Below are 144179 nucleotides of genomic sequence, written 5' to 3'. Positions count from 1 at the left end.
GGTACACTGATTTGGTGGGTTCCTAGTACACTCACCTAGTGGGGGAAGCCTATACTAGAAGGGGCCAGCCCTCCAGAAGGTAATTCCATTTTTGGGGGGTTCCCCCTTGTACCCTATGTGTTCTAGGGAATCATAGACCTAAGTGTAAGAGCGAAACTGTAAAACTCTTAGAAGAAAACACAAATATTCATGAAACCACAAGCACAAGTGACAAAGGAAAAAATAGGCAAATTGGACTTTATTTAAATTTAAAGCCTTTGTGCTTCAGAGGATGCCATCAAGCAAGTGGAAAGAACCATGGAATGGGAGAGAATACTTACAAATCATCTATCTGATAAGGGACTTACACCTAGAAAATATAAAGAACTCTTACAACTCGACCATAAAAAGGCAACTCAGGTTAAAAATGGGCATATGAATTTGAATAGACATTTCTCCAAAGAAGATACACAAATGGTCGATAAACCCATGAAGAGATGTTCAACATCACCAGTCCCAGGAAAGATGCAAATCAAACCACGTGAGGTGTGACTTCACCCATCGGGACAGCTATGGTGCAAGCAGGGAACATGAACAAGTGCTGGGGAGCATGGAGAGAAACCAGAACCCTCACAGCCTGCTGGTGGGGCTGTAAAATAGGCGACTGCTTTGGATAACAATGTGGCGGCAATGCGTCAAGAAGTTAGTCACAGAGTTACCATATGGTCCAGAAATTCTACTCCTACGTGTGCACCCAAGAGAATTGCAAAACTATGTTCGTGCAAAAACTTAGACACAAATGTTCAGAGTAGCATTATTCCTAATATCCAAAAAAGGTGGAAACAACCCAAATGTCCATCAACTAATGGACAAAAAGGAGAAAGAAGGTTCATACGGTGGAATACTATTAAGTCATCCAAAGGAGTGAAGTGCTGATACATTCTACAGCATGGATGAACCTTGAAAACGTGCTAAGCGAAAGAAGCCGGCCTTAGAGGCCACATATAGTATGACTCCACTGATGTGAAATTTGTAGAAGAGACAAATTCGTAGAGACAGAGAGAAGATTGGCCATGGCTAGGGGATTGGAGGGATGAGGATGGGGGTGGGGGGAATGGGAACGACTCCTACTGGGTTCAAGTTGCTTTTGGGGGTGATAAAAATATCCCAAAGGTAGACAGAGGGGAGGGTTGCAGAACTGTGTGAATGTATTAAAAACCACTGAATTGTATAGTTTACAAGGATGAGTTTTATGGTATATGAATTACATTTGAATAAAGGTTTTTGGGTTTTTTTTTCCTTAAGATAAGTGACACAAAGAGCTGTCTCTTGGTCTAGAGAACTGGAGGCTGGACTAGCTGAAGCTTCAGGGGGATGGGAGATTCTCCCAGAGTCTCGGAGTCACGGGGCAGCCCGAGCCTTCTTCCTGCTCCTCGCGCAGGTACTTCCGCCCCTGCGCCTGCACGACACACCTGGCTCTGTGCCATCTATCAGGTTGCTAAATGGCTTTCCCAGCCTGAGTTAGCCAGCAGGCACGGGAGCTGCCAGCCACGCTGAGCGACTCTTCTAAAAAGGGCCTGAACTCCATTCACATAGCCCATCTAGAAGGCTTTTGGTCCCTTCCCTGGACCGTCTCCTTCCCCCTACCTCTGCCCCCAGCCCCTCCTTCTCCTGTCTCCTCCGCGCCACAGGACCTACCGTTTCCACAGACTTCTTTGCCTTCCACAGAATCCACAAAGGCTGGCCCCTTGATCAAAAACACCTCCAGGGGTGATTTTTGCTGAGGTTCTGTGTCCCTAGGTCTGGGGCCGTGGAGGGGCTGGGAGTCTCAGAGCTCCCCCAGGTAATCCAGCTGCTCAGCCAGATCTGGGGACCTTTGATCCAGTTCACCCCCCACCATAATACAGCATCCTGCCAAGCGGTTGACTCAGCCTTTCCAGGAGCAGTCTCCGACTTGCCTAGCTCAAGACTGGTACTCCACCCAAGCGCCTCCAAAACGCTGTGCTCGTCACCGCCCCCAGCTAAGTGCGAATCATGGATTGTCATTGTTCAAAAGCCTCACTCCCCCACTAGACTAAAAAGCTGTTTAAAGAAGGGGACTGTGTCTGGTTTAATGCTTTCCTCCCAATGTCTGCCTTATAGTAAGGGCTCGATACACTGGATGAATGAATGACTGTCACCAGAAATCTATTAATACAGTCGTTATCTAAAGTGTAATGATTGTGCTCGTGAAGCCTTTGGGGCAAAGAATTTGGTAGTGACACTATTAATTTGGATATTATCTAAAGGGAATTAGAATTTGTTGGATAGATCAGCTCTGGAGATCTGATGGGAAGGTTGGTGCCCTTTGGAGAAGTTGGTCCAGCTGTTCTTATAAGAGCATCACTTAGGAAGATGGACCATGGACTGGAAGGGTTTGGTGCATTTCCTGGGACCAAGAGCAAGCTTCGAACTGGACTTTGTTCTAGAGAAAAGTGAAGTAGGAGCTGATTACTTCTTGACCCCTTGAGGACTAGATTCATCCTTTCATCTGGCCAAGGGCAGATTTCACATCTCGAGGGGTCTGAAGCTTAAACAATTTTGGAGGGCCTCTTTAAGAAAGATCTTGTTTCTCTAACGTCCACGAACTTCTAGTGCCAGGAGTGCAGGACATACTCGTGCTTGTGACACCACATTAGACCCTGCGCCTTGGTGATGTGCAGGGTGGGTCTTCGCAGGGAGTATTCTTGGAAGTCTTTCCCATAGTGGGACAGCTAGTGATAACTATACAACTTAAATGACAGCATGCCCCATACACAAGCCCCTACGTCCCATACTAAATGTACTCCCTGTGCCATCTCCTCTTCACGGGGTGACAAATGCCCACGGCTACTTCAGTGTCGCATGAGGAGAAGGTGATGGAGGGGACACTGGGGAAGAGACAAAAGTCCTAACTAGTTAAAACGTCTTACTTTTGAATGTTTATAAAAGCATACACCCAGGAGAGCACATAGTAGGACCCCTCCAGAGCCTTGGAAGGGGCCAGTGCAAGTGAGGGGGCTTGTACTTAAAAGTTAGGGGTTGGAGCTTAAACTCCTTTAGCTTCATAGTAAGTGCACTTCTACATCCCACAGCTGTTCATTGAGCACCTACTAGCTGCCGGGCACTGTTTTAGGCACTAGGGATACAACAGTGAACAAAATCATCACTCTCTAACCTTCTGGGACTTACATTCTGGTCTAATCAAACAGATGTGTTCTCCTGGCACGGGAGGGCAGGGACAATGGGTGTTTCGGCTGTCGCTGCCTGACTCTCCATAAAACTTTGTGGAGTAAATAAATGAAGGCTGAAATGAAGAAAACAGTTTGGAACTAAACACTGTTATGCTACTGAGATTCGGCACATCAAAAATGAAATTCAGTGTAAATCACAATGTTGATCCAAAAGCCAGGGGGAAATTTTAAGGATGGTAATGACATGGGCGTTGCCCCACAGTTTTCCAAGCCCCAGCAGGACTATGGTTCCCACACACATTGGTGTTGGCCGGTAACCAGAGACCCCGTCTCCTTTCTGGAACTAAATTGGCACTGCAGCTAGTCTACCTCCAAGGTCTGTACACGTCCCTCAGGTCTGGAAGGTGAAAACAGGGAGAGGCAGGTGAGAATCGGTCCCCAGTCCTGCGTCCCACTTCTTCTCTGCTCCGTGGCGGCCAGCAGTGGCTGGAGATGTGGCCCTGTTTGGTGCTCACCTGTCATTCTGTCCTCCCCACGGGGAACCTCTTCTGCCCCTTTGGCCCTCCCTGCCACCCCCCACCCCACCTCCTGCTTCACAGAGACGCAGGAGACATCAGAGGACAATGCCCACACTTCCCCCCACCAAACTGCAAAGCTACCCCTCTCTCTCTCCGTCTCTCTCTCTCTCTCTCTCAAATCAATAAGCATATCCGCAGGTGAGGATTAAAAGAAGAAGAAAGAAGTTTCTAAGAGACCACATCTTATAAAAGTTTTCATCACACAGAAGAAAATTTTTTGGTATTGATATGCAGGGATGAATGGTAACTACACTTACTGCGGTAATCATTTCACGGCGTATATAAGTGACGTTGTTATGCTGTGCACCTGAGAGTTCTATAGTGCCGTATCTTAATTATATCTCAATAAAACTGAAAGAAAATTAAGAGGAAGAAACACAAAAGAGGGGGAAAGGACTTTCTGTTGTACTTTCTGCCTCTGTTGTTTTCACCCTCTCCCCTTTCTCCTTCCTCCCTGCCCCCACTTCAGGTCCACATGGAAAATGCTCTCTTTAATGTCACAAGCGGTCTTCTCCAGCCCCAGATCCATGGCTTACCCATGCTTTCTACTGAACACAGTGGCCCGGAATTTTCTTCCTCACCTCCCCCATCATCCAACAAGAGTTTCTTGAGGATCTATGCTGTGTACAGCCCTGTGCTAGGTGAGGAGGGGGTGACTAAAAAGTGTAAGATGTGGCCCCTGAACTCAGAGACGCACTTAAAGTAACACCCATGAAACGATATGGACCAGTGGATGGTGGAAAATAATGGGTGGGATTTGCAGAGGTGGGAGTGGGGCCAGGAAGCAAGGGCCAGGTAGAGGAAGACATAAGCAAAGGGCTCCCATCCAAGGTCCCTTCAGATTTTTAAATTTATACTAGAGTGTAAATGACTGACAAGAGCTTAAATTGTAACCTATAAGTGGTGCTTGCATTTTATATTAAAGCCTTCAACTAAAAAAATGCAGCCCTAATGACAGATAGAATTTCAGGTATCTGCTCTGAGTAGAAGAATATTAAAGGAAAAAAAATATATGTATGTATACATATTCACTGCTCCCCCCCTACCCAGTTGTTGGATTTGCAAATTTTCCTACACAGGAACCATGCAGGTATGTGCTAGCTCCGCTGTGCAAACATCTCCCTTGATCCGAGGTCAGAGCTGGTCCCAGCCGCCTCTGGCGCACACGAGCTCACATCTTCCCTACAGGCTGTTTGTTCTTAGGGTCCTTTGATATCAATCCCTGTTCAGAGTGCTTTCATAGCCCAAGTGTTATTTAATCCAAACCATGTTCCCCCCCCCCCCCAAAGATCCTCTCTTATTTTGTACAAAATGGCTCTCTCATGTATTGCAAGAAATAATAATAATATCAGACACTCATGGTATCTCAATGACGTGCTTTGCATATAAATGCTCCGCTTAACCTTTCACAGCAGCGCTGCAAAGTAGGCCCTGTTATTATCCCCATTTACACATGGGAAAACTGAGGCACAGTGAATTCATAACGCGTCCAAGTTAAGTAACTGGCTGTGAGGTGAGGGAGACAGGGCTCCACTCCAGGATGGTGTAGGGCTGTTTGGCCTCCCTCTGACGCGTGGTTCAAGCTCCCTGGTCAGCTTCTGACCACGGCTGGCAGTAGCTTCAGAACTCCTGCAGCTTCCGAAATGCTTGCATTTTCTTAGTGGAATAACAGTTCGTGATCATCTAACCAACAGAGTGCTTCTCAACCGATCTGTATCGAAGGACTAGTTTTCTTTTTCCAAATTTCCAAACCGTTGAGTGACACTTTTAAAATTGCTATAAAATTCTCTAAATGCAGACGTTCGATTTCTGTGCTTGTGGCAGACTGACAATGGACAATTTGCAAAGTGGCACCAGTTCGAAGACTATTTTGAGTAGCACAAATGCCTATTATCAGCAAAATCAGCTTCATGCTTTTAAAATTTCATTTTATTCATTTGATAAATATCTGTTAAGTGCTTACTACACAGCAGGCAATAAACCAGGTGCAGTAAACAAGAACATTAGGACCTTCATAAAGCGAACACTCTCGCAGGAGAGGCAGACCTGAGACAGTTCACTGCAAATTAGTTAACTTTTTAGATAAATGCGAAAAGGATGATTAGAATATTCAGAGTTTCTATTAGGGTATTAGGGTGCCCCAGGCTAGCCTGACAGATCCGGGGGTGCTCCTCTGGGGGATCTTTAATCTTAGAGCTGAGGAATAAGGAGAGGATGCCGGGCCTGGAGTGGGGAAAGAGATTTTTGGGCAGAGGGAAGGGCATGTGCAAGGGCCCTGAGGCAGAGAGACAGCTGGGAAGCTGCTGAAATAAACAGGGACTCTGGCCTGCAGGTCTCTCCTGGCCGTGCAAAGTTCCCGAAGAGTTTTAAACAGCAGCATGAAATGGTCAGACTTACCTTTTTAAAACAACACTCTTACTTTTCCATTAATTTAAGTTTCATAATAAGTGCAATGGGAAATCAACAATCCATTACAGAAACGTTCATACGCTCTGTATGAACAAAGAAGAACAAAGAAGTTGGGACTGCTTTCGTAGAACAAGCGTTATTCGTGATGCCCGTGTGTGTAGGAACATAGCCGGTAGAGAGTCACGTTCATCTCCAATGAGATCCGTGTGTTCTTATAAAGTGTTCTACTTCGGAGCCATGTTCTCAGCCCTACCCATCCCCCAAGCAGCACCTTAAGGGCTAACCTGTACCCATTCGTTCTTCTGCACTAACAGGACCACACTTAAAAAAAAAGTCCTCACCCAAGGATATGTGTATTGATTTGAGAGGGTGGGGGGAGAGAAAGAGAGAGAAAGAAAGTCATCCATGTGAAAGAGAAACACCAATCAGTTGCCTCCCATACACGCCCCAACGGGGACTGACCCTGCAACCGAGGTATGTGTCCTGACCAGGGATTGAACCCACAACCCTTTGGTGTGCAGTACGATGCTCCAACCAACTGAACAACCCAGCCAGAGCAGGACCGCACTTTTGTTCAAGCCAGCTGTCCTCCCAGCCAGAACTCATTTTCCAAGCTTATTTGGAATGAACATGTGACACAGCTCTGGCCAATGAGAAGACAGCAGAAACCTGCTGGGGGTTCAGGGAAACCTTTTGCTTTTCAGATAAAAGGAGACCCTTTGGCTGGCATGGCCCTTGTCCTATCTTAAAAATAAGTCCTGGTGATGCTGCAGCTACCTTGTCACCACGAGGCGACCAGCACAAGGAAGAAGTCCAACATGGTTCGGTTGGTGGGACAGAACAGAGAACCAGAGTCTTTTGCAACTCGGCCTGGAACGCCCATGGCTAATCTTCTTAAGCGGGAAAAGCAAATCTATGTTGAAGCCTCTCTAAGTCTCCTTTTCTGAATCTTGCAGTTGAAGGTAATTGAGCTTTCCAACTGGAAATGGACAGTCCAGCAAATCAGATCAAACTTCATAGCAGAGTAATCTCCCCCCCCACCCCCCGTGGCTGCCTGTCCCCATCTCTGGACATTTCCATATTTCAAAGGAAGAAGGGCGTTCTTTTCTTTCTGACATGCCGTCACCCTTCTCACCGGGAGCTGTAACAGGATAAGTCGTTATTCCTTGTGTCCTTTGTTCCCTAAAAGGGGAAGGCAGGCGAGGAACAGGCCTTCGGGTGGAAAACGCTGACATACTACACCGCATCAGAATGTGCTGGTCTCATTTATTTTTTAATACAAACCCTTCTTTGCATGTGGGCACTGGCAAAGAATCGACGTTACGAAATATTGGGCGACAGTGGTAATATAGGAGGTAAGTGACACACAGCTAAGGAATCTTGTCTTCAAATTACACAGAACGCAAAACCATTGTGGTGCATGACATCGGTCCCGCATTTTTTCCATATTTATCCAACAGGGCTCCAGGGAACTGGAGTGTACATTCCACCGTTAAGTGAGTATGTCAAAATACTGGACGGGGCTGTGGGAGGAAGGCAGGACGTGAGGCCACGGGCCGGCACACGCAGCAGGTCGCTGTTGCTGCCTGCTCTCCATCGCCCTCGGCACCGCTGAGCTCTCTCGAGATCCAAGAAAAATGGTTTCTACATCATGCAGGGATGAAGTTCAGGAAGTGGCTGTCAAAAATGATGCATGCTACAGTTGCTATATTCAGCACCAACGCAATTCATTTATCTTTCCGGACATACGTGAGCAGAAAGGGTGAATTGGGAGGTAGTCTTCCCGGTAGAGAAGACAATGTACTTCTAGACACACGCAGTCAACGAGCCCATGCGGCTACAATGTAAAGGGCTTTTCAAGATGATAAGATGTCTTTCAAGCAAAGCGGCCTCTACTAAAAATAATTCCATTTGATCAAAGTAAGAAGGATGCTACTGGTCGGTGTCTCAGGGGCAAAGATAGAATCAAAACAGGGTATAATCTCTCAGGCCTACAAAAGGGCCCCATGCAGGGCCATCAATCAAAGGGAACAGCACATGCAGTCTGGGGGCGGCCAACTGAATCCATAAAGTGTGAAGGTACAGGGTCCGCCACAAATAACGCCCCTTTTTTATTACAAAATCTTTTATTACACAATCATACACATGCACTTCTTCAACATAACAATATCACCCTCAAGCACACCATAGGACATTTTCGGTGAAATGTTTAAATTAAAACTAAATTATTACCCTACCAACCATCCTCCAGCAGGCGTTACTTCTGCTGGACCCGGTATTTGAATAATGAAGCCTCCGTGGTTGATAATGAGGGTAAAATCCTGCTGATGAGGTCTGGCTGAGGCTCCAAGTGAAGAGAATGGAGCTGAAATCCCCATGACCTTGAGGCAGCAGCCTAAGGCTTTAATGTATGTTTCTGTTCAATCACTAATTTTTTGGTAACATTTGGAGCATGATTAATGTTTCCAGAGGTTTAAGAACTTCTAATGATACTAATAGCCATTGGTTACCCCCCCAGAAGTGGCCAGGCTGCCAGAAAAACAAATGGCCAGGCACTTAAAGCCTCTAGGAGGGTGGAAAAAGGCATTTTGCAAAAATTTACTCCCCTCTTAGAAACTGCGTCGTCAGTTTTCTGAACTCTATTTGAATTTCGGAAGTCCATAGTTACTTCACTGGATAAAATAGGCTTTCTGGTATTTCAAGGAAATTTAAAAATCACCAGAAAGTCTGCAAAGTTTCAAGATTCCAATTTTGGAAAAAAGGGAATATTATAACTATATGCATAGAAAAATACATTAGGAAAAATTTTTTAAGTAAACAACAGTTACATGGGATTACAGAATTACTCTTTTTAATACCTCTCATATTTTCTGAATTTTCTAATATGAATGAATATGCATTATTTTTATAAGCAGAAAAATATTAAACTATTTTTTATTTTACTTTTAATTTTTTTATTTTATTTTTAAATTACTTTATTGTTGTTTAGTTACAGTTGTCTGAATTTTCTCCCCACCACGCCTCCCCCACCCCAGCCAGCTGTATAAAGTAGGTATTAGAGATGTATTTTATAAGATTAAAAAATATATTGGGTTGGCCGAAAAGTTGTTTTTTTCTGTAAGATGGCTCTAGTAGCATTTAGTTGTATTCAATTTCATTCAAAACAATTTTGTTAGATTATATTGTGACAGCTGTCATCTCAATGTGCATTTAAAAAAACATCAAAATTGGTGAATTTTTGTGTAGCCGTTTTAATATTGAAGATGGAAGAAAATACACAACATTTTTGGCATATTATGCTTTATTATTTCAAGAAAGGTAAAAACACAACTGAAACGTAAAAAAAGATTTGTGCAGTGTGTGGATAAGGTGCTGTGACTGGTCGAAGGTGTCAAAAGTGGTTTGTGAAGTTGCGTGCTGGACATTTCTCGCTGGACGATGGTCCACATTGGGGAGACCAGCTGAAGCCGATAGCGATCAAATCGAGACATGAATTGAGAACAATCAACGTTATACCACGCAGGAGATAGCTGACATAAAACGTCCAAGCCAGTAAAGTTATTTGTGAAAATGAAAAATGTGTCTTCTATTTTATGGAAAGAACCACATGGAATTTTTGGCTGTCCCAATAATAAAGCACCCACAGTACCGAGAGGCATATAGTAGATGCTTAATAAACAGTAGTTTGCATCATCATTCCTGCTCAAATGTTGTTCAATATTTAAAAAAAGTATTCTGATAGCCCTGGGTGTAAGATTCTATTTTGATGAGAAATTACCTGAATTTCAAAGTAAAAAAAAAAAGACAAAAGGACAGTTCTTTTGTAGCTCCAAAGAAGGGTACTTCTCTCTGGAATCCTCTGTGGATTCCAGGACAGGAAGAGGAATGCCAGGAGGGGGACGTGACTATGTTGACGCGATGCCATTGCTGAGGAACAGATGCTGGCTCCCTTCCACCTCCCATTGGCTTCCAGACGGGCAAAAAATGCGAGGCTCTCAGGACCATTTGTCAGGGATCCCCGTGCCTGCGGTCAGGTGTGGTGACATGGGTCACAGCAACTGCCGTTGCCACAGCTGTTGGCTGTCAGCCCTGCAAAGGCCTATTTCAGGTTTCACCAAGCATCCCTTGCCCCATGAGCAAAACTTCGAGAAATGCTTTGAACTATTCAAGGACCGAGGGCCCTGCGGCTGCCATTCCCAGGAGACCAGCCTTCTGCTAACTTGGGCACAGTGAGGGCAGGGGTTTCTCTCCTGGGCCAGAGCATTCAGGGCACACAACCATAAACATCCTTCCTCCACGTCAAAGCCCTTCGTGAGGGTTTTCTGCTTGATTTTTCTACTTGTTCCTTGCAGTGTGGGTAGCGAGGAAGCGCATCAAAAGTTGGGTGATAATAATAAGAGGGCATGTGGATTACCATTCACTTTGGGCCTGACATTGTGCTGAGCAACTTCTCCATGGTCGTGTTTATTTCTCACTACAGCCTGGGGTAACGACAGTTATTATTCCTATTTTATAGATCACTGATTCACGTTTAAAACATGGTGTGGGAGGAGAGCTCTATGGGGACCCTGGGGCCCCCAGAAAGGAACCAGAGTGTCCTAGAGCAAATTAAGCCTGAAACATCGCTGGAGGGAAAAACGACAAAACTGAAGCTGTCCTACTTTAGGCACCTCAGGAGAAGGCAGGGTTCTTTGGAACAGTCAGTGGTGCTGGGAAAAATGGAATGCAGAAGGAAAAGAAGAAGACCAAATTGACTCCACAGAAGAAGCCACAGGCGTGAGTCACCAGGAGCTGAGCAAGGCTGTTGAGGCCAGGACGGTGTGGATGTCACTCATCCATAGGGTCGCCAGGAGTCGGAGCCACCTCCACAGCACCTAACACACGTAGATCGTTGACCCCAAATTGCACCACCGTGCAACGCACACACGCCTAGGAGTATCCTCTGAGCACTATCGGTCGTCCGTACAATTTCTCAAATAATTACAGCTACAGAATGTGTACTTTGGGGTCTTTATGTATTCAAAGGGACAACCACCATTAGAGTCTTCCTTTTCCCCACCCTCCCTCCTTGCTGACTCTGACGCTTTTCTCGATGACCCTGAATCCAGCCTTCAATATGGTTTCTTTACATCATGCCCCTAAAGACGGAATCTTTAAGTTGTTGGTCTCAATTCTCTCTTAAGAGCTGTAATAGTCTTTCTTTTCTTTTCTTTTTTATGGCTCGGTGAACACATGTACTTTCACAATGATCAAAAGATAGGTTGGGAGAGAGAACTGGCCAGAACCATATGCACTGAATTTTTTAGTGTAAGAAGAGCCCCGTGGAGGCCATCATTCATTTATCACGCAGGCGTCCATCGGGCAACAGCTGACACATGCAAAACGATGCTCTCTCTGCACATTAGCAGACTGTCGGGCCACTCAATAAAGACCAGCCGTGACAGCCCTGCCCCTGTTCTCCCCTCGCCCCCCACACCCCCGCCCACCCCTGAATGCCAGTTCTAGGCAAACACATGGGACCCATTCGGGCTTACTCCTTCCTTTCCGACGACCAAGTCACGTTGACAACAGGGGATTTACAATTGCCCCAAAAGGCGTGCTTTGCTTTCTTTCGGAGTATTCCAAGTTTGGGGCCTGTTAAAAGTCTTGTAACTGCATAAATATTTATCCAGAGTTTTGGGTTACTATCTAAACATAACAAATATGTCACGGGACCTAAATGCTATAAGTCACATAAAAGTCTTCCAATTAAGAAAGAGGGAAACCAGTAAAGGACCGATTATTTTTATTGTGAGATACTTGCACTGCTACTTTTATGCGGGGCTTTGGAAGAAATCGGTTCACCCTTGATTCTATATTAATACTCAGACCTCGCTTACTGTCCATCAGTCAGTTTGATGGAGGAAAGGATGCCTCTGGACCACAGATACATGGGAGAGAACGTGGATGGCACAGCACAAGGCTTCGCCTTTATAAATAGACTCAGGTAGCAGGGGAAGCTGAGGGCAAAAAGTGCTACTCTGAGTATTACCCGGAGTACTTTACTAACTGACCCTGAATCCGGGTTTCAGATATGATTTCTTTATATCATGTCCCTAAAGACTGAATCTTGAAGTTGCTGTCTCTGTCACCTGTAAAGGCCAGAGATGTTACCTTATGTTCAAATGTCACCTGTTCCCATTTGTTAGTGAGTTCTGGCTGACACTTCCGAATGCTTGGTACAAAGAGCTGAAATGTAACTCCCAGATAGTAGGTATTAAAGGTAGACGCTGAAGTACTTAGACCTAGGAAGGCAGGTGTCATCTGTGAAAATGAGGGGGAAATATTATGGTGCGTCCTTTTCTTAACCCCTGTTTTTGCCATGAAGTTAACCCTTCACATCCAAGCCAGTGAAGTTGGTGTTTTATGTTCTGCAGAGCTGTGGCCTCAGGAGGAGGTTGCCAGTGGGGGTCCTCACTCCTCTGTGTTCTACAGTTGACCCCTCAAGAGAGCATCTGCTTGGATCAGACCCTGCTTCCCCTGCCCTGTCCTGGGTCCATCTCCTCTGTCTTTCTGCGACTGCCTGTCACCACTTCCTACGGACAGAGCAGGACAGGTCCCTCTTTATCGCTTTGTAGACATGATTAGATTGGACCCAGGGACCGAATTGTTTTTCAGTGCTCCATTAAAGGAAGCAAGCCCCGTCGCTTTAGCTCTCCTTGTGAAATGGGACAGGTGCGGGGTAAGTCAACTCTGGCACAATCTTATCTATTGTCCCAGGAAGGAGATAACAGGGCAAGCCCTGGAATTTTTATAAAACAGGCCTGTGAGGAAGCTCACAATCCCTCTGCCTGGCTTCTGTTTTTTTTTTTTTTTTTAAGGGACTTAGCTGATGGCAATTACTATTGTTGGATAGTTATTATCTCTTTCTGTGCAAGAGCAAATGTTGACCGAAAGTGGTTGAATGGTTCGCTCTGAATTGTGTAGCACACCAAGGTTAGAGTCAGAGGGAGGAAAGTGGGGATTTCAGGTTTTCAAAGCCATGGGTTAGCTCGGAGATAGCTCTAAATAACCATGCTTTAAGTGCCCACAGGGAATATCCCAGGGAAATAATGTTGCAGAATCTAGTATCTTCTAGAAGCTTCGGATGGAAGTTGTCAAAGCCCACATTTTAACTCCCTCACCTCTGCATGGACCGGCCTTCTAGGAGGGGATGAGTCACCTCTTGAGGAGCTGCAGGGCAGAGAGGTCACGCAACTTAGCCAAGGACACATTTTTAGAGTCAGAACCATGACCCCAGTTTCCGGGTCTCCTGAGTGCAGAACAGGGATGCTCCCACGATGCTGGAAACTGACTGGAGGGGTTCTGAGCGACTGTGACATACCTGTGATGCTCTTGCACTGCTTTGTGTCAGCTTGCTTCAGCTGGATTATGTTTCCCAGAATCCCCTTCTCTGTATGACTAGACTTAGAGGTGGTGGAGCAATTGGGGCGAGATTTGGAAAGTGGAAGCAGAGCAGCAGCCACTGTGGAGGTCGGTGTGGTTTGACATGGTCACAGACAGATACAGGTGATGTCTAGTTTGTCCTTGCTCTTTCACGTTCCACATCTAGCAATTTTCTTTCTTTCTTTTCTTTTCCTTCCTTCCTTCCCTCCTTCCTTCCTTCCCTCCCTCCCTCCCTCCCTCCCTCCCTCCCTCCATCCCTCCTTTCTTTCTTTCTTTCTTTCTTTCTTTCTTTCTTTCTTTCTTTCTTTCTTTCTTTCCTTCCTTCCTTCCTTCCTTCCTTCCTTCCTTCCTTCCTTCCTTCCTTCCTTCCTTCCTTCTTTCTTTCTTTCTTTCTTTCTCTTTCTTTCTTTCTTTCTTTCTCTCTTTCTTTCTTCAGCTTATTGAGATATGATCGACATGCAAAAAACTGTACATATGTAATATATGCAACTTGATGAGTTGGGAGATAATTATAAACCTGTGAAACCACCACCGTAATCTAATCTATTCATTACCTCCCAAAGTTTCCTCCTGCCCTCTTTATTTATTTTTATATTATGATTACTATTGGCGTGTGATAAAAACACTAAATGAAGATCTACCCTCTTAGCAAATTTCTTTGTGTAAATATAATATCGATCACTTCAGGCTCTGAGCTGTACAGGAGCCTGGACAGGATCTCTTAGACTCGTTCATCATGTACAAGGAAATGTCGTGCCTTTGACTTTGTCTCCCTGTTTCCCTCTCCCCTGGCAACCATGTCTACTCTCTCTGGCAACGCTTTCTGACTGCTAGTTCCATGGCCAACAGTGACCCCAGGCCCACCACCAGATGCAAAGGCAATAGTTCTACCCGTGGACTTCTCTACCAGCTCTGCCTCCGCAGCCCCATGCCAGCAACTGCACGTGCCTGGCTGCCCCTGTTTCTTGGTGAACTTGACTGGTCCATTCACACCGGTATTCTAGGTGAGCTGGTTAGTGACTGATTCTCCAACTCCCCGTCTGGCACCCCCAGTTCCTCAGCTGCTCCCACAATTGCCTAGCATGTCCTGTAATACTGACGGTGGTTCTGCTCCTCTGATTGAACTGTGACTGATGATAGAATAATTAACATGGTGCACCTTAGAAACTGCAGAAGGAACCTAAGAGAGTCCCTCCTCTCAAGGGATTTCCAGCTCACTGGAGAGACAGAGCATTTTAACACAGCCAGCTGGGGTCTCACGGCAGCCTATGGATCAAGTGACAAATGCACGGTGTGGCCATTGCTGTGTGTGGCGCTTCTAGCCTGAGGTGTCCAGTGTCTTCTAGTGCCCGGTACCAGGAGCCGATCGGGAATTAAACACAATCGGCTTTCTCCACTGGTGGCCACATTCAGCCCCAGACTTTCTCCTCCTGTGTTCTATCCAGGCACAGGGCTCCTTATCACCATAAGAACGGAAAGAAAGTTACTTACATATTGCGGGAAAATGTTGAGTACAGGTGAACGTGAATGCTGACATTGAAGGTTTCCCATCCAACCAAACAGAAATTCCCCTGGCCTGCCACACTTGGGTAACTTGAGTTCTGGAATTCTAGACTCGGTTAACCCCAATCCACAAATTTGCTGGAGTTATGAAGCTTAGCGAGGGTACTGTTTTTCTATTATTCATTCCCAATACGTTCTGTCCTGAGCCGACACCACTGAATTTATTTTACCCTCTGAGTTTACTTAACCCTCTGTATGTTGATCGCCTTTTGATATCTGCCCAAAGAAACGCCGATGAAACTATGTGGTCCTGGTTTTTTCACAAAATGAATTTTCTTTCAAACTTGCCTGGCAACTTGCCCAGTCACTCAGTCAATGGCCTCATTTCGTAGGGCCTCAGTTTCCTGCCGTTAAAACCGGAGTTACTAATACTCGCCTCCTCGGAGAGGTGTGCGTGTCAACGCTTGGCTGCAAGTCCAGCTAAGAAGCCTGGATGAAAGGTGATATGGAAGGACAGCGGCAATCTGGGTGAACAGCCCCTGGGCAATTCTGTCCACCGGCCACAGCAATACCGCAAGCTCCCGGAAGCTGCTTGTGAACTGTGGTTTTATTTTGCACGTGTGCATGTATGTGAATGTCTGTGTGTCTGGAGTGTGGACTCTGGAGACCTAAGAGTACAGTAAATGCCAACAGAGGTAGCTCAGGAGAGTGAGGATTTATTTTTGGCCGTGACCCTTGTCTCTGTTAAGTGATCTGAATTTAAAAAGAAAGAGGAAAGGGGAGGAGGGAAAGAAATATAGAAGGCAATGAAAGAATGTGAGATTCCTGCTTGATCTTACAAAGCACCAGAGTGAAACTCAAGTAAAGCTTTCTTATGTCGTTTCAACCAGAAAGGTGTTGACAGGAAGAATGTATGAACAGTGGAGCATATGCCCTCTTCTGAGATTTTTGTCCCCTCCCCGCAGCCTTTCATTCTGAGGAGCTGGCTGCGAGCATCTACAGTGCAGTCACGGATAGCCACCTTTGGCTGATCACTCACTTACTCCTGGACACTATAAGTTTGTACTTCCAAGAGATCTGTCCTGTTTGTCTTGGCATCTTATGGGCTGACTTCAAAGGGTCCCTGCCCACTCTCTGCTTCCGTGCTGTGCCGAGGCTGGGCAAAGAGAGGGAAGAAGCCGAGGAGTAGGGTCAAACAGAAAGCTGGGTCTGCTAAGCAAGGGGAGGGAAACCGTGGAGGGTGCCAGCGAAGGTGGATGCTCAGATGAGGGCAGTGGCTTTGGAAGGAAAGCAGGAACCTGAACAATGGCACAAGAACAGACAAGAATCCAAGATCAAGAGCCACAACTATTCATTTCTGTACCAGCACGGTCAACGACTACATTGTAAAAAGGGATGAAACGTTTTGTCAGGGTACATCAATGTAACTTCTGCTTCAGGGATATCTGGATTCCAGTCCCAGTTTTGCCACTAAATTATTGTGTGACCTTGGCCAAGTCACTTGGGCTGTTTCCTTCTATAAAGCAGAGGAGATTGAACCAGGGTAAGGGTCCCCAAAGAAGAGATCTCAGATTTGCTAGAGGATCTAAGCTGGTTGCTTCCAGCAAACCAAGCCTGGCCTGGGCCTCTACTTCTGCCCCGTCTACACCGCATGCCATCTGCTGCAAATCCCATGGGGAGGGATGTTCTGTCCATAGCAGTGTGCCTTCTCTGTCCCCGGGTAGATTCGGTTCTCACCCACATTGCAACTCCCTGTGATCTCAAGACTTCAGAAACGCAAAAGTATCTCCTCTACCCAAATCCTAGAACAAGTTTCAATGCCCTGTGACTCCAAATTTCTTGGATTTGCTGACTCTGTCATGGAATAGGATGCAGACCACTTGCATGGCATTTGCCTGTCCACACTCAGAGCAACCTGCACAGGAGCTGTCCCAGCTGGTGGAGCCGCTGAGCTTCACATGGTCCTTCTGCTACTCTGCCTCCCTGCAGCATTGTCCTGGCCTGCGTGCGGGGTGGCAGGTCACCTCCACGTGAGTGCTCAGAGTGGGGGAGTGCAAGGAAAGCCCTGGATAAGCAGTTTCTTTTTAAGCAGGTGATGTGGGAATTATGCACGTCACTGGTGCTCACAGTCCACCCGTGAGAACATCATCGTGCACCCGCATTGAACTGAGGGGGGCGGTGGCTGGGAAGTGAAGCCTCTGGCAGCGGTGGGGACTGAAACTCCATTTCTATAGAAGATGGGGAGTACAGATTTGGGGAGTCAACCACAGTCTGCCACAAAAAGGAACCAGAAGACGATACCAGCCAAGACAGTGGGAATCGTGCATTCTTGACCAGCCATCACAAATGTCGTGGGAATGCCCTGGCTGGTGTAGCTCAGAGGATTGAGCGTGGGCTGCAAACCAAAGGGTGGACGGTTGGATTCCCAGTCTAGGGCACATGCCTGGGTTGTGGGTACAAGAGAAGCAACCACACATTGATGTTTCTCTCCCTCTTTCTCCTTCCCTTCCCCTCTCTAGAAAGAAATAAATAAAATCTATTTTAAAAAAAGAAAAGAAAAAAAAAGGAAGAAATGTCCTGGGAAGGAGAAAGACACAAAGGTGTCATTGCTAGGAGCTGTGTGTCCATTTGAAGGAAAATAAGCCATCAGCAAACACCTGCCTGGCCTTCCTCTTTGAACTCCAGGGGTATCTGGATTCTAGAACTAGCTTTGCCACTAAAATCACTGTGACCTTGGACAAGTCACTTGGGCTCAGTTTTCTGAGTCACTTTTACAGCCCTTTCTTCAGAGGACCTTTACTTCCAGGGGAACTGCTGCAGCGGTTTTCAAACTTGAAGAAAAGGAGTTGGGCTTATAAAAATGAATCGTTACATGGGATTCTATTTATAAAAAGGAAAACAAAAGGTCACTCTGGCTGAAACAGAGAAGAGGGCCCAGAGCTCGGGCCACCCGTTCATCCTCCTCACTCTTGTTGTCTCGGCCTCCAAGGGGCTGGCACACAAGAGGTCTGATGTCAGCTCGGAAGTTCACAACAGCAGGGCTCCAAGAAACATACATTGAGAACCCCTGAGTTATGGGATGCAGGGCCCAAAGCTGCGGCTATGGGTAATGTCATCAAAGCCAAACTAGGACCACCATGCACCACACAACGATAAAGTCATGCTCCAGACCATATAAGTGGCAGATGTGAACTTGACTCATTTCCTGGGTCATAACTTTATTATGACAGAGGCTTGTGTATTATTTGATTTTTGTTTTTATGATATCAGGGCGGCTATATCGATGATTTATTTAGTTAACAGCACAAACCCCAATGATAATGTGCTTAACTGTGGAAAAATGTCATCCACTGGATGAAGGATTTTCGTCGACCGCTTTGCTATAAAGGCCATCTCGGGACAAGGCTCACTGTGGCCCAGATACGGCGCAGGACAGCACCATGTGGCCCGAGGGCTCCCTGGTCAGAGCACATTATCACCACCAGCAGCAAACAGTGATTCTCTAGCTCTTAGGGTGAAATACCAAGGAAGAAGGAGGTGTGTGAAAGAAAAGATCCAGAATTTCAACTCAAGATTAAGTCCTGGATGACATCAAAAGAAGCCTCCAGAATGTGCAGGAGCCCACAGTTCCAAAGCCAGGGGGGCAGGTGTTCCGTTGGTGGCACGGGAGGGGCAGGTGGGCTGCTGTTCCTCAAGCAGTGACAGTGAGGAATGACTGACACGCCCCAGATTGTCTTCAACAGCTCTCGCACGCTGAAGACAGGAAGAAAGCAGGCCCTGGACCTGGCTGAGAGAGGAGACTGCTCCTGACAGAGGTAAACAGACTTGGGGAGTGGAAACATGAAATGAGGCACCCGATTTCTTCTGACACCCCCTCTGATCAAGCTCCTTGACTCCCAGTCTATCCGCAGTGCAGTGAGCTCCCTGCCTGAGTCCTGGGTTAAAGGCGCAAAACACCGTCCAACGGGCCGGGCTGCAACTCGTTCAGCGAGGGCCTGGTTCGAGACGCCCAACGGAGAAATGGGCAATGGATACGAACAGACATGTCACAGAGAAGGTGAATAGATAATCGAAACGGGAGCCGAGGCCTCATTCCCCAGGAAAGTGCAAGTGCAGACCTCCGTGAGATACCATTTGACACCTACCAGATTGGCAAGGATTAAGACTTCTGGCAACTCCAAGTGTGGGAGGATGTAAAACTACAGGAACTCTTTCACATTCCCAGTGAGAGTGTAAAGTGGTCTAATCTCTTCGGGAAACAACTTGGCATTTAGTAGTACAGTTGCATCTGCCTGTAACTAGGACCTAGCAGTCTCACCCCTCGGGGTGTATTCTCCACCAGGTTTTCTCAGACATGGATCCGTGAGTGAGTCAGAAACCAATGCAGCACAGAACCAACGTCTTAAACCCACAGAATGCAACAGAGTAGAGAAGCCAAAGGACATCGTCTGTAGTGAGGATGTGTCGTTTTGTCAATTATTTTATGTATGTGTGTGTTCCCATGTATGGGTTGTGATGTCCAATTTTTATTGTGCTTGTAAAATACATTTATTGTATTATGTATTACATTATATAAATGATATATTGTATCAAATAGTATAGTTTTTAAAGTTTGAGAAACCAGTTCCCTAGAGTAACTTTTTGACCTATATACCAAGAGACAGGTAGACTATTCATTATTCACAAGAGCAAAAGCCTGCAGGTAACACAGATGTTCACTGCGTGAAGACAGATAAATAGAGTGCAGAGCATTACCCCGATGGACTATTACACAGCAAAGAAAAGGAACGAGCGACAGGTACCTGCGACAATGCGGGTAAATCTCAGAAACACAATCATATGGAGAGAGAAGAGCTGGGTGGAGAAGACTACATATACTGTGTTATTTTTATAAAGCCTCCAAATAGCAAAACAAAACAAAACAACACAACACATTCCATACATGAAAAACTTTCTTTTTTAAAATAAACAAATCCCAAATTTAGGATATCCCTGAAGGGAAGGGAAGGGGAATATTACTGATAATATTCTGGTTCTTAAGTTGGGTCTCACATGTATTTATTTGATTCTTATAGTCCATAACTTATAGATAGGTCCCTCATATGTGTACATGTATGTAATATGTGAATGTGTGCAATATTACACAAAACCAACATGGCCATGAGATCAATATACATGCAAATATATCTTTCCTACATAGCTTATATATTATTTTATATTGTTATAAAAATCACTATAACTCTCAATCAATATAAATGAAAGGAAAAAAATCAATAAAGCCGTAAAATGTCTCAGCCACTGATTCATAAAACATCCGTTCTCAGTAAGCAAATATATTCTCTCCCCTCAAAGATAGAGACATCCATCAAAACCAACCCAAACATGGACTAAACAGAAGAAGAAGAAGAAGAAGAAAACCCTCACCAATTGTCTTAAAGCGTTGACTGCGCAGTTGGTAAGGGAATCAGACAAGACCCTTGCTCAGAAGTATCATGTTTTCTCCTGGGATCAGCCTTTGAATGTTAAAACAGAAAAGGTTTCCAGGATAAATTCACCCGACTTAGTAACAGACCATGTTCTCTGGCAACTTTTCTGGACTAAAACAGATTATTTTCTTTAAGCTGTATTTTTGTACAAACCGTTTTTACCAGCGGGAGTACAGGAGCCAGACTGGACTAGGCTCTCTAGTGGACGCAATTCATATGCTTGCTCTCACCCTTGAATTGAAGTGAATGTTTCCCTTAAACTGAGTACGAGCAATGGCTTGCAGGCTTGCATTCGACTCAAGCATTCACGCACTGTTCAAGATCACTTACGACTGAGAATAAAGTAAAAGTAGCCACGGAGCAACCCAGGAAACGCATCTACCCTAAGGTAGTAAGTGTCATTACATTTGACTGTCTTAGAAACCACCCCTCGTTCCAAGGACTAACTGGAATAGAAGCATCAATTATGAGTGGCTGGGCTTGTGTGTTACGGGTTGAATTGTTTCCCCTCAAAATTCGTGTGTGAACCCCCAGATCCTCAGCATGTGACCTCATTTGGAAACAAGGGCACAGCAGATGTAATTTGTCGAGTCAAAGTCAGACTGGAATAGGGCGGGCCCATCATCCCACGACTGGTGTCCTCACAAAGAGGGGAATTTTGGACCTGGACCTGAGCACAGGGAGAACACTATGCAAAGACAAAGGCAGAGATGGCAGGGATGCCGCAGCGACCCAGGGATGCTGGAAAGTGCCAGGAAACCACCAGAAGCTAGGCAAGGGCGCGGCATGGAATGCGTTTACCACTCACAGCCCTCAGCAGGAATCAACCCTACTGACACCTGGATTTTGGACTTGGACTCCAGAACTGTAAGACAGTGATTTCTGTTGTCCTGAGCCACCCAATTTGTGGCGCTTTGTTACAGTGGTCCTACCAAGCCAACATACTTTGGTTCTTTAAGATTTAGGGGAATGTTTGACCTATTTAAATGCTGGGTTTTGTAATTATGACCTCTGTAGGTAAGCAGTCAACATTTGAAACCGGGAGATTCGGAATGAAGATTCTCTTTTGTCCTTTAATTGGCTGATTAAGCCCTAGCTAGTGTGGCTCAGTTGGTTGGAGTGTTGTCCAGGAACCAAAAGGTTGTGGGTTCAATTCCTGGTCAGAGACATACCCAGGGTGAGGGTTTGATCCCCGATCCAGGGGAGTACAGTCCCTGGTCTGGGCATGTACCGGAGGCAACCAATTGATGTTTCTCTCTCACGTTGATGTTTCTCTCTCTCGCCCCTCCTGCTCTCTCTAAAAGCAATGACAAAATGTCCTTGGGTGAGGATAAAAAAACATTTGGCTGCTGAACCTCATTTCTCCTCTTTGGGCTCTTGTTCTCGTCTGAAATGGTCATCATACCAATATTTACCTTCTTTACCTCTTATCGCGGTAAATAGGCCTAATGAAATAATACAATACATGGGGAAGTGTTTTTTAAATTGTAAAACACTACATTGCTATGTAAAATATTATATTTTCATCCATCGAAGTGACTAGTGATTATCAACTAAGCATCTAATGTAGTGTATATGTTACCATGCCAATTGCTGGATCCCTAAATAACACCCCCTGTTGATAGGACAAAGCTGAGGTTATTGCTGAGTGGGGGAAGGGAGAACACCACCTCAAAAGGGTCTCAGAGGGGAAAAGGCAAGGTTGGAATTTATTGAGAGTTTGAAGATTGGCTCAAGGCAAGTCGTTCAGTCTGGAGTACAGAGGGGAAAGATTGTCATACATTGGTGGGAAGAGCGAGGCAAGGATTTTGAGACAGGGTTCCAAAGAATCTTTGGGCATACACTGTTGATAGTTTCTGTTGAAAGTGCTGGAAATTCCTGTAATGAACCATCTGGTTATTTGTCGGTGAGAGTGTCTCCTGGAATAGCAAAGCAATTCTGATAGAGATGATGGAATAATCAAGTCATGCTAAAGTAGACATAGGGGGTTTGGTCCTTGTGTCCGAACTGTGTGGGAATGGGGACGGGTGGTTTCAGTCCTCGACTCATAAAACGTGGGTGAAGTGCTGGAGTTGGTGGCTGGTGTCTGCCTGTCCCTCTATTGTGGGGACGATACCAGGCTCACCTTGCTCTTGTCCTCCATCGGTGACCTTTCTCTCAGGATCAACTCTTCGTTCCAGTTGGCCCTCTGCCGGAACTGTCTCTCATTGTCATCCCGAAACTCCTACCAGCACAGCCATGGCTAGTTTGGGTTAACAACTCTATGTAATATTACAAAGTTCTCCTTGTTAGGAGAGTTCCCTCAACAGAGTTGTTTCAAGGAGAATTCGACCCAGATGAACAGTGCTCTGTGGACAATTCTGGTGGAAAAATTGTCTTCTGAAGAGGATTGTAGGTGTCCTTCTCCTGCACCCCCTCTCTCTTGCCTCCCCCGTGGCTTGAAGACAGAGGGAGCAGAAGGTCGCTGGGCTCATGCAGCTTTTGTGCCTTCTGCTGTGCTGATACAATAGACTCCCCATTAGGATAAGCTCTGTTCAGTGAGATGACCATGTATTAAAGACACGAATAGGGCCGCCAGTTTACAACTCAGAGAAAAAACCTCAGTTTGGAACTTTTAGGTCCTTGGGTGGCCCAGGTTGAATTAATCTAGATCCAATTTCCTTCTCCCCTACCTGTTTCCAGCCTCCCTCACCCCCAAAAGGCTAATTTCTTGCTTGAAAAAAGCTACTTTGACGAACTGGTAATTCTCTCCTTCTGGTGCAATCACAAGTGAATGAATGGTTCATTGTTAAGAAGTCATTCCTCCGAACAAGGCAACCTCCCCTTCAAACGAGGTTAGGAGCGTTGGACAAACATTATAATTAAGTCAAGTATTTGTCTCCATTTCTTGTTATGCAGCCCAACGTATACAGGCGCTTCAAATAACAAGATTTCGGGGTTATTTGCCTTTGAAGACAAATGAATTTGTAGATGGGTCTGTAGTAAAATGTACCACACTTTTGGAAAGAGTTCAAAGACACCTGAGAACTTTGAAAACTTAGACATTTTATAAGGAGTGAAAAAAAGTAGCTAGCTGTTTCCTGAATTGCTAAGCATATTCGCTGGAGTTCAGGTTACTAGTGCAATTGCACTCTCACTGCGTGTCCAAATCCTACTTCTCTGCTCATAATTCCTGTTGATTTGTGAGGGAGAAATCAAGATGTAATTTACTGGCTAAGCCAGTCCTATAATCAGTGGAACAAAACAGGGTATTCGAGAGGGCCGGTAAGCACTTGTCTTTGACTTCTAACACTCTGGTCAGAGCATTTGGTCATGAGTTAGATTTTGAAAAAAGAAATGTGTCACCAGGGGTCCCTAAACTTTCCACTAACAGATGTTACTTATTTTTTATGGTAGTAAAATATACATAACATAAAATTTACCATATTACCGATTTAAAAAATATATATTTTATTTATTTTTAGAGAGAAGGGAAAGGGAGGAGAAAGAGAGGGAGAGAAACATCAATGTGTGGTTGCGTCTTGCACGCCCCCCACAGGGGACTTGGCTTGCAGCCCAGGCATGTGCCCTGACTGGGAATTGAACCGCTGACCCTTTGGTTTGCAGGCTGGCACTCAATCCACTGAGCCACACCATCCAGGGCACCAACTTACCTATTTTTAAGCAGAAACCTGTTTGTATTTTTGTTTACAAGTTTACAACAAAACAGGTGCTCAATTTAAAACTGATGAAGGCAAAGCGGCCCTGAGTAAAAAGGGGTGAGGGGTCCAGAAGCATCTCCCAGGAGAGCTGTGTACAGGCTGACCGGAAGAATCAACTGCTCCTCGGTTTGACCAGAACTTCCAAATATTTATAAGCCTTATTGAAGCACGGCTTGACATTCTGCTCCCTCTCTTCCTCTCTCTCTCTCTCCCTCAGCCCCCACCCCAGCACTTCTTAAAGTACTATGTGATGAACGTGGTTAATGATCTGTGGCCCACGTGGTCGGAAAGGGAAAAGGACCAGATTCCCTGTCAATGTCAGGGCTGGGTGACAAGTGTGTAATCTCAACATGTCCATGCCTTCCCTCCTCGAGGAGGGGCCAGTGCGGCCCCAGGGAAGGAACCCAGCACTATGGCTGCACCCTTCTGCCCTTCAGAGAGGTCGGGGTGTTGTGGGAGGGGTAACAGGTCAGAGGCCGAGATCAGGAGCACAGAGTCACCTGCCTGGGGAGGAGGCCCCCGAAGCTTTGCCTGAGAGACTGTAACCCCAGCACCAGTGAGGCTGGCCTCCGGGTGGGGTTCCTCACGGGACTGCAAACATATGGACCTATAACACCGCCCTTCTCTAAACGGGGAGAGAATGAACTTCTCGGTGTTGGGGAATATCGGTGAATTTTCCAGGTGACCGAAACTTATTTCTTTAAGAATGCAAAACGCAAAGTTTAAAGATTTGTTGTGGTCTGTAAAACTTCCTCAGTGCGTTCTCTTTAGTTTACCAGGTCATGGCTCTGGGTCCTCATTATTGAAACTCCCTTCATCTTCACCATGGGGACCTCTATGATTTGTGGGGCTCATATCCTGCCCCCACCATCCCCTACCACCCCCACCTCTGTCTATGGGTCCCAAGCTCTCACACCCGTAACTGCCTCTCGAGGCCTCTTTCTCTTCCTACCTTACTGACTCAAATTTTATAGGGCGGGGAGCTAGAATGTCAGACTTCTCACAAATAAGAATTAACAAATAAGAGTAAAAATATTTTCAGTGATGGCCTGAGTCCTCCTATGAATGAAGTGCTTGAACTTTTGTACATTGATTTTCTAAAACAACACAAATGACTCGTTTACATTATTCTCTTTAACACACATAACAAAATTTGCCATTTAATTATTTTAGGTACATTTACGTGGTTGAGCAGCCATCGCCACCATCTGTCTCCAGGACCCTTTCCATCTTGCAACACTGAAACTGGACACCCACCACACAATAACAGCCCGCTTGCTCCTTTCCCCAGCGCCTGGCAACCACTGCCACTCTCCATGAGTCTGACTCTTCTAGGTACCGCACATGTGTAAGTGGAATCGTGCGGTATTGGGCCTTTCGTGACTGGCTTCTTTCACTTAACATTATGTCCTCGAAGTCCACGTTGAGGCTTGAGTCTGAAGTCCCTCCCTGTTAAAGGCTGAATAAAACTTCAGTGATTGTATGAACCACTCTTTGTGCCTCCATGCATCTGTGGGTAGACGTTTGGTTTGCTTCCACCCTTCGGCTGTTGTGAATAATACTGCTGTGAATATGGGTGTGCAAATGTCTCTTGGACACCTGTTTTCACTTCTTTTGGGCTCATCCCCAGAAGTGGAATGGCTGGATCCTGTAGTCACTCTATTTTTAATTTTTTAAAGAATAGCTATGCTGTTTCCTATAGCAGCTGCATCATTTTACATTCCCACCATCATGCATAAGTTTCCAATTTTTCCACATCCTTGCCGACACTTGTTATTTTCTGTCAAATGCTGTTTTGCTCACATATTCGTTCTTGGTGGTCTTTTTTTTTTTTTTTTTGAGAGTGTAGCTCATACATTCTTTTTTTAAAAAAATTACTTTATTGTCGTTCAATTACAGTTGTCTGAATTTTCTTGCCACCACTCCCTCCCTCCCTGGTTGTCTTTTAGATACTCAAAACTACCAGCTTTCAGACTTCCAGATTAGTGGGGTGTTTCCGACTAAGCAATAACAAATTAAGCAGGTGTGTCTGTTTGCTTAGTAGTTGTAATAATAAAATCTATACTTTAAATGTGTAGAGGAGCTAGCTATGTAAAAGAAGCCTATAATCAATTTGTGTAAAAGATCTTTTTAAAAATAACTTATTATAAAATAATATATTAATTGTAGAAAACTTTGAAATTATAGAAGAGCAAATAAAATAATGCCACCGTCTAGAGATAACTTCAGTTAATACTTGTGTGTGTGTCCTTCCATTATATTTATATATTATTTTTAAAAATTGGCCTCATTCTATTCTTACCCCCTGGTTTTCTCACTTCTAACTTAAGAGCATTTTCCCATATTGTTTTATCTTTAAATAATCATCAATTGCATTCTTTTTAGTAGCTATATAGTAAGAATCCTTAAAAATGTAATCACCTCTTAGCATCTATTTGGGAGGTTTTCATGTGCTAGATTTTCTTGGGGATACCAGAGAATTTTTTAAAAAAATAATCATATCTGTTTTTACAAGAATGTTACTGGGTAGAATCTTTCCTAGGACCATTATTCCCACTTTATAGATGATGAAAGACAGACACCCAGAGAGGGTTTTAGGTTTCTGGTCAGTTTATTTATTTTTTTAAAGATTTTATTTATTTATTTTTAGAGAGAGGGGAAAGGAGAGAGAAAGAGAGGGAGAGAAACATCAACGTGTGGTTGCCTCTCATGTGCCCCCTACTTGGAACCTGGCCCGCAACTCAGGCATGTGCCCTGACTGGGAATTGAACCAGCGACCTTTTGATTCTCAGCCCGTGCTCAGTCCACTGAGCTACACCAGCCAGCGCTATTTTTTTTAATGGCAGAAATATTGATCTGTTATATATGGGAAGAGCTGTGCAGAATGGACCAATTCAATGCAGCATTCAAACTATCAGGAAGATAAATCCCTAATTTGGACAAAAACTTCAGAAAAAAAAATGAAACTGTCCTGGAATTAATTGCAATGTAATTCCATGAGCAGCTTTTGCTGCAGGGCAAACTGACAGTTAACAGTGGTCCCAATAATATTTCGGCATTGTCAGCCCTCTGGGCTCGTGCCCTCATGCATACCTTTCTATAGAGTAATTAATGAATGTTGGCAGTGCTTTTGTGGTCCTTCTGAGATGCTTGGGAAGGATGTTGTCGTTACTGTAGCTTTGTGTATTTTGGGTCTTACAAATGACTTACCACTTACTAAATTTGAAATCTAAATTGTGGACTTGGCTCTGGCTATCGCCAGCTAATAAATGCTATAATACTGGGAAGAAATTAAGAAGCTATCATAGATTGCTTCAATTTCTAACTTTTTCCAGTGGAATCATGTAGAAGAGAAATTTCTGGATTTAAAGGTCAAAAAACATGATATAGATACTTTGCATTATTTAAAAGATATTTTCCATATCCCATTTGGAAAAATTTCTTCATTCTATATTTTTAACTTGATATACTTGAGTAGACACTTTTGTAAAGATGATAAATACTATAAGTTACCATTTAAGTAGTAATTACTAGATTTCTTTAATCGTGACTATACAGCTAAATAGAAGGCTGTACTTTCCTAAGTATGATCATTTGCAAAATTCCTTTTGTCTTTCCTCAAACTGGAAAAGAAGAAAAAATGTGGCATATAGAAACAAAAACCACAAACTTACAGGAAAATGCAAGAATGCGCTCTTACTGCTTGGTTGTGGATTTGGGTTGAAAGGGTACGATTGTTCATTAGCACGCGTGCTGGCCCAGTTAGTGGAGAAGCGTCCCACCATTTTCATCTCATCAGTTCCGAGTGCGTGAGACCAGAGCTTCAAGGTCAAGGATGAGCCAGCATCGTCTACTGCGCACCACTCGATCCATCGTCCAGTTTGGGAATAGGTTGAAATATACTATTTTATTAAATTTCAAAGTATAGATCTAGAATTCTAAAAAACAAAAAAGACAACTGAAGGATATTATAAATCAGCTATTCTGTTTCTCACTTTCCACATAAGAAAACAGAGAGGCCAAAAAAGTAAACTACTTGCCTACAGGCAGATTTTTTTCATTATCCCCTCGGACGTCCGTCCACACGTTCAGTCAACCACTGCTACCAAGAGGGGTTAATGTGAGGCCCTCAGAAGGCAGAAAGGAGTAGCCACCTTCGCTGTTCTGAGGAGTCAGATGCAGGAGAGCAGAGGCAGGCAGCCCCACCATCCGCCGCTTCAGCAGACTGGTAAGGGCCTTGTGGGCAGCATGGGCTAACCGCCACCCAAACGCAAAGGTAACTGGTAATTCCCCCTGGGGAGGTCAGGAAGGCTTCCCGGAAGAGGAGACTTTTGAGCTGGGCCTTAAATGAACATTTCACGTACTCACGTGGAGGAGGGCAAAGGACACCCAGGTAGAATACTCACATGAGCAGAGCCACAAAGCTGCGAGCATGTAGGGCAGGGTTAAGGAATGGTCAACAGTCTGAGCACAAGTGTGCGTGTGGGGAAGGGGGCCGGGGGAGAAAACGTAGGGAAGGAACATGGTAGGAACTAAACTGGTAAAAGCTTTGACTGTCACGCCAAAAAGTGTGAACTTTATTCTGAGAAAACAAGGCTCTGTGGAAAGCTTATAAGGAAGGTTAGGATGTGGCCAGACCTTGGTTTATACTGGAGATGAGTTAGAAATTTACATTCTTTTTAAAAAAATATGTATTTTATTAATTTTTTTAGAGAAAGGAGAAGGGAAGGGAGAAAGAGGAGTGAAACATTGATGTGCTAGAGAATCATCAATTGGCTGCTTCTCGCATGCCCCCGACTGGGGACCTGGCCTGCAACCCAGGCGTGTGCCCTGAGTGGGACTCAAACCGTCAATCTTTCAGTTCACAGACCAGACCTCCACCCACTGAGCCACACCCTCCAGGGAAGAAATTTACATTCTAAACAGGAGATGATGAGAGCCTAAACATGGGACAGTAGCAGTAATGAGGAACAGAGAAGATACACAGATGGCCAGAGAGCACATGACAAGATAGCCAACATCATTAGTCATCAGGGAAATAAATGCAAATTAAAATCATTGAAACGTGAGATAACATATGAGATGTGATAGAACATTGCATATACACTAGGTGTAGTGTGGATATGACACTGAGATAACACTACATATCCACTAGAATGGTTAAATTGAAAAGGCTGACCACACTAAGTGTTGACAAGGATGTGGAGCAAATGGAACTGCTAGTGAAATGTAAACTGAGAGAACAATTATAGAAAAGAGCTTAGCAGTTTTCTATAAAGTTAAGTATTCCTTAACCAAGCCCTGGTTGGTGTGGCTCAGTGGATGGAGCGCCGGCCTGCAAACCAAAGGGTCACAGTCAGGGCACATGTCTGGGTTGCAGGCCAGGTCCCCAGTAGGGGGTGCTCGAGAGGCAACCACACATTAATGTTGCTCTTCCTCTTTTTCTCCCTCCCATCCCCTGTCTCTAAAGATAAATAAATATACCCTAACCATATGATGCAGCCTTTCCAAGTCTATTTACTCAAGAGAAATGAAAACATGTCCACCCGAAGACTTGGACATGATATATAATACCAGTTATACGCAGAATGGCCTACAAACTGGAAATCCAAATATCTATCAACAGATAAATGAATAGATAAATTGAAACTAATGTGGTATATCCATACAATAGAATACTACTCAGGAATGAAAAGGTATGATCTACTGATATACCTAATAACACGGGGGAGTCATGAATACATCATGTTGAGCGAAAGAAGTGATACAAGAGCAGAGACTGTATAATTGCATTCAGATGAAACACTAGAAAAAACAAATCTAATCCATATGGCACAAAGCAGACCAGTGGTTGCCTGGGGCTGAGGGTGAGGGAAGGATTGACCAGGAAGGGTCAGAAGGAACCTCTTGGGATGATGGGGTAGTTCTATTCTTTGATTGTGACGATGGTCAGGTGTATATAAATTTGCCAAAACTCATTGGAATAAGGTGCACTTAAAGTGGATGCATTTTATTCTATATAAGTTATGACAATAAACTTCATTTAAAAAATAATACATTGAACTTAGATGGTAAATGAAATAGTTTAAAAAACATGGTAGTTGACCTGATTGTACAAGCTTCTCCTTTGATTACATTTAATTAGGAATTGATGTCTTAATACAATCCAAGCAGATACAGACAGAAACGGATACAGAAAGGCCCTCCCGCTCCATCCAGCCAACCAGAGGGAGACTTCCATGGTAGAGGTCAGGAAGCAGTGTAATACACAGCCCTAGTTCTGCAGGCGAGCAAAGAGCAACTCCCCTAGGGCTAATGACAAACTCCACTCAAATTGGAAATAATTGAAGGATTCGTGTACCACCTTTCACGCATTTGAAAAGTTATTTTTATATTTTTCTATGCTTTAAATGCATCTCTGCTCTATTTATGCATTTTAGGCTTAATAAAATAACGGGGTTACTGTATTTTGCCATGTACAGTATGCACCCATGTTTTTGGCCCAAACTTTTCGGGAAAAAAATCTTTTGTTTTAATTTTTAAATTCAATCATTTCTATTTAGAAACAAAATTGATTATCATATTCCAGGGTATTATTTTGCGTAAGGATGTTGTTACTGCTTTCTAGAGTTACACTTTTAATACAGAAACATAAATAAAAGAATTAAACATATTTCTATAGATAGGGAATTAGTACTACCCATGTATAATGCGCATCCTTATTTTTCCCTCAAAAATTAGGGTAAAAAGTGTGCATTATACATGGTAAAATATGGTATCTTTAATATTGCTGTTTTAACATTTTTCTTTATTCCTTTGTATTTTCATTTTTATTCTCATTTTCACAACTTTGATTATACATCCAGGGGAAAGAAATGTGGAAAAATAAACTATAGATGAAGATAAAGTGAAAAAAAAAAACAAACCAGAGAGACATTGCCTAGAACTTTGTCCATGGCCACTGTACCATTATTTAGACATTTCTCTCTTCTTTATCATCTTACTCCTTAAAGGCATGATCCACTGGGAAGCAGCAAAACTTGATAAGGAAGCCAGAAGAATGTGGAACTGTTTTATCTCCGTCATAGGGAATATTCACTCCCTTCTTATGAGGGACCTCTCTACCATCCCTCTCATGTATAGTTCCAGCAGGTTTCTCAGACCAGGTACAAGACCCACGCTAGATCAGTTAAAGCCTGTCATTCCCCGGCCAGTGTTGGGGTCAGGTCACATGGCCCAGATGCCATCATAGCTTCTCTCCATTTTTGCCGCCTGGAGTTTATTGGGATAGGTCACGTCCCTCTCTGGCCAAGTCACAAGGTGAGCCAGGAGCTACTGGCAGCTGTGGTTATGCTTTGTGAAGAAGCCAATCCGAGGAAAAGCTAATACTCTAAGAGGTAAAAATGCAGGACAGAGAAGAAGTCTTGGCCATTTGAGACACCGGTCATCCCTGCCTTTCCTGAGGTTTCATTACCCGAGAAATAATTTCCTTAGTTCAAGCTGGCTTTCTGTCCATTACGACCATTTAAGGAAGAGTAATTAACATTAGGTCCCTTGTCCTGTAGCAAGGACAGTACAATCAACCTTCCCAGGGCAGCAGAGGGTGGTTTGGGACCCTGCTGGAAAAAAGTCGAGGGGTCTTCCTGTGAGGGTGTTTATACGTTACTATGCAATCTAGTTGGTTTCAGGGCCCCTTCAACACCACTGCACCCTGGTATTTGTAAAGGGATCCCCCTCCTCCTCCCATTAGCTCTGATTCTTCCCTCTTCCTGACCCAGTGCCCACTTGCATTCAGACCTAAGCATCTTGAGCTCTAAGCTTCCTTCTTGCAGCCTTGTCACGTCTCTGATAAACCCTGTCTTTGCTGCAGTTATTCCACTGGACTGCTGCCTAGCAAGTCTGGTGGAGGCCAAGGTCTAAATTATTGCTCTGGGATCTCCAAGAATATCTGCTTCCTCCCTGCTTTCCTCCTTTGAGAGAAATGACCTTCTCGAACTCTTCTGAGGGGTGACCTCAGTGGGTTTTTCTTTCAAATTATAGAGAAACATGGATTTTATCCTTAAGCCCGGCTCCTCAGCCATGACGTACAGACAATGGTCCCTCACTGAGAACTTTGTTGATTGCAGCTGAGTAAGGGCTCATTTTGAGGAGGATTGTGGGCTAGGAGGAGTATCTTCCTCATATTTACCTCTGCCACCAACGTGCTGGCCTCAGAGAGGTACTGTTCCCTTAGAAACTTGAACTTGAAACATGGACAAAGATCTTTCTATTAATATCCAGAGATCGGGCTGGAGCATTCAAACAAGACTTTACTAAAGATTTATGGACAACAAAGGGAAAACAGGCAGAGAGGGAAACAAAACCCTAGATCATCCAGTGTATGGAACTTGCCCATGACCTTAAGAGCTCCCTTCTTATCTGCATGTAATTTGGTGTCCTAAGAGGTGCTTTCTTTTTTTGTCATTGTGCCCATCCTTCCCAATCTTGCATTCCCTGCCCTCTTGTGCAGGAAGAACTCCAAAGCTATCAACCAACCAATCAGTGAGGAGTTGTGGTGCCTTAAGGCACATGGACTTCATTAAGTCTTCAGAGAATCCTTTGAGATGAGAACCTGGGCAAAAGGGAACATCCTTCAGCTGGAGCAAGAGCTTCCACCACCGCTTTGCCCCTCAGTGCAAGAGCCATTGCTCTAGTCAGAGACGGGAAACTTCTTGAAGAACAGAACTGGGGTATCGGTTGATGTGGCTGAATAACGAACTGCCCCACATCTGTAGTGGCCTTAAAACATTAACCATTATTTTTCGTGGTTCTGTGGGTTGCCTGGGCAGTTATTTTGGTCTGGATCAGCTCAGCTGGTTGGATGGTCTAGAACCCTCATTTATAATCTGCAAAGCAATGATTATAAGGATACTCAACAGGATGAAAAAAGATATAGAAACCATAAAAAAGGACCAGTCAGAAATAAAGAACGCAATATCTGAAATATACACTGGAAGGAATAAACAATAGGTCAGATGCAGCAGAGGACTGCATCCGTGATTTGGAAGACAAGGTAGAAAAAAACACCCAGGCAGATCAGCAAAAAGAAGAAAGAATCAAAAAAAAAATGAGGAGTGCCTTGTGTTCTACAGATCGATGCCAAATGAGCAGGAGTTAACAGAGATCAAAATGCCTCTAGTCGATAACTCACCACCCAGACTGCTTTAATTCTTCCTTCCCTACTTGAATCCCTTCCCATCCAGTCTTAGAAAAGAGTTACTCTGGAAAGAACCTATTGAGTTGACCTTGACATAAACGATGAACTCTCAATATTAAACAGACTGTTCAGTGCTTGGGATACGCAAAGAACATGAAGAACCACAGATCAGCTTCCTTGGGAATTGTTTCTTCACTTAATTTGGGCATCATTCAGTAGGAAAAGAATGCCAAACCCGACTTGATACTCCACAGAGATCTGATGATAAAAATAACTCAAACCAAGCAAATCAGTATCACCATCTTATTAGCAATGAGAGAAAATAAAGTAAAAAATAAGAAGGAAAAGACCAGGCTGAAGTATTGAAGGGAAGTATCATTCGCAAGTGAGAGACACAATAACATCAAGTACAATGAGATGCTCAGTGAAGGCAACATTATAAAACACACACACACGTACACACAACAGGAAGTATTTAAGAAAAAATTAATTGAGATACTTGACGGATGTAAATGCCACCTGAGTTAGACAAGAAAGCTTCCATGGGAAGCTAAGATAAGATGGTTGTATTCAGGTCTTTCCCTGAACTATTGTAACTATAGGCATTGGTGAGGAAAATTTCAATGAGTACTTAAGTCCTAAAAAATCTTTGGCAAGAAGATAAATGAAGAAATAGATGACTTCTTTTCAAAGGTTTTGGTAAATTTCATCCCAGACTAAGGTTTTTATGCCCAATTGCTTTGCAAACAACCAAAGCTGAAAACAACAACAGTGCAGTCAGCTGGGGAATATGTATTCCCTATGTATTCTCTCTGCTGCTAACTGGACTACTAAGGAGGAGAATGTAGACACTTCTCTAAAACACCTTTAAAAACACACTTGGAATCCAGGGAGGGAGGTGGGTTTGGATGGGGTGGGGAGAAAATGCAGACAACTATAATTGAACAACAATAAGATAATTAAAAAAACACACACATTTGGGCGTGGCTTAAGTTTTGTTTATTGCCCTGTACTCACCATGAAATGTTAGCCAATACTCTCCAAGCGTTTCTGTATGAGTTTGGGTTCACTTTACCTCTGGTAGTTGTGTGCCTGGGATATCCAAGTCGAAGGAGTGGTGGATGAGTGAATTGTCATTGGTCACTTCTCAGTACCACTACTAGTCTGGAACCCCCCCCCCCCATGAATTTGATATTCTCTAACTTGGTGACTCATTGAAGTCATTTACAGAGTCCCTCCATTGCACGAGGTACCCTTGCTCTGGAGACGCTGCCTAAGGGAGGGGTTTATTTATACAGCTCTTGCTGTGGCCACCTGTGGCCCAATCAGGGGCGAAGTGACCAGAGAGCCTTTTTTGTTTTGTTTCCAACTCTGCTAGTTCCATGTCCCAAGTGGAACTTGAGTCTTGTTTTTCTTCTTATTGTTTTCTTTCTTCTTCTCTTTAATCAGAGGAAGTGAAGTGAAAGGAAGGAGGCCACCTGGTGCGGAGGTTAAGCGTGACTTGTGGAACCGGTCGTTCTGCCTTTCTTCATTTCCTAGCTGTGTGGCTTTGGGCAAGTCTCTCAACCTTTCCACGCCTCCCCTTCGTGAGGTGCTACATGTGTGGCAGGGATGACCATAATGGCACCCACTTCCTAGGCATGTTGGGAGGGTTAACTGAGTTAACGTGTGTAAGTGCCTAGCAGGTCGGAGAATGTCTTTATTGGCTAGTCAGTCAGCTACATTCATCTCTTACATTCCTGGACATCCACAGAGCACCACTTCTCTCGGATGCAAAGCCTGTCTACGTTGGCTTCCATCTAAAGAGGTGCGACGACTGTGCAGAGAGGAGATGGGAATGTGACCAAATCCTGACCTTAACTGCCTTCACGTTCGATTTTCATTTCAACTCATTTATGACTCAATAGAGCAGCCACTCAATATCACCATTTTTCTTTATTATAAGTTGGCATGAATGATAGTTAAGGGTATTAAAATGTTTGGAGGCCACATGAAATTATTATGATCAATGACATAAGAATATTTTTCTGATAATTGCTACTTCCCTTTCAACTTTACTAAGACTTGACTAGAGATTGAATTTTGACATTAAACCCAGAAAAGATTCAAATGTAAGTTCTCCAACTAGAATTTGGCCATTTCACCATGCTTAGCAAGAGTTTCAAAGACAAAGATAACCGGGATTTTTAATGAATTTTTTAATGAATCATACCTGAGAGGTGGAGTAAAAGCTACAAAAGGTACGGGGTTAAGCAGTATGAGTTAATTTTAGACAGCTTGTTCAGGGTACCTCCTGGTGGTAATAACTTCCTTCTCTACTGTGATTACCCACCAAATTAACTTCATTAACTTTTCTCCTGATCTCCTTTAAAGAAATACTCCAAGGTCAGCTGTCACCTGATCAGAATTTCCATAAGATAACTGGCTGGTATTCTCCACTTTGATTACAGTAGATGAGACAAGTAAATCAATTCAATGCAAGAAGGAGGGCAAAACGACCCATTTTTCTTTCCAAGATCCCAGCTAGATTTTATAAGAGATAGGAGTTCGGAATTAGATTGTGGCGATTCTTCTTTTCAATCTAATTTCTAAAGCACTAGGATTTGATTGTTATCTAGAAACGAAGCCCACGAGCCGTGTTCTTTCTATGGCAGCCAGGGCTGAATTTGGTGGAAACAGTGCATTACGTTTTATAGAATGTAGCCTCAACCAGTTCACGTTGCTCCAAGACTGTGCAGGTTTTAGGAATCCTCTGCAAAATTTAAACAGTGGAGCACTTAAGAAAAGAGCCTCTGGGGAAGACGAAAAGAAGTGAACGAGATAAATCCTAATTTGGAAGGGAGAAAAATGACAAATGAAAGAAAAATGCAGATGGCAGAGGGGCAAATAGTTTCAGCTAATGTCTGTGTCTCCCGATAGTATTTTAGAACGGAGATTGTAGATGGGAAGCTAAAGCGGGAAGATGAGTAACAAAAATATCTTGAATCCTACTGGAATATCATGTTCTACATTATCTTTTTTTCTATTCTGGGGAAGACACACAAAATTACACTAATTGCCGGCAAAGAAAACACGATACTGTGACACATAAGTAGAAAATGAACAATCACATTCACTCCAAACTCCCTTGTTTCTTCCTCACTCATCCCTAAGTAATTTTCCAAGGGAGAACCCTTTTTTGGGTGATGGGAGACTGTGCCTACAGTCCTTAGCAATGATTTTCTGACTGCTGAGCACCCTTAGTCATACATCCTTCTCATGCCCATAAATGGAGGGCAAGCCCACACTGATGCTATCGGACGAATTTAAACAGAGCATGCTCTGAGACAACCCTCAGAGCTGGACTGCAACACTCCTGCAGCAAAACCCTCTTCAACACAAGCATGTTGTATTTCCTCTTACGCCAGGGTGCCCACTGCTAGTACATGGGTAGACCCACTTGCAAAGGCTGCGTATTCCAAGGGCGTGGAGCGGCTCTCCTACTGGGATAAGCCGGGGTGTTGTTCTGTGACATGAAGTTGAGGTCCATATACTTAGTGTTAAGAGGAGAGTCTATTTCTTTTGATGAATAGTTTCCTCTTCATCTTAGATGAGAGCAGCCATTCATTCACTCGTTCATTTAGTCATGCCTTCCACTTACAGGCATTGGGCTTCAGGCTGGGCAACTCCTATGAGAGAAAGGTTCAAACGATTTTCCCCAGGCCGACACAACCTCAGCTAATTATTAAACAGGGTTTATGAGAAGAGAATCAGCTTCAATTGTTACTGCCTTAACCCACTCTTACTTATGCCATAGGGAGGTAGTATGAGGTGGTGGAAAGAGCAACAGACCAGTAACTGGAAATTCTGGGTTCAAGTTCCAGTTCCGCCACAATAGGGACTGTGTGACTGTGGGCAATTTACTTAACCTCCCTTTCCTTTCCTGTACAATGAGTGGGTTGGACTTAAGATTTCTTCCATCTCTAAAATTCTTTTATTCTATATGGTAACACATTCCACAAAGTTCCCTTTGTGACTGGAATTAGTCTACGATTTCCTCACTCATTTCCCTCTTGACCTCTTGATTGTTAAAACCAAATATGAACAAGAAGCAATAATATTTTGTCACAGCCAACAAATTGCCCTTCCACAGGAGGAACTTGGAAGGTCAGGCCACCCATTGCCATATCTAAATTCAACGGCAATGGTATGACCAACTTGTGAGCTGGCGGGCTGCCATCCAAAAGGATGGAAATGGTTGTAGGCAGCCAAAATTCTTGGCTGGTACATTTTTAATAAACATAGAAAATAAGAACAGCATTTCCCACGTGGATTGCTTAATTTGGTACCCATACCACTGGAACATTTGCTGTTAGGGTAAAGATGATGTGATATATCCCTTATTTAGCACAGGATGGATTAACTTTCACAAATGAGAAGTAGGTTATGGAGTCATCTGTAAGGAATTTTTATCCTTGCCTCGTCTCTGGCAGGAGATAGCTGGAGTCCATGTAGCAAAATCTCCACCCCTTTTGGCCCTTTGTGAGACTTTTCCCTGAAACCTAAGCTTTGCTGGATTTACTGTATTGCTATGAATGGACTGGGGCAAATTGGTGAGAATTCTTTGTGGCCGACTATGTCTTATTAATACTTTTCCAAGATGGTTCCATATGTCTTATTACTTTTCCAAGAAAAAAGCCTCCACAGCAAATGTTCTCTGGTTAATTTGCACTTAAGCTTAGCCAAAAGATGGAGAAGCGATGTTTTTTGGTTAATTTGGAGAATAATATTTGAAGTGCATGTGTTTTAATTACATAAATTATAGTGACTATTTCTGAGAAGACAACCTCATAGGATTTATGAGTTTTCATTGTGCCTATTGCCCTAACTCATCCAGTTCCTGAGCTCTGTATTTCCCTGTCTCTACCTGCAACATGGCAACAAGGGTATTTGTCCGGCAAGGGTGTTTTCTCGCCAGTGCTGGGAGATCCTTGAATACTTCCTGTGATGGTAAACTGCAATTAGGTATGTGGGTGGAAATTGGCGCTCCTGAAGTACATCATGTTTAAGCAGAGGCACTGTGTTTTTTAGGGCCAGAGGCCACTCTGGTCCTATACCATAGCTCCAGGTCACCGCTTCTGTAGCGCTGTTGGTTTGAGGCTGCAGGTTCTAAAGAGAAAATAACTCAGTATTGAGTCTGAAACCAGGAAGCTTTTTATAGTTAAAACTGGGCCACACAGTTCTATTATGGATAAGTCAGGCAGTGACCAAGTACGACTATAACTTGCTAATTTTCCTTTTGGAAGTATAAATGATCTCAACTGTCAAAACAATAATTTGAACTTAAAACAAAGCACCGAAACTTTGGAATAGATTTCCTAGAGTCAAGGTAGGCCATCCATTTTAGATCAGATCCTCTAGAAATACAAGCAGCGGCAGACGTTTTCCATCCCGGTCATCTTTTCATAGAAAATACAGCCCCTTCCTTTCGCAGGATTACAAGCGGCCTGCAATTTGTCCGGCTCAAAATTGTGATCATTGGATTTGCTTTTGGATACTGAAAAACTCCAACAACTGTACATTCTGGCTCCCTAGACACCCCACCCCCCTCCATTTGACTTTAAATGAGTTTGCTTTGCCAGCATTTTACATCTTCTTATACCTTTGAAAGGAGGTGCTTTCAAGACAGAATGTGAATGACGGAAAATTTAAAACTGTCGTTAGTTCACATCCCTCCCCGCCCCCCGGCTGGAATTCCCTTCTCGCTAATGACGAGAGAAAGGGGTTTCGCTGCTGCGTGTCTTCCACGCCTGCGGTGCCGCGCGTCTCCCGGCGACTGCGTTTCCCCGCGGGTTGGCCGCGTTCGTTTGGGGATGAAGTCATCCCTATACATAGTGTGCATATCAGCTCGTTAAATCGGCACAGCACGCAGGGATTCCTCGGGAAGACCAGAGGAGCGAACAATGATGACCATATTTTACATTTACACGCCCCCCTCCCCCGCCACTCCCAACCTCCCTCCAGCCCGGAGTACTGGCTGGGAACTGCGGCGCCGCGGGCGGGCCGGGATGCCCACGTACTCGCCGGTCCCGGTCCTGAGATAGCAACAGGGAGAGCTGCGGACCAGCTCTGCGCGGGGGGCCCCCCCGGCCGCGACAAAGGCGGAGTCCCCCCCGCCCGGCCCGGAGCCCAGTCACGCAGCTCGGTCACCGCCTCCCGGCTTTCCACGCGGGTGCCCGGAGGTCCCAGCGACTCGGTCTCTGCGCCCCGGCTGCAGGGGAGGCCCGGGAGCTCCCCCGGCCTCGGGGGAGCGCTAGGTGTGGGGGGGGAGGCCGACGGCCAGGGACAACCCCGGAGGGAGTGGGGGGGGCAGCCCCGATCCCAAGGGGCTGAAGGGGGCGGGGTGGGGAAGCAACAAAGAGCCTGACCACCCCGACGTCGCCGAGCCCGCTCCAGCCCCTCCCGCTCTCCGCAGTCCAGAGGGGGCCCGGGCCCGCCGCGGGTGGGGAGCGCCCGGCCCCCCGCCGCCCCTCCCCCCGCGCCGCCCCCTCGCCCCCGGGGAAGGAGGGGAGGAGGGCGGCGCCTGCGTGTTCCTCCGCCGCGCGCCCCGCCTCCTCCCGGGCTCCCGGCGGCGGCGATCCCGACTCTCCTGCGGCTGCCGCAGCTGCCGGTTGCACACGGCCTGGGCGGCGGGCGCGGGCCTGGGGAGCGGCGGCCGGGCGCGCGGCCCCGGCGGGCACCCGTGGGAGGGCGGCCGAGGAAGCTCCCGGAGGCGGCGGCGGCCGCGGGACCGTTCGGCCTCCTCGCCTCCTCGCCGCTTTTCTTTCTCCCTCTCCGCTCACTCGGACCGCCGCCTCGGCTTTGTGCGCGGAGATGGTGTAGCCCCCCGGCCGCCCCAGGAAGCCGCCGGCTGCTGGTCTCCGTTCTCCCGGCTGCGTGCCCGTCCCCTGGAGGACGGATCCCCCGGACTCGGCGCCTCCCGCGTCTCCCGGCTGCTGGGGAAGCCTCGGCGCCGCCGGCACCATGAGGTGAGGGGCGCGCGGGGCGCGCGGGGCGGGGGCCGGGCGGGCCATTGTGCCGCGGGAGCCGCGACCCCGCTGTCCTCGGACCCCGCCTTCCCTTCCCGGCGCGGGTCTCGGGTCTCCGGGCTCCCCCCTTTGTCCCTCCTCATTTCTCTTTCTTCCTCGTGACCCTCCCCAACCCCTTCATATTGGGGGGGGAGGGTCTCTTTTCCACGGTCTCCCATTTTTCCTCAAACGCTCGTCTTTCGTCCAGGATTTCCCTTCCCGAATTCAGTTTGCGCCTGGCTCTCCCCCCCACCCCCAGCCTTTGCCAGCCAAACCGGGGAGATGGGGAGGGGTTCGAGAAGCGCAGCGTGCGTGTTGCTCGGGAACAGGTATTTTCCCGTGGGTCTGTAAAAATCCCGTGTACTTCAGGGCACGACTCTCGTGTTTAAGGAAAAAGGGAGGAAAAGTTTGAGAGATCTGAAATCTCTGCGGGTATAAAGTGCTCTGCTAGTGGGGGGGAAGGAGCTCCGAAGGGGGAATTTTCCCAGTGGGGAGGGAAGGGAAAGGATTTACTGGGGTTATAAGGGGAGGGCAGTGAAAGCCTGGGATAAGTTAGTTGTTTGGGGTGTGTAAACGGGGGGCGGGGAGGGATTTGTTTGCAAACCCCCTTTCTCTCCCTCCTCCTGGAGCAGCCCGTGTTGCATTGCAGCAGCTGCTTCCCCCCTTTCCTCTGGAATCAATAAAACAAGCTAAATTTTTTCAGCCCCAAAGACAACGATTGAACGTACCGTCGTAATCTAGTTGTTTTTAATTGCCACGATGAAACAGCCGGCGTGACATTTTTCTTTTTTTGTTTCTCCAGTTGTGTAAGGGAATTAAACCACGGTGTGTCATTCATCGGAGGTTTTTTCCAGCCTTTCCTTAGCCTGTTGTGAGTCCATAACCTCCTCTTTTCGGATTGGTGCAAGACTTCGTGAGAAATGGGACTTGGTAGACTGAAGGCTAATCGGTTCTGCGTTATCATCCTTATAGGCCTCCCTTTTAGGTTAAACAATTGTGGATAAAGTGAATTACTCCATTTCTGTGTCCTGGAAGAGATAGTCTTACAGTTCATTTGGATTTGAATCTCCTTTGTGTTAAAGATTAATGGCTAACCGTTGCCAAGACCTTTATAATGTAATACAATGAGATTTGAATGATATAATCTACAAATTCCTTCCCTTTGGCAAGAAAATGTCATGTCATTGGAATTCTTCAATTTAAATAGTTTTCCCTTTAAACTTTAGTTTTCTGGTTTCTTTTTCTATCATGGTTGAACACTTTCTCATTAAAAAAATTTTTTGTGTGTGTGGATAGTTGTACATTTAAGGTAACTGGGAATTTGAATTAATGTTTTCCCCTGGTCCCAAGTTAGAGGTTTTTATTGTAGTGGCCTTAAACATTGTGTTAAGTGCTGGGTCTCTTAAGTGAGCCCTTTTTGTGATTTTCACACGAGTTATTTTCCAATGTAATGGAACAGTTTAAACTGTGAACAAACCAAAAAACATAATCTTTGTAGAATATGGCTTGAAAAACTGGAGCCATGGGTTTAAGCATGTTTTTTTTTAAAAAAAAAACCCAAATTACTAATGTCATTGAAAATTCAGAAATTCTAATAAAACACATATAATGTAATATCTTGTAATACCCAATATTGCAGATTTCTTCTTTAAAGATTTAACACTATAGGGGTCTTGCAGAGCAGAGACCATCAGTATTTTTCCAAACTTTGCGTTAACTTCTCTCAACACGGAGCAAGGGGAAAACAGTGAAACTGGAATATTTTCAAATAAAATAATTGTCAAGGGTTCTGATTCAGAGGTTGTGAACTAAAAGTAAGTTCAAGTTTTGGGAATGCAGGGAAGTACCGTCTCCAGTATCGTTGTCAATCTGTCACAGATGAATTATGTTTTCTAATAAAAAGTCACTCGTACTTTTTAAGTTCTTTTTCTGCCTTATTCCTTATTAAATGTAGAGAGGGGGGAAACCACACTGATGCTTTCCAGTAGCATAAATACAGACCATGGTACACAGGTCGGGAGAGTCTGTGCAAGCGGCCTACAGTAACTCTTTGTAGGCTGATTTTGAATAATTGAAGAGCAGAAAAGAGGATCAGCGTTTCGCGTTGGAAGGCATTGGATTATTGGGTCTGTGGCTGGTGCAACTTGTGTGTATGCATTTCCTTAGATGCCCGTGAAAGTAGGATGGTCTGATTTGGGGTAAAAGGTTCTTGTGCTCCTTGCAGAAAGCTTGGGGATGTTTTGGTGCTTCACGACAGGGCTTTTCAGGTCATATTCATATTTGACTTAGTCTCAATGGTGTTTTCATGTACTGTAGGCCACCAGTGTTATGCTATTAAAGCGAGTCTATTTTAAAGAGCTATATTAAGGAGTAGTTCTGATGTTTTAAAGGCTGTCCGGAAATAGGCAGGCCTGGGTAGGAATTTCCACTTGAGTTGGTCAGAATTCTGAAGAGAGGATATGATGACCGTGTTGCCGTTTCAGTATTTGGGATGAGATCTCCGAGATGACTTTAATTTTAGGGATAGCATGCCTGCTGTGATGTCATGTAGTAATCCCTGTACAGAAGAGAACAGAACAGAGTAATACTTTACATTCCTGAAACAATCTTAAAGGCATCCTACATAGGTTAAAAGCAGTGGATAACATTACTTCTTAATACTTTGCTTAAAGGTGAGAATTTAAAAAATGAAAAAGTATATTTCATATACAAAATAGTGAGAGGGTTGAGACCCTCCAAACTGGTACTTTTTGTGTAACATTTAATTTTGGGGGGTTCTTATCTTTCATTTATTTAATGTTTCAAAAGGTTTGTGGTTGAGGTAGGTATGCATATATTATTATAGTGTATGCCTTTTAAATGATTGCATTTTCTTTTTTTTTTTTGCATTTTTTATAAGTAAGTGGTTAGTTACTCACTTTTTTGTTTGTTTGCTTGTTTGCTTTTTTTTTTTTTTTTAATAGAGGAACTTGTGTGATCTAAAATAGTTGCATGTAGCCTAGTAGCTAAGCAGAGCTCAGAAGATTTTGTATTGACCTTCTTGGGTCCATATTAAATAGTCCAGGAGACCACTCAGTCCTCGGTGACTTTCTCCTGTAAAAAGGTCGGGGCTGTGAGGTTTTGTCCAAGCCTCTTACCAGCTGGATGACCTGGAGCTATTCACTTTATTTCACTGATTCGTAGTTTAAAATATGTAAAAAAGGGGATAATTCTTTACTGGGTAGTGAGAGTCAAATGGTAATAGAAAGGAAGGTGCTTTGTACACTTGTCATTGTTATACAATTATGCTCCTCCACTTGTTTTGAGGCTTAATTATATAAACCTTTTGGGTAGGGTAGTTTGCTTCACCTATCTGGGCCTTATCTGGTTCAGGGGTGGCACGCAGGCTACGTTTTGCTTACTCACTGGGGTTGGTACTTGCTGCCAGGTTCATACCTAGATGCGTTTCTGGGCTCGGTGGGAAACAGTGCCGTGATGAGCAGTGTTTGACTGGGACACGGGTCCCAGAGGGTGGCCCTAGAGAGGGTTTCTTGGAATGCAGTTATCTGTGACCTCTAGCTTTCTTAATCTTTAGGGTCTAGCCTTCTTAATCTTTAGGTGAGGAAATTGATCATTTCCGTTTCCTTTCTCAGGTATTTTTAGTCCTTGAAATACTTCCTGTGATTTGTTTACCTTCATTTATGGTAGTGGTAAATGTAATAGACATTTTATTAATTTTTTAAAAAAGATTTTATTTTTAGATAGAGGAGAAGGGAGGGAGAGTAACATCAATGTGTGGTTGCCTCTCATGCGCCCCCTACTGGGGACCTGGCCCGCAACCAAGGCATGTGCCTTGACTGGGAACTGAACCAGGGACCCTTTGGTTCTCGGGCCAGTGCTCAATCCACTGAGCCACACCAGCCAGGGCTGTAGTAGACATTTTAGAGTGTGGTACAAGCAGGGCTCAGAAGACGCAGGTTTTATGTGCTGACTCATTAATTGAGCAAACTAGTAAAAATGGAATTCATTCTACTATTTTACAGAACAGTGTGTCAAGGGAGGTAGCCATGAAAGGATACTAGTAGTAGTGTCTGTGTTCCCAGAGGTCTTCATTTATACCTGAGGCTGTTGCATGTGTAATTTGCCCACAGAGGTTTATTTTGGGGGCAGGAGCCAGATTTGCATTTTTTAAATACTGCCATTGCCTTGCATGGAGGCATTGTTTTGCATTGTAGGTATTTATTAAGTGAATAAGTCTTGAATGAGTGTAGATTAATAGAGAGAATTTATCAAAGTTTCTTCATTCTTCAAGGCTTCGGATACCTTGTTAGCCCATTTTGGAATGAGCAAAATAATTAGGAAGGGCTTATGTGGCTGGTGGGGAAGAAACTACATACTGGCTGAGGGTTTTGGTTACTTACCCTCCACACAGCTAAAATCTGTGGCCCGACTGTATAACTTGTAAAACACCAAGTCTTTGTCATGAGTGAAAGAAGTATTTGGAAAAATGTGATTTCAGTTTTTATGTGGTCGAGGAGGGAAAAAGGGTACTTAAACTCTTCCTATACCAACTTAAAGTTGCCCCCCCCCTTTCCCTTTCCTGTCTTTGAAATTGATGGGTAGAATGGAGGGGAGTCAAAGTTGAAAAGGGAGCCTGAGCTGAGACTGTACCTCAGCGGACACTTCCCCTCATAGGGCTTAAGGAGGTTTTCTGGACTAGGACGTCCTCGTCAGGCCCGGGAGGCCGCCCCTGGCTCACCCACCTCCCAGCTCTCTGCATTGTTTCTGCTGTAGCGCCTATGATATTGTTTCCTACTTAACTTGGATCTCTCTGTCCCTCTTCATTGTAAGCTCTTTGAGGGCAGGGGCTGCGATTTTATATTCATAGTACCAGTGACATACTTGGCAAAAAGTGGGTGCTCGTGTAAATTTTTGAGTTTGACCAGAGTGTTCTTTCCCAGAACATGCACTAATAATAACCACCATATTTTTGGGAACACCTGTAATGTTCTAGAAGCTTTACTGTTTACTGAGGGGTGTGAGATAGTATTGGGCATGTAGTAAATGTTAATAAAGTTACTTAAGTCAAGCAGACGAACAAAACCAGCATCCTGGCCACAGGAATAGGTGTAGAATTTGTTTCTTTCTCAAACGAAAGGCTCAGGAGCGGCCAACAAGAGCCCCGTTCAGCTTTGCTGAACTCCAGAGCCCTTCGGAGAGTATCATGTTTCCTTGACTTTCTCCAAACCCTGAATTAATAGGAGGGCCATCATTCTGTTTCTTAGTCTTTTTGGTCATGGAACTTACAAATATTTGTGAGCAGTAAGTTTGTGCATGTCTGTTTAGCTTATTTCTACTCCATGTAATGCCTGCTTTGTTTTGAAATACCAATACTTTTCCCCCCTATTTTTTTGCAGTTATAAATAAAGCTGCTATGAATGTTAACTCGGATAGTTCGTGATACTCATGAAGGAAGCTGTGTTAGTCATCTAGGGGTGCCATAACAAAATACCACCGACTGAGTGGCTTAGACCACAGAAACTTATTTTTCAAAGGTCTGGAGGCTGGAAGTCTGAGATCACCGTGCCAGAATGGTTGGGTTCAGGTAGGGCTCTCTTCACTGGCTTGCAGACTGTCTGCCTGGCTTCCTCCTGGTTGTATCTTGTAATGGGGCTGGGGGCTGGGGGTGGGGGTAGAGAGAGAAGGAAAGAAAGAGAAACAGAAACAGCAGATCTCTCTCCCTCTTCCTATAAGATCACCAGTCCTATCAGATTAGTATCCTACCCTTACGACCTCATTTAACCTTAATTACCTCCTGGAAGCTCTGTCTCTACGTGAAGTCACCTGGTTGCATAGGGCTTCAGCCTAGGAATGGGGTGGGAGGGTCCCTAGCAGAAGATAGGCAGACTTTTTTTTGTCAGTGCACACAGCTTTGCTGGAAGAAGCGAATCTGTGTGATGCTTAGGTGATTTGTAGATGAATGAAGGGGGTAGATTTACCCCAGAGATCGCTTGTATTTTCTCGAAATTTCTGAACGTTGGGAAGCTTCTGCTTGAGAATGATTCCAATAAGTACAATTAGCATGTAACTTCTCCAGAGAATGTCCTGGTGTGAAGGAGTGTGTGCATCTAAGTGTAGAGGTTGCATGGTGGAGGGGGAAGAGTACAGGCTTTGAGGTCCACCTGGGTTTGAACCCTGTTTGGACCTTTTCTAACTGACTTCTGAGTAGGTTATTGTTTTTGAGATTTGAGTTCCTTCTGTAAAACGGTTATAATTTTTGCATTATGGAGTTGGGAAAATTAAATCAGAAATAATATCAAACCCTGACCTAATACTTGGCATATAAAATGGGCTCGATACGAGGAAATCCCCTCCTTCTACGGAAGTCTGACGTCTGAGTTTATGTTAACACTATAAAGAACCATGGAAAACGGTACAGCTGCTTTAGGAACAGTTTGGCAGTTCCTCAGAAACTTAAACACAGAGTCACTGTATGGCCCAGCAGCCCCGCTCCTAGGTCTGGACCCAGGAGAGATGAAAACATGTCCACACGTAAATTTGTTCACAAATATTTATGGCAGCATTATTTATAATAGCCGAAAAATGGAAGCAACTCACAAACGTCCATTGACCGACCAATAGAGAATCAAACCGTGGTCTGTCCCGACAGCAGACTAATATTTGAACATCAAAAGAAAGAAAGTACTACGTCCATGCTACAGCAGGGGCGGAAGCAGGCTCAGTGGAGGAAGTTGGACACCAAAGGCCACGTATCGTATGATTCCATTGATAGGCAGTGTCCAGAACAGGCAAGTACAGAGCGACAGAAAGTAGGTTAGTGGCTGCCAGGGTCTGGGGAGGGGAGGGAGGAATGGGAAGTGAATGTCGTTAGGGGTATGAATGGGGTTTCTTTCTGGGGTGATGAAAATGTTCTGGGATTAAACAGTGGTGATGGTTGCACACCTTGTGACTGTACAGAAACCCCCTGAATTTTATACTTTGAAACGGTGAATTCTAAGGTCTGAATTACATCTCGACTCCCATTGCCCTATCCTTGGATTATTATTTTCACTTACTAACTAGAATGTGTGATACCAGAAGAGGGTCTTGTAGGCTTTACATTGTTCCTGACACTTTCCTTACTTTGGATTAATATTTGAAATTGACATCTTCGTGTTTTCTAAAGAGAGAGGCTGCAGACACACCACTGGGCTCTTCTGTGGGGGGAACCAGGCAGAGGGGGGTGCTGAGGTGGACACACTGTGGTGCTGCCTGAACACGCTTTAGAGAGCTGTGCAGTAGTCCTCTCACAGGGAGCCCTGTTAATGAGTAAGGACGACTGAAGTCACTGATAAAATCAGCAGAGCAAATCCAGCAGAATCTTCAGGAAACTTTGATCTGGGTGGTGAGATTCAGTGATCTCACATACCAAGAAGATTGTGTCTTTGGGGAATGAAGTAGCCTTGATGACGTTTTAAATGGACTGAGCAACTTCCCCAGCGGTGACGGCCTTCCAGAACATTGGGTGTTGGCAGGGAGCGCATCTGCTGAGATGAAGTCAGTACAGAATCCACCTTTGTGCCTCCCAGGCCCTCAGTCTCCTTTTTTCGGTGTCTGCATTTTCTGTGTCAACTTGGTAGGGAAGCTGCTCCCTAAAGAAACCCAGGACGTAAGTGAAATCCAGTGAATGGCTCTTCAGGGCAAATCTCAGCAGAGTCCCGGTTGCTTGTTTTATGGTGCAGTGCAGGGATCCTTCTGTGCAGGTTTTATAAAGATTCATGAAATATTGGTTATATTTAGAGTTGACTTTGTTCTGCAAACTCGATGTCCCTTCCTCTCCTCTCCCCAATTCTCAGTGCTTCGTAGGCTAGTATTGCAAGCAAAATTGTGACTGTTCAATTGTCAGCAATTTAAGATTTATGAATTACAGGCTTTCATTTAAAACTTAGTCATTTTTACTTCTTTGTAGTCTCTTGCATCGTTTTATCTGCAGTATTTTAAGAAAATGAACGAATTACTATTGTCTAAACAAATGTCAGATCTGTTTCTTTTATTTTTCTGTTATTTTTTCTCTTCCATTATAAAGCAGGACAGTTTTTGCATAGATTTTAGAAAGCATGGGAAGTTGAAAGATGTTAAACCAGAATTTTGGATATTTTGATGTATAGCTTTCTAGATTTTTTAATAATGCATATGTGCAGCCATAAATGTGCTTGTATGTGGATATGAGTACGTTTTAAATAAAGGCGAGATCATACTGTGTAGAGGTCAAATTATACTATATTATTTCATAACTGGCCCCTTTCCTCCTAATTCTTGTCTTCAGGTACAGGTCTGTGTAATTTTAAGTAACTAGTATTTTCACTAGGCTTTGGTTAACCTTAATCTACTTAATCTCATAGCAGTACTTTGCCTTTTAAGTACTATTTTTGTTACAGAATCACTGCTGTGGACTTCTTTGGATATATGTCTCTGTGCAGGTATCTGCTATTTATATCTGTGCATATACTCATAGGTCAGGATCAATCCCCAGAGGAACATCAAGCAGCATTTGTGTTTGCCTTTCTCTTCCTCCATCAGGGTCTGTCAGGTCGCCCCCTTTGCCTCTCTCCCCCTGCCCTGCTGCTGCTCAGGTGCTGGCCGGTCCCACCCTGAGCAGTCAGTGTCTCCCCGTTCCGTCTCGTCCTCCGTTTTCCACACAGCGGTGGGTTCCAGTGATCTTAACCCGGACCTCAGATACTGTTATTCCCTTGCTAAAGCCTTCACTGGCATCTCAGTGCTCTTAAGAGTAAAGCCCCAATTAATAAAACCAAGATTAGTAAGGTCCTGCCTGATCTGGCTGTATTCCTAGTTGTGAGCTCAGGCTTCTGTGAGTTCACAATAAGTATTTGAGTGACTAATAAGTGAAATTACCAGACCAAAGGGAATTTTCCAGTTTTTGATACTCATTCCCAAGTGAGCAGCAGTAGATGGGAGTGCCAGTTTCCCTGCATTCTGGCCAGCTCCTGGTGTTATCAGCCTTTTTAATCTTTCCCAATCTGATAGGCAAAAGGTGTTACCCCACGGTATTAATTTGTATTTCTTTGATTACTAGTAGAGTTGAACATTTCTTCATATGTTCATTGGCCATCTTTATTGTGAGTCATCTGTTTATGTGCTTTGTCTGTTTCCCAGTGGGATGTTTAGTTTTTCTCGTAGTGATTTATAATGTACTTAATAAGTGCAGATGTTGTCTATTGTGGTATAACCACTCAAAACCTGGTAAAACATGTATGAGTTGTTGGGGGCAGTTCTGCTGGTCTCGCCTGCTCTCATCCATGTTTTGTTCCTTGGTTGGGTGCGTGTGGTGTGTCTTTCTGCCTGTCTCCTACTCAGTAATAGCAGCCTACCATGAGGTCATGCCTCACTGCCCAAGCTCTTACCAAACCCCTGTCTGCAGCTGGCCCGTTATGTCGTCTTGGCTAAAGCTAGTCACATGATCTCTGTGGGAGGAGATACACCGGGATGTATCCACAGGTGTGTGGTTCATTGGGGGCACGACGTAAAATCTGCCACGATATCTGTCGCTGGTCTTTTTGTTTGTTTTGGTATCGAAGTTTTAAAATCTCATGTCAGAGCTGTCGGTCCCTGTCTGTACAGCTCTGCCTTTGATGTCTTGCTTTCTCCGACGTAAAATTATGTATGTATTCACTTACATTTTCTTCTGTTAAGTGTTATGGTTTCATTTATGTTTAAATTTAAGCCACTTGAAATTTATTTCGGGGGAAGATGGGAGGTTGCTATTTAAGTATCAGGCACTTGTCAGCATCATTTGTTCGGTTATCCGTGCTTCCCCATTGATGTGGAATGCAGCACTCCCCGGTGCCGAATGCCTACTCTTGGTCCTGGCGCTGGCCTCATTAGTTATCTCATTCTCTGCCAATACCGCACTCTTTTAATTACTCAGGATAATTTTTTAACACCTAGTAAGGGGCGTGACTGTTGGCTTTCTTATCTTTCAAAACTTTATTTGCTATTTCATTTCATATGTTCTTTTAGGTTAGTTGTAGAGGCATTTTTATCAATTAGAACAAGTAAAGATGAAATAGAAAAGAAATTACACCCCTAACCTGTTGGAGTTTTAATTAGAATTGTGGTAAACTAATGGATTAATTGGGTGGAGAGGGAACCCACCCTTTTGTAATACCGAGTTTTCCATTCCTTTTTCTCTCCATATATTCGGATTTTTAAAAATTTCATCTTTAGTAAAGTGCAGCAACACATTAGTTTCTAGTTTAATAAGTTTGATAAGGCCATTTTTAAAAAGTCCTTACATATTTAAAAATTAAACTTACAACATTTTTACTATAAATCCACCTGTTCTCACATTTTTTTTTGGTGTTAATGTCACTGAAAATGCACGTGCTTGTGTTTTAGAGTTTGTCTTTTGTTAATAAAGTTAATTCCAACGCTGGCATTTTTATTCCTCAGTTTTCTTACATTTTGAAATAATAATAGATAACAGTTACTGAGTGCTTATTGCCTGAAAAACTTTACATATTAGCTATTTAATACTCCTAACAATGTAGAAGTGGGAACTGTTGGTGCCCCCATCTAGTAAGCGAGGAAACTGAGGCACAGAGGGTTAAAGGACTTGCCCCAGGACCACCAGCTAGTAGACATTGGTTCATTCCAGCCCAGCACGCCCTAGGGCACGGGTGGCAAACACAAGGCCGGTGGGCTGAATCCGGCCCTCCACCTTGTTTTATCCAGCCCAGCACCTTGCTTCTACCCGGCAGCAGCGCAGAGCTCTGGCTTAACTGTTAAGGAGTAGTTACATCTATACGGTCCTAAAATTACATTCGGCCCTTTGAAGGCAACTAACTGCCAGGCTGATGTGGCCCCCAGTGAAAGTGAGTTTGACAGCCCCGCCGTAGGGCCTCTGCAGTGGTTAACTTTTATGAACTGAGGTGCATATTTGAATTCTCTCAATGTTGATGTATGAGCAAATAATTTATTTTTCTTTGTGATTTCATCATATCAAGGTTCTTTGTTTTCTGAAAATAATTAGTAGAAGAACAAGGTTGTGTAGAATGAATTGACCTAGAAGAGGAGAAACATTTCGAAGATAGCAGGGGTAGGGAGAAAAGGCTTTATTTAAAAAAAAAAGGTTTAATCTTGAAAAATGAAACAATATTATAAAAACATTCATGTTAGGGTTGCAACTATGTGTTCAATTCTCAGAATGGAATAAGAATAAATCAAATGTCGGTTGCTTTTTTTCTATAATTTTTCTTAAGAAATTGTAAGATGGCATGAAACCATCTTCCACGTTACAAGCGACTTTTCCAGTGTGATTCCGTAGAAGGTCAGTTTTGCCGAAAGGTCAGGGCTTTGTAGGGTCTTCCTTTAGAGGGTTTTCTTCTGACTTCTGTTACCTCACCTTTATTAGCCTTCTCCAAGTATTAACTGGTTGTACGTGAGAGTGTTTTCAGCTCCAGGTGACAGACTTAAGGTGCATAAACATTAAGAAGCTTTCCTATCTCATACATACAACTGGAGTCCAGAGGAGTGGGCTCCTCCTGCATTCAGTGGCTCGCTGATGTCATTGAGAACCCAGGTACATTTGCCATCTTTATTGTCCACTGCATCTACACCAGTAGGAAGCAGGCTATGGGGTTTCTGGGCCTCACATGCAGACCCAGAAATTCTTTGAGGAAGGAGGACCATTCCTTCCGGGGTTCCTTGTCCTTTCCCTTTAAGGTACAATTGACATACAGCCAAGTGTGTACTTCATAAGTGTACACACAGCCTGATGAACTTTACCGTGTATACATACCTGTGTAGCCACCAAGCACGTCAGGATGCAGAACATACTTATTACCCCATTAAGTTCTCTGACGTTCCTTCCTAATCAATGTCCCTCTCCAACCTCCATTTTTGTTGGTGGCTTTGCCAGGGCTTGGCAACAGTTCTCATCATTTTCAGTGACTTCATAAAGGCCTGCTTTTGGGGAGGCTTACACTTTGTACATGATTTGCGCTGTGTTGCTTTGTAACTGAAGCAGCTGCTGGTCTTTGAGAGACTGACGGGGTAAGGGTGAAGTGGACCCATAGAGGTTAATGCTCCCTGGGGGGAGGGATGTTTGCTAGGGACTAATTTTATAAATGGTTAATTCTTTAGTGGGTATTTTGGTGTCAGGATTACCTTTGCTGCCCTGGGCAATCTGGGAATTTGGGGAAGTTGGGCAGTGAGTTGTGTGAAGACCCCTGAACCTATGTTGTCCTGCATTAATTTTCACATGTGTGTTCTGGATTCTCTGATTTATTGCATTGATCTGTTACCCCATCCCCTGTTAACCTGTGCAGCAGTCCAGGCTTTCCAAAATTCAGATTTGATCAGCTGATCTCATGTCAGACACACGTCAGTGGCTTCCCATTGCCCTTAGAATGATCCTGGCCTACTTCCCACTTGGTTGTTTTTGCTTTGTGATTCCAAGATTAGTAAAATGGCCCAATAAGATAAATCCTCAGAACCACTTATAAAAAAGTAAGGACATGTATAGACATAAACTATTCCTTTAAGCTTACAGTTTAGTGGGGGAGGAGCTGTGAATCAATTCACTAGAGCTGAATACACGCTATCACGAGGGTAGAGACTATTTCATCTGTTTTTGTTGGATCCCTTTGCTAAATAACGTCAGCTGCAAATAGTTAAACTTTTCCCTAGTACGTATATAACGTGGCAGATTGCCAAGGCTATTTTGTATTGCTTTAGAAACAAGCATTTTGGTCTATTCGTCTGTTATTTTGTTCAAGTCATCTACTTTAAGGGAAATCCCCCTCAATACCATCTCTTTATATTTCTCTGGATATGAAAGTTTTTCAAGGTGTTTTTTCATTTTGGGCAGAGATGGTCAAGCTTAATAGAATCATGATTGGTTTCAAAGTTGTTCTACTATTTACTGGCTGTCCCAGATTTCAGTTTCTTTCTCTGCAAAATGGGATTAATAACCCGTGGCCTGGAGCTGCAGTTTGCCGTAATGCATTTGGAGGATTTATGGGTTTATGGAAATGCAGTTCAAGCTCCTGAATGTTCTTTTGCCTTTTCTCTTTAACTTTTAACGTAAACGACTTCTTTTTCTGTTTTTAGGCATTCTACAGAATAAAATACCTAGGAATAAATTTAACCAAGGAGGTGAAAGACTTGCATACTGAAAATTGTAAAATATTGCAGAAATAAATTAAAACCTAAATAATGGAAAAGACCTTTTGCGGTCGTGGATTAGACAACTTGAAAAGTGATGCACACATTCAGTACAATCTTTGTCAAAATCCCAATGGCATTGTGTTTTTTTCAGACTAGAAGAACCCATTCTAAAATTCATAGAGAATTTCAAGGGACTTGGAATAGCCAAAATAATTTTTAAAAAGAACAAAGTTGGAAGACTCACATTTTCTGATTTCAAAACTTATTTCAAAGCTGTAGTAATCAAGAGTGTGGTCATGGCGTAAGTACAGCCCTATAGGGCCAGTGGAACAGAACAGAGAACCTGGAAGGAATCTCCCCCCTGTGTGGTCACTTGATATTTGACAAGGGTTCCAAGACTGTCCAGTGGGGAAGGGATAATATTTTCAACAGAGGATGCTGGGAAAACTGGATATTCCTAGTTCCTTTGAACGAGAGTGTATAGTATTGCATTTTCCCCCTGAAATATGAATGCCGACCTCTGCATCCCAGTTTCTCAGCCTTGGTTGGCACTATTGGTATTGGGACTGGGGGATTCTGTGCTGTGGGGCTGTCCCGGGCCTTGTAGGATGTTTAGTGTCTCAGGCCTCGACTTACCAGATGCTCGTAGCCCATCCCTAGCCTTTCCCCCAGCAGTGACAACCATTTAAATATTTTACGTTGAAATGAAAAAAGACAACACTCGTGCTATTTCCTGCTTTTATTACAAAAGATACCTGTTTGGTTACTTAGACGTTAGCCTGGTAACCCAGCCGCAGTTTATAGACAGTGTTTCAGAGAAGAGAATCTACCCTGAAAAAGCAGTTGATGAAAGCCCATTTTTACGTGAAGATAAAAAATACATGTATATATACATATATATGTCAGTTTTCAAATTTTAATGTAAGTGAAATGAAAAAAAACCCCACTTTCAAAGAAATTGTTGTATTTCATTATTAGTTTCATGCAAGTATTTAAAATATACTTAACTCATTGTTTTTAAAGATATTTTCATTATTAACTTTTGTGTCCCAAAGAGCTGATAGACTTTCCCCACTGACCCAGAGGGCCCAGTACCTGAAGATCCAATACCTGCCTGGCACAGGGCACAAGTCCTTGGCTACAGATTGCAGTGTCTCTGAGGCTAATCTTTGGGTAACCCTTGGTCACGATGGGTACATGTGTAGAGGGCTAGCCAATTATGTATGACAACTTTTAAAATCCTCTATTCATGTAAAATAAGTAGATGTTTGATAAGTAACAGCTCTTGCTTGTTGCTCATTTAAAGACAGGCCAGCCGAATTGGGACGGGCTTCATGTAAGTCATTCCATTTAATGGATTGGAATAAGCCATGAGATTGGTGTCATCGGTACTTTTACAGGGGGCGGAAACGAGGCTTAGAATGCTTAAGTAAGTGACTCGGCTAAAGCCACATGGTTGGTAAATGACGCCGAGGTTCAAATCAAGTCCTGCCTAATTCCAGAGACCTTGGTCTTAATACTTTATTTGGCCTCTAATTGTTTTACCTTTCGATGCTGCTTCTCAAATGCCCTTTTCCATCCTTAAGATCGCATCCAATACTGTCTCACCTCGCATCTTGGAGTTTGCATAGGAAGTAGTGGGAAATGCTGCAGATGGGGCTGGATTGTATAAGGCTTGGGATGACAGCTAAATGAATGAAACTTAATGTGCTACATACTTCTATACACTATTCTTCTAACCCTTACAGCTACTCTGCAGGCTAGGTATCATCCTCATTAATGCCCTTGCTGCTGGAGAATTCGAGGCTAGTGAGTGATGGAACCTGGACCTGAACCCTGCATTGTCTCACTTGCATACCTGTAAGTGCTTTACCCTGTGTCTTCCAATGATTTGAACTTTTCTGATAGACTAATAACTTCCAGTTCTGTGGGCTCTGGGGGCCAGCGTGGGATTGTGTTGCAGAGTGCTTGAAACCCTGTGATCACCAAAGATGCCAGCCTTTCCATGTGTTATATTTCAAGTATATGTACCTGCTGTTATGGTAATGTGCAGATTAATTTAAAAGCTAGTAAATTCAAAGTGTGTTTGAAGTCACATTTTCTCAGACAACATGTGTTAGAAGTAGAAATGAATGAATTTAAAGGGCCTTCTCATTTTCCAGAAGGTTGAGAACCACTATTGTAAATTGATTTTCTCTGTAGTTAATCTGTTTCTTAGGTGGGGCTTGGCAACCATTTAACTTTCTCAAAAGAAAGGGGGAAATCTCACAGCAATGAAAGTATTTAAAGCTATGGCAAGAATCACTGCAAACTTTTTTTTTCCCTTTAGATGAAGTATATTTCTGTTTAAAAAAAAATTTTGTGAAATGTTACTAGTTACCTATATAGGCAACCCACAAAAATAGTTCAAGTAAATTTTAAGTGGGAGAAAATTTTAATTATTAGGGAATTATGGCCCTTGCCTATAAATTAAGATTTTTAGAAAATTAGCTGAAAGGATCAAATTATTTCTCTTTGGAGTTATGAAACAAAAGATGTGCTATGCTATCACATAGGATTTTTAAAAAACCAGCTCATGAAGATGATGCTTTTAAAAGAAATGTGTCCAAAATTGAGTAGCAATTTTTTGCTAGTACATAGAGAAACATTGAGAGCGAAGGCATAGTGGATAAATTCACATTGTAAATAGGCTGGAATTGGGGCTTGTGATTTTACAGAAATTATATCATTAGACTTTTGATGTTAGGGTTAGTCTATGCAAATTTGTTTTTGCATATTTTCTCAGCCTCAATGGGGTTAATTGTGGCCTGGCAAATCAAGAAAAGGAGTTCTGTGCTGTTTCAGGCTGCAGAATCCGGTTGCTATGCAACAAACATTGTCAGTCAGTATAGGGTATAGTAAATTGGTATTCTGTGTCCCTTTTCACCACATGCTCATTTTGTAATCCGCAGAGAAGTGGTTTCGGGCTATTTTGCAAGGTTTTATTTTAAAACAGGCATTTAAAATTTTTTGTTGCTTGCTGTAATTGGTTACACTTAAGGTCTGGGAAGCCTTTCTGTTCTGATGTAGAAGGTGCCCTAAAATGCTTGTGTTCAGAGAAAGGGGTTTTATAGATCTGTTCCCAGGTTGTTTTGGGTTAGAGCACTAATTTTATTTTGTTACTGTGACAGGGGTGATACTGCCAGATCCAATGAGTAAGTTTTTGTTTGAAAATTCAAGTTAGATAATGTGAACCTCAGAGAGCACCATATTCCCTTTGAAATTTACTTAGAAAAGTATGGACCCAGTATTCCCTAATTGATGAAGATTATTTTTGTAGAGTCTTATGTGCAGTCTGATCATTTACTTTCTTCCACGAGAACTTAAAATGTTTTAGTAGCAGATGGGTGATGTACGTAACACAGAATTTACTACTTTAACCATTTTTAAGTGTCGAATTCCATGGCATCAAGGACGTTACGTTGTTGAGCACCCGTTATCTCTGTCCATCTGCAGAACTGAGTAATAGCCTTTTGCATCTATTCAGTAACACAGCCCAGGCTGTCTTCTAAATGCTTTAGATAAATTAGCTCATCCGATCTTCCTAACAATCTTATAAGGTAAGTACTTTCGTTATGTTCCAAACAAGAAGGCTGAGAGGAACACACACCAGTCACATGAGCGGAATCAGAATTCTTGGCCTCTGTGTTATGTTGTTCTCTTTTGGAATTACTTATTCTGTTTAGTGGTAAGAGCAGAGACTTAAAATATATGTGTATTTTGTAGCTTTGTCAAGTAAAGGTAACACATTTCAACTGTGTTTTGAACTTTAAATGAATTTAGTTTGGCCATAAGTCCCTGCAATATTTTAGACATTTTTCTAAATATTTTAAAAGGATACAGTTGGTATTTTATATTATGGTTAATTGTATATGACATGATGGGCATTGTGGTTCATCATATAGAAAGGATTTAACTCTCCTTTTCAGTTTGTTTCTGGGCCATTTTCCATGCTAGTCCTTCCAGTAGAGTGTACAGAGAATGCAAATTATTTTCTGGTAGTGTAATAGAAATATACAGGAAGGCACCTTGTTATTGGAGAATTGTAATGGGATGCCATTGGAAGTCTAAAGCCAGTTGGCATTGGATCATCTGCTTAATATTTTCTAAATTCATGCTTTTCTTTTTCATGGGTAATTTGGAGTAAATTGTAGTAATGACAACCTGAAGTAAAGAGCAGTAGGCAGGACTGAAAGGGAAAAGAAAGCAGTACAAGGTATCATTTGAACTTGCAGTTAATGCAAAGGGATGGTTTGTTTGCTTGCTAGCTCTGCTTTCTTTCTGGTAGGCACTAGATTTCTAGTCCCATTTTTAACTAAAGAACTCCCCCCTGCCCCCATATTCTGGTACATCTTCTACCTTGAGAACCCTGGACCTTGATCTTCTCTGAATTTATATGTTCACGTCTTGCGCAACCAGAGTAACTCCATAGTCATTTTGCTTTTCATTTCTCTTCACAGTTGCACCGTCTTAAGAAGACATTTCCTCCTTTTATTTTTATGTATTTACATATGCATTTGATTATATCCTGTGCATTTTTTGCCTTGTTCACATGATATGCTTTGCATTTTCTGTGCTTTTAAAAAACTGCTCAGAATTTTATTAGTTGCATATTTCACTGTAATTTACCTATTTTGTTTTAAATGGCTATTTACATGGTTTAAAGTGATTTTGTATAATGAGTAATGCTTTCATGAACCCAAAGGGTTTTTTCCCCCCTCCTAATTGCAGACTAATTCCTTTAGATTTCCAGAAATAGTATTAGATCTCTGAAGAAATAGAAACAGTTTTAAAAGCTCTTGAATCATATTGCCAAATGCTTTCCAAAAGTGTTGTACCAGTTTTCATGCCAGCTAGCAAATATTCGGAGTGTCTATTTCACCACAACCAGTAGCAGCAGAGCATGTTTTGATGTTAACCTTTCAATCTAAGAATTGACTGATGGCTCTGCTGGATTTTCAGCCTGAATTACACCTAGAATCAAAATTGAGCTTTTTAAGTTCTGTTTTGGTGCAGCCACTACCCAGGTAAGGTTTCATTTAACATCTTTTGGGTGCATGAAGTCACTTTTTTGCTCTTCAGCCCCCTCTTAATTATTTTGATAAGTTGCGTGGTGTATGGGACAAAGTAGTGTGCGTTTTAGGTGACATTCCCCTTGAACGCTGGGGCAGATGAGGCTCGGCTCCCTCCTTCAGCCTGCCTGTGGGCTCTGTGTGGTGGGGATGGTGCCCAAAGCCTGGTGCAGCAGCTACCTTGTCCAGGGGCTGCTTCTCACAGGTAGCCTGAGTCACTGTGACTTCTGTGGCGAGAAAATGATGAACAATTCTGGGGATAAAGTGCCTTTTCCCTAAAAACTGGTTATAGAACTTAGAAGTACTGAGTTCTGATAGAACTCTTTCCCCCCGAACAGGAGAAAGGTCCGGGGAAAGCATTCCTGGGAGTTGATGATGTGGCCCATGCTAGCATCCAGCACGGTTTGCCATCCTGGCCTTGGACCTCTGGGACTAAGTGATTTTTAGGCTCTCTTGGTTCTCTCCCTCTTATCTCATCGTCTGCATCTCTTGGTCCTTTCCTCCCTTTTCTCCTCCCCCCAGTCTTATTCAGCCCCTGGGCTTTACCCCACTGTGTGCTACTGATTCCCAGACTTGAGTGTCAGGCCAACTTTCTCTTGTCAGCTCCAGATAATAAGCTGACAACTCAGTTCCTTTGACCTAACTAGTAGGCCCCTTAAATACCGTGTTTCCAAACCAGAGTGTGTAGTATGTTCATACAAATATGTAGTTACCAATAAATAGGTATTTCGGTGAGGGAAATTTTTCCTAAAATTAACATATAAAAATAAAAATAACATATAAGGGGCTAAATTATCCATAATATCAAAATAAGACTTGTAATATTGAAATAAATGTCCTCTGTTCTCATTCTGGAAGCCCTAGACCCCCTCATTTTTCTTTAGGTAGGGCTCAAGGAGGCACTTAATTTCCTTCTGAGTACAAACACCAGTGTCAAAGGATGTCACTCACGCGATCTTTCGTACGTTCCTTGCCTGCCCCGTTGAATACCGTTGCCTTCTCTCAGCTTAGTGTTCCGCACGCCACCCGACAGACAGTAACCTTCCTACTCAGCAGCGCGGTTGTGGCGGCGGCGTGGGTTTTGTAGAGCGCCGTATGGATTTGACTATGGCCGTGCTTTTGCCTCTATAAAAGTAAGCGGGAAGTAGAAGCAATGCAGTGTTAACAGCAGTTGAGATAAACGTACAGGTCTCCAGGTATTCCGAAAGGGGTAAATCTTCGGACTCAGTGGGGCTGGGCCCTGTTGGATGTAAGCTAGTTGTCCATGTCTGTCCATCAGACAAGTGATTTTGTTGACACTGACGGAAACTGAAGTTAGCTTAAGAAGGACGATAGGACAGCTTGCAGAACCAGGGCTACTGGACCCAGGGCAGCTGCAGTCAGGTATTGGGGACAGTGACAGAGCAGCCCTTCTGGTGGACTAGGAGTAACTCTCTTACCTTTGCTTGGCTCTGGTCTTTGCCACTACAGTCTTTCTTCATGGTTTCTCCAGCTTCCCATTGTTCCAGCTTTGTAGATTGTTGTCAAAGAATGCTTTCTCTAATCCTCGGGTAGAAAAATCCTGGATTAAGACTGGCGACCAGGCCTGCTTAGGTCCTTGTCCCTTCTTCAATGCGGGTGGGGTACTGTGGTGAGCACCAGTGCATAGTGGAGAATGAACACTTCTCTGACGTGAGAGAAGGAATCTTGGCAACATGTACTCATTACGATGGTCACCTGCAAAGGACCACAGCGAAATGACATCACGTGTAGAAAATACAGGAACCGTGTCTAAAAGGTGAAGTCTTACGATGGAAGAAGTGGAAGATTAATATTTCAGGGATCTGTTAGATTTACAGGAATATAGAGCTTGTTGAGGAATGTAACTTGTAACACGTTTTTTCATTTATAATAATAGTCTGGACTCCAATTTTATACTAAGAAAAAAATTAAGGACAGTTGGTAAGATAACATTTAGTTTATTGTGAAGTCTCTGAGCAGTTAAAAAAAAATCACTCCTGTCCACTAAATATTGCTTTAGATAAGCCAAGAAAACTAGAATTTGACGTGAGATTTAGAAAATTAATTTTACCTGTATTTTATATTTACTTTGTCTTGCTTAAAGTGGTTGCTTGTATCTTAGTTTTAAAACTGAACATCCATCTCCCAACTAGGGATTTTGTACCTGACTCTTGGAATGAAAACTCACTTCTAAATTAAGACTACTGCTCAGTCAGCTCTTACTTGTGCCGTCCCAAGCTTTTCAAGACTGGGTCGTGTGTAAGAGGAGGCATGTGGGATTCCAAGTCAGCATGTTCCAGGTCCACGTTGTCGACCATAGTAGCCCACCATCAGGTGTCAGACTGAGGGGGGAGCCACTCCACATCCCACCAGCTCGGCAGGCACGTTCTCCTTAGCTTCCCACCTATTAGGTGATACAGTGATGTGTAGACCAAGTAAGATTGGCCTGGGAAGAAGGGACCCTGTGACAGGCATCCCAAGTATCAGGATCCTGGGTATGTCCCCTCGAAGGGACCTTAATGTTGGCTTCTTTGTCCCCTGCAGTTAAGATGTTGAGGAAACATCGTATGTTGAGAAATGTTGAGGAAAACAGAGCATCCATTCATGGTTGAGATTAGATTGTTTCACCTCCACCAAATTATGAAGATTTTAACATTTAAAGTTTCAGAGTCCAGAGTGCTAACCATTACATGATGGAACCCCTGAAGTTTCTGTGTTTTCCAAGGCGTTTGTTAATGGAATTATCCTTGCACTTTGGATTTACAGGTGAAATTGGAGGGTTTTTTTTTTTTTTTTTTTTAGGATTTTATTTATTTTTAGAGAGGGGAAGGGAAGGAGAAAGAGAGGGAGAGAAACATCAATGTGTGGTTGCCTCTCACATGGGGACCTGGCCTGCAACCCAGGCATGTGCCCTGGGAATCGAACCAGCGACCCTGGTTTGCAGCCTGTGCTCACTCCACGGAGCCACTCCACCAGGGCGAAGTTGAGGGGTTTGATTGCTGATAAGAAGACTTGTTATTTTCTTTCTTCTTTTTTCAGTTACCAGTTAATATTAGTGATTTTTAGAATAGCTAATCAACCCAAAAGGATTAACCTGAGAGCCTTTGGGGAATGAATTTACTGGAAAAAATAGTTTTGAAAAAGTGAAAAGGTCGTATTTACTTTGCTAATTATAGACAAAATATACACAATAGGGCAACTGAATATAAAATCTAAGCACAAGAAACATAGCATATACCTCTAAAAAACAGATAGGAAAAAAGTCTTTGTTTTATCCTGTTCCTTTCTCTCAGCCTACTTCTTAGAGGTCTCTCAAGTCCACAATAAGAACTCTGGTGTCTTAAAAAGTCCTTGGCTTCTTTTCTGTGGGGTTTTAGTGTAGTCCAGACTCTTCCTTGCAGTGCAGAAGTTCTGCTACGTCTAAAACCTTAACTTGCCATTTTGTTTGCTTCGAGTAGAGGAGGCTTCTGTAAACTGGGGGTGTGTGTTGGGGATTTCTCTTTAGAATAGTTCCTTTTTCTTTTTTTCTGGTTGGTGGTTTTTTTCCTTTTGAAAGTCACCCTTTGAGTTACTTTAAGGACTAGGTTACTCTCTATGGTCCCTCCCCCTCCAGCCTTTTCCCGTTAGCTGTCCTGCCTCTGTAGTTACGTCATTCTGCCATCATTTTGGGGACATTTCATACAACTTAGACATTTTAGCAGCTTCATTGAGGTATTATCGACATACAGTGAATCACATGTTGAGAGTGTAGAGTTGGGTCAGTTTTGACAGGCATGTACCTATGATGTCATCACCACAGTCAAGTTAGCGAGCATATCCACCACCCCCAATTTAAAAATTAAAAATGTATCAACAAAAATCTCGAAATAGGGGGGGAAAGGTAGTCACCCATAAGCCATAGCACTTATCTGCGTAGCCTTTGGTGTGCTTTTTCATTTAACACACTACTATGAACATTTTCCCATGTCGTTACATGGTCTTAATAATAGGCAAGACTTTTTCAAGAGTTGAACAATGACATGTTAAAAACACCCTCTTTACACATCTAACATGATAATACACAGAATGTTCCATGTTGGGGGTAGAAACAGGTTTTCAGTTGCCTTTGAAGTGAGAGATTTGGAGAAGGAAACAAGGAGAGAGTAGAAGCAAGCGTAAGTGGTTCTGAATGGTTCCCTCTCTTGCACAACAAATACTCCAGTTTCCCAAACACTCCCAGCCGTCTCCAAGGGCTGCGAGAGTAGTGCTTTGACAGGGAGGACAGGTATATGGCGTGGAGAGTATGTTCGCTTAAAGTGAAGCAGGGGCTGCGCGCTGAGGTGTGTGGCAAAGGGGAGTGCCTAGCTGGGGCATGCTCAGCTGTTAAAGGCCCATGTGGCATATGGGGAGAGTGCGAATTTTAGGAAAAACCAATGACCTGGGTAGGTGGAGTGACAGGATCCTCGTGGTCTACATGTAAAATAATCTTCATGGTGGATTAAGAGGTAGGTTTACTTATTTTTACACATGCGCATTTCTTTTTATCTGGCTTCCTTGAGATTGTTGACATAGAACGTGTGAGTTTAAAGTGCGCAATGTGATGACTTGATACATGCATATATTGTGAAGTGACCACAGTAAGGCTAGTTAACACCTTGATCCTGTTACATAGTTTCTTTTTTGCGTGTGTAGTGAGACTAAGATCTGCTCTGTTAACGACTCTTAAGGACACAAGAATGCTGTGAGTTCTAGCCGCCATGCTGGACCTCAGAGCCCTGGGACTCCTCCACCTCCAGCTGATAGTAGCGGCTTTGTCCTCTCGGACCACGTGTCCCAGTTCCCCTCCCCAGCCCCTGGCAACCGCTGTTCTATCCTCTGTTTCTGTGAGTTCGGCTTTTTTAGATTCTACCTTATTTGTCTTTCTCTGTCTGATGTATTCCACTTAGCATAATTCCAAGAATAGGTTTAAAGAGGATTCTTGTGGCCATCCTGAATGGGTCAGGAGAGTGGTAAGTGTGATGAGAATGGTGGCGGGGACAAGTTCAGGTCCTTGGTGGGAACAGGAGGAAATGTTGGGGAGGAATTTTTTTGGATAAAGCAGCACCGCCAGAGCAAGGCGTTAGCGTGTGTAAGATGCAAGGCCCTGAGGTGTGCATGGCGGCCCTGGTGTTCTGGGCTTTGCCCATAGGCAGGGTGATGGCACTGTCACCCCTCAAAGGAAGGTTTTTGGCAGGTTGAAATGGGGCGAGGATTTTCTGGAGAAGATTTGTTAATTTAGGATACATTTTATTGTTTATCGATAGTACAAGACTGCAAAGAAGTGGATTTTGAAAGATTATAAAGGATTGCCTCCACCTTTAAGGAGCTTGTGATATGCTGGTTTGAATGGAACAGGCTTTCGGAAACTTAGAGCTGATAAAAGCAGTGGGCTGAGGCCGAGGCTCCCAATTTGGCGATAGTGTGGAAGCAAGAATGAACCAGGTACCCCAAGTTGCATGGTAAAGGAGGAGACTTCTAATAGAGCCTAGGACTCTCCTGGTGGCTAATAGGAGAAGCCAGTAATAATTGCACTGGAAAAGCTCTCAGAGATACTAGAGCATATCACACCTTAACTTCAGGGGTTCCCAGCCTTTGTGTGGTAGGAGTTCAGCATGTGTCTTTTCTGTGGGAACTGTGTTCTTGGGAGGGCTGATTAGGTCCTCAAACTCAGACCATCTAGTGTGTCTGTGTCCTTGGAGTATTTACTACACTCTCAGGTTAAACTATATGACACGATGGTCAAAAACCATCAGATAGGGGCAGCTTAACACGGGTCAACCCAGTACGCTTACTTATCACCAGACGTTTTTGATGCCTGTAATTTATTTGTCTCCCTGACAAACACTGAGCTGCAAAACTGGCCTGCTGGCTGTGTCTTACAAACACTTCTCTGGGACCATCTGTTCAGAGTTTCAACGTGGGACCCCCAAGATCGGAGGGTCCCCCTGCCCCGATGTTGCTCCCTCATCTGCTTTGGGAATAGAGGTTCTCCTTGTGTCGGGGTTTTGATGGGTCTTCTCTCTAGTAGGCACCCCCTCTTCCTCTGTCCCCAAAATAAGTTGGAGGGGAAGAGGACAGAGGAGGAGTGTTTGGGGTGGTATTCTTCAGACTGTGGGCCTTTCACTGCACTTACTGAAATTGGAGAAAGAACGGGACATATCAGGATGCCTCGCATGTGGTACGGCGGGCATTGCCCCGTGAAGCTGCTCCAGTGGTCTGTGGGGCTGTGTGTGCGGGGCTGCAGTGTGGTTACCACTGGCCTCAAAAGTCGGACCGGTGCTGTTTTGGGAGATGAACTGATGTTGGTTGGCCATCTCGGAGATCTAGCACATGCCATTTTGGGGGTCCTGGGACTCCTTAACCTTCTACCTTTCTCCTCTGGGCAGGGAAAACAGGCCTTCTCTCCCTTCACTGGTCCACCAGGCTCCTCAACACCCTGCCTCATGTTAGTCTGTCTGTTTTTCTCCGTTCCCTGCTGTGTAATGAAATGCACTTTAGCACAAGGACAGAATTCTTTGGGGGTCTTTTTTTCAAGGCGTTGCCTCAGTTGCTGGTATAAAGGCAGTTAAGGTACAGAGGTGCCTTTCTTTTTCATTTCCGTGTTGTGACTAGAACATACAACTTCCCAAGTTGGGTTTCTGTGCAGAAGTCACTGAGGGTTCATCTGTGAGTCAGAGGTAAACAAGATAGAACAGTGGTTCACATTTAGCAGGCACTCAATAAATATTGTGGGCTGACTGAATGAATGAGCGGAGACAGTCCCGGGCACTTGTCTAGGGTCAGTGAACTGCTCATTCGGGAATGATGAAGCAGAAGTGACGGTGGGACCAGAGCTGGTTATGGTCCCGTTTCTGTGCTGTACTCGTCCTATCTCAGGAGGGGAGCAGTAAGGGGGAAGGAATCCCACGTCGGCAGCTGGCTGATTAAAAGCAGTCCCTGTGGCCAGTTGAGAATTTGGATGGTTGTTCTTTTTAAAGGGAGGTGAGTAGGCCTTTCATGAGAGCTGCTGGCCCACAGCCCACTTTTCCTCTCTCCCCAGTTATCGGACAGGTTGATGGTTAAGACGGCCGGATTGCCGGGTTGTGGGGGTGGGCGTCACTTTCCTCCAGGGGGTGTTTGGCTGAGAATGGAGACGACTCTGGCAGGGGCAACAGCTGCTGAGCAGTCTGGTTGGGGATTAGGTGCAAGTCGGCTTGTGGTAGAAGTCTGCCCGCCCCCTGGTTCTTGAGCTTACGGTCCTGGGCCTCAAGGATAAGTGCTTCCCTGCTCAGTCCAGTTTTGTTCACTTTGTTCTGGCTGGTAATGTTTCCAACTGATCCCCTTTCTCTTTTTAGGGAGCTTCCTTGAAAGAGATTTGACAGCTGCTCTGAGCAAATGAAAAATGTTGCTTCTGTCTTCCCTTAGTTTTTGCCCAGGATGTAATTACAAGTTGGGGGTGGCAGAATGTTTGAGTTCAAAAAGTAGCTGTACAATGTCTAATCATTTTGGTAGAGTTTTAAGATGCCTTCTGATTGGGTGGCATCTTTTATCCAAGATTTATCCAAATTTTGTGTTGGAATTTAAATTTCGAGAACCTTTAGAAACAATAGCACAATTTACTTGCCTGGTTGAATCCCGAGTTTGCTAGTTGGTTGGGGTTGCTGTGTCTGGTCAGTGCTGATGGCACTAATTCAAGCATTTATGGAAGATACTGGATCAGTTGCCAGCCTGTGACCGTTGCCCACTTAGTACTATTCTGTTAAGATCATTTTGATTATCTGAGTGAATGCTTATTTAATACTGCAGAAATAAGAACCTGCTGCAGGTGCTTTTAATCGGGTGTATGCTGACCTTTTTATGTATCAGATAATGCCTCTAAATCCCGAGCCAGGGTTTTGATAACCCCTGTCTCTACTTAGGCTTGTCCTATAAGCTGTCAATCAATAAGCTAGGTCTCTTGGGTTATCCAGACAGGTCTTTTTATTTAGAAAGGTCTCTTGTGGTATCTTTGAGCCTAGAAGGAGAAGGTACGAGATTTGAAGGTACATTTGCATGTTGACTAGCTTAGTTTAATTGTATCATTGTGAGTGGAATTTATATTCACATGTGGAATTGATGGCACACTGGTCGTTGGACTGGCAGATTTCATCCAGCTACAGAATGACGGGTGTAAGTGTTCTTTCTGATGTCCAAGGTTAAATTCGTTGGCCTGGGCTCAGCAGATTTTTAGCACTTAAGCTGGGCGTCTTCGAACTTTGGTTTAGGGGGTGGGCTCAGTTTTCCAGTCACTCGTAGAAGCTTAATGGCAGTACGTTTTGAATGCTTGTGTTTCTTTGGAGTCTGGAATTAGCCTAAGTGTGGTTAGGCCGCTTTTCTGGTCTATTTTAATTTGGATATTGCTTCCATGAGTAAAATTAATGTTTTCTCAACGTTGTTTAATAGTAGCATTATTGTCTCCAGGGAATTGTGAAACAGTTCTCATGCCTTAGATGTGATTCTTATAAAATATTACTCAAAGGGTTTGTGTTTGGGGGTGAGGGCTTTGGGGTGGAGTGGGGGTAGGATTGGTGTTGGGGGAAAGGTTAAGTAGCTTTTGGAATTAGAAATTTGAGACAGGTCTCTAATCTTCTGCAATAGGTAAAATTTGTTGTCAAGTACACTGGAGCCTTTATTAAGAAGTATTTAAAATTAGTTATGTTTGTTGTTGTAACTGAAAATCAGACCCTTGCCTTTTCCTTAGGGAATATCTGGCAAAGTTAACACGTTTTCTTTGGCCTGATAAGTGATATTTGTCCATTGAAGTAGCTTTATATTTATAAAAAATATAAAAATAGTATGTGCTTATTATAGAACAAGTGACAAAGTATGGAAAACTCGATGGAACAAATTAGTAGGTCTACTAATGTTTATTGATTATCTTCAAAATGTTTAGCAGTGCCAGACACCTTTTCTGGCTTGGGGATATGTAGGTAAACAAGGTAAGAGGTGCTGTACCCAGGGGATGGAATGCATGCTAGCAGAGGCCGGAGGAGAAAGAAGTACCAATTAATGAGTTGTTCTCGGGTTGCACTAAGTGCAAAGAAGAAGATAAACGTGTGGCGGGAAAGGGGGGAGAAGGAACCCTGAGGACTGACTTGATTTGAGTAGTGAGGGAAAGACCTTTCTCAGAGTGGGGGTTTGAGTCGGCCTGAAAGACAGGGAGAGAGTCCTGGACATCAGGAGGGAGAGCATCCCAAGGGGAAGATGCAGTGGGTCCCAGGGCCTGTGCTGAGAGCGAGCTGGCCGCGTTCAAGGGACAGGGGGCGGAAAGAGAAGCAGGTGTCCATAGTAAAACGTTAATAAATATGCTTCGAATCTTTTTTGGTTGCAAAGTTGGCTTCTGGTTAATGCATTTATATTCTGCTTTTATCACATTTGCTTCATAATATAGACATTCCCTTATTTTATTATGAGTGCCTTTAGTAAATATTTTTAGTTTCAGCATAATTAATTTTGTAAATATATCATGATTTACTCAAACCCTTTCCCTGATAGTTTGGCATTTACATTCATCCATTCCTTCTTCCTCCCTCTTTTCCTCCCTCCCTCCCTCTTCTATCCTTTCCTCTTATGAATGTCACAGTGAGCACTTGGGGATCTAAAGCTGTTTTTTGTTTCTTAGGCTTCGTTCTCAGAAGGAGAAATACAAATTGGGGCAAAGATATGAATTATTTATTATTTATTACCAAAACACTTCGCCTAATGCATTGTTTTTAGTTTTATGTTCCAATTACCAACTTTAGGGAGTGCTTCCTGTATCCTGGCCTGTGTTTTAAGTATCTCAGTACCTTTTTTGAAAAAAATTTCAGTGTGGTAAAACACAGATAACATAAAATGTAGAAAGTGTGCAAATCGGTGGCATTCGGGACACTCCCGAAGTTGTGTGGCTGTGGCCACTGTGTTGTTTCCATCATGGCAAATGGAAGCCTTGTCCTTATTCAGCAGTCACTTCCCATCCCTCCCCCGCCCCTGGCAACCAGTAATCTGCATTCTGACTTTATGGATTTGCCTATTCCGGGCATTTCCTATAAATGGGATCATAGGGCACGTCTGGCTTCTTTTCATGTAGCTAGGGTTTTAAAGTTTATCCATGTCTTAGCAGGTGTCAGGATGGACGTTGTTCCTTTTTATAGCTTCATTCCTTTTTATTCCACTGTTTGGTATGTGTTTGGATATCCTGTATTTTGATGATCCATTCCTCTATACAGAGGGACATTTGCATTTTTTCCACCATTAGTCTGTTGGGAATAGAATTGCTATGTGTATGATCACTTGTGCACAACTACCTGAGTGCCTGTTTTCAATTTCTTTGGCCGTCTAGCTAGAGTTGGAATTGCTGGGTCATAGGATAATTCTGTTGAACTTATTGAGGACCTGCCTAATTGGTTTCCACAGCAACTGCACCATTTTACACTTGTTATTTTTGTTTCTGGTTTTTATTATGTCCATCCTTGTGAATGTGAAGTGGTATCTCCTTGTGGTTTTTGATTTGCATTTCCCTAATGACTAATGATCTTGAGCATCTTTTCATGTGCTTGGTGACCATTTGAGTATTATCTTCTTAATCTGAAATTTTTTTTGAAGTATAACAGGTGTAACAGGTACCGCAAATGGCACATAAGTGTTCGACTCAGTTTCTGTGAACTCAGAAGACCCACGTAAACCAGCATCTATCGAGAAACAGGCCAGCTCCCCCCATGGCCCCCTCTTACACTCACAGCCTCTCCCCAGCAGGCCGCCACTCCATGGCTTGTAACAGCGTAGATGTGTTTTTGTATTCGCATAAATAGAATCCCACAGTATGCATTCTGTGTCTGGCCTCTGTGCGTAACACAGGGTTTGTGCCATTCACCCACGTCATTCATTTTATTTCATTGTGTGACACACACCGGTTTTTAAAATCCACCCTGCTGTTGATGAACATTTGGATTGTTTTGTAGTTCTGGGGATATTGTAACGCCACGAACATCCTCGTGTCTGCTTTTTTCGTGCTCGAGTGTGCAGGCTGAATTCAGCTTTTGTAGTAGTTGTACTAGCTTCAGTTTTAGTAGTTTTGCAGTGTTGCCTTTAGCATATTTCCTCTGCTGTGTTGGTTGGCATTTTTCCTTTTAATTTCAGTTCTTTTTTGGACATAGAGAGATTTTAAGTGTTTTCCTTTTTAAGTGTAAAAAGTGATTGCTGTGTGTACAGTTTTGAAATTGGAAAAATTCCAAAAATGAGGATATTTTCTGACTTGGGACTGGCATTGTTTCATCTTGTTATCAGATTTTGAGTGTCCCCAGTATTTTCATCATAATTGTAAAAATCACAGATTTATTTTTCACTTCTCAATGGTTTAACCTCCTTATACATGCGTAACACACTTACTGACTTCCTTAAGTGAAACCTACAGAAATGTAATCTGTTGAATCAGTGGATATCTGCATTTCAGAAACTTCCAATACATGAGGACAAACAGCCTGTAATGCTTATATCATTTGACTTTCCCACTCTGATGTCTTGTTCTTATTTATTACCTTGCCGTTCTTTGCCACAGTGAGCTTCGGTATAAGATCTCTTTTTCCATTCCTTCCAGATTTGTCTTGTTTAAAAGTTGAAAACCCTGTTGTTGTCTTCCCATTTGTTAATTAAACTAAAGAGACTAGGACCTTTCATGTCCTGGATGAAGAAATTGAAACAAAAAAGACCAAGTGTGTACTGTACACACTTGGTAGTTAGGGAAGGATTCTGGGCTCAGGTCGCTCAAGCCTGAACCCTAGTTTTATAGCTTAGTACCTTGATAGCGTTAGGCCAGCTCTTTAACTTCTCAGTTTCTTCGTCTGCAAAACGTTAACAACAGTACCTGTTGCGTATGATTATTGCAAGAATTCAATGAGACAGTGATCCTTAAGCTTCTATCCAGTGCATACCACACAGTAAGTTCGCTCTTAGTGGTGATACATTTAGTTAATAGCTATGTGAGTAGAATCCTTGATTCAGGGCCTTTGTTTTTGGCGTTCCTAATCTTTTCAGTAGAAGCCTCCTCAGCATTTAATAGGAAGAAAGTGTTCATTTTAAACAGGATTTACTGTTTTCCATTTCAAGACAAGAGTGTAGGTTTCCCGCTAATTGTAATTAGTCTTAAAATGATTTCTTGAATGCATCTATCTAGTTGCTTTTGCTTTTCTAATTTTGTGGTGATAGTTTCCAGACAGTACAGGATATAACGCACCATATTGAATGGGGACTCCTGTTGGAAATCACCCTGAGTTTTCAGCCGCTAATCCACGCTCACGAGAGTTTTGCTTCGCACCTGGTTGTGTTACGACACGAACACGTGCACACGCCCCCCCCCCGCCCCCCGAGTCTGGGTAGTTGGGAGAGTCAAGCGTGCCAGCCCACGGACTGTGTGGCCTAAACGCTGACTCTGTTAGATCTTGCTGGGCTTCAATATTAAGAAAAACTGGGGACACTCTCTTCCTCTCCCTCTCCCTCTGCCCCTGTCTCGTCTCTCACCCGTTCGTTCTTCTTTGCAATACAATTTAAAAGCTAAGATCTTTGTATCCGGTCTCTTTCTAAGTTAGGTTATAACACACCCACTACCTGTGTGGCCATCACCAGTAGTTTTTGTGGGGTTAGCAGGACGGTTTTAAAGGCAGGCGCAGCACTTGGTTTTACGTGTTTTAAGCTTTGTCATGTTCCTACTGTCTTTTACAAATAATGTCATGCTTTTGACAAGTTATGTTTTTTTACATTCTAATTTGATAGTTCCTATTTGCATTTCAGAATTTCAGGGATTAACGAGCAACGTGATTGCTCTGGGTTCAGGTTTGCGGAATTGTTGTTCTGTCGTGCAGATTGTCTTCCATCAGCCCTGCGAGAAGCCGGCAGGCACTGTATGCTGCCGTCGTCCCCGCCGTGTGCGAGGTGTCGCCCGCCAGCCCCACTGCATGCCTGGTCGGTGTCGCCTGGAGTGTGCTTGCAGCCGCCTTGCCGTCTTTTCTTTACTTAAATGGTGGACTTATGCTGATTTTCAGATCTTGGGGGTTTTGTTTTGTTTTTTACCATTTACAAATATTAGTTGCTTTTTTGTGATACTTAGCTGAATTTAAAAAAATGAGGATTTCCACTCTTGGGTCTTTTAAATACTGCTATTAATATGTTCCAGTGTTTCATGTTAACATAATTTTTAAACATTGATATTTATTTCTAGTGGATAAGTCACCCGGTATGCACCCCTGCTTTGTTTACTGGTCATTTAGTGCTTATTTTTCCCACTCATTTACTTACCCTCTTTTCAATTAAGTCCTTTTCCCCTTTAGCTCTGCTTGTCCATCTTCTCGCAAGCCACTGGCATTATCCAAAGAAAAAAGAAACAGTAGTAACTTCACTGGCCAAAAATGGTAAAAGTGCCTGGAATACCCCTAAGAGATTGTTTTTCCCCAAAAGGAAAGAGACAAGGAGTTCTGATTTTGATACCTACCACCAAAAAGGACTTGTTTTTAAGTGTCTGCATTTATTTAGTGAAAGGACAGTGTTGTTATTTTAACTCAGGGTATTGTTACTGGAGATATTTTGACCTACATGGGAGTTTTTGCTTGTTAGAAGTTTCCAGCAGGAACAAACAGTACACACATAAAGTTTTACATTGTTTCGTAGTTGAATAAAGATGATTTAGAATAAGATAGACCCCTTAAAACTGTGTGAAACTTTCCCCTGTGTTGTCTTTGAAAATAAACAGGACTCAGGACCGTTGGGCGGCCAGAGCTTGCCTGTGATGAATGTCTCTGTACATTCTGAGGCTGTGGAAGAGTAAACATAGCAATTCCTTTCCTTTTTGAAACTGGAGCTTGAAACTGGGCGTTAAAGATTAATAGAACTGCGGTTTTGGAGAAAGAAACGCAAGGTTATATTTGAAGGTATACTTTTCCCAATTTTCTCTAACTTAATTTAGAGTTTTAATTAAAAATAATTTTATAGAAGCTGCAAATTACCATATCTTGAATAATTTCTGGGGTTATTCTTTTAATAGTAATAAACTAGTTTCTCAACATGTACCTTGAACAGTAATAAAGAACTACATGTGTAGTTTAAAAAAAAAGTTTCACCTACACATTTACTTTGGGTTTCAAGAAGTTCTACATGTAATTTTAAATGTTGGTTAAATTATTTAGTTATTTTTTAAAAGATTTTGTTTATTTATTTTTAGAGAGAGGGAGAGGGGGAGGGAGGGAGAAAGAAAGGGGGAGAAACATCAATGTGTGGTTGCCTCTCAAGCACCCCCCACCAGGGACCCGCTGGCAACCCAGGCTTATGCCCTGACTGGGAATTGAACTGGCGACCCTTTGGTTTGCAGGCTGGCAATCAATCCACTGAGCCACACCAGCCAGGGCATAGTTATTTTTAACTTAGGGAAAATGACTTACATGGTGGAACCCTCCTTTTTGAATGACCAAGAGCCACTGGTATATATCCTGCATGTGGGGATGGTGTCCAGTCCTCGACTGGAGAGCTTTCATTGTCTTTTTCAAGAGTGTGGGAGAAAGGAAGGGAGAGATGAGAAGGGATTTAATTAGGTTTTGTGACCTAGACTTCTCATCAGAATGGCAGAAACGATGCGGCCAACAGCTGTGGCCACTTGTTGAACTTCTTTACCATTTTTATCTCACTGGTCAGATGTTATATGTTAATTTCACTTGAGTATCTAGAGGAGGATCGAAGTCTTCAGGTGGCAGCTGTATGTGAGCAGTAATCTCTCCAACTGCAAGATAAACAATACTTTGTAACCCTTTGCTGCCCGAGTTACATCTTTATCACCTGATTATGATGCTTTTATTTTGTGGGTTTTTGAAATGAAATGGCTAATCTGTAAGGCCACGTTTTCAACTGTATTCCTAGATCAAGTAAGTCAAAATTTCTGGAAACTTTTACAACTGATTTAGAGCAATATATGTAAGCTAAAGCACTCTTTTCAGGCTTAACAATTGAAGAAAGATATTCATGGTCTTTTTGTTGTATTATTTAAGTGCTATTTGATAAATATAAATAGTTAAACTTTTTGAAAAATTACTTTTTAAAGCCAGTTACCACCCAAGCCCCTGCCTTCATCGGAAGCTGTATAGTCCCCTAGGCGCTCTAGTTTTGCAATGTGGCTTAGGTAATTTCAGGAGCCCTGGTATTTTAGAGACCAGGAAGTTGAAGATGAAAGAGGGCTGAACTCAACTTGAAACCCCCAGACTCCTGGCTGATCAAGTGCCAGGTTTTACTGATGGGGAGGGATCAGTCAGGGGGCTGCCTGGTGGGCTAACCTAAGTGGAATGTAAGTCCCTATTGTGATTGTCACTAGAAAGGAAGAAAAGTACCTGGAGACTGTGTCTGTCACTGAGGAGGAGTACTCGGTGGTGGACACCGCTGCCTCTCTCAGCAGCAGTGGGGCTTCTGGGACAGTGTGTGGAAAGAGCCTAAGTGGCTTAGGAGGCCAGTCAAGGGAAGACAAAAGAAGCCGCTTCAGAAGAATCTCGAGTAAAGAGGTGGGGGGGCGTAGATCTATGTCAAGATGTTGAGAACACTCTGGTTTCGGAGTCTTTAGCCAAAAAGAATATCTTCTTCAGTGGTAGGGAAATAATAATAAAAAGAATACTTGAAGTACAGTTGCAGGCCTTCCATACTCGAAAAAAGAGAGGACACTTCTGAAAGTAAAATACAGCCTGCGAACGTTTTTACTTTTTATGAATTGCATTACTCATCACTTTGAATGTTGCTTTCTGCTAAATTACTCCTTTACCATGAATTGAACTGACTGTGTTCTGTTCAGTCACATTCCTCCTGTTAGGTGAAATTCACTTAATGTTTTGACCTTTATATTTTTAGACATACTCTAAAAATTACCACAGCTGTTGCTTGGGGATGTATGTGAATTACTCTGAGAAACAGGACCACGATTTAGGTCCTGTGCCAGCTGACAGTCAGCTGCTGCCCAAGTAAAAGATGAACACTCGAGGGTGTGGGCGTAGATACTGTACTTGCGAACGCCCGTGGCAGGTGCCTCTTCGTCATGACGGAGCGCGTTTGGTGACAAGGAGCCTGGCCTCGGTTTCCTGGTGGAAAGCGGGAGTGTTCTCCCTTCGTTTGGTTAGGAGCTAGAGTGTGACCAACTGCCTGCGTCAGCATACATTTCATTAAGTCAGCTCTAGTTTTGGACTTCATCTGATTAAAATTAATTGACTAGTAGAATTATTTAGTTTAAGTCTCTGTGTCATGGTTCATTTGGTAGTTTTAAGATTGAATTGTTCCCAAGCTCCAGTTTAGTAGCTCTGACACTGTGTGTGTTGAGGCTTTTATATGCCTGTTTTCCCTCAATTATATCAAATCTGTACATACATAGTTTCTACCCTTCAATGATGGTGGGTTTAGCAAGGATATCTGTAAAGTAAGGGAAAGTTCCCTATTGACCTGAAGTACAAAATTGCATGCTGTTTCTGTGGGAGGTGATCTCTTTTTTTTAAAAAAAAAAGGCTAAATAGTGGTCATCCACATTTCGTGCTGGGCATTGTAATTCATCTGCTCATTGAACATTCACCAAGTACTTGAATACGCTTCCAGTGGTAGCACTGTAGGTAGGGATGGTACCGTTCTCTGCACTAGGATTGCACTGCCCCATGACACATTGTTACACTGCAGTACGGACAGCAAACCGCCCCGGGAGAGGGCTGTGCCAGGAGTCCCTTGGTGCCCGCAGACCTGCTTGGGGGTGGTGTGGGAAGAGGCCAGTTGGAGAGGGCTGCTTGGATGAGGGCTGTGGGTACAGATCGAGTAGTAACAATTAAGAAGACAGGGAGGCAAAGAAGGCTTTCTGGGTGGACATCCAGAAATAGCTTGATTAAAGGGGTGGAGAGAAGGCAGATGCTGGCCAGTGGGAATGACAGGATTGAGTAGATCCTAATGATGTCATGCCACTGAAGCAGTCCCAGAAACGGGGGCTTTGCGCTCTGCTTGACGCTGGTCCTCACTCAAGTTAAAAAAAAAAAAACAAACGATTGCATGTGCTTGTTACTTTTTACAACCATTTATGAACAACTACTCTTAAACTTGGAATCTAGCGGTGGGCTGGAGAGGCAGTGCGATATTTCTGCATTTCTAGCCTCACCTCAATTTTTGTTGCATGCCCACTCATTCCCCGCTGCTTCTGCAGGTAGGTTGGAAGGAGAGTTTTTACAGCTGGTGCCGTGTAGGTGTGCTGTGATAGTAGGTGTGCTCTCAAGGCCCGTTACTCCGGCTTCTCCCAGCAAACAGTCTTTTCTGCAAGCAGCCGTTGATTTGCTGATAGCCCCACTTTGTCGATAACATCAGAAAATCACAGCACTGAAGACTTCCATAGTGAAGCAACTTTTTAAAAATGTAATGATTACCTTTGTACCTTCTCTGAACACTCTGTAGAAGTACGGGGCAAGGACTTGCGCGATTTCTTGAACGTCATGAAGCTTGCGTGTGGCTGAGGACGTGTGACGGAAGCGGGCTGTCGATGTTCAGGCCACGGCCAGTCATTCTCTTTGATTGTGCGTGTGCTGCATTGACTTCTCACACACTGCCAGTGTGTGCGAACAAAACGTCGTGTATGCGTGATTCCTACATCACTCGTAGCTTTCATCACCTTTACTCCCGCTGCAGCGACAGCCCCACGACTCCGACTGTCCATCAGCACAAACACGTCCTTCCGCCTCCCGATGCCGGTCTGAGGCATTGGTGTTCACTTTGACATTCAGGCTTCCTCTTGCAGCTCTTGGAGCGCTCTTCGGCTCTCCCTCCTCAGGGGGTTCCCTCCTCCCACCTCCTCCTGCTGGGGTTCCCGTTGACACCCCCAGGGATGTGCTGTGCTCTGTGCTATGTGTGGAGACCATTAGGCAAACGTGGCACGTCTACCTGGAGCATCAACTTCCCTGAAACATTTTTAGGGAGATTATCATACTGAAACAGGCTGGATCATGGAGTGAATTGCAAAATACTCATTATTTCAATATAAAACAGGTAACTTCCAAGAAATCTGTTGGCTGGAGGCTCCTTGGGGCTCCTCGGCTGCTTTAGGGAACGGCGTGCATTCAGGGTGTCTGCGCCCTCTTGTGTGACCTTCAGATCCTTCTCTGGAGTGCTGGTCTCACGGTCGTCATCCTCGTCTTGTCCTCAGACCATAGAGTGTGCTGACCTTACTCGATTTAGCCAGTTCGTGCCACGGGGGACCTGGTAGGTCACATTCAGGGGCTGAATTCCTGGCCTGGGTGGAAGAAATGTCTATAGAAGGAGAGGAGAGAAGTGTGCTTTCCCAGCGGTAGTGGACGGACTGCTTTTCAGGACAGAATTCCGCAACTTAGTAGTTTTGAGCGGGAGTTGGCAGCTGCTGAATGTTGACTATAGTTGCCAAACTATATAAATATCTGGTCTGGAACCATGAATGTCCAAGAAATACTCTTGGAAAATTAAGGATTTCCTTAGGATAATAGGAAAACCAGGCTTTCCTCACGTTATTTTTAAGCACGAGAAGCATCAGTTTGTAATAAACTTAGTTTGACCAAGTGTCCAGTGTACTTGAATATCATGTTTCATATGTATTGAAAGTTGACTTCTAATTCAAATAGTACAAATTAACAAATGTAGCAAATACGAAGTCACATTCAGTGGGAGTTAAATTGAAACAAGAAGTTAGAAGCTAGAGATGTGCTAAGATGCGGCCACTTGTAGCCATGTACTTGTGACATTTCAAGGCCACTATGAATTCCCAGATCCGTAAATAACCACTGTAGCCTGTGATAGCCATCAGGTAAAAAACGGGTACCCAGGGACAAGTGGAAAGGAAGCCCCGCTGGCATGCAGGTGTTAGGAAGGCGAGCTACCTCATTCTCCTGCGCCAGGCTGGCGGCGTGGGAGGTTCTGATTCTTGTATGGGCTGGAGGGTGACTCCGTGGGTGCCACGGCTCTGCGGGCTTGTCTGTTAGCACACCCAGCGCTAAGGGTGCACTGTAGTTGTATGGTCGTGTGGTGCCCACTTGTGATTTGGGAACCCCGTTTATGGCTTTCCTCGTTTCCTGAAATGCTGCTAGTAATGGCTGACGTCGACACCCATTGTGTGCCAGATACTCGAAGTGCTTTATGCACATGGTTTTGTTCTGTGAGGTAGGTACTATTATTATTCCACTCAGGAGACGGAGGCGAAATAACGACTTGTGTAAGGTCCCACGGATGTGCATGTGAGCGAGAGAGCTGGAATCTTAAGTTCGCTCAAGTCGAACGCCAGGTTCTCGGCTCTGAAGTCCCGAGCTCCAGGGCTTCTAAAGATGCCCTCTCTGCGCCCTGTGGAGTGCAGCACTGACGGTAATTAAGGCGTCAGAAGGCAAGGTGAAGCCTGTTGAATTACAGGCTGTGGGGGGAAGGCGTATAGTCCAGGAATCAATGGCTTTGATAACATGCTTGGCAGCGGTTCTGTAATGAAATCTGAGACCATTGTTTTCAGCTGCTCTCGACTACAGACGTGATGAGGAAGTGTTTACCTGAAAATGGCATTAGTGAAGCCAGAGGAAGTGTAAATCTGTTTTGTAAAAGGTCCTCATTAAAATAGTCTTGGGTAAGTCTACTATGCAGAGAAGGGAGGGCATTGTACTTTCTAGGTGATATTGAGAGGCTGCCCTTGCACAGGAAGGCTTCTAGCTGGAGAGGGCAGAGGCCAGGAGGCCACTGAGGGGACCCCTGCAGTAAGCACTTCAGGAAGGAAAGAAGGCATTCATGCAGTGGCGATGGGGCAGGACGGAGGGGTGCTCACAGAGACTTGGGCGGTGGAGGTGACAGGACGTGGTGATCGGGGATGTCAGCAGTGGAGCAGTCCAGCTGGGGCTAGCCAGTACTCGGTGTTCTTCACTGGGGACGGGGACGGGGACGGGGAGGGAGGAGCAGATGGGGTGAGAGAGGTCAGTAGGTTCGCGGTGTTTGGGTCGGAATTCAGGCAGTTGTCTGTGTCGGTTTGCAGCTTAGGAGACAAGTATGGGCTGTAAAGAGGTTTTTTTGGCACTTTTTAACAGGTGTTGGTTGCAAAGTGTTAGTTGGACTCTTGACCTAAGCCGTGGTGGCGGTGGTGGTGGTGGCAGTGGTGGTGGTGGTGGCAGTGGTGGTGTTGGCAGTGGCGGTGTTGGCGGTGTTGGCGTTGGCGTTGGCGGTGGCGGTGGTGGTGGCCGTGGTGGAGGGCATTTCTTGAGCAATAGGGCCAGAGGATTAGTCACTACACTACTTGGAAACTGATTTTCATCTACAGTGTTTCTCAACCCTTTTGAAAATTGGAAATTTTTAGAGTTCCGATTGGAATGAATATGGGGAAATAAAACATGCCAGTCTTTTGTCTTTCCTTTTTATTAATGAAGCTATAAAAATGTACTCCATTACGTAATTTTTATTATGGGTGTGAAGTCTGTGAATAATTAGCTCCTTTATGGAGAAGGCTGCACAGGAGTGAACACGTGGTGATTTTACCTCCCCACCTCACCCACCAGCAGTTTATTGTGGAAAATGTAACATACACAGGACAGTTGAGTTATTCAGTGAAAGTCTGTACACCCACAATCTTGATTCTACATTAACATTTTACTATACTTGCTTTACCACATATCTATCTAATCATAGATATTTATTTTGATGCATTTCAGAAAAACAAAGTTACAGTCATCAGTGCACTGTTTCCAGAGTATTTCAGCGTGCGTGCCATTAACCGGGGCTCGGCGTACCATTTTTGGTGTACTGAGGTGAAATATGTACAGTGACACGCACAGTCCATGGGGTGACTTTTGACAGATGTACACACCTGGGCAACCCAAACCTCTTTCCAGACACAGAACATTCCAGGGTGATGGCAGAGGCCCCCAAAGCCCCTTCCCACGTCATCCTCACTTTCACCCTCTCCGCCTTAGACACACACATCGCTGTTCTGATTTATTTCCACAGTCGGTCAGGATTTCCCGTTTCTGAGCTTCCCCTGGGAATCCTGACGCACGGCACACACTCTTGTAGTGCTTCCTCGCAGCGAATGTCTTCGCTGTTCCTCTGAGCCCTTGCGTGTGCCAGTTGTTTGTCTGGTGCAGCGGTGTGCCCTGGTATGACTCCACCACCACTCGTTTGCCCGTGCTACTGATGGGTGCCCGGGCTGTTTCCACACTGTGGCAGTGCTGAGTGTTGGAATGAAAGGTCAGAGGGTAAGTGTCTGTGTAGTTCTGTAAAAACCATCGTCTTCCAAGTTGCTGGACCATTGTACGTTCTCCCACCAACAGTGTATGGGAATTACCGTTGTCCCACATCCTGGCCATTCTGGTGGGCGTGTTGTGGCATCTCATTGTGATTTTAATTTGTATTTCCCTGGTGATTATGATGATCAGCACTTCAACATGGATGTACCTGCTGTTTATATGTTATGTTTTGGGATATCTGTTTAAATTATTTGCCCAGTGTTTTATTGGTTGCCTGTCTTTTAATTATTTAGTTGCAGGAATTTTAGAAATACATCCTGGATATATGTCCGATCTATGTTTTGCAAATGCTTTTCCTCATGTGTGTCTCACCTGTACATTGCTTCCCTCCCTGCTTCCCTTCCTTTCTGTGGCAGCTTTACTAAGATATAATTCATACACCATACATATGTACTTTCTTAAAGGTGTTTTTTAACAAAAGAATATTTTAACTTGCCTGCTTTTTTCTTCTACTGTTATTGCCGAAACCTTTGCCTACCCTGAGCTCATGAAATTCTTCTCCTGTGTTTCCTTCTAAAAGTTTTACGCATCTAGCTTCTATGTTTAAGTCTATGTCTTAAATTAATCTTTATATGGTGTGAACTATGGGTCCATTCATGTTTTTCTTTATGCATGTTTAATTGTTCCAGTACCATTTATTGAAAAGACTGCCTTTTCTGCACTCATATGTCTTTGTAAAAATCAGTTGTCCATCTGTGTATCAGTTTCTTTCTGCACCACAGGAAAGGCAGGAGGGCGTGGATTTTCCCGTGCTCCTCGGCAGCGAGCCCTCCCCTTCCTGCGTACCCACGAGAGTTGCACGGGTGTGGCAGGTGCCTGTCTGAGATACTTTCCGTCTTACTGGGTTCTTAGTGTCTCTTTTTACTTCCTGTCTTGTATGATTTCGTTTTCTTTTGTCTCCACAAACTCATAAATTGCACATTAGTTGTTTCTCCTCTTGGGGTTCTGGGAATATTGAAATTGTACATTTTCATTTTCTTTTGTTATTTCTCTCCAGATTTATTGTTGGCAGAGGCAGGTTCTTTTTGTTGGCCTAGTTTATTCAAGTAAGCGGTATTCATAATTGAAGTCAAATAGTACCACAGAGATTTATTTAAAAAAAAAAAATCCTCTCCCATTGCTCCCTCTCGGCGCCTCCCCCACGTACAGCGCAGCGACCAGTGTCACCCCGCCCCAGGAACATCTAAGGCCCCGCCCCTTTAAGTAACAAACACACCAAGACAAAAAAAAAAAAAAAAAAAAAAAGGCCCAAATGACAGAAAACTTCAAAGCTCCAGAAAAAATACAACTAAGCGAGGAAGAGATAGCCAACCTATTAGATGAACAGTTCAAAACACTGGTTATTAAGACGCTCACAGAATTGGTTGAATTTGTTCAAAAACTAGATGAAAAAATGAAGCCTATGCCAAGAGAAACAAAGGAAAAGGAAAATGTACAGGGAACCAATAGTGATGTGAAGGAAACTGGGACTCAAATCAACGGTGTGTACCAGAAGGAAGAAAGAAACATCCAACCAGAAAAGAAGGAAGAAACAAGAATTCAGAAAAGTGAGGAGAGGCTTAGGAACCTCCAGGACATCTTGAAACGTTCCAACATCTGAATTATACGGGTGCCAGAAGGAGAAAAGGAAGAACAAAAAATTGAAAACTTATTTGAACAAATAATGAAGGAGAACTTCCCTCATCTGGCAAAGGAAATAGACTTCCGGGAAGTCCAGGAAGCTCAGAGAGTCCCAAAGAAGCTGGACCGAAGGAGGAACACACCAAGGCACATCATAATTACATTACCCAAGATTAAAAATAAGGAGAGAATCTTAGAAGCAGCAAGAGAAAAGGACACAGTTACCTGCAAAGGGGTTCCCATAAGACTGTCAGCTGATTTCTCCAAAGAGACCTTACAGGCAAGAAGGGGCTGGCAAGAAGTATTCCAAGTCATGAAAGGCAAGGACCTACATCCAAGATTGCTCTATCCAGCAAAGCTTTCATTTAGAATGGAAGGGCAGATAAAGTGCTTGTCAGATAAGGTCAAGTTAAAGAAGTTCATCATCACCAAGCCCTTATTATATGAAATGTTAAAGGGACTTATCTAAGAAAAAGAAGATAGAAAATATGAACAGTAAAAATGACAGCAAACTCACAGTTATTAACAAACACACCTAAAACCAAAACAAAAGCAAACTAAGCAAACAACTAGAACAGGAACAGAACCACAGAAATGGAGATCACATGGAGGGTTATCAATAGGGGATTGGGAGGGAGAGAGAGGAGGGAAAGGTACAGAGAATAAATAGCATAAATGATAGGTGGAAAATAGACAGGGGGAGTGTAAGAATAGTGTAGGAAATGTAGAAGCCAAAGAACTTATAAGTATGACCCATGGACATGAACTATAGGGGGGAATGTGGGAGGGAGGGGGTGAGCAGGATGGAGTTGAGTGAAGGAGCGGAAATGGGACAACTGTAATAGCATAATAAATATATCAAAAAAAAAATCCTCTCCTTACTCCTAGACACATGACTGCATGTCGCGAGCACCTACTTTAGGGTGCTTATCCCGCTTATTACTTAGCCTAACAATTTAAGAGATTTTTTTCATTCTACAGGATGACCCAACAGATTTGTTTTCTGAAGCATGCTTACGATACACGGGGTTTTTTTTTTTTTCTTTTTTTTAAAAAAGATTTTATTCATTTATTTTTAGACAGAGGGGAAGGGAGGGAGGAAGAGGGAGAGAGACATCAATGTGTGGTTGCCTCTCATGTGCCCCTACCTGGGGACCTGGGCTGCAACCCAGGCATGTGCCCTGACTGGGAATCGAACCAGTGACTCTGGTTTGCAGGCTGGTGCTCAGTCCACTGAGCCACACCCACCAGGGTATTTTCTTTGGTTGCTGTGAATCAGTTATCATGCTAGATTGCATTGGCATTTTGCACATGAATACAGATGTTGTAGGATAAAGAGTTTAGTAGTGACATTGCTCTTTTTACCTTTTCTTTAAAAACCTTTAGTGTTTCTTAGAAACATGAATGACATGTAACTGTGTGGTCTTGATGGGAAATTTCGCCTTCCTGCGTAGTTGGAGCTGCTGCTTCCCAGATGGTTTTCTTGCCTTGCAGAAAATAAGTTTGTTTGCTGCCCTTCTGCGCGTCTGCTGTTTGTCAGTGGCGTTCACAATGTATCTCTCAGTCAGTGGGCTGTAGCAACACCCAATTGTTACCAGCAAGCAGCTCCCCCGCCCCCTGTTCTTAGCAAGTGGTTTGTTTTTGTTTTTTTTTTTTTGATGGAATATGAAAGGAGAAAGCTGTTTAGTATTTCATAAATGCACACTATAGTAGAAGCCCTGGTATCTAATGTGCTCCATACTGGTAATGATGGTTGATTAACTGAACTAGTTAAAGTTTGGTGTCTTTAAAAATGACGTATACCTTTAAATATTGTAGCCTGCTTTATAACCTTGTGTGTCAACTCTGTACCCTTTTTCTGTAAAGCTTTCAATGTTAGCCTGGTGTTGAGAATTCCACATTATTTTTTCCCCCTAAAGTATGCCCATTGTTTATCACTGTGGTTTCTTTTACAGTGGAGAGAGAGCTTAGATGTGTGCAAAGCATTCTGAATACAGCGTTCTGCTAGACTCCTCGCCCCCTTTAATACACGTCTCACAATGCTTCAGTGACTCGCCTTTATAGAAACTTTCCAAAACATTTAGCTTAATTTCATACAATTTCTATGTTTTCACATTGTATCATTTCATATGGTAGTTAAATTGCGTAATTACAAGTACAATTGGAATGAAGACATTTGGTCACAAACACAGCTGACTCTTGATAAGTACACAGCCCAACTGCTGGGAGCAGAAGGGGGCAGGGCAATGAGACAGCTTACCAGCTCTGAGTGTTTTCAGTGCTGATGGTGAGTTTTATAGGCCAGAAGGGGAGGGTTGGAGAGGTCGTCCGTCTGGGCTTTGGAAGCCAGAAGAGGGAACCTTCGCTGGCATATGTTAGGGCTCCTACAGGTTACCGATTTTTACTCTTTGCAGTTAATCTCTCACTACTTTTCAAGTTACCCCTTTAACAAATCTTCATGAGGAGAAATGAAAAACTACAATGCCTGCCCTCCAGGGGCTTCACGCCTGATGTTGGTGGAGAGATGATGTGCAGTAGTGTATTGTGATAGCTCAGAATGAGTCCCTGTCTGGGGTGAGGGAGGGGAAGAGCTTTCAAGGGGGTGTGGCACTTGTGTCTAACATTTGAAGGGCAGCTAGTATTAGGCAGAAGGTACTTGGGAAGAGATAATGTGCAGGGAGGTCAGGGGGAGAGGCACGCGCAAAGGTGTGCACAAGTGTGGCATAATTGTTTTTGCTGCTGTGCTGGAGTTTTGACCTATTTTGCACACGTGTCCCCAGTGGTAGGATGGTGGGGTGGTGTGTGGTGTGCTTCACATGCTCTCAGTGTGAGAGAAAGAATGAATGTTGGAGACAGAGGCCAGATCGTGGTGGACCTTGTGCACCACGCGACAGAGCCAGCAATTACCCTGAAGCGAGTCTTTGGTACCCTAACCTGGAAGAGTGACGTGATTAGATTTGATTGAGAAAAATATCCTGAAGCATTGGGAATTGGGATTAAAATTGCATCAGAAATATCAGGAGACAGTTGAAATAGTCTAATCGAGAGACAAGGGAGGGCCCGAGTTAAAGCTTTTGTGCATTGTGAGCAACGGGAGCTAAGGAATTAGAGGTCCTTCGGGGTGGAACGACCACCGTGGTGGGAGGATGGTGGGGAGGAGTGACCCCTAGGCTCGCAGGGTGGCCCGGGTGCAGAGCAGAGGGCTGAGAGCAGAGGCAGTCTATTACTGTCAGGCTACTTGACCCAACACGGGACGTGACGGTTTTCATTTACTTTCCCGTTTGAGGAGAATCCGTGTTTATCCCTATGTGCTGCATCACGTCTCATAACTGAGATGGCCTGGCTCCGTTTTGCTGGGCTGTAGGAGCTGTGGGATACAGGCGGGAACAGTATTTGTGGGGCCGAAGTCTAGCATTGTTGACTCTCGTCCTCTTTAATGCTTGAAATGTGATAAAACTGCAGGCCTGAGCAAAAAAAGTTGACATTGGAGAACAAGATGGAAATCCTGCTTTTAAGTTCCCTCCTTTTTTGTGTAATTTCTTCCTTAATGTTTTTATCTTCTGAATAACTGGCACCTCAGTTCATCGAATGAATGACTCAGTATCGTAACAGCCAAGGTGCTAATTCCCTGTTTTAGAGTAACCTCTCTCTCTGGCTGGTAGTGTCGTAGAGGTTATTGTGTAGACGAGGTTATTGTGTAGACAAGGTTATTGTATAGACCCCGGTAACTTAAATGGGATTAGAAGATGAATGAATGATGTTCTCCTTTTTCAAAGACGGTGAAGATGTGTTTCTCTGTATGTGAAAATAAAGGGATCGGGACCATGACTTTCCACAGTGATACTCTTCACAGCATGTCACATATGCTTTGGGAGTATCGATAAAATGCTAGGTGACATCATACCTTTTCTCCTGCCTTTGATTGCCCCCTTTTCTCCCCTCCTCTATCATCAGTGTACCAGCGACTCCTGCCTACATCCCTTCCCCATGCATGTATCCCCACACGCTTCCCTCCTGTGTTTCTGGCGGGGCTCCAGGGTCACAGTGTATTCATCTCACACTGGACTTTGTGCTTCCGTTCTTGACTTCTGTGCCCCGTCCTGAATCCCATCTCTGTCTCTGTAGTAGTGAGAGCCATCTTTTAAAAATGTAAGGCATGTTCTGCCTGAAGCTCTTGAGTGGCTTCCCAGTGCGTTTGGAGTGAAGTGCCCACTCCTTCCTGTGGCTCAAACATTATCCCCTCAGAGAGTCGCCCTTCTTAAGAGATTAACGAATACTGTGAGAACTCAGGAGGGTGCAGGTATTTCTGACTTTGGAGGCCCCCGACAGCCTTAATGGAGAATGGAATTTGATCCAGGTCTCGATAAGTAGGACTTCGTTAGATGGAATTCGGCCCTGAAGAAGCATTTGAAGAGTGTCTCCTGTGTGCTAGGCACTGTCACGGTCGGGCTTTGACAAGTAATGATTAATGAGTGGTGTCTTTGAAAGAAAGTGGCTATTTGCAAAGACTTGGCTTCATTGCAACCTCAGTAAATAGCCAAGCAATCCTTAATTTGCTTAAGTATTGGGAAGCTTTCCATTCACCTGTAACTATGAGAATAGGGTTTGGCAACCATTTTCTACCATCATATCTACCTACCTGTTCAGGAAACTTGACTATAGTCAGGAATGAATTACTTGACAAAGACACAGCATTGTAATGCAGTGGTGTGGTTTTCATACTTAAAAAGAAAAATCAGCTATCTCTAGCCTTCTAATGCCGTATTTTATTTTAAAATACAAAAGTTAACATCAGAAAGAAAAACTTATCATCGCCTATATATACCAACTGCATTTGGTCATAAAATGAAATTTTTGTTTACAACTAATTTGGTGCCTGATCTGCACAGAACTGCACCTGAGTGATTCACTGATTGAGTGTTTCGTAGTTCCTCTGCGGACTCAGGATGTTGAAGGCTTATTCTGCCAGGTGTTCCCTTGGAGCCTTGTTAGAATGCAGAGAGAGAATGGTCGTGTAACAAGTGTAAAGTTTTGGGGTGTTTTGCCACGCTTGTTTAGGTCTTCAATTTCTTTTCCTTTTTGACTCCAGTAGCTGTGGTTCTTAAATCTCGCCTCCCTTCCTTGTCCCTTTCCCTGAAAAACTGCATGTGTGTACAATTTCAGTATGTCAGAGATTCATTCATCGACTTTTTCAGCAAAGCATCCTCCAGGAGAAAGCTGGAAGTTGCTGTCCGAAGACCCTTTGAGCTGTCTCTGCCGTTGCTTGTTTACATGCAGCTGCGCAGGCAGATCTGTTGGGACTAGGGCCCGTGGTGCTTTGAAGCAGACCCTCTTGAGTATTTCCCTGGATCAGAGAGAAATGAAAAGGAAAAAACAGACAATGTGGAGAATTGTATGGAAAGCTAGCTGCTACATTTATAGAACATTACAGCACGTTTCTTTATTGTGCAATTTTTAAGTTCCAGAATGTCCTCGTTTTATTAAGTTACGGTGATCTCTCCCACACCCCCAATCTCCTACCTGGCAAGTAGGCCAAAATGGTGTTGACCTCCTGTGATGGCTCATCCCATCTGCATTTGGAGTTTACGAGTCTGTGAAGTCCAAACCAGGGTGCTCACCGGCTTATTTTCTGCATGCCTGGAATTGGGGTTGGTGTGCTGAGTGGTTTTCTTCTTGTGTCACAACCAATTCTGGATTTTGACACCGTCTGGGTGTCCAGCAGTTCAGTTGTGGCACTCTCTGGAGTTAGCACAGGTGCCACGGGCTAAGGGCTCCATCCCACGAGACTGTCCCCGCTTCAGGTGCCAGCTGCCAGTGGGGCACTTGGACCACCCACTTACGCCCTGCTGACCACAACTGCATGGGTTCCCACGCCCCCTTCAGGTTTGATAATTCACTGGAATGACTCCCCGAACTTAGGAAAGTGCTTTACTTACTGTTACTGATTTACTGTAATGGATGCAACTCCGGAATAGCCAGATGGAAGAGGTGGTGTGGGGCAGGTGCAGTTTCCACGCCCACTGTGGGCATGCCACCCACCCAGCACCCTGATTGGAGCTGTTCGGGCGTTTTTATGGAGGTTTCATTTACGTAGGCATGATTGATGAAATCATTGGCCATTGGTGAGTGAACTCAATTTCTGGCCCTTCTGCCCTCCCCAGAAGTGGGGGTGGGGTGGTACTGAAGATTTCAACCCTCTAATCATGGCTTAGTATTTCTGGCAACCGGCCTGCATCCTGAAGCCTAGAGTCATCTCATTAGCATACCAACAACTCTCTTACTGCTCTAGAGATGCCAAGGGGTTTTGTTCTAGGAGCCCTGTGCCAGGAACCAGGACAAAGAGCAGATATTTTTCATACCACAGGATGTCTGTCTGTAGCAGGAAAGGTCCTCAGATGCTGTGGAAAGGAATGGAAAGACTTGACTTGATTTGTCACTCAGAACCCCAGCGGGTGGTGCCATGTCTTCCTGGCTGGCCCGTGATGTGGCTTCTTGGAGTGGCGCATGTCTTCTAGGACCTCGGAGTTATTTGGGCTTAACCTTCTCCTCCACAGCTTGCCACACCCCCCTGTGGCTCTTACGGCTTTCCCAGCAGCCCCTCGGCTCTTACCCACGTCTGGTTTTTTTCTTCTCTTTAACCTTGGCTCCTCTGGTGCTCCTTGGCTTCTTTGTTCAGAGTTAGATTTGTGCCCTTAACACCTCATTTTGAACATTTCTTTTCACCTTCGTTAGAAAACAAATCAACTATTTTTTTATGTTTTTGGCCTTTGTTGGCTCCTTTGATGTGTTCGTTTGGAGATGTCTTTGTTTCATGGTTATGGCTTTCCCAGGGAAGCTGGAGTCACCACACATTTGCTTGCTGACTGGCGGTTCGTATAATAAGCACCAGTGAAAAGCTATTCAGGGAACTCTGTGCTTCCATCTTTGGAATGTCTCCAGGTACCCGCTGTAGAGCGGTGGGGGGAAGAAAAGGTGGAGGAAGAAGTTGGGACAATATATCTAACTCGCCTGGGTTTGGACTTTTTGTATATTTTTTTGGAAAACTTTTCTTCTTTCTTTTGAGGCGTGAAATGACCTAGTTTACAAAATAGGGGTTTTCTGTTGCCCAGCTTGTGGGATCCCACTGGGACTTTTCTTGAAGAGACATTATTTCTTGAACCATGGGAATCCTATTGTGTGTCCAAAAATAATAATTTTTGAAGCCTGGAAAATACTGTTCTTAATTAACTCACAGATTTGTTTATTGAGTTGTGACTTAGAGGTAGTAGTAAATTCGTTTCTGGGCTTGTGTGCCGTAAGAGGCACTTTACCTTGCTCCTGTCACCTTTCTGTGGGCTTCTGTAAATGTTGTCACTTCAGTGTTTCTCTTGTAAGTGGCGAAGAGACTGCCACTGTTGTGCTGACAGATGCTCTTTAATCAGGCTTTAAAAAATAATTCAAGTTTTAAGTCACTGGCTTGTTTTTATTCCCAGAGCGATTTGACCGAAAAGTTTCAGTGCGACATAAAAAATTGAGACTATCGCTGGGTTTATTTTAGTGTTTGTGCTGCACACACACTGTTACCGGTCTTTACAACATTTCTCTAACGGGAGGTGGGAAGCAGTTATGGCCCCACTGTCCTGAAGCAGCGTTACTGCTCCGTGCTGGCAACGCCTGTGTCACTGAGCAAGTGGAATGAAACGCACGCACATGGCATGGAGACGGGGCAGGCGTGTGGGGAAGAGAAGTCGGGAAAGTGGCTTTGTTTCTGAGGACGTGGGGGGAGATCCCGGGTGATGCACTGTTTAAAATCTTTGAAGCCGAAGTAGGTTGGAATGAGTAATGCTTTCATTAAAGACGGGGTTGGGTGAGCTGTCGGAGCGCCTGCTCTGACTGCAGCTTACACACCAGAGAAGTCTCCTCTGCGGGGGCTGAGTGCGGTGGGTTGGTAGTCAGCGTAGAGTTCACGTACCCGTTTTCTTCTGTTGACCACTTCCCGTACTTGATTTTTTTAAAAATAAAATACGGTATGAAATTAATAAAATTTAAATCAGTCCTTCCCGCCCGATGGTATCAGAGAATTTTTGAAAGATGAAACTTAGTGATTCGTGTGAAATTAAGATCATCTCCCTCATTTTATTTGTTCATGTGTTTCTGTCTCATTTGGTAACATGTAATTGAGATGAAGCTGAGATTGAAAGACATTTTACTGGAATTGCTCTTTTTAAAATATTTATCTGTGAAGGTTAGAATTAAAATCCAGAAGGATCCCTAGAAAGCACCACATTTTACTTTTTCATTTTTAAGTGAAGAAATTGGAAACACAGGGTGTTATCTTGCCCAAGGGGAGTCAAGGATGAGTCACATTGCCAGCCATTGGTTGCTAGGGACCACTCTGTAACTCAGGGGGCAGATGAGCTTATCAGAATGTGCTGTATACTCCCTGGAGCGCAAGCCTGATGACGAAGATGATTTTCAGTAAAGAGGGATTCACAAACAGGTCACGGGTATTAGAAACATACATGCGATTAAACAAATGATGATTAATTTACACTTGTAGTTGTATTCAGTTGAATGGCTGTGTTAGATACTCAGATTTAGAAGAAAACTTTTTCGTGTTGCTTGTGTGTTCACGGGTCCTGATCTCCTCCTCGTGGTCCCGCATTACACTTTGTTGTTTTACCCGTTAGACTGTAGCTGTAAGGGCAGGAGGCTTCTGTCTTATTCACTGTAGTTTCTAGCACCCAGGAAAGCATTCATTGTTGACTGACTGCGAGGTTGGCTGACTCTGTGACCCTGAAATATATGGCTATGTGGGCAACTTGGCATATTTTAAATATCTCAAGTTTGCCCTTTTTTTTTTAAACAGCGAACAGAGTATCTGTCAGGCAAGAGCTGCTGTGATGGTTTATGATGATGCCAATAAGAAGTGGGTGCCAGCTGGTGGCTCGACCGGCTTCAGCAGAGTTCACATATATCACCACACAGGCAACAACACGTTCCGAGTGGTGGGCAGGAAGATTCAGGACCACCAGGTAAGGGTCTCTTTAATTCTTAAAGCCGCCTTGTGTTGCAGCAGGACTTGGTGTATTCAGTAAAATAAGGCAGTGGTTTAAAACTGTAGTCCAAGTAGTCTCTATGGGGAAAACATAGATAGCACTGAAGAACAGTCCTAAAAAGTATCTAAATCTTGGCAAAAAAGAAAATGAATATTTAAAAATAATTAGAAAGACATCTTTACAAGGAAGGCAATTTCCAAACGAAACATTGACAATTTTACTCATAAAGGAAGTAAACTATCCTATGACTTCTAGTTTTTGACAAATGGAGTGTTTTCAAAATGTGTGGAAATTTGAAAACACTTCTCAGTAATCATGACACAGATGACATTGTGAAGTTAGAAAGTGCTTAGGAAGTAAGAAAGCCCTTAGTGACTGAGTGAAAGGCCTGAGCGACACATTGTTATGTGTCCAAACCTGTGCGGTGTCTAAGCTGCGCTTGGGTGGAGGAATCTTACCTAATGCCATAAAATGGACTTAAGGAAGCAGAAGGAAATATAAAAATAAATAGAAAGTATTAATACAAAAGCTGCCCTACTGAATGGAACAATTGACAGACTGAAACAGAAAAAAAGACAGTTACAAATTAAACAGTATGAGGATTGGAAAAGATATCGATATAGTATGAAAATAAATTACTATACCATAAAATTGTGAGTAACTTTATGCCAGTAAGTGGGCCATTTTGTAGAAAAATATGATTTGCCAAAACTGGCAGAAATGTAGAACTTAATAGACCTATAATCATAAAATATATCAATAGTTAATGATCTACCTAAAATTTTATAAAATAGAGGGAGTCAGTCCAGAACATTTATAATCAAAATGTAAAAAAAAATCTTCAAAACACTACCTGTTATAGACAGATTATTTTAAAGAATAGTATTTTATGAGGCTTGTACAATTTTGATGTCTAAAACAGAACGGTTTGAGAGAGGGAAATTATAAGCCAGTCTCACTTACAAACATTGACATAGAAGTCGTCAATAAAATATTAGCAGACCAAATTCAGCAAAGTATACGAAAAAGGAAAAGACCACCTCTGGACCAGATAGGGTTTATCTGTCTCTCTCAGCAATATAAGGGTAGTTTAACATTAGATAACCTAGTATTGTAATTGGGAGAAAACCTACAAGAAATGAAATTCGGAAAAAGCTTTTGATAAAACTGAAATCTGTAGGTAGTAGTTCTCAGCACGTTTGAAAATGAATTTTCTTAAGCTGATAAGGATGACTGATAGGAACATTCAGCGAACACTACAGGACAGTGCAGTGCTGGGAGAATTTCCATTAAACTCGGGAATAAGTTGAGGATTTCGGCTTTAATCACTTTCATTTAGCATTGCAGAGGAGGTAACTTAGTGGTATGAAGATAAAGAAAGAGAAGCTATAAGGTTTGAAAAGGCAGAAACAGCTGATTTTAATTCGTTGGTGATGTAGTTGTCTCCAAGAACATCCCAGGAGTGTACAAAGATAAAATATTACAACTAACAAGATCGTTCTGCAGGGTTGCTGGGTACAAGATCAGTATGTAAAACTCAGTAGCATTTTTGTATAACTAGCAATAAACAATTAGAAAATGCAATTTTATAAAAATACTAAAGTAAAAGAAATGATAATGTACTATGAATACGTCTAATAAAAATTGGTTTCCTCTCACTCCAGAGTACCTTGTTACATTTGTTAATGGTTATCAGTCTTTTCCAAGTAGAAACATGTTGTTATAATTTATCAAACGACATCTAAGCTTTTTATCGTAAGAGCCATTACAAAAATCACCCATCATTTATTTGTAGGACGGAGCATGTACAAATTACATAAACACACATTAAAACATTCCATTTTTCTGCGTGTTTTAAGTGCTCATTATGTTGCGGGCACTTGAAGTGGTAAGGGCTCACAAGCACCCTAGGGTTCCCGGCCTTGACAGAAGGGTGCAGTAAAGGAAGGGGATGTTTGTTAAGCATGTGAGGAAAGAAAGACAATAGTGAGTCTTTGTGACCTGAAAGAAAGAACCATAGATGAGAACCCAGCTTTGGACCTGCGTTTGCTAGAGGCGTGGGCCGGTTTTGAAAGAGGAGGCTGAGAAGCTAAGCAGGTGTTGGAGGGAGTCATGGCAAGACTCGAAAGTCTGGCCCTGCTGATGAGGGACGGTTACCTTGGTAATCCCCCAGCCCACGGTTTGGGGCCTAGAAATCCCAGATGCTGGGGAGAAGTTTGACCCTCATTCATTCATTTCAGTCACTTTCCAGTGAAGGTGACTTAAGACTGTTAGTTTCCCTGCTGTTTGCCAGAAGCAAATGGAAATTTTCACTCACCACAGGCCTCAGAAGGTCCTCGTGTTTGTGCAAATGCAGTGCCTGGCACTCAGAGTACCCAGGCGTCCGAGGGGACGAGGAATAGTGACAGACCCAGTGGGAGTCCAGTTAATGGAGCCATCAGAAAGTGACTTCAAAATAACTCTGCTTAATATATTCAAGGAAACACAAGACAAGATGGAGTGTTTTAGCTGAGAACTGGATACTTGAAAAAAGAACCAAATGGGATTTAAAGAACTGAACAATGAAATAAATAACTGCTATTAACAGCTCAGAGATGGGTTTTATAACAATTTAGAAACAGCTAAAAAGAATTAGTAAACTGGAATATCTACACACACATACACATCAGAAAAAATGTTCAGACTGAAGCTAAGATATTCTGAGAGAGAAAAATGTAATATAAAAAGAGCTTAAATATAGGGAATACAGTAAAAAGAGTGTAGCATCTGTTTAATTAGAGTCCCAGAGGAGAGAGGAGAATGGGGCAGAATAATAATTTAAAAGATAATGAACAAGAATTTTCAGAAGTGATGAAAGAATATCACTTGAGAAATTCTATAAACCTTGAGTGGGGTAAATACAAAGAAAACCGTATCTAGATTCATCGTGTTAAAACCACTGTAAACTAAATACCAAGGTGGAACCCTTGGGCAGTCATTGAAAATAAGACGACTGTAAAGAAGAACAAGAAACTGCCACCTGGTGTCTCAATAGAAACACGAGCTAGAAGGCCATGGACTTCAGAGGGCTGTCAGAAGTGAGTGCCCACTTAAAATTCCATAAAAATATCCGTAAAAGATGAAGGTGAAATGATGATATTTTCTGACAGACAAAAATGGAGGGAATTTACCACCAGGTCTGCACTGGGAGAAATTCTTCAAGGTCAAAAATGGTTCCAACAAGTGCTCGAAGAGGGCAGAAAGAATAAAAAGCAACAGGAAGCATAAATATTGATCTTCAGTGATCACCGACTGTGTAAAACTAAAGATGGTGCTGTATGGGGTTTAAAATATACTTAGAAGAATGATGTGCTGTTTCTTGATCAGGAGTTTGGCCACATGGGAATGTTCACTGAGATGCATGCTTAAAATTTAAAAAGAAAAGGTTTTTAATCCTCACCTGAGGATACGTTTATTGATTTCAGAGACAGAAGGGGTGGGAAGAGAAAGAAACGTCCATGTGAGAGAGAAACATTGATTGGTTATCTCTTGCTCATACCCTGACCAGTGATTGAACCCGCAACCTCGGTATGTGCCCTGACGGGGAATTGAACCCGCCACCTTCTGGTGTACGGGATGGTGCTCCAAGCAACTGAGCCACCTGGCCAGGCCACATGCTTAAGTTTTATACACTTTGTGATTTTATAATACTTCAGGAAACATCTTAAAATATATTTAATGAGGGGTATATATTTTCCTTTGTTTTTCTGATTTACTCTTTTAAGGCCAGATCTTTGTAACCATCCGACAGCTTAACTGCCATCAATCAGACTGTTATTTCTGCGGACTGATTTTGCCCCAGACAACTGTTTTAACCATTTTTTGCCAAGGTCTTCCCAGAACAGATTGAGTGAATGCATGACTCTCTATCTGTTCAATCAGGATTTGTTGACTTCGTTGACCTTGCCAGTTACTAGCTGGACTTTACAAAGAATTGTTGTCTTTCAGGTGGTGATAAATTGTGCCATTCCTAAAGGGTTGAAATACAATCAAGCTACACAGACCTTCCACCAGTGGCGAGATGCTAGACAGGTGTATGGTCTCAACTTCGGCAGCAAAGAGGATGCCAATGTCTTTGCAAGTGCCATGATGCATGCCTTAGAAGTGTTGAATTCACAGGAAACAGGTGAGGTGCCTGTGGTTGGCTTGTGTCCTTGAACCGAAGTGCCATGTCTAAGTGAAAACAAATCTTCTCTGACCAGCTTTTAAGTCATCTGTGTATCTGAAGTAATTCTTGAATTTGTTATTCTCTGCACAAGTGTGAACTTCTCTCTGTTGATGTAAACATGGAGTGTGTCAGGGTAGTCGTAGGAGATGGGTTCATCAGTAATTTTCAGACACTCCCGTTGGGAGTCATGTAGGGTCTGTTCATCCTGCTCTAGAACCTCAACTTCTGTTGCAAGGATGTGAGGCCCAGAGAATATGCAGTGGATAGAAATTATATGTACATTCATCTTCATCTCAGATTTTATGAAGAAACACGGTTTCTGAAACATGTTTTTTAAGCCACTACCAAGGCCTGGAACCTCAAGTAGGACTAGGTCTCCTTCATCCTAGTAAGATGAAAAATTGATTCTAAAAGTTGTTTCAAGATTTTAGTAGTGCCCTCAGGTGGTACAAGCTGTGAATTGCATCTCCCCGACACAGCATATTGGTTAGACAGCAATGTAGAAATAATTCACTTAAAAACCCGTCGGAATTTAAGGCTCTGTATGTGTCAGAGATGAGCTCTCTTTTTTTTTTGTTTTGTTTTGTTTAAAAAACAGAAGAAGAAATGCGCCAATGTATTTGTTACCTCTTTGGGGAGATATGTTTTTATACTCGGAAAATAAATGTTCATATATAAAACAATACAAAATGTGATTTGACTTTGTTGTATATTTAGTAGTGATCCATATGATATAAATGTTCTATAAGCAAAATTTATATATCTTAAGAGAAAAGACTTACGTAGTCAAATTAAGATTTGATATTTTGTCGAAGGTTTAGAATTTCAAAACCTACTGCAGATAAATTAAATTTTATTTATTCTGCCCCTTATTGTAAAAAGGATTGAAACACCTCCATGTTTTAGTTTATTTCAAATGTGAATTTCAGAGCAAGAAGACATTTTGGAATCTGGGTGGAAACTAAGTATTATGCCTAAAGGTGGTTTGCATTAGATCTCCTTTGAGGAAACTAATACCTGTATAACTAATTTGTACATGGCTCTCCTGGCTTATCTATTTTGAGAAAACAAACCAATAGCACTTCTCCTGGTTTGTCACTTAAGTCCAGGAAACAGCATGGAGAAGTCTGCGTGTGCGCAGTCTTGAATGCGGGTTGTCTGAGTCACTGCGCTTACCTTGCAGACTCAGTGTTCTCGGCATTCTGTTGTAGGTGCAGAATCGCCTTTCCTTCAGCGCAGTTTTACTGTAGGAAAGGAGCTAGAGTCGCGGTTCTTAATATCTTATTAAATGGGTCAGCTACACAGTAAAATAGTTAAAGGGTAATTAAAGGACCAAAGTTTAGACAGTATATGTATGACAGTCATATTTGGCCTCTCCGTATTTGGAACAAACTAAAATTTTAATTTCTAAATCTTCAAAAGAGTATTTACTGATATTAGGAGCTAAATGTTACTAATTTAAAGTTAAAATTGTTACCTTGTTGCCAGTTTTTTTTTTTAACCAAGTGGAAAGCATTTGTTTTAATCAGTGTGTAGTCATACAGTTTGCTTTCAAAATGTAAAGCTAATTACTGTTTTTTTCCTCATGTTAATCTTTTGAAATTAATGAGTCCTAATATGGAGAGACTCAGTTACGTTCTCTGTAATTCCCACATTATAAAAAGTTTGGCAAGTGAGAAAATCGGCCCTCGTTTACACAAGCATTTTGGAAAGGCAGAGCAATGTAGTAGATCCTTCTTAGACGATTTTGAAACTTTCTTCTCTTCTCTGTCACAACCTCAACCTGTAATACCACGGGCTGAGAGAGAGAGAGAAGGGGGAAGAAGTCTGCCCATCCTGTCCTCTGCTTGCATGGTGCCCCTGTCATTGGCAACGACGCTTTTGGGTCTGTAGCTTTCTCATCAGAGAAAACAAAGCACATAAAATGGTTGGTGTTTTTCAAAGTCTGATTTGTGTAGAAAAGGACTTTTCATAACTCACTGTAATTTAACAGTAACTTCTGATTTTTGATGCTGTTGATTGGTGTGGAAGTGGAGGCATGGGAGGAAGTAGATGCTAAGAATCAGAAGCATCCCTGGGAAAGGACTTAATTTTTTTCTGTAAATCTCCACCAAAGTAGGATAGGCATGTCCCCTGCCCGGGTTTGTGTCGCAGGCCCCCTCCATCCACCCAGACAAACACACCCAGCGGTGTCGCCCCTCATCTTCAACATCTTTCCCTTCCGCCACCGTTCCCTTTGGGTTCACAGCCAGTTTCTTGCTAAAACCGACCATTGTCTTTCTGCCAAAACCAAGTTGGAAAAAGTTAATCTGTGTGTCTCTTCCCTAAACAATGTACCCAGTAAGTCTCTGATCAAAGGCAAAAGAAACAAATTTATTCATAAAGGTAAAGCAACTACTGATACTAGTTTTCCCTACTTAATGTCTTAACATTTTTTAATATTTTTTAAAAAATATTTTATTTATTTTCAGAGAGGGGAAGGGAGGGAGAAAGAGAAGTAGAGAAGCATCAGTGTGTGAGAGATACATAGATCGGTTTCTCACACCCGCAATTGGGGACCTGGCCTGCAACCTAGGCATATGCCCTGACTGGGAATCGAACTGGCGTCCCTTTGGTTTTTGCAGGCCGGCGCTCAATCCACTGAGCCACACCAGCCAGGGTGTTTTATGGTGGTTTTTTTTTTTAAGCATGTTCTCTCATGAATGCTCTGTTTTTTGTTCTATTAGGTGTTAATGTCAGTATTACACGTCGAATACTGGTGAACCCTTCTTACTGATTGTCAGACTTTTTAAAGTCATGGATGCCCTTGCTCAGACAGTTATTTTTTGGAGACCCAACGCATAAACAGACCAAAAACATGGAGCTTGTCTAATGGGTGTGGGGGCTTGGGAGCCCGTGGCTGCCGAGGCATGTACGTGGTCCTCCAGCGCAGGATTCGAAAATTACTAACTTATCTTTTGTACCGAAACCAGTAATTACACAATTCTCCCTTCCTCTCTCCCTTGCTCTCTAAGTCCTCTAAATCCTCAAACAAAATTTTTAAAATGAGCAAAAATAGCTTTCTTTGGGGCTCATCATGCTGACCTTTACAAGGTGCTCTATATGTGTTTAATATATCCATTTCTTAGGAAAAGGGTGGGTGGCAGAAATGTTTTCCTTTATTTTGTTTTAACTTTGTGCAATTATCTAATATACTGGAAAGTACAGGAGGTGCTAAATACAGTGAGTTATATTTGGAATTTAAAAAACACAAATCACATGTAACATTTTTGAAAAGAGTTGAAAATAGTGTTCTTCCTTTTATTCCAAATGCTACAGTTTCTCTCAGCTGTCAAATGGAAATGGACTTGATTTTAAACAGATGCATTGAAAATGCATTATTCAGACTGATATTTTGTATTTCTGTATTCTTTATCAAGTACCTATATAGCAATTTTGCAGATAATAGTTATGAATTATATAAAATATAAAGTCAGTCCTTGCGATGATTGGCAGAGGTAAATTTACACAATGGTTCATTTTGAAAAATGTTTAAGTCATTTGAAAATAGAAAATAATTTTAAGTGTATTTTTATAAGGAAAATCATATGCCTAGCCAGTAAGATTATTCTAGTGCTTGTGTTCTGCTGAGGTTTCCTCTTTGTGCGAGGAAAACCTTAGTATTTTGCCACTGGTAAAACTGCTCTTGCTCTAAAAATATCTATTGAAAATGAGAACATAGTCAAAGATACCCTCATGTTTGAAATTTTCTTTAGGCTTTATAAATAAATATTGAGATTCCATTCATTTATTTTTTTCTTACTGATACTTTGGCCAGATATACCTTCTCATGTGAGCATTTGTATAAATTTTATCTCAGCATTTTTAATCTTTTTGAGATTTAAAAAAAAATTAATTGGATTTTAAGAAATCTCAAAAAGTTTCTAGAAATACCTTGCGTTCGTAGTGACACTCTCACTTTCCAGACTGCGTGCATGCGGGAGAGCAGTGTTAAGGTTTTGTTGCAGGAACCAACCCTGCTTTGAGCGGAGAGGCCGTGCTGGGCACTGGGAGGCACACGCGTGTGATAAGGCAGCCTGTTCTCTGCCTTCCAGGATGTCGTAGTTGGGCGGGAGCTACTAGAAACAAGGCCAGCAAAATTAGAGTACAGTTTGGGAAATGTTGTGAGTGACGCGTGCCTTTGGAATACTACAGAAAATTCCAGGGTTAAGGAGATTTCCAAAGAAGAGATGATGGTTGAGCTATATTTTGAATGAGAACACTCTGGGTAGGTGTGGAGGCCTGAGAGCAGTTGGCAAACAGCAGATGGACTGTGGAGGGGCGGGGGCATGAGAATATGCGTGGGGAGAGGGAAATCCTAAGAAATCAGGCTGGAAAGGTTGGGAAGGACCTTGCATTCTTGCCGAGAAGTGTGCGTGTTATGTGGGTTGGTGGTCCAGGCATTGAAGGGTGCTGAGTAAATGTTTGATGGGAGTAATCAGGTTTGTGCTTTAGACCAAATGCAGTGGATTGATGGGTATGGAGATCGGTTTAGGACACTGGTGATAACGTTGGTGAGAAAGATGAGGCCTGAAATGACACAGAATAAAGAGGAAAGGAACAGAGTGAAGAGGCCCTGACTGGTGTGGCTCAGTTGGTTGGGCATCCTCTTGCGAACCGAAAGGTCACCAGTTCAATTCCAGGTCAGGGCACATGCCTGGGTTTCAGGCCAGGTCCCTGGATGTTTTTCTCCCTCTCTTTCCCTCTCTCTAAAAATAAATAAAATATTAAAAAAAAAGTGAGAAGGACATGACAAACTTTTATTTAGTGCCTACTCTACCTGCCAAGCCATTGTTCTTGGCCTTCAACTCATGTTCTCATTTAGTTGTTAACGCACCTCTGAGGCACGAATATCTGCTCTGTTCCTAATTGGGCGCATATGTTACCGATCATCTTTATACCAACTGTATGATGTTGGTGGTATTTTCTTTGTTTTAGAGATGTGAGTGGGGCTTATAGAAGAAGGTCCTTGGACTTGCCCAAGGGCCCACAGCTAGACGGTGGCATAGCTGGCATCTGTGCCCAGATCTGGTGTTGCAGTTCGTTCTCTTTCCATAGTTCAGTGGGATGTATGGGACAGACCAGGAGGAGGAGAGGAGATGTATCGTTTTGGGCCACCAGTGAAGACGGTTGTACCAGCCAGAGATGGAGAGGGAGAGAATGGGAATGTTGGGCAGGCATAACACCTTTGATTCTAGACGCAGCACTTTTGGGGCACTTCATTAGTACTTTCAATATGTGTAACCCTACATAATAATAACATCACATGAATTTGGATCACGAAGGGTCCCAAAGGTAACCATGGACAGTGTCTTTGGCTTTGAGCTTTCCTAAGTCAACTGATCTCACTGGGGAAGTAACATTTTTAAACAGCTTTGGGAGCGGGGGCGGGAGAGTCTTTCTGTGGGTGCTTCACTCTCGAGCTTGCCGCTTCCCCTGTCTTCCTCATTTACAAACTCACAACCTTCACAGTCACGTGAGGTCAGCTTGTGAGGGCTGTCACTCCCAGCGTCCAGTCAGGAAGATTGACGTGGTGAGATGGGACTTCTTCCAGTTGCACCTGCCTAGCAAGGAGGGCCCAGCTGGGGTTGGGTCTTCCCACCTTCAGGCCATTTTTTTCTGTTAATCTGCTTTTCAATTCAGGATCTTCAGAGCGTGCTTCAGGAGGCTTTTCGGGGAAGTCAGTTCAGGGTGAGAAAGGAGGAAAGAGACGAACTTCCGTCTACTTTCTGTTTTATGTTTCGGAGTGAAATTAAGGTCCTGATTGTGACTCAGTGGAAGGAACTTAAAACCGTGGAGTCCGGAGACTCCAGTCTTGTCCCCCCGCCCCGTGGCAGGTCGCCTTCTCTGAACCTGAACCGCTGTGTTGGGTGTAAAACATGGATCACGAGAATGCCCGTGTGAGGAAGTCATTGTGGGAATTAAACGAGATAAAGACATTCGTATTACTAAACCATAAACTGTTATTTTTGAATGCTAATGTTTAAAGATGCAAAGAAAATTCTGCCGTGCAGCCTAACTTACATAGAGGAATAAAAATAGTAGAGAGACTTGAAATTTTTTCTGCCCTCTTTTTTGTCTTTACTGCTCATTAAAGACATATTTTGTTATGTTCCCCGCTCCCCCCCCCAAGAAAATTCATGAATTCATCTATCATTTGAGTACCTCTGTATGCAAGGGGACATTAGGCTGAAACCCTGCCCTGAAGGATTCTTCTGTTGTGGACCTGCAGAGCAATGGGCCATAGAGGTACAGTGTACGGTTTTGAGCCAGTGCAGTGACGTGAGGAAAGTGGTACCAGAACGCTGGTGCTGTTTGAAAAGGCAGCCACCGGAGGCCAAGCGTGATGGGTCGTCTTCGTTTGGATTCAGCAAAGAGCGTGTGCACACTGGTGCCGCGCCTCTGAGCTAACACTGGCCGTTCCTGGTTTATGAGCTGGGCAACATAGAGAAATTCTTGTCAGGCTTTTGAAGATGGTATTAAATAGTGGTATCTTTGAAATCAGTATTTTATACGTAAAGAATGTTGGGACTTGTTTCCTAAAATCCATTGAAAAAATTCCTAAGAGCTAGTTGGTCTCATAATCTAAAAGAAGAAAACCACAGTGAACTAAATTTAAGGTACTGTGTTGCATGCTACGAGAGAAACAAAAATGAGTAATTCAGAATCGTTGATCCTGAGGCTCTGTTGAATGTGCAGAGAAAATAAGACATGGTCAAAAACACACAGACAGCGTAAGCACCATGAATGCCGCAGAGTGGAAATGAGAAGTCAGATCAGCAAACATAGCACGCTACTCATGTGAAGGCACTGAAAATAACTCTTACAAGGTAGACCTGCTATTTCTGGGGACTTGTCTAATTTCGAAGGTGATCATGGTAGAAACAAGTGACCTCCGTTTCCTGGAAACTTTCAGGGGTATTTGGCGATGACAATGCCATTCGTGTAGAAAGAAATACATTTTTATTTTGCAGTTGCCTGGGCAAATACTGACCTGATCTTAACTGTGATCACACTATACTAAACGCAAATTAGTAGGTACTGGTGCCCATCAATTTAAAATTTCCTTAAGCCAATTGGAAGATACTGACTAGATGAGTGACATTAATTCCCAGGAATGGGGCTCTCGTCTCCTTGGGGTGGACGTCACACTGGTAGGAGGCAGGGTGGATGTCTGCGTACCTGCTTTGTGTGTACCAGGTGATTTCGCGGTGGCTTTCCGGTACTCGCAGGATAAAGGACAGGCTCCTCAGTGTGGCTTCTGGCTCCTTCCTGAGCTGGTCCTTCTGGACTCTGGAGGCATCAAGTAAACAGCCTCTCCTGCATGCAGGTCCTTGCACTGTTCTTTCCTTCTTCCACTGCTCTGGGACTGACTTTTATCACTTTAAACTGTTCGTTTCTGGACTGTGTAAGGAATTTGGCAGAACCAAAGTTAGTGACAATGCTAATATGGGGACACTAGTGGATTTTATTTGCAAAATAAAGATCAAATTATTCAAAGTGTCTCTGCTCAAGGCTAGAAGACACATAAATATATATATATATATATATATATATATATATATTTAATATTGCATACAGTCTTATTAACTGGACCGAGATGTGATACATAAACAGCCCTTGAGTCTGTTTAATGCAGCAGTAATTTATAGTGTTATTTACATGAACAGATGTTTGAATCTTTAGAATTTTGTTCTTAGGAAGCCATAACTATTTTACTGCCACAAAGGGATACTATTCTTTTGGTAAATCAGCTTGAATTATATTTTCCCCTCTTAAATAGGTATTTTTGCACAGTTTGGGTAGCACAGTTTTATTTTCAAGTATCACATTCCAGACAAGAGCTGAGTTTTCAGGGCTCCAGGATATTTCCACATTGTCAGTAGGCTCAGCAATTATTTCTCTGCCAAAATTTATCCTTTTATTCATTAAAGTGTGAATTGAAGCTAGCGTTATTTAAAACTTTCCACCTGTATTTTTTTGTGCATTTTATTTTTCTGCAAAGAGGGGTGGTATATGATCCCTGCAGCCGGCTTATAGTCTTGACTTGCTTAAAAACAAGCGTAGTGTGTTGTTCCCAGCGGAGACACCGCCAGATTGCCATTCGAAAGACGTGCCCTGCTTTCTGAAGTCACGCACCTGTCACGGTGCTCTTGTGGCCTGCCCTCTGATGTTTCTTGGTTGTAAGGCCTGGGGAGAGAATTTGCCTTCTCCTGGATTTCCGCATTCCGAGAATTGCCTGTGGACCAGACCTCTTTCTCGCTTTCTTTTAAAGAGTTCGTTTCTTTCCTGGAAGCTTGTGGGATCCCAACTTCATAGTCCATTAAAAACTTCAGATCTAGACATTGTACTGAATTTGGCTGTACAGGAACTCCCACTTTCCCAACAACATACAGGTTATTTTTTTTTAGCAAGGTAGTTTCATTTTCTTCTGTTCAAGTATTTCTGGTTGTGTATTTTTTTTCCTGCCCCTTTATTGTAAAATTATACACAGAGTCATTCATTCTCATATTTATTCTCCATTTGCATTATTTAGGTGGATCGATAAATGTAAAGCTACTTTGTATACAGCTAGCACATGATACACCTTTAATGAGTTCTGTTTAAGTTGCATCAACTCTGTAAAACCCCAATTCAGTGTTAAAGATTGTATTAGTTACCTAGTATATGCCAAGCACTACGCTCACTTGAAGTCCAGTGAGGCAGATAACTGACTCTAAATAGATAATATAAAGCAATAATTCAGCAGTCACACAGTACATTAGAAAGACCCCGAGTCTCTGCCAGCTGGTGTTGGGGTTTCAAAATGTGTTTCCTTTAGGCTCTTGCTGGTATTGAAGTTTTCTTCTTTCTTCTCCCATTTTGTCTGTTTTTATGTAACAGTGAATTGCTGTTACTTCTGTATCTTTTATTTTTAAAGGGAGAGTAAGTAAAAGACCAAGATTTAACATGGAAAATGTCTAATGAAGAAAGTGCAATAATAGAATCCTACAGATTGAACCAAAATACTACAAATATTATTTAAAATATGTCAATAAGTATTTTGTGCACAGTTTTCCTGAAAAAGAAGTACTTTATGGAGTAACATTTGTTGAGTCCTAAGAGCGGAAATGTGATACTTGTAAAGTTTTTTACGTTTGTCTGAATATTCGGATGTTTCATCTAAACAACGTCCACTCATGTGTGACTTTGCATACCAAAAGTATGACCTACTAATTCTGAGACTGTATTTTTTTTAAAGGACAGTAAAATAAAATACATTTTGTTAGGGATATAATTACATTTCAGAGCCCAAAGTTAATGATGCTTACTTTGCAGAACAAATGTATTTTAATGTTCTTGCTGACAGCCCACACCAATAACTTTACTTAATGTAATTTCATCTCATCAACTCATGAATGTGAACAAACCCAGCTTAAATTTTTTATGTTTTCAACAGAACTATTTTTAAAAAACTATTTTATTATAAAATTTTAGGTACTTTTGAGTTTTAAGAAGTAAATTTGGACACTGCTGTCTGAGAGAGAGAAGTTGCGTCCTGGTTTGCCCGATGAAGTGCCAGGAGCCGCTGTGCAGAGAAAGGAGAGGAGCAAGGGCACCGGGGTTCCCATGGAGACGCGGCCGCCGTCCCGTTTAACTAGGGCAGCCCTGGTTTCCGATGGACGCTCCTGAATGGAGATGCAGTCAGAGTCGTGACCCAAGCAGTGCCTTTGGTTCGACTCCTGCTGACAAGCCAGCCTGGTGGCAGGACCTGCCATGTGCCTTCCCAGACCGGCTCTAGGGTTTGGGAAGGGCGTCCAGGTCCCGCCTCTGCGGGCCGTGCATACGCTCGCTCGGGTCAGGTTGGTCTTATCAGCGGAGTCACTTTTCTTCGTTGTTCACATTCAGTTCTCTTGTCAGAAACTAGAGCCAGTTAGGGCGCTGGACAAGACCTCTGATTTCCAGCACAGCTCTTTGTTTTTCAAATGAGAATAAGCTTTTTTATATCCTGAGTCTGCTTATTGTAAAAATGTCAGCAGTACAGAAGAGCATAAAGAAGAAAGTAAAATTACCTGAAACCCTACCACCCAGAGATTAACGGAAAAGTGATAGGCACTGAGATGTTTTCCACGTTGTGTTGTAGTCAGTGCTGAGCCGGAGAACACAACACTGCATTTTTTTTTTTAGCGGCCTCATTGTCTTCACACACCATGCAGTTCACCCGTTCGAAGGGCACGACTCCGTGGTTTTGAGTGTATTCACAGGGTTGTGCAGTTACCACCACAACCAGTTTGTGAACATTGTCGTCGTGCTGAAAAGAGACCCCGAGTCCTTAAGCCATCATAACTCCCCCCTCTCACCGCCCCCCTTTGCAATTCCTCCATACCTCCCTGCTCCTGGCAGCCACTAATTTCCTTCCTGTCTCTACCGGACCGCACATGTAAGGACTGAGGGTGTACAGGGTCCGGCAGAAAGTAAGACCTGCTTGGGCGTGGTTGGCAGGTAATGATACGGGTGTCATAATTTATAGTTTTAATTTGGACATTTCACCTAAAATGTCCTATGGCGTGCTTGAGTGTCCTATTGTTAGGTCACAGAATTGCATGCTTATGATTTTGTAAGAAAAGATTTTGTAATTAAAAGAAGGGGTGTTCTTTGTGCCGGACCCTGTAGATCTCTATCTAGATCTGTATACATCTGTGTATGTGCATCTGTCTCCTTTTCATCCCTGTGTCGAAGGGCACTTAGGTTCTTTCAGTGTCTCGACTATGTGAATGATGCTGCAGTGAACCTGGGGCTGCAGATGTCTCTTTGAGATTCTGGTTTCGTTTCCTTTGGATAGGCACCCAGGGGCGGGATTGCTAGGTCATGTGGTAGTTCTATTTTTATTTTTGGAGGAACCTCCATACTGCTTGCTTTCCTTAGTGACTGCACCGGTTTGCTCGCCCATAGTACCTGTGTTTTTGAACGCAGGCAACCAGACCACTGCAGTGTCTCCCTCCGGTCCACTCCAGCTGCCTTAGAATAAACAATGCGTTTGCTCTCATTCTCTCTCGTAAATGCATGTGGTAGAACTCTGCAACCATGGGGGTCATACCTGGGGGGCCTTATTGACCGTGAAAAGTGTGAACGCTGCTAACTTGGATGCCGATGCTGTGCTCACTGAACAGACCAGCTTTCTAGAGTGCAAATCAAATTACATCCAGCTTTGAGCAAACATTACCTCATTTCATCCTCAGAAAAAATGCTGAGATGCCTACCATCCGCATTATAAATTGCCTTGGGACCAACCGCTAGTAGTGGAAACCTCTGATGTTTGAAACACGAATGCTGAGGGTATACAGGGTAGTTATATGTAGCAATAAAATATAGTAATGCTGATCAAGTCTAAACAGCCTTCATTTTCTGCTGTTAATATGTTACTCAAGGTTTCTGCATTTCCCTGCTCATACAGAACCGTTAATGGTGAAGAATGTTGAATGGCAGGGAGACGCCTGAGGAATAGCAGTTTTACACACTACATTAGAAATAAATGGACAGCCGTGACAGGACTATCTCAGGGTTAGAGTAGCTGATGGCCATGGCCAGTTTTCTTCCCTTTAAGTCTAAATGAATGTTACATTTTGCTTGTTTTTGATACGTAGTTCATGCTTTTCACCAGGGCCCATCCCATTTTATCTTGGTCCTAAGCCTGTTTTAACATGGCTAAGAGAAATGACCTTTGATAGGTAAAGTATGAGCTATGTGGACTGTCGATGCGTGTACTGAAACTATGCTGTAGTCATCATTTTGTTGAATTCACTCAATCTGGACAGGGAAGGTTTCCCCCCCATATTCCAGCCTCTTCCCCTGGCTGAGTGCATAAAGAGTTAATAGCATCAGTATTAAGCAGGAAATGCTGTTAGCTGTATGCATATAATGGAATGAATAATTTAGTGTCTTTGGGAAATGCAAACTGCAGTAGAATTCAAGCATCTGTATCAGAATTTAGATCAGTATTTCTTTTACGTGATGGTAAGAAGTAGAAGTCATTAGAAAGAAGAAGGTGCTTAAAGATAACCCAGTGCAAGAATGGGGCATCGTACTTTAAACTGTGACAAGATTGGGAGTTTTTGGTCAAAAGTGTTTTGTCTCATGCAGTAACAATGGTTTACCTGCATTCTGACAATGGTCAGATGATTTTTTGCCACAATGATTGGTAATCGATCGTGGTTGTTTCTTTGTTGTCAGAGACGAGATAATTTCTCAGGTTTTTCTTGTAAGTGTTTATATTTGCCTTCTGTTCCCCCCTCCCTTAAAAATGCATTAAAGGAACCGAAGGGTAAAACCTGAAGACTAGACATGTTTTATTCAATAAAGGCTTTACAAAAGTCATTTACAGACACTGGTAAGACAGAGTTCTTTGAAGTTTAAACTTAAAATATAATGATTAAAACATTTCTAAATTGTTTATCTCCTTTGGAATGATCTAATTAGCTTGGTGGACATTTTATATGTATGTCTGTGGTCTTTTTTATGTCATTACTGTAAATATTGTGCATGCAACTTTAATAGACTGGATGGTTGGAAGTACGTACTTAGCAAAGGGGGCGTTTATCAATCTTTATTTTGTTTGTGTTTAAAAATATCTGCTGAATATATTTTCAAAACAAGATTTATACTTTATTGGACTATATTCAACCTAATTTCTAAATATGATTAAAGATCTTGAATTTTAAGATTTATTACCATTTTCAGTGTGTGTTCGTTAAGTATTGATTGGTTTGGTTCTGACTCTCTGCAAACTTTATTCAGCATAAATGCTGTTACTTGAAGCATACAGTTTTGGAGGAAATCGAAAATGCTGTCGTTTGCCTCTGTGTGGCCCTTCGAAGCCGACACATTTCTAACCTGCTCGCAGTTTCTGGTTGATGCCAATGGAAGAAGAAGATCCTGATCGTGGTGGAAAGGACTTCTTTAGGGTTTTACAGAAAATTATTGCAGTGAAGTTTTGAGTGTCACTAATGGAATACTAAAAAAAAAAATCTAATTTTGTTTTTCTATCCCAGTTTTGAGTCACCTTGACTTTGTTAAAAGCCCTTTCCCTTTCCATCAGGTATCCCTTCTTCTCATTGAGTTCTGTCTCGTAAAAGAGTTTACTTCGTTTGTGCTGAAGGTCAATTTTAATGAAGGTAGCCTAAATACTAAATGCCTATTTTATGTGGCCACATGTTTTAATAAGATAACTTGTCAAATATGTGTGCATATATGGAGGGGAAAAAAGGAACAGTAATAAGTGGCTTGGTAAAACAATGAATAGTTTTGCTCTTTTTCCATGTGAAAACCAAGTGAAGATATTCTTATTTTACATCAGTGAATAGAAAACACTTTAATTGCTATAGGCTGTTTAAAATGACTGTGGTCTTCAACTAGTAGAAATGAGTATTTCTCTTAAGTTAATCTTATTTCCCCTAAGTTTTTTTTCAGCTGCAAATTCTCCTGTGTCAGCAATACTAAAAGAGGGTAGATATCGAGAAATTAACTCTAATGGCCATAGATCTTGATTTCCTGTACCTCAGCTTCATTTACTTTTGAAAAATGTAACTGTAATACAGAAATCGATTGCACTCTCTGATTGTATAACTCAGGAAATAATTAAGCTATAAGAGCATCATCTGAACTGTGGCTTACAAGGATTTTCCACAAATAAGATGACACCTAACAGTTTTTAAAGCCGATGTTAAAGAGGATACGTTTTTATTAAATTGCAGAGCTTCCAGAATGAGGATTTAGATAGGAAGTCTGTGTAAATCCATTGTGACCTTTTCAAAGCACCTTTTAGTTTATGCGAAGTTCTGCAGATGGCCCCTTGTCCTTCGAAGCTTCTAACACCAAGGTGTCTGTTGCAGCCCAGAGCAAGGTTACTGCTACCCAGGACAGCACTAATTTGCGATGTATTTTCTGTGGTAAGCAACATTATGTTTACATTACTTTTTCAAGCTGTGGTACATACTCCTTGCGCATTTGCATAACTTTTGTTTCCCTAGGCCATAGTCTGGTTCTGTGGTATTTGGGACACACAGCAAGCCGCTGTTCCATGTTGTGGTATTTGTTGTGGTCCATGTAGGTGCTCGGTCAGCTTCTGAGTTGGCATCTCAGTGAGGATTTAGTTAGAAGCAGGATCTTAAAACTTAACTCTCGTTTACTTCTTTCAACACCAGCGAGAGAGGTGTTTTGTTCATTTTTGTTTTTAACTATTTTGTGTGAGAGCAGTCTTTTAATTTGGAATTTGGGGGGGGGGTCCGTTTTGCTATGATCTGGGGAAGGTAAATGCGCCTTCTTAGAAGGGAGCTCTTGCTTCACCTGAATGCATTTGTGGGTGTGCACGCCGCCAGGCACACAAGCGCTGTTGCTCGCTTTCGTAGGTTGGTTTCTGGTCACCAGCCTCCTTTATCCAGTAGTTCACGTGTCTGTGGCTCAGGAGTGAACTTAGGCTTTGTAGAGTGTTTCCTTTCACTATACACACAAGTGTGCACATACATGTATTGTTTGTGTGGGCCACTTGGGCGCCCCAAACTCCGGTTAGTCAGACGTGTGCATATCCCTGTCCTCACACAAGGGGTACCTACACGCATGCACACCCTCCCCCTCTTTCTGAATTCTTTTTATCCTCATTGGAGCCTAAAACTTAGTTTCGAAAACCCATGTTCAGACAGTAGTTTTCAAATCTTAGTGCTTTTAAATTTTTTTAAAACTCCAATATACTTTTTTTTGGTTCCTGAATACCTGCCCAGATTTTTAAAGTCAGAGATAAACTTATAAAGTGATATACTGCTAAAGTTTTCTGTAAACAGTTTGGCCGTGTATATGTACTTTATCCATTTTTTGACTCAGTTTTTGATGTAATTCTTCAGTATTACCGATATGGTTTCTTTATCTGTGAGGAGAATTGTTTTAAAATGTATGTCCTTGCTGGTTTAGGCAAAAAAGCACGAGTTACACATTTCCAAACATGAAAATTCTAGTGTATTTCTTGTTCGATTTAACGATCGCTCCAGGTGGCCCAGCTGAGCAGGGAGCCTGGAGTTTGGCTCTTCGTACATCCCCCACCCTCACCCCCAGAACCCACAGTCAGTCATTGCAGAGGACATGTTGCATCAGCAACTTGTAATTCTGAATTTTCTGCCCCCTCCAGGGGGCTCTGCCAGGCCTTCTTCTGAACTGGCCGCGAGTGACTATTCCTACATGGGGCGGTAGGACTCTTGAGTTCTTCTTGGAAACCTGCTGGATGTTCTACACTTGCTACTGAGTATGTTGAGTTCCACCTGCAGGCTAATAGGTACAGTTCGCCCAGTTGAGGAGAGAGGATTGATTTGGACTTCGCAGAAGTGAATTTTTTAAGTTGTTAAAAAAGCAGATTTTCCCCATTATTATCTTGAATTGTACAGGTAATATAATTACCGCATTGCTGAGTTTAAACTTGGTTGTATTGTGTATAATAACGCCTATTTGTCTTTTGGTCCTGTGTTTTTAAATAGTCTGTGGCTAAGTGTGAAACTATATTTGTGAAAATTAAAATGTTACAGTAAGTAGAATGTGCTTTGGCCAAAGCGCAGTATTGCAGTCAAGGCGGAATTGCCACTCACTCCTGGTTTAGACAGGGATCCTGCTCTGACCCTGTCACTTCTAGGATGCCATTTCAGCGACGTGGACACTTCCCCTTTATTAGAAACTCTAACTCACGCACTCTGCTATATGAATTCTAGCCGGGACAGATTAAGATCAACCATTGTCTTTGGCTGTGGGAATTAAGCAGAGAAAACTAACCCAAACTAACCCTCAAATAGCTATTGTTCTTTATGATAATATAGTAGGAACAAAGCAGGTTTACTTGGTTCTTCTTTTTTTTTTTTTTCCCCAAAAGAGACCTTTAACCACCACATGATGCTCCTAAAATCCCATCATGTGCCCACTGGTCAGGAAAGGACCTTTTTTGTGTTCTGTGGGAACACAGGCTCTCGTGTAGGAATACGGCCTGTGTGGATTGAGTAGAAGTCCTATTCCAGACAGTTCGGTGGCAGCTGACACCTTGCCCGGTCTGAGTTGCTACTTCACGTTGTGTGGGGTGCCTTTGGTACACCTTGCCCGTTGTCTAACTGGGTAGCGTGCTTGCCAAGAAGAAAAAATGTGATCGTGTCCCTGAAGTTCATGGATTCACGTAGAACTCTTTCATTTAATGTTTACAGGGTGCTTATGATGTCTATGGAAAGACAAATAGCCCATTATCACAAGGAACCATGTAGAGAGAATTTTAAGAGTTGTTTTTGGATCAAATCCCCCCATCCCACCCTCATTTTAAAAGGATCTTCTATGAAGTTTTTCTTTGCTTCTCAGCTTCGTGAATAAACTACAGTAAATTATTTTTAAGTCAAGTTTGCTGAGTAAACTTTTAACTAAAAAACAATCCAAAAACAGTTTCTGTAAATCGCTAAGATGCTTTCTCTGATTCAGACTCTTTGGTGAGTTATATTGACTTTTGTTAGTTTTCTTTTAAAAAGCCTGTTTAATAAAACCAACAGAATTGAGTTGACATGTTGATATCTTTTCCTTGAATTTGTATATTTGAGTTAAAACTTACATTGATGGATTTTAATTGGTGAGTTTATCTATTAATATTGTCCTTGAGATGGAGTGCCTGCCCGAGAGGTGGTAGTGCGGTTGCGTTCTTATCTGAGGTGGACGCCAGCGAAGTCTAACCTGCTGACATCCAGCCATTTGACACCCTGAGCAGCCTGAGGTTATCACATAAATATCTAAACATTATTTTATAAAAACAGTTAACCCAAAATAGCCTTCTGAGATGGCCTTTTAATATTTTTAGGTAAATATGACTTTGGATATAATAAAATATTTCCCCCAAATAATTTACATTTTCTCAAATTTAACCTCCTACCTTGTTGGACTCCTGCCAAAAAAGACATCTTTTTCCTGTAAAGTATTAAACATTAGTGTATGACAGTATTTTTACATTATTATATTACTTTTCTAAAGAAGGAAGGAATTCTATTCTGGTCATTAGACAAGTTCTGTATTTTCATTTATGCAGACATTTAAGTGTGTATATAGTTCTAATTTTAAAAGTTTTTGTTTTTTTTGTTGTTGTTACTGATTACATGAGATTAATATATCTTGTGGTTCTCAAAATAGCAGACTCTTAGGAAATCTGATGAAATGTATCACTGCAGTTGTTACCTAGTTTGTCGTTAGAGGACAAATTAAATGGTTAATGTAAAAAATATGTGAAAGAGATGAGGAAAAAATTAGTAGGTAAGTTCAGATTAAATTACTCGTTTTTCTGCACTTGGGATAAACCAGTTCTCTATTAGGTTTGAATTGAGCCGCATCCTTCTGGTTGTGAAGCCTCCTCCACTAGCATAAATACTCTGTACTGTTAACTTTATAGATTCCAAGAGTTTGCTTTAGGAGCCTTCATTAACTGGTTTTATACCAGTGGTCTACGAAACACTTTTCAAATACCTGCCGGGGCGTTTGCTGGCACACTAGAATTCACAAATATGTGTGTTCCTCTCCGAGAGTGGAAGATAACTACTTCTTTATTCTGTTGTTTACTGGGTTAGATTTCAAGACTTCTGTTGTAACCCTAGGCATTGTATATTAGGTCCAGTATTTATCTCGATCTATGACACATTTAATTTTTATAGCCAGTGACATTAACATGTCCCGTAATTTAGTGGCATTCTTTATGGGATGCTAAAAGTAGGTCTACCTTGAACGTGATGTGTGGGAATGGATGGTCATTAGTTTCTCATGACAGAACCATGTTGATTTGAATGCAGGGTTTTGTTTTGTTTTTTTAACCCCAGATGAAAAGTTAAGATTACCTCTGTTACATTTGAAGTTCAGATAAGTAGGTTAATTATGTATTAAGTTCAGCGGAAGTTTGTTTTCACCAGTGCTGGCAGTGCCAGGCCTTTGAGCAAGAGTGGCAGCTTAAATTGAGCAAATTTGATAAATGCATTAACATCCTTCAGTCCAGTAATGAGGTTCTCATACTCTCTCTCTCCTGTTTTTCATTTCCAGTGTTCTATTTAGGTGAGTTTTTGAATTCTGATTTTTCATTTAAATTCCCCCTTGCCCCTTCATGGATAAGTACCCCAAAGAGAATGTCTCATTGTCTTAGAAGATGTCAAGCTTAGGTGCCTCTCCAGATGCTCATTGAATACTTGTTTTACTCAAGCTCTTCATATATAAATGTTATTTTTTCTTTATTGTTGGTGTTTTCCATTTGTTTCAAGTAAGCCTTTGGAGATGATGACAGTATTATGTTGCAGTCTTTCATTTGCTCTGTGTTATGTAAAGCTTATATTTTATTTTGCTAAACAAAAAGACACATCTGTAAATATGTAATGGTTTTATGTTTTTCTTATGGTTTTATCTCTAGCCAGCTAAATATCGAGATAATGTTCATCTATAATGTTTTCCTTCCTTTTTAGGGCCAACATTGCCTAGACAAAATTCACAGCTACCTGCCCAGGTTCAAAATGGCCCATCACAAGAAGAATTGGAAATTCAAAGAAGGTAAATTTCCTGGTTATTATTTATACTTTCTCATTCCACTGTGGAGGACCAAACTGTAGACATCCTAATGTTGAAAGTAGATGGTCTCGTTAGCCATTTGAAAGTCAGAACTTTTATTAAGTTTTGGAATCAGCATTAATAAATGAGCAGGTTCTTGTTACGCTGAACAAAAGATAGTAATAAAATTTCATAGCTGCTTTTTTGGTAAAAATCATACTTGTGAAATTTAAATATTTTAAATAGCTTAAAAATGTATGTACCATATTTTTCAGACTATAAGACACACTTTGCCCCCCAAAATTTGGGAGGAAAATGGGGGTGCATCTTACAGGCTGCATGTAGCTTACATTTACATTGGTAAAATATTATGTTACTTATGTTATTAAATATTTTACCTCATTTTTTGCTTCACAATTTTTTTTCCTATTTTCCTCCTCTAAAACCTAGGTGTGTTTTACGTTCCAAAAAATACAGTACTTCAAGGAGTCTTATTTGCATTGTAGTTGTAAATTAATCTGATTGTTACGGCTTTCACATGACTAAGTTAACTAGAAAGTCGAAATAGTGCTGGCCTTTTGTTTGAGGCGTTGGTCTTGAGCCATTACCTTTGATTGCGTATAGCAGTGGAACATGAAATCATTGTTTATGGCCACACTGCTGGCTGAGTGAGATCAATAACATTACTTCAGTGCCGTTTACAAATACATTTGAAATTACAACACAGATTCATTTAGGGGTAATTTTTCTGAATTAGCCGAATCTCTGAGTGATGAGCTACTTTGTAACAAAGTTGTTTTCTAAAATTCAGGTGTATTTGGTAACTAACATTGAGCTGTTCAAACCAGGGGTCACATTTTAGGCAAATGCAGGCTCTTTGGAGCCGTGTGAGACCCATCACTAGACCCATCGCTCGTGGGTCATCTCGTTCTGGGGAGTTGAGAACGTCGCACGGATGAGTCTTTCCAACTGAGAGGCATTTCTTCCATGACAAGCGGGCTTTTCTTCTTGTGGCCTTTGACTTGGATCTTATATTTGAAACATTCCTCGTACTCTCTGTGCTGTCTTAATACAGGTGTCATACTTCCCTGACAGAGTCAAAGGAATCTCTTGCCCTGGTTCCATGTCCGCTGCTTTGGCGTAAAACTGCTTATCTCTTGAGGAAGGTCCCCCAGGACCTCCCAAAGTGGTTTTATGTATTTATTCGTTTGTTCGTTCGTTCATTCATGCCACAGTCTGTATATTCAGATCGATCACTCCTGAAATAGCCTCCAAATTTGGTGAAAATAACTCTTTTGAGTGATGCTGTCATCAACAGATTTTATAAATAAAATTAAGTTTCTGTAGAAATAAGGAAAGCTTAAAAGATAGAATAATTTGAGTTCCCTATTGAGAATTTTAAACATAGCAGAATAATTCCTAGAGTTACAAGCTATGATACTGTACACATTTACATGCCAGGAAAGTACTTAATAAAAAATGATCACAGTATTATTGGGACTAACAAATTTATAGAAAACTAGGAAGAACCAGGAAAAACCGAAATCATAATACATAATTTTGGTAAGTACGGAGTGGGCAAGGAAGTAATCTGAGATAGTTGCTAGAGGCCAGGGCAATTCAGGATGGAGACAGAAACCACGAAGGGACTGCTGGCTTATGGGTCACAGATGGGAGATCCCCTGCACAGAGGGCTGCCCAGAACTTGCAGCATGCAGTGGTAGTTGAGAATCAGTGTTGAGTGAAGTTTTAGTAATTGCTATGGAAACTCCATGCCTCTTAGATATTTTTTCTCCAATCAAAGTTCCCGCCCTAGCAGTGCTCACCTGGACCTCAGGTTTTTCTGTTTGTCTCTAAGTACATACTTAAGGGTTTTTTTTCTTTAAAGATTTTGTTTATTTATTTTTAGAGAGAGGGGAAAGGAAAGAGAAGGGAAGGAGAAAGAGGAAGAGGAACATCAATGTGTGGTTGCCTCTCATGCAACCTCCTGCTGGGGACCTGGCCCACAACCCAAGCATGTGCCCTGACTGGGAATCACCGGCGACCCTTTGGTTCACAGCCCGTGCTCAATCCACTGAGCCACACCAGCCAGGGTGATACTTAAGAGTATGAAAGTTGGAGATGCTGTTTATACTTGTTTAGTTGAAGGCTTTAACTGTCATTTTGAAGAGTGAAATCCAAATTTCTGAAAAACGGGTATGGATTTTTAAATTATTTTCTGTCTGTAGTCATGCCACAGGCTCCTCTTCCTTTTACGTAAACCTTCCGAACCCGTTTCTTGCTCTTTCAATATTAATTTCATCTCTTCTTTCTCCACCATTTGCTTCGTGTCTCCACAAATCTGCTGGCCATGCTGCTTCACGTCTAGTTTAAATTTTCTGCCTCCCTGTCCGTACTCCAGTGTCTCTTCTTTCTGTTACTTCTCCCTTTCTGTTCTTTTCTGCACCGCACACATTCAGCATATATGGGGACACACAAAAGCCTGGAATTTATTTGTAAGAATGGTGTACTTACTCTTACATGTTTAAATTCCAGCCACCTTCAGCGTACTCTCCGTTTGACACAATACACTTATTGAGATGTTTTTTTGGCTGCTCAAGAGAGTTTTTGAACTTGATTTTGTGCTTCTAGTGCTTAGAGATTTTAGTGCTTCTGCTGTTTTTTGTTTCACCTCTTCCACATCCACAAAATGTTTCCCTTTCAGGGCTTTTCTCCATCTGGGGAAACAGACAAAAAAAAAAGTTGCTTGCAGCAAGAGAGGGTAGGGCATGGAGGTCATGCCATTCTTGGTCAAAAACTGCTGAACACTTAGCTCAAGGTACAGGCAGGAGGGCTTGTAAATCACGCATCATGAAATGGGCAAATGGGCGTTGAAAGAGTCTTCAAAAAAAATTCACTGAGAGGGAACACAGCCCCTCACAACACCAGCTGGTCCACTGATACAGACGGGATCCTAGAACACTCACCTAGTGGGGGGGACTGTACTACAAGGGATCCACCCTTCTGAAAATAATTCTGGTTTTTTTCGGGGGGGGGCTCCCCATATATGTACAATATTTTATGAGTTTAACTTTATTTTTAATGAAAGTAAAATTGAGTTGATAAAACACGTACTCTAGCTGTTAAATCTTACTAGTCCAACACCTTTACTTTAGTAACATGATGATAGTGTAGTTTAGTTTTCTGTCCCTATGTGTATGCTTTCTAACACTGGTTTTTGACTCCTACTCATTAATATTTGTCTTCCTTGGCTGACTGTGATGCAGAACATACTCTGGGACACATGAGTCAGTCCTCTGTTAGCCTCAGCATAGAACTGAATTTAGTTAATATCTATAAATAGTTTGCACAGCACCACCACCACCTGGGAGTTGTAAAAGGGAGTAACAGTCTCAGCCCAGAAGCGGGGCCGGAGCAATGAAGGTGTTCCGACCTCAGGTCAGCCTGCAGAGGCAGGATGGGCCGAAAGTCGACCGCCTTCTCCTGTGAGTACTGTCCTGGTCTCAGGAGCTTTCCGCTGGGAAAACCTGACCGTGTGGTTTAGTTTTGTCTGTTGTGTGTTTACTAATAGAGGTGTGAAATGGCCACATGATGTGATCAGAACATACTTACTCAGTTTTGTTTTCTGACAAATGTCTGTAATATCAGAGTGTTACTGAATGTTACCAACCCAGAACATCCTTCCTAGTCTGCCGTCCTATACTTCATTACATCAAAATTTAAATCACTCTTTATTTCTCTGACACTGTGTATTACAGGTAAGGCTGAATGAAACAGTTGTTTTTTTTAATGTATTTCATTTATTTTTTTATTGATTTTTAAAAATTTATTTAAAGGTTTTATTTATTTATTTTTAGAGAGAGGGGAGGGAAGGAGAAAGAGAGGGAGAGAAACATCAGTGTGTGGTTGTCTCTTGCACATCCCTTATTGGGGGGACCTGGCCTGCAACCCAGGCATGTGCCCTGACTTGGAATCGAACCAGCAACCCTTTGGTTCGCAGGCCGGCACTCAATCCACTGAGCCACACCAGCCAGGGCCAACTTTTAAATTTTGTTACTTATGTTTTGCTTGCTTTAACACATCAACCTAAACTTGACTTTGAGTCAGCCTAAACTAAATATGTGTTTGAATATACACAAAAGCTATTAATCTCGTGGGCCAGGACTTTGTACATCTCTGTATTTGGGGACACCTCTTGTGGGAGCAGAAACATATCTTGGTTGGTGGGGAGAACTATTTCTGATACTATTTAAAAAATGGTCTTGGCTATAATTTTGGTCATCAGCACTATAGCTGTTTCTGAGAAAATATATATATTTCAAATTATTTTAAAATGAATATCCTCACTTCAAAGAAAAAGTACTCTGCCAAAAAATTTTCCATAGTTTAGAATTAGGGCTCTTGTATTCCAAAGGTCCTCAGGTGATTCTCCAAGGTGGGGCAAAAGCAGGTTTACAGTTTTATTATTTTCCATACGAACAGCTGTATTGTAGACAGAACTCTAGGAAGGGGAATCACATGCATTTCCAGTCTGCGAGTTGGCAGTGATATTTGTAAGAAAAAGCAGAGTTTATATATTTGTAAACTGTCATAAAAATTTATATAAATTCCTGCTTTAGAGGACATGAAAGTCGGATTTATATACCACCCAGTTTTGGTTGGATGGATACTAAAGATTTATAAACTTGAAATTTTCTGGTTGGCACACTACTTTAGGAAATGTAGTTAGATGTGCAACTTTTTTAGTAAGCAGGCTAAAATTAGCTAGGATTCGTAACACCTTTCTTATCCTCTAATCAAGAAAATAAACAGCAGGATCTCCTGCAGCTGTCTGAGCTACATACTTCAATCATCTATCTGTCAATGAACTTGGGAAATCTTCGGCATTGTGTTCTTTCCCTACATCAGCAAATACTCTATCTTTTACAGACTGCAAATCCTAGAATATTATGACATATGAAATAATCTTCTCAAGTCAGGACACCCTTCATTGTAAATACCATCATTCACAAGTCTTTCAGATTCATTTCACTCATACCTAGCCTTCCTCTACCTCTGACTTCGACTTCCTTTTTTTTCCGTGAAAGCGTTGTGTTGCTTAGAGAAGCAGCCATTCACTTGGGGGTAAAAAAACCTAAGAGCTTGAGTGAGAAATGAGATGTAGTCTTCGAATACTGTGTGGTCCAACTGTGAATAGTATTTACATCATCCCAGGAATAACAAACTCAGAATGTTGATTTAATCGGCAGAAATCGGTATTCTCCCATGACTACTGGGAAAATCGAGTGTGTGGTGAGGGAGTTGGGAAAGACGTGTTCTCATTAGAAAGTCAGTGTGTGATATCTAAAGTTAAAACATCCAAAGAGTTGACAGTAATTGTCTTCGATATGTTGGAAATGGGTGGGAGGATTGGAGGAATGAACGACTGGTTTTGTTCCAAGTTTTAAAAACTATGTGCTTATGTTATTTTAATAAAAGGAAAATGTGAGAGGTGGCACAGAGATGCAAAACGACCTAGTAACTTGGATCTTTTCATCACTGATTTCTTGGTGCAGCTACTAATTTAAAGTGAAGCACTTTTCCTGAGTTTCTGTATTCAGATATATTCTTATTAGAAAAATATGGGTGTATCATTTGCCTTTTGGACCCGGGCATTTAAAAAATGCCCTTTTTAAAAAACAAACACACACATGTTGTGTTTCCAATTTAATGTAAGACCAAGCTGAGTTTATTCATTAGATACAGGTTATTAAAAAATATAATAGCTGACTTTCTCTGTCTAGTTTATTTTTTAAAACATTCCTCTGAATGCACCTAATTTCTTGCCCTCCTCTCTGCGGTGACATTGTCATCCCTCAGACACTTGGTAGCCGTAGCCAGTGGTCTATCCAATAGCATCATGAAGTTGGTACCGTATCCTAAAAATCTGATTTGGTTATTTAGTAGCCAGTGGCCTAAACCACTGCTACTCATAGGAAGCACTACCATGGGTTTCTTCTGGTTCTCTCTTGCAGTTGTTGTTGTTAAGTATGGTGATCTGCCCAGAGAGAGGCTTTGTGTTTTTAAAGAGAAGTGGGATTAATTTACTCATCAGGTGGGCTTTTTCTTTGTTTTATAGTTAGTTTAGGAAACATGAAGGGGAGAGATTACCGGAAGGGCTTACTGGATTATCGGTACTGCTGGGAGGGGCAAAGGGTAGCGTGCACATTCCATCATTTGGCCCTACCAGTAAGCCGGGCCTGGCCAGTTTATTAGCCAGGCCAGGGAAAGCCCCAGTTTGAAATTTCTAAATCATTATTATTATAGCTCACATTTATCGCGTGGTCTTATGCTCCAGGTTCTTTTTAAAGGGGTTTTAAGGCACTACCTCACTTAATCTTCCTCACAATGCTATGAAATAAATATATAATGTGCAAGGTGAGGATAACTTCTCACCTTTTATTTTTTGGAGAGTTAGCTTTTATGAGCAAGAATATCGTTTAGATCCAGGTGAGGACTTGGGGACATTTTATTGGTCTTTTTCATATGTGTGTGGAAAGTAATACGTGAGCTGTGTTTCAGAGCCACGCACTTTGGGCCTTTGTAGGTTTTTGATATAAGAAGAGTAGTAAGGATGGATGGGAGGCTCCTCACTAGATATTAAAGTACGTGTATATCAGACATCAGAGCATCAAGATACTGGTGCCGTACCAGACAAACAGACCATGAACCGAAACGTTATGGATCTTCAGAAGCTGTCGCCACACACGTGTAAAGGTGTCATCTTAAATCGGGGCCGTCAGCTGTTCAGCACATGGCGTGTGAGGTAGAGCACTACTTCACATCTCAAGCCCAAGAGGAGGTTCAGATGAGCTGAGGATTTCACTGTAAAAAATAAAAGTATGAAAAGAGAGTGTCAGTACAAGAGGGCCGCCTAAGAAGGACACCCAAGGCAGATCACAGCCAGGAGTGCTGCTACCAGATTTCTACAGGAAGGTTAAAAGCCGTATTTCAAATCAAAACACATCTTCTCCCTTAGCAAATGATGTGTCAGTAGTGATCCTTACGATGCTGTTAAAAAGGGGCTCCAGGGGAATGGAGGCAAACGTTTACTGAAGTCAGCTGGGGGAACCGTGTTGGACTGATGTGTCCTGCTCTTGGTGACCGCTTCACCCTGGACAGGCAAACAGTAGGACACTGTGCAGTCGTGAAAAGTAAAGATGCAAAACTATACTCAGTGTCTTAGGGTGCCTTTTATAGCATAATAAATGGGAGAGAAGAAAACAGATTTGAAAACAGAATGGTAGGTACATTTTATTCTGTGTATTTGTTTTTAAAAGTTTATATGTGTACTTCTACAGAAGGAAAAGTCTGCCAGAATGAATGCCAAACTGTTAACGATAGTTCCCTCTGGGTATGAGACTTAAGATGTCTTAAAATTTATTTCTTTTCTCCCTACTTAACTCTGGGTTTGTTTGTTTTCCTTTTTATTCGTTTAGGAAACTTTGTTCAAGCTATTCCTGCGATCAGCTATTGTATTTTCTAAAATGATAATGCATTACTTATACAGTGAAGCTTTGGTGTCATGTTTTAGGAGGGAAATTAAAATTTAGAATTTTTTTTATTGAGTGATTAAAATAATGCCTTGATCATTAAAGTGATATGTTTAATTAATTGGAAAATCCATTTATCTGCAACATTTTATTCATGAACAGTACAGAATAAAATGAGACATGCCCTGACTGGTGTGACTCGGTCGGTTGGACGCTGTCCTGCAAAGCAAGAGGTCACCGGTTTGATTCCCAGTCAGGGCATGAGCCTGGTTTGTGGGTCCCATCCCCAGTTGGGGTGAGTGTGAGAGGCAACCAATTGGATGTTTCTCTTCCTCTCTTCATCCCTTCCCCCTCTCTAAAAATTAATAAAATTGCTGTTGAAAAGCTAACTTTAAAAAAAAGAGAGAGAGACATTAGTGTAATGTGCTCAAACAGCCAAAACTGATCTTACTAAGAGAAATTATTTTCATTTATATGAAACTGGTAAGTCATCTCTATTCAAAGTGGCCCTTGACGTGGGGAGAGATGTTAATTGCATGTTCTACGTGGCTTTGTACTTGAATCAGAAATGAGGTTCATGTAGGTTCATTGTGAAACAAACAGGTTTTTCATGATGAGTAGCCAGAGATGCATATTTTGAAACATTTTTGTACAATTTCAGGCAACTTCAAGAACAGCAGCGACAGAAGGAGCTGGAGCGGGAAAGGCTGGAGAGAGAAAGGATGGAAAGGGAGAGGCTGGAGAGGGAGAGGTCTGAACGGGAAAGGCTGGAGCGGGAGCGCCTAGAACAGGAGCAGCTGGAGAGAGAGAGGCAGGAGCGGGAGCGGCAGGACCGCCTGGAGCGGGAGCGCCAGGAGCGGGAGAGGCTGGAGAGACTGGAGCGGGAGAGGCTGGAGAGAGAGCGCCAGGAACAGCTCGAGAGGGAGCAGCTGGAGTGGGAGCGAGAGCGGAGAATATCCACCACTGGTAAGAAGTTTACACGTTATTTCGTGGTCTTAGTATCTGAGCTTGGATGATGGATGGTATTTGGTGGAGTCATATATTACAGTATTTCATACTTGGGATGCTGGGGATTAAACAATACAATCGGAAATTACAAAAAAGTTCATAACGTAGCAATTGCTGCTTTCACATTTTCTTTTTATTTCTCTCTGTATTGCTTTTATTGCTTGGAGACTTAAAGAAAGCCCTTGGAAATTTTTATTCTGGCATTCTAACTATTCTAACTCCCTATAAATTGGCTATAAGGTATAAGTGTTTTTATGAAATTTTTTCTATTGGAGGAACTTGGGCTATATTTCCCCTTGGAGGTTTGCTTAAATTGTCTTGACTACTGTATTATTACAATACCGTTCATCAAGACATTTGCCTAATTGTTTCCTAAGTTTTTGAATGAGGAATTAAAAACAGTCTGTGAAAAATATCTTCTCTAAAACTGATGAGTTATTTCAATGTATTTTTTAGCATTGTGAAAACTATTAAACGATGGAATTTATGGAAAGACTCATGGGTCAAGTATGACTGAAAGTTTGAGGTCTTTTGACATTGATTGAAACGAACATTTATTCTGGGATTTAACAATTAGTTTTTATTACTTGTGGCTTATATGCAGAGTCTCAGTGTGGGCTGGTTAAATATTGGTTGACTGGTTTGTTGTTTGGCTTAATTTTTTGCCTTTACCTCCTTAGTTATTTCGGGGGGTTATAGCCAACAAAACAAAACTTTTCCACAAATAACACCGAATAGGGGGTTCCTCAGCCTTTATAATAAAGGTTTGCCAATTTGGCTTGTTGTTTGGAAAAAAAAAAAAAAAAAGAGCAGAACTTACCCTTCTGTTTGTAGCCCTTACTCATATAATCTTAGTGTAGCTTTAGTGGGCTAACAAAGGAAAATTGAGACTACAGGTACTGTGTTTTTCTTGTCAAGGGTAAGCTAATCCGTTTAAATTATCAGTCTGTCTATTAGGTAGAAAGAAAACTTATTTCATCCTCTTCTGGATCTCAACAATATGTTTAGAGTGAAAATATTCTCGGGTGGAATCAGTTACTTGCTCGTGTGCCCAGTTCTCTGTACTAACTGTAGTCTACTTTTATACATTTTGTCTGAATGCTGGTTTTGTGGCTTTACTAGCTCCCTTTTTCTCTCTCCTTTTTTATCCTGTCTTTTGCTGCTGCTTTCCACCTCTGTCCAGCGCCACCTTCCGACAGCTCCCTGTATAGCGCTCCACTTCCCGAGTATGCCAGTTGCCAGCCTCCTCCGGCACCTCCTCCATCACACGCTAAAGTCATCTCAGCTCCAGTGCCAGAGGCCACTCCTGATTATGCTGTAGTGACCGCTTTGCCACCTACTTCCACACCCCCTACACCACCACTGCGACACTCAGCGACACGTTTTGCAACCTCCTTAGGGTCAGCCTTCCACCCTGTCCTTCCCCATTACGCTCCAGCTCCTCGTCCAAACAAAAGCTCTCGGCCTTCTTCTCCTGTGAACACACCCTCTTCTCAGCCTCCAGCTGCAAAGCCCTGTGCCTGGTCTACTTCCAATTTCTCGCCCCTTCCTCCTTCCCCCCCAGTGATGATTAGCAGCCCCCCAGGCAAAGCCGCTGGGCCAAGGCCTGTCCTCCCTGTCTGTGTTTCTTCTCCTGTGCCCCAAATGCCTCCGTCACCAACAGCACCCAACGGGCTGCTTGACTCTGTCACATACCCAGTGTCTCCGCCGCCTACCTCAGGGCCAGCACCGCCGCCGCCGCCACTGCCTCCCCTCACACCACTGTCACACTGTGGACCTCAAGCTTCTCCTCCTCCAAGCACCCCTGTTGCCTCAACTCCCTCATCCAAGCCTAGTGTTCTCCCTTCTCCCTCTGCAGCTGCCCCTGCCTCTGTGGAGACTCCTCTAAACTCTGTGCTGGGAGACTCCTCTGCTTCTGAGCCAGGCTTGCAGGCAGCCTCTCAGCCGGCCGAGACTCCAGCCCCACCGGGTAAGGCTTCCGTTATTGCTGCTAACAGCCGGTCACTTGAAACTGTCCCGTGTCAACACATGGAATCGCCTAGAAGAGCGGGGAGGGTGGTTTTGATCGTTGAACATCTTGGTGCAATAGTACCGTATTTTTTCTAACTTACAAAATCAGTGTGGTTTTCTTTTCTGTTGTCTTAACCGTATTTGGAGGATCAGTAGGAGGAATTTTCATATTGAACAGGATTTTGGTATCTTCGGCAGGATCATAATTGGAGGTGTTCTCCAGTAAAGGCTACCTCAATACATTTCTCTTAAATTTCACTGAAAAAATAGTACATGACATACTTGAACCACACAACACATATATGCTCTCTCGTCTCGCTTTCATTTCCGTACACCTTAGAGGTTTATTTAGTGCCCAGCTGTGGTCATTACATATATCATCCTAGCGTCTCCTCTGTAGCAGTTCTGATCTTGACCCTGTTTCACTCTGGCCTTTTCTTTCCAGAAGTGTTGAGTTTTCCGTATTGGACTTCCAGGGCTGGTGCTCCCCAACCCTGTGGAGTAGCCTCACTTTGCAGCAGGGGGTAGAGACGGTTGCAGGCTGGGTATCTGCCCTGGAGGGCTCCAGGGCCCAGAATTACAAGCAGTCGTGGGCTAAAGAGATAGTTGAGTGAGAATAGCATCTTCTATAGTTATTCCTTCCCCCCTTCCACCCCCTTGGCTGAACCTTGCTGTCATGGTAACATACTTCCAAGTATGGATTATTTGTAAGTAGAGAAGGACCTGACTCTGTAAGTAAATACGAAGATGCTTAGCAACCCTCCCCCCCACCCCCCTTTTTAAAATAGGATGTAGCAGGAATTACAGGAAGGAATAGGACAACAAGTTGGTGCTTACAAAGAAACAGTGTTAGAATCTGGATTTAAATACACCACCTCTTTTTAAAAATCTTAGTTCTCAAGATAAAGCTCGTTACTGCTACGTATATATTTTTCTTGTCGACTCCTCAGATTTGCATAAACACTGAGTCCGAATTCTAGTTCAGTGTCACTGTGGCCGTAACGTGGACCAGAGAGGCACAATTATGAGCCTGATTGGGTCAGACAGCCACCCCTGGAAGACTGACAGCCCGATACCCTATACTCTTCTGGAAGCGATTTCCGTTTTCAGCTTGTGGAGCTGCTCAAAGGTAGCAGTTTCAAGAGATGTACCCCCCAGTGTGCAAATGGCATTTTATTTGTCCTAAAACACCCTGTTTAAACCCAAAGGAAGGGAGTACCTACTAGTTGAGTTTTCTGATATTAAGTTCTTCTTCACTGTCTTTGTGATTTTAGAAGAGTTGGACATTTTTCTCTTACTCTGCCTTCTAGCCTAAAAACACTTCTGTGCTTCAACTTCTATGTCATTTAATGATTTCTGGTAATTATTTTGAGGTTTTTCATTGGATAGATTGTTTAACTTCAGTGATTCTTAATTCTCGCTACACATTGGAATTTGCTCTGTAATGATTTAAGATGTTGATGCCTGGGACCCACCACCCTTGATGTTCTCAGTCCAGCCTCTTTGGCTGTCTGTAAGCAAATAAAGACGTGTGTTTGCTACTGTAGCGTTTGTCTCAACACGTAGGGTTTACACAGGTTATTTGGGGTTATTTCAAATAGCACTGACTGCTATCATACACGGTGGTTTGTTTTTTCAGGGATACTGACTTCCAAATTTTATAAGCATTTATTTTATGTATTTACTAAATCCCCATGAACAAAAAAGAAATTCTAATTAAATTAAGTGATCTGTTGCATAGTTCTATTTAATAAGGCTCTAACATTGAAGTAAGTAGTCGTATACTTTGTTTTTACATTTTAGTATCTTTTTAATACTGACCTAGACTTTTAACATTATGATAAGCTCATTAATATATAGTAAATGTTTGAGTCATCCATTAAATGTAGCATGACATTCTACCTACAGTTCCACGTGAGGCATTGTCATTTAGCTCTGTCGTTGACGGTCTCATTTAACATTTCTTTCTCTCAGGCGTGGTCTTGGGACCACCTGCACCTCCGCCCCCTCCTCCTCTCCCACCAGGTCCTGCCCAAGCTTCAGGGGCGCTTCCCCCTCCCCCAGGACCACCTCCTCCTCCTCCTCCTCCACTTCCATCCTCAGGGCCTCCCCCACCCCCTCCTCCACCCCCTCTCCCTAACCAGGTCCCCCCTCCTCCCCCGCCTCCCGCACCTCCACTTCCCGCTGCTGGATTTTTTGCGGGATCCATGTCAGAAGACAATCGCCCCTTGACTGGACTGGCGGCTGCAATTGCTGGAGCAAAACTTAGGAAAGTGTCACGGGTAAATGCGCTTCCAAATTATTGTGTTTTTATGTATGTCTTGCTCTTTCTCAATACCTAAAATACTGAATTTAACGTGCTCTAATTTTATGAATCCTATGATAATAACTTCATTGGAAAATTTTTCAAAAATTGAAAAGATTTTTAAAAACGGAAAGAATTTAAATTTAGGGGAAATGTCTCAAGAATAATACAATTTCTGTAAAGCCAACTGCTGGACTCATGAGTTAATACTTTACTGTATTTCCTTTACTCCTTTCCCTGTGCATGCTTCCTTCCGTGTAAACACACACACACTTCTCTTTTTGTCTCGATTGAGAACAAGTCAGAGAGCAGGTCCCGACTCCCCTAAATACTTGGTTGTGTGTTTTGCAAGACCAGGGACATTCCCCTGCATGACCTCAGTGTCATTTCATAAGGTCAGGAAATTTTATTGATAGAATGCTGTCATCTACAAGTCTATTCTAGTTCAAGATCACTCATTATATTTGATCATAGTGTCTCTTTAATGTGCTTTAATCTGTAATAGTTCCTCAATTTTTCATGATACTGACATTTTTGAAGACTGCAAAACCATTATTTTGTAGCTCATCCTTCAGTTTGGTTTATCTGACATCTCCTCAAGATTAGATTCAGGTTGTGCATTTTGGGGGTGGGTTATGCATTTTTTTTTTTACCACCAAAGTAACGTGTCCTGTTCAGTGTATCACACGCAGGGCTGTGTGGTACAGTTTTCCCCATGATGGGTGACGTTGGCTTTGAGAAAACTTCTGTCGCTATATGAGAAGGCCACTGCTGTTCACCCCACTAGTCGTTAAGACGTTTTAAAATAGAGGTTTCTATTGAGATTAATGCTGATACATTCTGTTTTGAATGTAACATAGTCAAAAACACAGTGTTGGTTGACACAGGAGTGTGTTATGTATGTTATGTTTCATTAAGATGGAGGACGGCTCTTTCCCAAGTGGGGGCAGTGCCACTGGTGTGAACTCGGCCTCATCCAAAACAGACGCGGGCCGCGGAAACGGACCCCTTCCTTTAGGGGGCAGCGGTTTAATGGAAGAAATGAGTGCCCTTCTGGCCCGGAGGTAAGCGAGAGAGCGTGTGCACATGTTCGGAGTCCAGAGTCTTTTCTTAATTTTTTTCCAAAATATAATTTAGCTACATGCAGTCCTTCCCTCTTGGAATAGCTTTTATACTGAGTTAGATGATTTTTTTAAAATACGATTTATCTTCTTTTTAGGAGAAGAATTGCTGAAAAGGGATCAACAGTAGAATCAGAACAAAAAGAGGACAAAAACGTAAGTTAATGAAGACAGTCCGCACACCTGGGACTAGGAGGCTCAAGCGCGAAGGAGGCTTTTCCTTCAGGAAGTCGTGTCAGCAATTGGCTTGAACTTAGGAACTGGCTGTTGCTTTTTTTTTTTACTCTTTAGATATTAAAAACAGCTTGTTACGAGTATTATTTATAATTCTAATAACATTCCTAGTAAAATGTGGCGTTGTGCGGAAAGCCCTAAGTTCAGGCCTAAGAGTTCAATTCTCTACCCAAGTCTACTGTTAAATGAGTGAACAGTCTTTTACTTGTTTTTGTTTTTTTTGTTTTTTTTTTGGTTTTTGTTTTTCCCCTTCGGGTCTCCATTTCCTTGCATTTAAAATGAAGGACTAAGACTCAATCAGCAGTGTTCAAATGTCCCGTTCCCCCCCCCCACCCCCCCCCCCCTGGAGCCTGTGGTTATTAGCTATTGCCTCCTTCCCAGTTCAGCTGGGCAAACTCAGCTTTATCTGCTGAGTAGCCTGGTGTTTAACAAATAGTGGAATTGTTTTTCCTGCTCCATTGGGCCCTCGTTGGCACCATTCCTCAGGTCCGTCACTTCTGTCTGGCCTGATAGCATTCACCAGGCAGGTCTCAGTGAGAACACCTGAGGATGGGAGCTACGGGGGTCGGGACGGGGAGACTCTGGGAAGGTGAGAGAAGGGAGAAGCCTTTCAGACTGATGAAAGAACAGGTGGGGACATGGCAGAGAGAATGTCGGAAATGGAAGTACAAACTATGTACGACAGGTTTGTGATACTGTTAATATTCATTTCTGTGTATTTAGGAAGATTCAGAGCCTGTAACTTCTAAGGCGTCTTCAACAAGTACACCTGGTAAGTTTCAGAGATATATTTTAAGCTTTATAAACGTACTCTGTATAGTAATGCTCCCCATATTTCCCTGTGTTTGGATCAAGTGACTAAGATTTTACTAAACGGTTTAGTCACTAAACCATCACTAAAATGTTAAAAGTTTTTGTTCACACTTGAAAGCACTGACTTTTTCCCTTTCTTTTCCGCCTTTTGTTATCCAAGAAGCAGCTGTCAATTTCTTTTTGATATTGGGAGACCCATAAAAACCCCAAGTTTTTCTCTGATGAATCTTTTTTCGAAAATCATACTTTTTACACATTTTCTGTGTGACATTGATAATGATTTGAGGTTATTCACTAAAAGACAATGCGTCATCAGATAAAAGGGAAGTATTTTTAATAATTGATTCTTAAAGGTAAAGATGGAGCATGTTAGGGAGCATCATCTCTTTCAAAACATCCTCACACTGAGAAGGCTGTCACTTACCCACCCCTGTGGCTAATAGTGATCATCAAGGAAATAAAGCTCCTAATTGGTGAGGGAAACATTTTCTTTAAACTTTCGGGAAACATTCTTGAATTTAGTGAAGTTGAGAACTCTTGGGCATGGACTATGTTACTTAGAATCTTAACAAAATAAAATCTTAACAAAATATGTTTCACCGGAGGTACTTAATGAGTACGGTACCCACGATGGGACTGTGACGTTGTCACATAGCCACAGGTCATTTCTTCATGTTAGACCAGAAGATCAGGGGTGGACTGTCCCCTGCCTTATCTAATTTGGAATGAAGCAACATACATTGGATGACTCTGATGAATTCGTATCTAGAATGAGCCGTAGGAAACCATTACAGAGAAATGTCTATATTGACTCCTACCTGCATATTTTGACTTAGAGACTACCAGTGCCTGAGTCCCACTTTTTAGAAAACACACTCTCGTTTTTGTTTTTAGGGTTGTAAGCTATTTGTAAAAGGACATCGTTCTCGTTACTGAAGTGACTGTTCAGTAGTCTGACTGTGTTATAGTTGACGTTGGGGCTTTGCAAACTCTTTCTCCTCAGCTCTCCTCGTTTTCCCTCTGGATAGGACGCGAGTCCGTTTACATTATCTTCATAAAAACTGTCTGGTTTGTGACCCACTTGTTTTAGCTTTATCTTTCTTTTATAAGCCAGAATTAATTATATATGCTGTTATTAATACCCCAGATATTTAAAAAGTCAACTGTAATTTAGGGTCACAGACCTTTTAAAATTTGAAAACAGTAGAAATCCTCTCCCCAAGGAAGAAAAAATCATATTTTTATACAGATTTGCTCATAATTTCAAAGTTTTTATGCATTCCCTGAAAGTTATGCATAGACCCCAAAGTAACAACTCTTTAATATATATCCCTGTGTTTAAAATACAGAAAACTAAAGCGAGGTTTTCCATGTGTTCTGTGTGTATTTGTGTGTGTGTGATATAAATATCAAGGATGCATCCAGAAGAGCTGGGCTTCTTTTTTCACTTCTTTCGTTTAGGGTTTTGTTTTGTTTTGTTTTTTTAATTTGCATTGTGCCAGACACATGACAAGCCTTTAAAAAGGCCTGGGCACCAGCTGGGAAGATACCCCCCCACCCCCCTTGCACGCACACAGTTGATCTTTTACATCCATGTGTTAAATATGAAATAATGTGTCAGAGAGGAAGGACATTGTATCGTCTGGAACCACCTGGGTATCTTCAGAGAAAAATGACATCTTACTGTGTGTTGAAGGGAATTTAGTCTGGCTGGACATAGAGGAAGGGGTGATGCTGCACGGGGAGGACGCTGGAGACGAGCAAGAAGAGGCTCGCCTGACTAGAAAGGAGAGTTCTTTGTGTGCTGGGGGGGAAGTTTGGAAGAGTGAGTGAGAACCAGACTGTTGAAAGCTTTTTATGAAAAGATCAGGAGTTTAGTCCTGGCTGGGTACCTCAGTTGGTTGGAGTGTTGTCCCGATGCGCCAGGGTTGCAGGTTCGATCCCTGGTCTGGGCGCATGCAAGAGTCAGCCAGTGAATGCATCAGTAAGTGGAACAACCAAAAAATCTCTCTCTCTCTCTTTCGCGGCCCTCCCACCCCAATCTCTCTAAAATCAATTACAAAAAAGAAAAGATCAGTAGTGTAGGCTTAATCTTGCAAGGAGTGGGTTGATAGTTTAGGAACAGTAAAAATGGCAGTAGTAAGCAGTGTGACATGGGAATCTGGGGGGGCCGACACGGGGAACCCATCTCAAGAAGGATCCAGCACAGTTCCAGACACCTGCTGAAGGCGACCCAGCCTGTGTCCTTCCTCCTCAGACCGACCTGGGGCCCCCTAGAGAGAGGGCAGCTTCTCTCTCTGCACAGCTGAACTGACCTGTTCCTCACCAAAACCGGAGGAGCCCTTTTAACATTAGAAGATGATTTGGCTGATGGAGAAAGACCCCGGCCCACTGCTGGGCATTAGCACTCACTACACCATAGCATGTTGGAATTACTTCTTCATCCCTCCACATGCCTCTTCTTTGGTGACGGTGTCCTGGTGGCCATCCCCCTGCCTGTCCAGCTGTCCTTCATTTTTATTCAGGACCTCCCTCTCTACACCTACTCTGGAAGATGTCTCTTGGATGTGTTTCTGTCCCTCCTGGACCTAATTAAAAGAGAGATTGATGATTGGTCGATGAGCAAAGCCAGATGAGTGCTGACTCTAAGGTTTCACATGTAGCCCAGAACGAAAGTAGCGTTTCAAGGAAGAGTGCGAATTGGCTTTTGCCTGTGTGTAGTTTAGAGAGAGCACGCTGCTACCTGAGTGAGCGTGTGAGGCCGCCAACTGAGGGAGAGCATCGGAACGTGGGGTTTCCTGGTGAAAACTGTGCCCTGGGGTCACAGCTCATACTTAAACTTGATTCCCAGGTGGCCAAATGCTTTCCCGTGACAAGATTCCACTGCTGGTTTCAGCCAGTGAGCATGGCCAGTGACAGCGCTAGCGATTCAGCCCAAATTAGAGCAACGCTTCACAGCACAGTAGACTGCTGACCAGTGCGTCACCACACAGCTGCTGTGGTAGGAGCTGACAGTGAGCTTGGGAGCATTTAACTGGAATTGTCTGCCGAGTCCCAAGAATTGGTTTCTTAGGGAGTCGAGGAAGTACAGCAGAAATTGCATGACTCCGAAGTTTATTTGGAGTTGTTTGAATTTTTTTTCCAAGAGGACAGCTTGAATTTAGATTAAATATCAGAAGTTATCACGACAGTAAAGATTTTACTTTTTATTTCTTTTACTTTTAGCACTAAAAATAGTTTAAAGTAGTATGGTAATACTGTCTCAGTCTAATAAACTTACACTATCTTTTAATTTAAAATAATTTATACTGTATCACAACTACTTAAAAATATCCTACCCTTATTCTGATTATCCTGTCTTTACCAGAGAAACTTCTTTCCTCCAGTGTATAGGATTATAGTATTTTCGATTTACTATCTAAGTACATCCCAGGGAAATGTCACACTTGCCCATTCTTCTCATTTTAAGGTCTGAAATTGTTCAAATTAGAATCCTTATAGATTTTAATTCAAGTTCAGAATTGAAAGTAAAATTTCTTTATTTGTATTACTACATAAGCCTGTATCATGGTATTTAGTATTTTATTTGTTTTACAATAACTCTGGGAGCATATAAGATTTTTAGTAACGTATGTTCTTTATTTTTAAAGAACCAACGAGAAAACCCTGGGAAAGAACCAATACGATGAACGGCAGCAAGTCACCTGTTATCTCCAGGTATCGATGTTTTTTCTAAGTTTTACATTACACGTTTATCTGAAAAAGGAGTTGGCACCTACATTTGTATGGCAGAAACAATGGGTGGCGGGCCTGAACTTGGGCAGCGGAGCAAAGAACACACCTGTTCCCACTGCGGTTGGACAAGCGCTGGGCTCCTCTGTGTTTCCATTAGTGATTGTCTGAATTCCGCCCCACACTTACGGCCAGCCAGGTGATCGGACATTCAGGTAGCCTTTCTTCCTCCCAGTTTTTTTTATTTTGAGAGCTTCAGAACTGCAGGAAAGTTGACAGAATAGCACAGCGAACACGCATGGACCCATCACCTACATACACCAGTTGTTAACATTTTGCCACATTTACTTGAACTCTTGTCTGCACATGCACACGTCTTCCCTCTGAATAGTTGGAAGGCAGTTTACAAATGCTTGTTGCTTCGCCCTGAATACTCTTTGTGTTTCGTCCTAAGAACCAGGACATTCTCTGTAGAAACCTCAGTACAATGTCACTCTCAAGAAATTTCACACTGAACAAAATAATATTACAAGGCGTAATATATTCCCATTTTCCCGTTAGTCTGAATGACATGCTGTATTTTGTAAATGTAATTTTTGAAAGAAACTTAACGTTTTAGACAGAAAAGCAGCTGGAGAGAAAAGACTGCAGTGCTTATGAGAGAGCAAAATAAAATTCTGAATTTGTAAAGTAGAAAGAGTTTTGCTCTCTCTGTTCAAACTTCTAATTATAACCAGGTCATAAAAAATAGTGCCCCAAAGTAAGACCAGTTAATTCGTGTTTCTCCAAGTGGTCAAGGAGATGCAGTATTCCTAAGGTAAGCATACTTTATTATCATAACTAAACTTGTATCACAGGTTTTGGACATACATGAAAATTTTTTTGGTATGAGGCAGTTTAAAGGTCTCCCAGAAACGAAAGCTATTTTTCCTAGAGACTAAAAGGGTTTTTTGCCTTTTCTCTCTGAGCTGTTTGCTGTATTTTTGCCTCATAAAGCGCGGACTTGACCGTGCTTACAGACGTCTAATAAGAAAGGTACGAGGACGGGCCTCTCGTCGTCACCGTCACCGATCTGCTCTGTGTCAGCCTAAATACGAATCGGCACTCGGGTCGGTGCGGCGCTCCGGGTGGCGCCGGGGTTTGCCGAGGACACTCTCGCCTAAGCACCCCAGAGAAGCCGGGCCTTTTGAGTGTGTAGGTGCTTGTAGTTTCTAAAGGGATGGGAAGAGGGTCCGGCAGAAGTAAGGCCTGCTGGAGTGCGGTTGGTGGGGTAAGAACATGGGTGTAACCATTTATAGTTTTAATTCGAACATTTCACCTAATAGGTCCTATGGTGTGCTCGAGTATGATATTGTTAGGTTGCAGAATTACATGCTTCTGGTTTTGTACTTAAAGAGGGGTGTTATTTGTGCCTCGCCCTGTATTGGACTTTCGAGGAAGATGTAGAGATTCGTTTTGGTGCACGTATTTTTCTGTGTCTGCGATGCCTAACCAACACAGTCTTGGAGTGCACTCGATGACTTATTCCGGAGAGCAGGACTGGACAGTGTGGGCAGATGAAACGCACAGCCTGTTGACCTTCAGAATGGCGTGCTAGACCACACTCTACACAAGCACTGTGACCTGCGTACTGTGGACCTCAGTACGTCTTAAGTGGGTGTGGCACTAAGTAGTCTCCTCTGCAAAGTGACAAGTGCATCCTCGCAGGAGGCGAGGAAATACGTTGTGTAAATCTTCTTACCCCCACAGAGCCTCCCTCTGTGCTCACCAAGTGGAGCTTTCCGAAAGTTGCTTTCCTTGTTCCTGTGAGCATTTGCAGACGTCTGATGCGATGTAATTGGTGGACTTGCTTCACACAGCCTCTCAAGCAGTGCTATGTTTAGTGGTAAAGCAGATCAGCTCAATATTTCACCTTCACAAACTGCCCGTGGGTCTGAGGTATAACGTGCCCTCTAAGAGAGAATGCAGTTATAACTTTGTAAAGATCATTGATACCCGTCGAGTCTTGGTTCGGGTGCTCCGGCAGAACTGGAGTGAGCCGGCTAATGGCTTCACGCCGCACCAAGCTGTGGCCCCACAGCTCCGAACCAGTGGATTTCCCACTTCGTATTTCCTTAGTGCCAGGCTCGCAGAGGGAGCCGTGACCGACTTAGTTGATATTGAAACTTCTGCTTAAAATATGCCTAATCCTGAAGATTTATTTCTTTCTGTGAAAATTTTAATAAAAGCTGAACTTTGGAAAGTGCAGTAACCGACAGTCAGCTTCTGTGTGGCATTTCCTTTTTAAAAAACAACACAAAGCAAAATGAGTTTATGGGAGTAGGTAGCCAGAACAGCACCGTTCAGATGAGCTCTCCTTAAAACTTCATCGGGAAATGGCCACATAGCCAATTGGATGTGAATACACTTTTAACTGAATTATCACTTTTCCAACATGTTTATTTTTTTGATGTTTGAAATGGAATTAAAAAAATACGTAGAAATTGTGCTTGCTGAAAATTTTTTTCCAGCCACAATCCAAGGTGTAGAAGTTGTAATTGCTTCACGGTAGAGTAAAATGCTTGGTTTCATGTTTTCCCTTCCCCTGGCTGTCGGCTATCCAGTAGGTGATGTACAACTTAAAGGAGAAAACAGGAGTGTGTCACTGGGGCCTCGGAGGTGGCAGCTGGTCTTTCGTCTCTGTCGTGATCAACACGTCACATGCTACCTGGTGACCTGCCTCTTGCACAAAGGCGGCTGTCTTCTACTCTTCACGGAAGAAGTCTTACCATCTTAGCACCTTTTTCTCATTTCTTTACAAATAACTGGAAGTTCTGAGAAAAGTAAAAAAACACTTTGCGTTGTGTTCTAATCAGCCCTGCAACTTTGACAATTTAACCCAATGCGTTTTAGGAAATGTATTGAAATGTGGAGCTGGGTTGGTAAATTTACAGTTATTTATGAACTCTGTAGATTTCCCGAGTGTGTTGACCTGTCCTGGAAATTTCATTTGTACAGACCCAAGTCGGCACCCTCATCGCAGCCCAGTGCCAACGGAGTCCAGACGGAGGGGCTGGACTACGACAGGCTGAAGCAGGTGGGTGCGTGGGGGCAGCGGTCCTCTGTTTGCACTTGCTCCTTTTTAAAAGCATCTCGCGTGCATGTATCTGACAGACTGTGAATGGACTTGAAAGGCACATAGAGTTAAGATAGTTTTCTACAAATTAAGTGGTGACATTAGCACTCTATTATTTTTTTGGATTCTCATGTTCTGGTTCAGTGGGTTTGCATAAAGTTTCCGCGGAGGTGGAGGGTGTGGGCATTGCTTTAATGGGATAGTATGAATTTTAAATGTCTGTGCCTGGTGTGTCTTTGTTTAACAGGGGAAGCGGGCCCCCACTTTGCACTTCCATTGGCAGAAACAGACCTAGCAAATCTGGTTTTAGTGCACTCTTGTATATTTCTGCTTTCTTGGTAACAGTTTGGGAAAATAAATCAGAAGCCTTAAAAATGGCTTAGCTTTGACACCATCAATTCCACTTCTAAGAATTTAGGCTAAGAAACTATCATAGAAGTGTATAAATATATAACATGAAGGAGGGCCCTGCAGGAATCATGAGTGAGATGATATTCGACAATGAATTGTGAATACATGCCCACATTAGGTGAAACACACAGGCAACCAACACTGTGAACAGTTATCTCACCTTTATTTAAAAAAAATTGTCCCTATTTCAGATATATATGCATTATATTTAATACCTATGTACTCAGGGAAAAAGTGGAAGGAGTAGATGATAGATGATGAAATCATAGATGATGAAATTGTGTGGAGCTTTAAAATACTTTATTCCGAGAAGACATAAAATATATATTTTTTAATTGGGTACTATCAAAAAGAATCAAAATGGCCAGCCGTGAAATCTTAGTAAAGTTGACTGTCAGCTTCGCAGACCTCAGTACAGATGGGTCTGTAAGGAAAAACGTAATGTTTGTCTTCTTGTTGGGTTGCCCCAGAAAATCATGGTGATGCTAATCGCTCTAGTAGCATGGGCTGGACCTAGCGCCAGGCGTACGCTAGGGTGGGGTTCTTTGCGTAACATTGTCCCCAAATCCTCATGGTAGCCCCGTCCTGTGGTGTTCGTACTCAGATTTGCACACACAAGGTCCAGAAAAGTCCAGTTTCTTCAGTCCCACAGCTAAGTAAGCAGTGAGTTAGGGTTAGAACTCAAATCTTCCTTCAGGCCCCATTTTCCCCATTCTGTCACTCATTTTTTTCCAATGCCAGCCAATGTTTGCATGGGGCCCGAAAAGGCAACAGTGTTGCAGTAATGAGTTCAAAATTAACTGGGACCAAGGCAATAATTTCAGATGACCCTAGTTTTTGGACAGCAAAGCTTTTTGGAAAGCTAAACAGAGTTATGTAATTTGAAAAGGAAGCGTGGGGTGTTTGATAAAGCTCCTGTTTTCCTGTGTGTTAAATATGCCTTTGTTTTCCTGAAAAACATTTGGAAACAGCACTGGCACACCCTTTCTGGTAAGTTCTGGGCTGGCTGAAGAGTGACAAAGGAGAGGAGAGATCTGATTTGAGTACAGATTTTAAGGTTAATTTGAATAAGGGTATCTGTTAGTCCATACAGTCATTTCTGTACCTCGGTTTTCTCATTCGTAAAATGGAGGAATGAAACCACTTGATAGTTTTCAACCTTATTTTAAACAGGAATAGCTTTTTTTAAAAAAAGATGAACCTTAAACACAGAGCAGTTTAATTTTACCTGAGGGGAGGGGTGTGCAGTATTCAAGTCGCCTAATTCAAAACTCCCCTTTCCTAAGGGCAGCTGCTGTTTTCACCATTAAATTTGGTTACCTCGTCAGCCCCTGTAGCTTTCATATTACACAGCCCTTAATCTTTTTTTAATGGTGGGGGGGTCCGTTATTTCCAATTGAACTTCCAAGTAGAAATTTTGTGAAAATACGTAAAGATGGTGTGGTTTTCGTGGAGGAAGGAGGGTCCCGAGCATCACTATTAAATGGAAGTGTAATATGGGCCCGATAAGAACCTTAAAATGTCGAGTAGCCACGTGCAATGAGAGCAGGGAAAGATGTGAAATTTCCGAACAATATTTCAATATGTAGAAAATATTACAAAATTAACTACTGAGTTTACTATACATTATTTTCTTCATGCTAAACTTTCGAAATCATTTAGAGTGCATCCCTTTTCAGACCAGCTGCACTCCAGTGCTCCCTCGCTGCTGCGTGTGGCTGGTGCCCGCAGTGCGGGCCCCTCCCGCCCTCATCTCCCCACGAGGGCAGCAGCTGAGGGCTCTGCAGGGGATCCCTCGATTCCTGGAAGCTCGGCTTGGCAGCTGTGCTGATTCCTCAGGAATCCCATACTTCAGACCAGACGACAGATTTGCCAAGAGCTGACTGTCCAGTCGACTGGTCTCCCCCTTTAGGCATCTTCCTGCAGCACCCTCAGACCGCTCCCAGAGGCCAGACAAAAAGCAGAGTCCCTATCTTTTCGGGAGGTTAGCTGAACTGTGCCTTTCACTGAGGGGCAGAGTGATTAGTTTAGTTTTAGGAAGCGTCTGTTTCATATCCTGTGAGGCTGGAATAAGCCGAGATTGGGAAAGTAAAACTATTAAAACAAAAATTTCCAGGGCTGCTCTTCTAGCACATAAAGTTGTGACTCCAGAAACCAAAACCAAACATATTTTATACAGTCTTAAAATTTTACATGGGCAAGCGTCTTTTTGGCAGTAACTTTTTTTCTGTATTCCTCACGTTTTTCTCTTAATATTTCAGGACATTTTAGATGAAATGAGAAAAGAATTAACAAAGCTAAAAGAAGAGCTCATTGATGGTGAGTGTCTAAGCACATTGGTACTCCCATGAAGTAATGTTTAAGAATAGCAAGTTTTTAAGCGAACAGGAAGAACAGAGACAGGATCATGGATACAGAGAGCGCTTGGATGGTTGCCAGATGGCGTGGGGATGGGTGAAGAGGTGGCGGGTTAAAAAGTGCAAATAGGTAGTTACAGAATAGCCATGGGGATGTCAAGTCCAGTATAGGAAATGGAGTAGCCAAAGAACTTCTATCCATGACCCATGGACATGAACAATGGGGGGGGGGGTTGCCCGAGGGAGTAGGGGGGCAAGGGAAAAATCAGGACAACTGTAATAGCATAATTAATAAACTATAATTAAAAAATAGAATAGGAAATTTTAAGAAAATGCAAATAGTACTGGCCTGTGTGGCTCAGTTCGTTGGAGCGTCGTCCCATAAACCGAAGGGTCGCAGGGTCTATTCTGGCCATGGCACACGCCCGGGTTGCAGGTTTGGTACGCCCCCGCCCCATCAGGGTGTGTAGGAGAGGCAACTGATGCATGTTTCTCTTTCATGTTGATGTTTCTCCCCCTCTCTGCCTCCCATCCCCTCTCCCTAGAATCAGTAAGCATGTCCTTGGGTGAGGATAGAAGAAAAGAAGAAAGTGTAGATAAAGTAATAGCCAGTTTATTACTTGAGGGCGTAAAACAGACACTTTTCCATAGTGTACCCTGCCCTTTGCTTGGCGTGTGGGAGGAGCCCGCTCTCAGTCCTGGAAGGGAGACAGAACATGATCCCTGTTTCAGTTGCTGGGCAGTAATTGCTGGAAACCAGGGTGAACAAGTCTCTCCCTGGGTGACCTTTACTCATCCATTCCATCACACGGCGCTCTCGTTCTCGAGCCCACAGAATCAGTGTTTTCGTTGGGAATAGAAAAAGGAGAGCATAAGCAAATACACATATATGGAAATTAGTGTCATTTTTGTAATAAGAAAATTCAAAGGTCTCTGCGATGAAACATGCAAAATCACCGTGTCTTTTTATTACTGTTTGAACACAGCTCATTAAAATTTCTTAAGATTAAATCACTCATTTATTTTATCTTACTGTATTTACTTTGAATACTTTTCCTTTTCCTACCCAGCCATCCGGCAGGAACTGAGCAAGTCAAATACCGCATAGAGAAACAAACTAAGGAAAGATAGGACTTTACTCTGGAGAAAGGAAGGAACACCTACAGACAACAACTGGTAACAACAACACACCCCCCTGCATTTTGTGAGCTGTGAGAAGATGGAGACAGTCGGAAGGAGGGAAACACCAACATACTTTGAAAACCTTCAGACATTACTACCCTGGCGATAAGCTGTTTCCCTCCCAGTTCGCTGCTGTTTTCTGACCTTTTCAACAGGATGGAAGAGTCGTTCGTGTAAGAGTTCCTGGAACAGTTACACAGAAAATGCGAAGCCCGTCAGGCAAGATCGCTGTGCGTTGAAATATTTTCATGTCAAGATAAACTCTCTCATTTCCCACAATCCATTGCTAAAATAAAGAGGAGAAAGGCTTAAGGAGTTTTTTCCAGAGCGTGCTGACGAGGAGTTCAGCGAATCACGCTGTTGTATTGTAAATGTTTCTCTCAGGTCTGTCTTCCTATCATATTACTCCGTGACTATTGAGATGAGCCCTGCGCAGGTGGAGATCACCAGATGTGGGACAGGTGGGACTGTTACGTGCTTTCCAAGGGTGGTATTTATGAGAAAGTGTCCTAAGAAAGATTTGTCCAGCTTGAGGAATTTTAGAATGATAGGAAGTCTCTCGAGTTAGCCTTCAAGCAGTTTTGTAGAGTACAACATAAAATTCGTCCAGAATTTAAAGATTTAGATGCCTTCCTAAATTGTTACAACGCTTTACCAAATCTATGACTCCTACATAACACAAACCAGTGGTCAAATGTAAAACAATATATTGTAGATTTACTGTAGGTTTTCAACCTTTTTTAGATTTATGCATGTGGACATTTTTATAATGTAATTACTACCACCACAAAATTAGCTTTTTTAATTGCAGGCAGTTAATGCATGTCACAGTAATACGTAGTGGCCTTGGCAAGGCCTAGTCCCAGGGGCGACATTTTGTAGCATACCGGGGAGTGGGAGGAAGGGACGGAATAACTTTTTATTTAAAGCTAATTTCTGCACTACCTTTTTTTCTCGATTACCTGCATGAAAAATGATGAGGACTATTTTGTGACTTTAATTGGTAAATATGTTAACAGAACCAAGTAGTTAATCTTTGACATCATGTCTTCAGCTCTTTGTATTTGAACTTCTGTCATTTCAATGGTCTGAAACATGATTCGGAGCTTCACAAGAAGTGTGTCTTCCCGTGGGACTCAGACGCTCGGTCCCTGAATTTGGCCATGACGATTACCTAGGTGCCCTGCAGGTGTGCGGGTAGTCAGGCACAGGCTCCTGACCGCCAGGCTGCTTTTGAATCTCGTTGCTGAATTTCGTTACGTTGAATTACAAGAACAAACGATGAGGGCCGCAGTCAAGGTCACGGAGGTCATTCGGTGAGGGGAAACCAGTGAGGAGCTCTGCATAGTTTTCTTTTAATAAAGTGAGACTTGGGTGGTGGGAACGAGGAAGTCGATACTCTACTTACCACTGCAGATGTGCGTGTGTTGGCACGCACACACGCGTGCGTACGTAATCCACTCCCTTTTCTTTGAAATGTGTAAGATTAAAGTAGGGGAGAAATCCTGTCTGCTGCAATGATAGATTTTTTTTTTTTTTTTTGAAAATTTAGGAAATGAAAAAATTCTCCAGGCTCTCCATCTTGATTCATGCTTGAGTTGTTATGTGCCATATTTGCTTTGAAATCTTTGATTGTTAGAAGTTTTACTAAAATTTGGAAGAAATAATCACTTTTCATTTGCTCTCCGTTCGTAAGCCAGAGCGTGTTGACAGCATAGTTTCCTAAACGCTGCCAAAGCGCAGCACGGCCACGTCAGACAGGTTCGAACGAGGGAAAGTTTTCCCTTGTTAAAATAGTTCCTGTTTCCGTAGAAACTTCATTTTCAGAGTAATCTGTGATGGATGAGCTCTCAGTCAAGTCTCCAGTTCTTTTTCCTGTCAACTATTCACTGTCTACATTAGGAGTAAAGGCATTGTGAAGATGCAACAAGCTTATAAAGTCCTGTTTTTTAAAAGAAATAGGAGGCATTTCCAATCTTTATTATTGTACTTTTGGTTATGTAAACACTCATGATATCAACGTTTGTGTCCCCTATCAATCTGGTCAGAAGTAACTTTTGATTTTGTTGGTTAAGTTCAATAGTCTCCAGTAGGATAGAGGACTCTGGGTACAAGTGGTCCAAAGTAAGACGAAAGACTACAATAAAACGCTAGATCTTAAAAAGAAACTGGTTTATGCACTAAACGTTTTGTGCCTTGGTCTAATATTAACACGATGTCTGTGTAAAATGACGAAAAAGAACCAGTGTTGAGTCATGTGCATTTCCCATCGTTTTGCATTCTCCCAGATGGCTCAGTGCGTTCTCTCCAGACGAGTGATTGACTCACTGTGCACATCTCCTGTCCCTCGTGGCAGTTGTCACTGTTAGAGATTTCAGTGATTAAAATGAGACACAGAAGCCGAAGTGACTTTCCTCACCTGGACTGTGCGGGCGCCACGTGGCGATGATGGTCTCCGCGCTCCTCCACGGGATGTCTGACGCAGTTTCGGGGATCCTTTCTGACCGCAGGAGGGTACTTCTGTCCTCAACACTGTGACCCGACCCGTGACAAATCTGTGCTGTTCACTATGTAAATGGCTCACAAGTCAACTGCAAACCAACTGAATGTACAAATCTTAGTGCTGGTGCTGAAATCTCTGCAGAATAGTCATCCTGATTTCCGAGTTTGTTTCGAAATTTGTGAGCATCAAGTGTCAATCAAAACCGAAGACGAAACACTAATGAATGTCGACTTCTCACGCGTTAGGTGTCCTTGTTAGAGTTTTCGGTTCTCGGCCGTTTCTGCCGTACTGTTTCGTTGACATTTCCTACACGCTAACTCCGTTTGTGCGACTGAAATAAAATTGCAGTATATACATGTTGCTTGTTTGTGGCGCTTAGATAATCTTCTCAACGAATCTGTCGGTTCTAAAATAAGTTCTATTGAATGTGAAAAAAAATCACTTTTCAGAGTCCATGACTTCACTACTTAAGTTTACATATCACGCCACCATTCTTTAAAAGATTTCATAAAAGTCATAAATGCTGAGGACCGTGCGCAGAGGGAACGTGTGTGATGTGTCTACTTTTTGTCTGAAACAGCCGTTGGCTGTTCCCTATTTGTCCTTATTTTCTCATGGCCCCGCTTGACTCCGTGTTCTTACTCTTATAGTCGAGAGAATGAGACATGTTTAATTTTACACCATTTTGTCCCGAAGCATAGTCAGATACTTAAACTCATTTACACAGTTAAACTTTTCCTTTACGCAGCCTGCAGGGCAGACGACGTTGTATGGGAAAGGGCCTTACCCAGTACTGCATTTTAAATATGTTGAAACCTCTGTGTGTATTGTGTGTTTATACTTTGTGCCAATTTCTCGAAACCTATAAGCAGCGGTTCCATTTTAAAATTCCAGTGTCTTTCTCAGAAAGGCAGCTGCCTTGCCTGTCCTGTTAGCGGCCCCCACTGTCCCCCACTGTCATCCTTTCCCTGTCCCGTGGACCGAGCATCCTGTCGCTCACTGGTGTCTGCAGCGCTAACAGCGTCGGCTGAGTTTTCTCCCTGCCTCAGGTTCTTGCTTCCTTCACATATAAACCAGAGTGTTTGTCTACAGGCGAAACGTCACTTCCCTTTCAAGAATGAAAGAAGTAACAGATGGAAACCTCCTACATTTGCCTGGCTACAGCTTTTATGTCTCCTGGATCTGTATGTATTTTCAGGGCCGTTGTGAAGAACCGGCCTTTAAATTCTAAGTGGTGGTACCCTTTGAAGCACAGTGTACCAAGACAAGCTACAGGAGCTCTAATTACTTTTTGTAGCCACCGTAACCGACCCTTTAAATCCTGTCGATTAAAAGCATAAAAATGGCATCGTATCCAGCCTGCTGAGTGAAAAGAACCCTCTAGGAGCTCCCAGTTCCTTTATGTGGCTATTTAAAAACCCACTTTTCTAAGGGCAGTTGCCACAGCATTCATTTCAAACCCGCAAACCTGACTCTAGTAGCACTGGTTTTTTAACCGATGAATTTGTGTCTGTCCCTCTCCAAAGCTCTAAGGAATGTGAAAGGTATCTCCAGAGTATATTGCGGTTAGGGATGCCTAATACCTCCCGACGTGGCACTGAAAAGCCATTTAATACTTATATTTAGGTGCTTTTGAAGCCAAAACTTGAAGTATGTGTGAGGGATCTTGTTTTAGGTCCTTTTGGGTGCATAAAGACATAGGGGAGAACATTAAAGAATAGTTTTTCTCTGGCATAAGCGCATTGGACTGAGAACGTCGAGTTGGTCATCCCTCCAGAGAGGCCGTTGCTGTGAGTGGAGTGCCGTTGCGGGGTCTGTAAGGTGGGATTTCTTTGTCACCCCCCCCCAATAGGTTGTGGACTTAGTGCTCTTCCTGTCCCAAGGTAACTTGAGAATCGAGGTTCTTATGTATGTTAACGTTACAGGAAAAGTGAAACCATGAAATTTAAAAGTATAATTGATGAGAAAAGGAAAATATAGTACCGCAGTAAATTTAGGGTGGTTAGGCCTATTCGGCATCGACATCCGTGATGACGTCAGGGTAAGTCCTTTCTTGAACACCAGTGGTGAATTCACATACGGGGCAGAGTGAGTCCTTTGGGAAGCATACTTGAAAGCTGCCTGAGTGTGAACTGGGATTTTTCTTTCTAAATAGTTTTTCTTTGTAAAGTAACAGTGCTTGGGAGACGGTAGGTACGTGACTTAGTCGTCATAATTTAGGGTATTAAAGGAATTACTGCCCCGTGTATTGGTTATTTCTGTTAAACCTGAAAAAATCAATATATGTGGCAGTT

General features: G+C 42.8%; 1 protein-coding gene across 6 annotated transcripts; it reads left to right on the top strand.

The window, feature by feature from the left end:
* Positions 1-39898: 39898 nt before the first annotated feature.
* ENAH (ENAH actin regulator) lies at positions 39899-142245 on the top strand. Of its 6 annotated transcripts, XM_053912628.2 has the most exons (15): positions 39899-40496; positions 55451-55562; positions 90572-90737; positions 94749-94926; positions 113481-113565; positions 121756-122060; positions 123286-124071; positions 126087-126394; positions 127336-127481; positions 127637-127694; positions 128496-128544; positions 132236-132302; positions 135315-135393; positions 138105-138162; positions 139271-142245. In XM_053912628.2, exons 2-15 carry the CDS (start codon positions 55519-55521, stop codon positions 139306-139308), a joined length of 2367 nt encoding a protein of 788 aa, XP_053768603.1. In that variant the 5' UTR covers positions 39899-40496; positions 55451-55518; the 3' UTR covers positions 139309-142245. The 6 variants fall into 6 exon arrangements, with proteins under 6 accessions (XP_053768603.1, XP_053768605.1, XP_024431724.1 ...); XM_053912630.2 differs by lacking the exon at positions 55451-55562 and having other exon boundaries at positions 39900-40496; XM_024575956.3 differs by lacking the exon at positions 39899-40496 and having other exon boundaries at positions 123961-124071.
* Positions 142246-144179: the final 1934 nt, after the last annotated feature.

This window comes from Desmodus rotundus, chromosome 10, assembly GCF_022682495.2.
Source record: "Desmodus rotundus isolate HL8 chromosome 10, HLdesRot8A.1, whole genome shotgun sequence".
Classification (NCBI taxonomy): Eukaryota; Metazoa; Chordata; class Mammalia; order Chiroptera; family Phyllostomidae; genus Desmodus; species Desmodus rotundus.
The sequence above is the reverse complement of the archived record's forward strand: the minus strand, read 5'-3'. Positions and strand labels throughout refer to the sequence as shown.

Bases quoted from the DNA above. Each gene is read 5' to 3' on its own strand.
- ENAH (XM_053912628.2), top strand. From the start codon at position 55,519: ATGGAACCTGGACCTGAACCCTGCATTGTCTCACTTGCATACCT. The intron at 122,061-123,285 runs GTAAGAAGTTTA...ACCTCTGTCCAG, and splicing joins GCGGAGAATATCCACCACTG to CGCCACCTTCCGACAGCTCC. The intron at 138,163-139,270 runs GTGAGTGTCTAA...TTTCCTACCCAG, and splicing joins AAAAGAAGAGCTCATTGATG to CCATCCGGCAGGAACTGAGC.